This window comes from Tyto alba, unplaced genomic scaffold (assembly GCF_018691265.1).
Source record: "Tyto alba isolate M040663 unplaced genomic scaffold, T.alba_DEE_v4.0 Super-Scaffold_2, whole genome shotgun sequence".
In the NCBI taxonomy this organism is placed as follows: Eukaryota; Metazoa; Chordata; class Aves; order Strigiformes; family Tytonidae; genus Tyto; species Tyto alba.
The window spans coordinates 50,336,301-50,480,479 of NW_024881282.1; the positions used below are offsets into that span (position 1 = coordinate 50,336,301).

At 38.1% G+C, this 144,179-nt stretch overlaps 1 protein-coding gene across 1 annotated transcript; it reads right to left on the reverse strand.

Annotated features, from left to right (window-relative positions):
- Window positions 1-363: 363 nt before the first annotated feature.
- LGR5 (leucine rich repeat containing G protein-coupled receptor 5) lies at window positions 364-94,260 on the reverse strand. Its single transcript, XM_032999957.2, has 18 exons — window positions 93,898-94,260; window positions 55,780-55,851; window positions 41,040-41,111; window positions 39,359-39,430; window positions 28,187-28,402; window positions 25,370-25,441; window positions 22,696-22,764; window positions 19,628-19,699; window positions 18,743-18,814; window positions 18,567-18,635; window positions 18,339-18,410; window positions 15,367-15,432; window positions 15,083-15,154; window positions 14,121-14,192; window positions 12,067-12,192; window positions 7,072-7,217; window positions 5,992-6,075; window positions 364-4,353 (listed from the first exon to the last, which is right to left on the reverse strand). The coding sequence occupies exons 1-18, from the start codon at window positions 94,104-94,106 to the stop codon at window positions 3,263-3,265; spliced, it is 2,724 nt and encodes a 907-aa protein (XP_032855848.2). The 5' UTR covers window positions 94,107-94,260; the 3' UTR covers window positions 364-3,262.
- Between the last annotated feature and the right edge of the window lie 49,919 nt (window positions 94,261-144,179).

Consider the following 144,179-nt stretch of genomic DNA (forward strand, 5'->3'; position numbering starts at 1 on the left):
TCCAACATGGTCTGAAGCCTGCTGGTGGCTCATGCACGTTCGCGGCCTGACCTGATGCACGCCCTTGTCCCATGGCTGGAGGTGCCAGTTTTGCACGTGGCAATTGTGAGAGGTTGTCACTGAGATATGGACAGCATGCACAGGGAGCAGGATCTGTTCATAAGGGTCTGTGAGTGACGTTTTGATAAAAGACTTAGTCTGTGTTGAAATGAAACACTATTTTTTTTTTTTTTTTTTGCCCCCTGGGAACCTAGTGAGAGCAAGTAACCTGTAATTTATACTTTGCCAAGAATTTTGGACATCTAGGGAGGTTAGTGCAAGTAGTACAATAACTTGGGAAGGATTAATTGAGGATGCACGGCATTTTGTGAGGTGTTAGGTCCTGATTAAATGCTCTTTACTGTGTAGTCACATTTTATTACAACTTACATATGTTTGGAACACTTATAGAAAAGAAAGCATGTCACCTATTTACAATCACTACACATTTACATTATATTATTTACAGATAATGAATTTAGTAATATATATGAGCAGAAAATATAGAAAATATCAATATGAAACTGTACAGGGCTTAATCTCACGTCCTTTACTGTGGTTGCATTTCACTGTAATAATAAATACAGTTCTATATTTACACATTTTACTTTAAAAATCTATTAAATGAATTTTAACAATTTCAAGTTTAAAATATCTGATCAAAATATTTCAAACATGCTTATAAAAATAAGACACAAAGCCTTTAGAACTTTCTGCAAGCTGAAAAAGTTCTGATAAAAGAAGCTTTCTTTAACTAGTCTTTAGAATTATAACATTATTTTGCTTCTCAAATCACTTTACAAACTTCTTAAATATAGCGAGCTGAAAGGAATTTCACTGACATTAAACAATGCAGCACAGATGGATCCCTGTTAAATTAAAGCAAAGTAAACATGGTAATAGGTATTGTGCAATGGTTGACTGATCCTCTGTTTAATCCAAAGTGGTTTCAGGCATCATGCTCCAGCTGTATGCTGCACTGCTTCAAAAGCCACAAGAGATAAAGGATTAAGATAAGTACTCAGCTGACTTTATCATACATAACTTAGGCATTGGTTAATTTTTTTTTCCTGAAGGATGAACATGTCAGCCAAAGTCAACTGATGCCATCTATAACTGCAAAACTAAAAATATGCCAGTGTGAATAGACAAGAAAATCAAGGCATATCCATTGTTGGCAACAAATTCTTCATTGTGAAAAATCCATCCTTTTTGTCCCAGGAAGTTTTATATACAGTGACAGATGAACAACAGAGATCATCTGTAACTGATTTCCTCAACTACTGGGCTAGCCTAACCTTGGTAATGTTAAAAAATTAGTCTCATTCACCTGGAGGTTGAGTGGCCATTAACTAGGCAGTGCGTACTGGGCTATTAAATGTTACTCCTCAGGGATCTATTTTTAACAACAAAAAAAAGTCAATTTGTACACTTTCGTGTCTTAAATGATCAGCTCACTTGAGCAAAAGGTGCAAGATCTGAGAAAAGAACACTGGAATATCACCTGATGGCTTGGCCAAGGCCAAAGACTGATATTCTAGTGAAGTGAAGGTGGCTTTGTTGTCTGAGATATTTTGACAGTAGACTTGGCAAAGACCTGAGGTCTCTTCTCTCTAACCGGGATGCTTCTGATGTGTAAACATACATGCCTTGATTCAGCAAAGTATTAACAGATTTAAAGCCAGAGAGGAACTCTGTTAATCTAATCTAACCTTTTCCTAAACTAAAGCCATCAGAAGTCTCTGAATTCCCATAGCTGCTCCAATACTTTTTTTTTGGCAACATATCCAATTTGAATTTAGAGATTTTTGGTGCCAGATAGTTCCACTAGCTAATGACCATCACTATCAACACCGTGCACCTTTATTTCTATGCTGCATATTCCTAATGTCAACTTCCAGTCAATTTTAACAGATTCTTTTCCTCTTGCATGAGTAGTCCTCTGCTCTCAAACTTGTTCTGCAGAAGCAGCTACTTATAAACTGTGATCAAATCACATCTTAAGCTGCTTTAAATTTATGATATTCATACCCTTTTCAATTTCACAATGTTTTTACAGCATGTGAATGCAAGATATGTATCAGCGCTAAGAACACGGATCATACAACCTCTTTACTCCTACTTGATATTGCTTTGGCTAAGGATATTGGCTGTCCTTAGTCAAAAGGACACTAGGGCCTCTAAATCTTCAACTTACTCATGACCATGAACTAGGAGCTTTCTAGAATCACTGTTTCACAGGACAGAGATCATGTCATGAGCAGGACTACAGTTTTTGTTCCTACACAAATTACCTTAAATGAATGTTTCTATGTGAATGCCTTTGGTGTCCTTTAATTGCCCTCAGCATGTCAGTCTTTTTGTATTGATAGCTTCCTATGTAGTATTTTCCACCCTCAAATTCTATCAGTCATCTGCCAACTTTATCAGAGTAATTCTGGGAGTAATTTTACTGGCATGGCAGCAATTCAGGACCAAACTGCGCAGAACCTCATTAGAAAAATATCCATGTGACAATGGCTTGGCAGTTGCAATCACATTTTAAGTGCTTAACAGGGTCTTGATGAACTTTTTTCACACCATGTTGGTTTGTGTAGGTTTAGCTGACAATTACAAATGCTTTGTCAAGTCAGATGACTTCTAAAAACCAAACCCAATGCCAGTTAAACTATCACATCAGCTTTATCAAACATGGAACTTCATCAAAGTCTATTCTGCAGCAACCTTTAAGACTTGAATAGGACTAATCTTCCATTTAGATACCTTGCTGAATGAACAGATGCTTATAAAAACGATCATGGCACTGAAAAACCATTGTTAAAACCAAATTCCAATAAACAGGAAAAAAATAACCCACAATCCCTGAAACCAAACTGCATTGGGTAATACTTAGAAAAAAAAGCTTACCAATTTAACGTGCTATTTTTGCTTTTGACCAACTGATGCCCTTTCTGAGTAGTGCTACTTTAAAAGAGAGCAGCTGATACAACTGCACAAACTGCAGCAGCTTTCAGTTTCTCTCTTCATCCCAGCATTTTGGAAGTAGGCTGAGAAGGGTCAAGTATTGGATTTTCAGCCCGCTGCAAGTTTTGTCATTGTCTGTTTTCTGATGTGTGTAACAATAATTCAGAGGCACTCTCCAGCTTGTGTGCACACATCCATACTTACTTTCAGGATTAAAAAAATTTTGTAAACATAGATATTTTCTGTACTGGCACTGAAACTAGCGACATGGAACAAATGCAACTGACGAAAGTTTGCAGCTTTCTGTCATTTGATAAGACGATGGCATTAGTGAATTGCTGGTCGGCTTATCATATGATATGCTGGCACTTGTGAAGGTTACCAATGCTTGTGTTGAATCACAAGATTGTTTTTCTATGTCTTCTGAATTCACAGAGATCAGACTAGCATGTTTTGATCTTCTCCATAACAAAGTTTGCTTTCGCAGACTTCCCAAGTCCTCCTTAAAGTGTGGATTGAAAAGTATATAAAGGAGAGGGTTTAGACATGCAGGCAGTGGGACAATCACTAGTAGTATTGACTTAATCACTTCTGGGCTGATAAAAGTGAGGTTTAGTAAGGAGGAGAAAGATAAGAAGGCCACAGGGCAATAAAGAATGCAATTAGTAAAAAGTAGCAAGGCTATATGTTTGACCATGGAGCAATCCCAAATATTGTCTAGCTCTCCCTTTTCTAAACTACAGTAGAGTTTTGTATAAGCAATAGTCATTACCAGGAAACAAAGGGAATTCAGCAATACCAGGGCTACCATGTAGCCCATAGCAGTGGGTTCTCCAAATGGTAGTGGTAAACAAAGTGGAGAAACGCCATACTCGCTCCCAGTGAGGAGTGGTATCACTGCAATGATTAGTGCCAACATTAAGCAAAAGAAAATGGCAATTTTTACACTAGCAATGGAGGATTTTGTTTCAAACTTTGTAGCATGCTTTACAGAGAATGCACGTTCAAGTGCAGCTAGGGTAAGGAGGAAAATGGAAGCCTCTGAAGCAAAAATTGAGAGAAGGCCAGTTACTTGGCAGCCAATTCCACTTTCCCACCGTGCTCCGTACTGAGCAAAGCTACCAAAAGTTGATGCATCCACGCTAGCCAGCACTCCGCTGGCCAGACCCATTAAGGCATTTACGATAGCTATTAAACCGATCAAAAGTTTTATGGAGGACATATACAATGGAGATCTGAAAACTGTAGCAGACACCAGTGCATTGCAAATGAAGGTCAAACCCACTATGGTCCACACTCCAATTCTGATCAGCCAGCTACCAAACAGATGGTCACATGGTTTGAAGGGACCTGAAATGACAACATAAAAAGGGCAAGGGAAGCCCATGTAAACCAAAAAAACGTTTTGCGCTTTCTATGACATAAAATTTCATGCTTCTTGCAGGTTCTCAGCACAGCCAAGCAGGGAATTTCCATCCAAAAGGGGAGCTGGAAATTGGCTCTTTCTCTGGAGTAATCCAAGACCTTGACAAAATGCTGCTAAATGCACATTGCATTACCGGTGCATATGAGTCTCTGTCTTTCAACCCGAATATTCTATGGGATTCTTTTTGTGCCTAGAGGTACAAGTGCAGTGTGAATGTCTGTAATTTCAAGAAATGCTGTGATGTTTGTCAGTGCCTGTGTGTGAAAAGAGCTTAAAAAGACACCTCTCACTGAACTAGGACAGGCTGCTAATGAGTCCTGGTGAAGTGTGATGTAATGGATATGGACAGATGCACTCTGGCTACCTTATAACATGTTATTATACAGTCCAAGAAAATTGAGGCTGTCACTGCATTTGGAAGCGCTGCCTTTTGGAGGGGCTTCTGATGACCCGTGGCTGAAGTCAGGTCACTGTGTTTGAAGGCTGCTGTGTATTCTCATAGAATTGAGGTGCGTACACTGTGCAGTTGAAGCTGAATGCTCTGCAGTCTGAGAAACATTATTTACCTTGGTATGATCCAGTTACTCTCTCTGAAAGCAAGTCCTTCACAGTGGTCTGTGCTTCTCCATGAACCCTGAAGCTGAGATGTGCTCCATATGACTACAGCTATTGCCATCAAGTAGGCATAAGCATCTACTGTGTCAATTTGCAAGTTTATCTAAGATACCATTTGAAAGATCAGCATGGAAGCTAAATTTTCTCTTGGGTTTAGAGATAACTTACCTTGAAGACAGCAATGTTTTCATAAACTCAGTAGTTATATTTAGGCCACAGGAGAATATGTGATAGTCAAATGGTTCTAAATTCTTTGACTTCCTGCCTTTTGTATTCCTTTTTATATAACTTTAAATCTAGAAGTGACCTTCCAAAGACATGTTTCTTTCCTTGCCTTTCCTTCCTTTTAGTGGAATTGGGGGCCTGTAGCTTTGCATTCAATTGATGTATTTCTTTTTCCTTTCTGCTACACTGTGAAGCCGGGAGTGCACTACTCTATAAAGAAAATGACAGTGCTGGGGGTCCTTTTTGATACACTGTGTACATCAAAACAGTAGTGTTTGGTATTTCCTAGACATTGAACTAAACTGTGTTGTTCAGGAAGCTCAAGTGTAGAATAACTCAGTGAAATCCAGAAGAATTACTTCAGCTTTGCAAAAGACTGAGTGAGCAAAGTCTCTGCTCCGCTTTATCAACTGTGTCTTGGTAAAACAGAGTCTTTGCTTTCTCATTCCCTTGATAAGGGGGCTCAATTCTTGTGAAAAGGGGCCCAGAGTGAGGATCTGCTTGAGGACTGGGTAAAACTTTTGTTACACTCTTAGTAGCTGATTAGTTTTCTGGTCTTCAGTGCAAAATTTTATATTACCATGTCATGTATTTGTATTAATCTCATCAAATTATTGCAAAATGTTGTGTTACTGTCCTGGTATCATATTCAGAATTTGCTCTGAATCCAGAATATCTGGTAATGCTGTGCTTGGATTCCTATCTGTCTGGCAGTTTCATACCTGGAGAAGGTGAGCATTGCACTGAATGATGAGCTTTCAAATCTTCTTCAAAATCAAGAAAAAAATCTTCAAAGTCATGCTCATCTGTAGGGAGAAAATACTCAGATTTGATAATGCAATTTTCAGGAAAACTTCTTTTAGTACAAATTGTAAAAATGTCTCTGGTATTTAAGGCCTGGTCTTGTCCCTTTGCCTGCCAAACTGTAAGCAGAAGCAGACATACGCCTACTTGGTTTTGAATTACTGTACTTAGGATTATTTAATAAGTTGGCACCATCACTTCTCTGAAAATAATCACAGGTACATTCCCTATTACCTAATTTGCAGTGTGACAATTGCATAGAAAGGAGTTTATAATATGAATTCTGCTGTTGTGCCAGGCTACTAAGAATTAACCCAAGTTTTTCTGTGTTTCTTATGTCATCCCTCTACCATCTACTTTTGGCTCTATTCTTTCTGGGGCTAGCCCAGAACTCTGAGACTTACTGGTTTGCAGAAGTGGAGATAGCACAGAAAGCAGCAGGGTGGTATAACATGTATGTGTGCACCTATGTAACAGGTACCAGGTCAAGTAACAGACCTTGTGCTGAAGGGGAAGAAAAATACAGCAGTCTTCTCTCCTGGAGGGCAGATACACTCTCTGGTACCCAGGAAATGCTGGGAAAAAGTATCGGTAGGTATGCTGAAGTAGCCACATAAGCTCTGTGACTCATCCTGAAGCATGTGGACAGCAGGAGAGCCAAGGATGCGTTGCTACTTCCAAGGCTGGCAAGAAACTAGATGTCTGCTGGCCTGCTCTTGTATGAGGTTACTTACTAGCACCACTTCCCTGCCTCTCATATAAAGGGAAGATTTCACTTCCCACATTATTATAGTTATTATTTGGACAGAAAGACGAGCGAGTGAGATTTCTGAAAGGCAGACTTGAAAAAATGAGCATAGGAATGTTTGAATAAAATATTATTGGGAAAGAGAGAGGGAAAGGATGCCTCTGTGGCTGCAAAAGAGTACTGGATTTGTTTAATATCACAGGCTGCTCACAGCCTTCAGGTAGATTTAAAAGCCAGAGATGATGACTACCTTGAATTTGTAACAACCCAGCATCCTTCCTGTGAAAATCGTCAATGCTGCTATTCTCATCTTTGTTCCACTGGCTGGAGATTTTGTAGTGGCTCTCACAAGCTCCAAAGGCACAGCACTGATAAGCAAAAGGCATTTCCATGACCCTGCAGAAGAATAAGGAAGTATGCCATGATACTGCTTTGGCATCAGGGTTACTAGACTGTACTGCTCCTCTACTGTTAGGAGTAGACTGACTCATGACTGAACGTAAAAATATCTATGGGTAAAAATCAGTCATGAGAATACAAAATGCAAACTCACAAATAAAATTCCACATCAGAAATGCAGAAGATTTCTAGGCTAATTTTAGTAAAGGTACAATGAAGTTTTCTTACACATTTTCATGGGAGATATGAAAGTGGGAGAAATGTGCTTTGCCACTGAATGGAGGTTACTCTTAGAGCTGTATTTCTGTTTTATGATTTTGAATGATTTTAGAGTGTAACCCAATAGTTTCTCCATATTAATTTCTTAATGGTTTCTTTTAAAAAAGCAGATCTAAAGATCACAACTGCATCTACCTGCCTAACAGGCAAAACCAAGACATCACTTCCAAAATGGAATTTCTCCCGTTTTGGGCGAATGAGATCTTTTGGAATTCAAACTTTATCCACCTCTTTCCACATCCAACTCTTTTCACAGTAAGACGGTAAAAAGGAGATTGTCTTTTATGCACAGATCAAGAAAGCAGTGTTCTAAACCAAAAGGTGAATGAACTGGAAAGGCACTGTGTGTGAAAACAGACGTCACTGGAGGAAAAGGTTTTACTTTATTAATTGTCTTAGAAATGAGCAGAGTCATCGCAGGACACTGGATGCTCATTCCTTACTCATTTAAGATCACTACTATTCCTACCACATAACTGAGTACAGGTCAGTGAGTTTCAGTGATTTTGAGGGTTTCTTTTGTCAGAAAATTTCACATTTCCGGTATGTTCTGAATTTAATTCATTTGGGGATGTGCAAATTCCAGGGTAGCATGGAAGAACTACATATATTCAAGTTTTATAGACTACTTCTTCTATTCCCTAGATGTATTTTATGCTTAGCAGAGATATTTAATTTGCACAGTTTGCTAGCAGTACATAGTAAAACCTAACAACTCATCTTAATTCCAAAAGCCCAATAAACCAAAAAATTCAAAGATGAAGAGGTGATTAGAAGTTAATCTGACTTAACTTAAAAGGAATAAAATAGAACTAAATTCTCCTATCAGATTACTTTCAACAGGTTAATCATGAAAATTAACATAATGAACATTCCAAGCAACCTCTAAACCCCTGGGTAATCTGCAAAGAAATCAGCCTGAATCAGGCTCAGTGCCAACAGGACTTAAACTTGTGCGTTAGCCAAAAGCTTGGTACAAAGGAGAACAAACAGAACCCTAAACTCTAAAGTAACTTTTAAATTAGTGTGTTTTAGGGCATTTAGAATCTATATACTTACATTTCTGTTGGGAATTAGCAACAATAATCTGTACCTTTGTACCCAATACAAAAAGCTACAGAAGGTATTTTTAAGGTACTCCAATAAAAGTTCAAGATAAACAAGATCTAACTATCAAGTAACCTCATGCCAGCAGATTTAAATATTTTATTTCTAACTCATTTCTGTGCATGCCGTCTTTTAAAATAAGGAGATTATTTTGATTAAAGAGTTTTGAACACATTTCCCAGAAGCTCTTCTCAAATAAACTATTATTAAACCCACAGATTACTAGACTAAGCCATAGCTAGTCACCTGGGCTAAAAATCAATCCCAATCTCCAACTAGAAATGCCTCATCTGAAAAAAATCCCCACAAACAACACCAAAAAAATTATCAAAAGAAACACTGACAGTTCTGCAAAGTGATCACTGCAACTTATGGCTTCAGATCTTTTGGACTACATTGATATAGCTGAGAAAATGAACAGCTAGTGGATATTTTAGGCTCAAGGGACTAACAGAAATGTATTCTCTGGTTATTCAAACAGCTCTATGTGCTTAATAATCACAGATTTCCATATGTGGTTGCACTGCTACTGGCCTGCTGTCCTGTCATACACTGAAAATGTGGACCTCTCACATTGTACTGGTCCATGACTTCAGTGAAGTAGACAAAAAACCTCACCACTTTTAAATTATCTCTAAAGAGCAAGACTTCCATCTCTTACCCTCTCTGCAGGTATTTCTAGCATCCTTTTGTAAACTTGAAGAGTTTATTTTTTTTTGACCCTGGGTTACTAGGATAGATATATAGGCCTCAAATTGGTGAATGCTTCTGAACATGTGTGCAGAGCATAATTGCACAGAATGACTGGGCCCCAGAACAGAGGACAAAACATACTTTGCAATGCAGAGAAATTAGTATCAGCTCTTCTTAGTGACAGGAATTTCTTTCTTGCAAAAGCAACTCTCAGCCATACAGTCCTGGAAGCAGTCCTATTTATGGCTGTTGCTTATTTGATGTGGGTGATTAGATTTGGACTTTGTCAAATTAAACTCTTTTTAGATTTGGACTTTGTCAAATTAAACTCTTTTAGAAACACTGGCTGGATTTATTTTTATATACTGCTTATCTTACTGATGATATCTGTATCCTTGATAATTTTTTTCCTACAGCAAGGAAAGCCTCTTTTTTTCTGTTTTTAGATTAAGCAGCAGAGAACACAAGGTTGTTTTCCACCTCACAAAGGTGTGGGGTTTACAGTGAATGGGAAGGCACAGTTGAGATGAATGGAGCAAATCAGTTAATTCTTTACAGAGCTGAATCAAAGCATCAGCTGAAGAAGGAAGGAGTGGCTGACAGCCTGACTTTACTTCCTCAAAGCTTGCCATAGCAGGCTGGGCTCAGCTCTGTAGAGCATTCTCCTGCCATTGCTGAAGGTGGGGCAGAGGATGCTCAGCTCTTTGATGTGTCTGTCTATTGAACAGCAATGACCCATTTAGATGAGCAGGAAGCTTTTATACAGGAATTTGTCTTTAATGTTGTACCCAATGTCTAGTTCCAACAATTACAAAGGGTGAAATTTCATTTTGTTTTAGATCTCTGTTCAAGTTTGGTGCTTCATGCATTATCTGTGCAGTGATCCAGTGTGAAGTCCTGGCCTCATTTTGATATATGGTAAAAGTCTTTCAGACTCCAGTTTAAGATTTTAGCCCATTCTCTCCTGACTGGATACAATTTGTTCTTACAGATTTTAATTAACTCTAGATACATGAATCATATTTTTTATACCTTTTTTAAAGACTTAAGCTACTACCTGACACATCCTTGTTAACTACTTACCCAGACTAAATACACTGTAGTTGCATCTGAGCAATGTACACCATTTTACTGGTGGAAAAATCACATAAAGTATAATTTTGATAAAAGAATTAAAAATCTTAGTTGTACATTATTCACTTGAATAGTGGATTATTCTATGACTACTGCAGCACTTCTTACACCTCTAGGCCATGGTATATAATTTACTATGTATTTATTAGGTTGGAGTAATCCATTTTCTTGTGTTTACATTCGTTTAAAGAACTTTCAGGTATTTTAGAACTGTCACCTGCCTCAAGATGTGGGCACAGTCAGTGTGAGAACTGTGGCAGAAGCTCAGCCTCAACCATTCATGATTTCTTATGGCACTTGCTTCTTGACCTCTGAGACCCATCTCAATGTCTCAAGTGTGAGAGGTGCAAGGCCTTCACTACTTTGAATGTTTATGTTATAGTTTCATACACTGTGATGAAGTCACTGTCCAATCTCGTCTGTGACATACTACAAGTATTGGGTTTATTATGACTTCTAAGGTATTGTTTTCTAACCTTGGAACCATTTTTTGTAGCTTTTCTCTCAGTTTATATTAACATGCCATCATAGAAGTGTTCTAGTGTGGATCCCTCCAGTGCTGTACAAAGAGGTTTAATTAGCTCTGCACTTCTACTCATGACTCCCTTATTGATAACTTCAAACACTCCTGTCCTTTTAATTAGTGGTAACGTCTCTTTGCGTTGCCTGCCTGCTAAGACTCATGAGATTTTTCCAGTGCAACAGGCAAATCTAGTGAAGACATAAGGCTGGAGTCTCCATCCTTGGAGAGATTCAAAACCTGTCTGGATGTGGTTCTGGGCAAGTGGCTCCAGGTGGCCCTGCTTGAGCAGGGTGGGTTGGACAAGATGACCTCCAGAGGCCTCTTCCAACCTCAACCATCCCGTGATTCTGTAACTATGAGCACACTGTTAAATTGGTTCAAATTTTATGATACCAAACCTTTTACAGTAAAATATGGAAAAAAATATATATTGCACTTGGCATCCTGTAATTAAAATACAAAAAATCAAGGGAGAGTTGGGAGACACTCCTTAATACCCTGAAGTCAGAGACAAAACTCTATTTACTCTGATTTCTCTATGGTCATCCAGTGACTGTCAGAGCTGCAAATGATTGCTAGGGAACATTCCCTTCCTGTATCACAGAGCATCCATCCGAAAATTACTAACATAAAAATATTTTAGTAATAATGGCAAAGTATTATCTGAATCTTAATCGAAAAATTACAGAAAAAAACATGTTCAAACAAAAGAGGTCAATTATTTTGGAACTTCAGGAGTATGTTTTTCCCTTGATATTTGCTGTAGTCTCACTAAATATAATGGAAGTTCTGTAAGCACAATCCAATAGAAGAAGAACATATCACTAAGCTCCTAGCAATATTGTTTTAACAGCTTTTGAAACATATCTCCAGGAAGCAGATGTGGCTTATATTAAGCAAGTACTGGGGTTAATATTTCAAAACCCTTCATAGTTTCTTCAGTTAAAAGTGAGCATAATAAAAGAAGTCTATCATTTTTATCATATTTGCTTTAGTTTTAATAGCACAGATCAAAGACTGACAAGATGAAGTAACATGCGTTACACACTGACACACCTTCGATTGCACATGAACACAAATGTGGCTTATTAGTTTTAATGATATACTCACTTGAGTTCTGGAAAATTTTCAGATGATATCAAACTTTGTAGGGCATGATTTCCTGTTAATTTTAAATGAGTTAAACCATGTAGCCCCGTCACAGGAAAAGAGGACAAAAGGTTGGATGACACATCCCTGCATAACAGCAAATAAAAATCAGCTTATGGGTTTTCATTTTTTTTTTCCTTCAGCACTAGAAGTGTCACGTTGAAAAAACAGGTTAGACTTTTCTAACTTGATCAAAAATGACTGCATTAAACAGAGGCCCTAGTCAGCAGAGCAAAGCTGCAGCACCAGTCAGGAGTATGCACCTAAGTGTCTAACAGAAAGCTAACAGTAATATGTAGCAGTTAGCTAAGTCTCTGTTGCCAAATTTTGACTCCAAACACTCATAGCGTCAGTTCTGAGATTAGCAAATTAATTTAAATTCTATTAATTAGGCTCTTTGAATTAAAGGGAGACAGTACCAGAACAGCTTCCCACAGTTTAGAAGATTCAGTGGGATGCTAGAGGGGTACATCTGCCCTGAAACCTCCACACGGAGCAGGTCAGGTGTATGGAGAAGACGTGTGTTTCAGGGTAGGATGGGTCTGGGCTGGAGCAGATGAAGGTGACAGTTCTAAGCTGAGGTTTGTCTTAGGAGTGGAAAGAAGCCAGCACAGATGAACACAGATACGTAGTTTGGGGAAAGTAAATCAGGTGAATGAAAAAGTGACAGTGATCAAGGAGATACGGTAATCAAAGAGGGGTAAGTCCAGAGGTATTCTGTTCTCTATTTCTCCCTCTCTCTTCCATTTATTCTATGAGCCTTCTCAGTCCTCTTCACAATTACCTGCACTGCAACACTGAAGATGGTCAACAGTCACGGAGGAAGAAGAGGAGTCTGACACTGCTGAAATGCTTTTATGCTCAAGGCTGAACAGAAAAGTTCCTGTCTCTTGCACTGTCTACGAAAATCTACAGGTTAGACATAAAATATGGCATGTTGATGGACTGGTCTTCTACCTATCTGGTTTAGTGTGTCCTCTTGCTCACAGCATAGTTAAATACCAAAGGTGAAATTCTGGTCCTGCTGCAGCGGTAAAAATGAATGTTGACTTCAGTCAGACCAGGGTTAGAGACTAGCATTTCAGGAAACACTGGTATACTGTGTTACTGTCTGTGTGTTAAAGGGCTTTTTTCTTTAACCCTCTCTGACTTCTCTAAACTATTTACTAAAGCTACAATTTATTGTTTACCTCACAAAATAGGAAAGTTCTGAGGAGGGCCTTAAAAGGGATATCATAGACAAAATTGTTGTTATGGACATTTTTCAGTGCACCATTCAGAGGGGAGCCTTTGGACATCAACAGAAATGAATATGCCTTTCCAAACTGAGGTATCCCAGCAGCTACTGGATTATCTGTGAGCAAATGCCCATCAGCGTATCTTTGTGACAACCATGCAGCAAGATGACTCCAGAGGAAATTTTTTTTCATGTCTTCCCCATACACCCAGTGTCTCAGGGATTCACCTTAAAGAGTCATTACAGTGACAGTGGGAAGTAGGAAAAAGTTAGTAAGGACTGAGAAGCGCTTGTGATCAAGACCTGCAAAATTGGCTGCTGATGTTTTGACCACTAACTACTCTGGATGTACTTACTGAAGAAGAAAAACTATTCCTTCAAATAAGGAATGATGAAATAAAGATGCATACTGGAGAATGTTTCTTACTTAATTTTTAATCCAATTCCTTTGTCCTGAAACACAACTAACAGGAGATATTCCCCTCTGCTACATGAGACTGAACTGCTAACAAATTGAATGAAGAAAGACAGATGCACTGATATTCTTCATGGACCCCAAATCATTCTGATTACACAATGTTATGTGCAGCTTTGCCATAATACCTGTGGGAACTGCTGAAGTACAAGAAAGCAGGCATTTAGATACGGATTCAACAAACCAGAAGATTAGAATAGAGAAAGCCTCAATTTCTGCTGGGGAACTAAGTTATTACATTTTTTGTATGCTCTTGCAAGGAAAACGTGAAATTTTGAATGTAAAAGATTTACAAATACTTACAGTTTGATCAGAGATGGTAAAGAGGAGAAGGCACTGGGGTGAATAACTTTAATTTTGTTCCAAGCTAAATCCCTATGAGAAAAGTGAGCGGAAAATTATATACCCACTGAGTGAATAGGGAAGTTTTCATACACTTGATTAGGACATCTAAATATAAAAAAAGGTATTAATTACATGCAAATATTTTCAATAAACTTCTGCATATCTCACAGTGCAAAATCTTTTTTCCATTTTTATATCATGTTAGTCAGTTAATGGTTTTAGTTATTAAACTGACAACTTTCTGAAAATGTCTTAATGCCTCCTACAGTCTAAGGCTGTTATCTTCAGTCTGCTTCACAGCTTCCTACGGCAGCAGAAATAAGGGTGGGGTATATGGTCTACTTCTAAGAGGTCCTCATGATGTGACTAAGAACAGCAAATCCATTGTCAATAGGCTTAACTTCCTAATCTCAATCCTCACCACCCCTGAAAAATCAAAAAGACTGAAAGCAACTCTTAAATGTATGGGTTTGATCCTGCAAAAACTTACAACCATGAGTAGTTTCTTGACAAAATTACTCCACTAGCACATGCGTCTGTGTGAAAACTAGAAACCTGCACATGACTGGACTCTAGTCCTTAAAACATTGTTCTCTATTAAAAGATTTCATGCTACCTAGAGTTGATTAATACATGAACCTGCCAACAGATATCAGCTCTGGCTCAGTATCTCTCTCCACCTCCATCAGAAATATTTAGAAGTAACAGCTTTTATAGCTATAAGTTTACATCTTTGAATTCATTGCTGCAGATGGTAAACTTCACAATGTTTGTTCTCCTTTCACAGTTATGACCTACTGGGTGAAAGATCAAAGTGAGGAAAAACAGAAACAGGGATCTTTTGGGGCATATAGTGAGCAGATAGTATACAGCCTGTATTTTTGAGAACCTGGGTGAATGGCTGTTAGGGCTGTACTCACAGAGACCGAAGAGCCGCCAGCTGCCGAAACGTGTCTGCTTTGATTTCACCAATTTCATTGTGATGCAAGTCACTGAAATAGCAATAAGAATCTCCTCAGTTTCAAAGGCACTTGGAGGATATTTCAGGGTGTTTTAGATTGTGTTTATGATTCACTTCAGTATACTGCAAGGGTGTGTATTTGGGATATGTCTAATCAGCCAACAATAACCAAGTTAATGATGCTCAAACGCATTTGTGTATAGATGCTTATTTTTAGGCATTTTAGGGTAGTTTGATGCTTACATTTTTTGGAGTTTTTTACATGCGGTAAAACATGGTAAATCTTCCAGCAGGTTATAAGACAGATCCCTGCAATACACATGAAAAGAAAAGATTGATATCAAAGTAACATTAAAAGAAAAAGATCTTTCATTGTCTACCTTCACGCTCCATTTAAAATAATTTTTTATCCCTACTCACAGAAGAATAGAAATGTGCAAACTCACTTATCATCTCTCATCTGTCAGATTTTGATTTCTAACTGAGGAGGAAAGAGGAGGGGAAAAGGCAAGATGTATTAACGCCATATCCTACGTTTGCAAATTTCTTGCATTGTCTCAAGATTTCCTGCCTGAAGTGTAGACTTCTGCTGAGTGTTTTATAGTAATAATATTGGCCATCTGCTCATAGGGGATATTGGATTTACATCACAGACTTCATCACATTTAAATTCTGACAAATATTTAAACCATTTAAAATAATCTACTAAATATATATACTCATATTTTTTTAGGGAAGATCCTGTATTTTTCTGGTAATAATCACAATGGACTGCAATCAGCTTTCCATTCTATGCTTTTAATTACGCACTGTTGCCTCTGATCCTTAGACTGTTGTATCTTATAACTGAGGGAAATGGTTAAAAAAAATATTGGAACTAACTTTGAAATCAATCACTACATGGGGAGAAAAAAACCTTAAAAAGGCTTGAGCCAAAACTCAACAAATTACAGAATAACTGAAACATCTGGACTGATTTATAGTATAATATAACTAATCAAAACCAAGCTCAGGCAATTTGCAGAAATTGGAGGGGAAAAAAAAAAAAAAAAAAAAAAGAAACGAAACACCCGTCCACACCACCAAACAGTCTCATCCTATATATACATGTTGCTCAGGGAAAGCTGAATGGGAAATTTACTAGTAAAAAGAATATAGAAAAAAAAAGTTTATGCCTATAATTAGGAAAAATATCCTTTTCCACAGTTATCCAATATTATAATGTAAAAGAGTAATCTCTTTTCACTCCTGCTTCAAATTCCTTAAAACTGGTTCATCTCCACCTATTTACTTCCTTTTATTTGCACTGTTACTATGCTAACGGGGGTGTTTAGATTATTCTATATTTGCTTTATGGAAGTGGTGCAAGTAATGACTGTGTGTGTTTTTAAGGTATTCTACTTTGCTTTTTACTATGCACAAAGGCTACCGTCAATATACGTGTATTTTTTGTTACAGCAGGGAAGATACGGCCTCTGGTTTTGTATTTTTCACAAGTACTCTGGGGTCCAAATCAGACATGACAGAGGAGAACTCAAGTGAACTGGAGGCTTTTAAGCCACGGTAAAAGACATTTGGTATGCCTGGCAGACTGTGGCTATTCTGTCATGCAGAGATTTATGAATTAGGTATTCTTAAAAGTATGTTATCAACCTGAATTTTGTATATACTGACACTCCCTCTTCACACACAGAGAAAAACCCAGCCCAAAACTGAAACCCTTCTTCCTTCAGTTTCTGTTAGAGCTCCAGGAAATAAATGACTTGGTGTTTTTTTAAGGATTTTTTCCCACTTTGTTAGTACATGAGGCTTGTGGCAGCAGCAGAGGGCAGGTGATTTTGGTTCCCGCGTTGAGGTGCATACCCAACTGTGCTGAGAGTAGTCTCTCGAGGACTGCTACAACTCACACACACCTTTCCTGCAGGTGTGCAGACACCCAGGGAGCTTCTGTGTACATTAATCCACATTTGGAACTATTGGTAGCTAGGTAGGATACACAAATTGTCTTTCAAAGCAGTGTTTGCACTTGTAGTGTTTGTGCATGTATCTGAGCCAGGAAGCCCCTTCAAGATCACAGTCTCCAAGCAAACTTGTGGGGTTCAGCACACCGTTATACTTCATGTCACAGGCAAAACTAATGTGCAAACCTAAATGTGGGCTTGGCGGGCTTGTTCCAATCTGATGGGAACAGGGAAGGAGCAACTCCGAGTACATGAAATTGCTGTTAAATTGGTTCCCCACCTTTTTAAATATCAGCTCTAATAATACAGGATGATACACGCACAAAAAAAAAGTGAATTTCCAGTCCTACTTTACTATGAACTGTACAAGTTATTAATTACTATAGTATTTATTTGCCTTCCATTTTGAGATTATTTATTGGTTTTTAATAATAGAGGACGTATTTAAACCTAAGTCTGTGTGCAGACTTTCTTCTGGCAACAGACACAGTTTCTGTCTTTTGTCATTCTGGAAATGATTATATTGAGTCCATCAACTAAAAATTTTTTCTGGATATCTCCATGACATCCACACCGGTATTCAAAGAATATGTTATAATTAGTGCTATTTCAATGTAGGCCAGAGAACTAATATCAAATACATTCCTAGTGATGTCATATATAGAGGAAAGTGCTGTTGGCTCATTCTCAAAGAAGAGGACACGATTACTTTCGTTAGTGATTAAGCAAATTTCAAGGAAATTTCCAAGCTAAAATAATACTGGATATTTAGTATAAAAACTATGCCCCAACCATGCCAAGGAATAGTCTATTAAAATTTCAGTCAGCTACTTACGTCTTGTTGGATGAGGAGCATAACAAGGACTCAAAACTGCACTCCTTAGTTATATTTTCCTTTCACCTCACTAAATTATCTGCTTCTATCAGGAAAAAGACATGACTACTGCAGTAGAGACAGAAAGAATGAAAATAAGGTAGTTCTGTTGTTTTTTAAACAAAATCAAGAACCGTTTTACCCTTTCCTAAAAACATGTGAAGTAATTATCTTTTTCAGCAATGTATGGGAAATCCTGACTAATAAGCAGGTTGTGAACTTTTTGAGTAACATGGGGGCCCGCTCCCTGAGCTGATTTCCTAAGAAGTAACGTGATACACAGAAATATCAGCAACTGGGTAATTCTGAAATCATAATGATTTCATTTGTCCATTAATCTCTTGCATTAATGTAACGTGATTAATCTTACTGAAACGTACAGCACTTGGAGATTAGGTAACTGGTCACAAGCTGATTTGGGAAGAGAGGTGATCTGTGCTCCTGTGAGTGTCCTGTTGAAAGTATTTATTAAAAAAAAAAAAAAACAGAGAGAGAAAAAGATGTCTTTTTAAAGATTGCAAAACAAATACATTTTTTTCGGACATTCTTCAAAATAAGTCAGTATTCAAAAAAATAAAACAAAGCAAAAGTGCTTCTTTAGCACTTACAGACTCTCCAGACTTGTAGTCCCTGTCAGATCAGGAAACTCTGTTATCTGTGAAGCACCATTTAAAGTCCTAGAATTGAAAAACATAATTTTAATACAAGTGAGGTGAGGGAATTGTGGGACAACTCTAATACTGCAATATATAAAGACAATTAAAATAAAAAATTAAACACATACAGAGTTCTGAGTTCTGGTAAGTGTTGAAAAGCAGATTTTCCAACAAGCTGGATAGGGTTATCATAAAAATGTCTGCAAAAAGTGGATAAAAAGACATTTTATGAAAAATATTTTAGAAGTTTCTCAATATATTACATGATTGTACTACAAGCAAATGAGCAAACTCTCCATGATGAACCACAGACTGTGCACTCTGTTACAATCAGAAGTGCATCTCTGGGGTTTTCTTACATCCATAAACCACATTTCACATTCTGAATATTCAGGTAGTCATTGTTTTCTTAGTTTTAAAGCCAGAAGCCAGTCAACAAGATATTCCCTCTTCCTCCCAGGTTTGCAAAGATAGAAGTCCAAATATGAAGAACATTTTTAGGACCTGAGACAAATGTAATGTCAGCAGGTGAAGAAGTCAGCACTTCACCTACTCAGAAAAAAGGTTCTCTTCCTATTCTGAAGTTATGCTGCTTTTGCTCATAGAATAATATTACTCAAAATGAGTCACTATTTTTCTTATATTTATTTTACAATTTATTATTTTGAGGTTTTCCCAATAAAAGCATTCTAATGTAAGACAATGGGAACTCAGACTGGAATCCATCAGGAGTAATTTTTGCTAGCTTCAACATTGCCAGTAATGCTAAGAGACTTAGAAGAAATAGTTCAAATAAAAGGTCAAAGGGCAGAGACCACCACTTGCTCCCCTTAAACAGGGCATGCAAACTGCCATTCTTTCCATCCAGATGGAAAGATATGAGCTTGTTTGTTTGTATAATGTGCTACACAGTACGCTCATGAGAAGAGCTATTTGACAATTAGCCACAAATACGATACTTAGTTCCATCCTCTCTAATAAGAAGAGTCATTGAAAAGACTCTTATCACTTACATTGTAATAAGTGATGGATTACCCACAAATGCACGCTCAGGTATTGACTTGATGTTATTGCTGTGAAATCCCCTACGAAAGGAAAAATGGTTTACACAGTAAGAAAAAAACAATGAAGGCACAATCTGTATCCACAATGAACAGCAATTTTTTTTTTTTGTTTCTAATAAGAAAAGTGTCTGAATGTAAAGGTATGTCCTTGTTTTCTGGAATAAGACAGAACTGAAAAAAGCAAAAGAAAACAAACCCAATGAAATAGCTGGAATTCTGCACTTTTCTAAATGAACAAATACTGCAAAATAACATTTTAAAATTCAGATGCCCTCAGTAGGAAACTGCTTTGTAGCTGTATGTCATGTATCTATGAATCTATGTGTGTATGTATATAGATATAATGTAAATATACACACACATAAAAACTAATAACATTAATAGTTAAATATTAATAATTAAATAAATAACAATAAAGTGGTATATATATTTCCCCCTGTACTTGTTAAACTGCAACTATTTATTTTGCTGGGGTAATAATGGATTGTACACGTTTATCAAGTAAATGATTTTATAAATTATATTGTAATATGTTGAGACTTGCACAACCACTTTTTTGTTAAAATATTTTAAATATGGACATGAACAAACTATCCAATGTAGTTGTGCCTGCTGGATAGAGGGCCAAATCTTTGTCTCATCATTAATTACTGGATTTTATTCATATGAGTAATTCTCCATTGTGAAAAACAAAAGAAACAACTAAGATTTCAAAAGAACAATAATGATTTGTGTGGGAAACTCCCATTAGTTCAGTCGGGTATGAAAAAGGCAGCCCGGGTTAAATTTATGCATTTAGTAAGCCTCAAATTGTTCACTGATGCAAGTACACTTGGCCATTACTTGAACAGGTCCCACATTATAGGTTTTACTTGTTTAGGCATCGTGCTACTGCTGATGAGCTACAGAGCAAGGCTCTAAATCCCCAGTTCTTTTGCATGCCATAAAAACTGCATCCATGCAGATGCAGGCGTTGAGCAATATGAAGATCCCATTTAATCTAGAACCAGTAAACAGACTGGTTTTGTGGCTGTGTTGAATGGGATTCCTTGCATGGCAGAAAAGCTAAGGAAATGGCATGACTACTTTGCAGGGCAGTATGTGGCCCCTCATTCTGACTTAATCACCATTCTGACTTACGTCAGAGTGAGGGAGCAGCCCCATCATCAGCCAAGAGCAGACTCCAGTACATTTATGCACAGAAGAGCCCGTGCTCATGGCTGCAGGCTGTGCCCTGGGGCACTGTACCCAAGTGATACACCCTGTCTGAACTGAAGGCACTTTATAGCATGTCAGTTCACATACTGAGCAAGAGAGCAGTAAAATCTGTCTGCACCCCTGGGTAAAAAGAGTATATTAAGGCCACACTGGGAAAAATACTTCTATAGGCATCTTCAAAATCCAGTCTGGAAAACATGATGTATGCATTAACTTTGGGTAACACCTATACCCACTTACTTTGGAGAGATAAGTACTCCTACAGCTGAGATCTTGAAGTGCAGAGCATCTGGGACAATGGTGTCCCTGTACCATCAAACAGATATGGCCCTGACTCACTGGCCACTTGCCAGCAGATTTCCAGCTCTGACTGGCTGCCTTGGATACTTCCTAGCTGTAGACAAAAAGCCACAGTCTATGTTTTCAGCCCAGGCACAGGTTCTGAGAGAGAAATGAGGTCCCACCCATAAACACCCTTAATAAGGTGGCCCTGCAATGAGATGAACCTCTGTGGGCCTGGGGTCCCACCTGGGGGAGAAGAGCAGGGCATGAACAACCTCATGGGAGACATCTTGTGCTTGTAAGATCAACTTCAGGGCCCAAATAAAGCACTGAAGCACATGGTCTTATGGTCTGTGCTGGATTTGGGATATCAAGTTGCAATTTTACACTCCAAAGATTTCTTGCACTTAGGAGCTTATCTGAAACAGTAAGTTTGATACTTAAGAGTTGAGGTCCTACAAGGGCTAGTAAGTAATCTCAAGCACACCAGGCACTTTTCTGGACTAGGCAAGGTACATTTACTGCAAACCTGGGCTACCCATGTCTGGCTACTGACTCCAGAGTTCAGCAAAAGGGCAAACCTTTGAGGCCACTGGATTGTATACTCCCTCTTTTAGCCAACAGATGACATAACAGCAGCTGAGAATAGCTGGGCTGAGAAACTCATAGCCCCACTCCCTCCTCCAGAGCCACACTGTCAACACTGGAGGTGCTGAGCTGGAGTCAACACTGCCTGGGAGTCCCTGCTTTGGAAAAAATCCCAGGTGGCTACTTAAAGCAGCTTTAAGATCAGTTTGTGATGTGGCAGGGGTACAGCTGTGTCCAACTAGTATATGAATACCTGTTTTTTTCAAAAATATATGCTGATGGTACCAGTGACATGGTAAATAATTCAAGTGGAAAGAATTCTGAGCATACACCTTGATGTGGACATTGTGTGTATGACATATGAATGTAATTTCAGTCTTTTTTTAATAATTCAGCTGTTTCTTACAATAAACTTGACTGGTTTCTTTTAATTGCTGATTTTTTTTTTAATGCAAACTATGTTTGTGCATCCAGAAATATTTTATTTACAGCATTACAAAGGACTATTTATAATGAAAAGGAACTGCTTTAATTTAATGGGGGGAAGGGAGAAGGTAAAGACATTTAAACCTGATGGACTAAAAGGATGCCACACCTTCTTCTTAGACTAGAAAACTGGGATATATTGGATTGTTTGCAAAATCCAACTGTTGTGCTTGGGACTCAAAGTGAATTAATTGTGTCTATTATTTACTGTATTCCAAGGATGAAGTTCCTAGAAAAAATCCACTGCACAATGCAGAAGAAAAGTCAGAACTTGAATGCTCTAAACTGAATGTTGAAAATGGTCTTTTATGCATGTTGGCATGTTTATTAGTTTTTCCTAGGATATCAGTTTTTAAGGATTACTGATAAAATCACCAGCACTAAACAGAATAATCACACACTAGACAAAACATCCTCCTTCCTAATATGAGCCCTGTACTTACAGTTCTTTTAGGTTTGTTAGTGTCCTGATAGCAGTGGGGAACTCGTCCAGACTGTTGTAATTTAAATCTCTGTGTGAAAATAGATTTTATTATTCAGGTTATGCACTGCATAATGGATAACACAGAATCATTGGCATTTATAATGAAGTATCACCTTCCATGCATTGAATAAATACATACAGCCAAAATCCAGGAAATCCTCAAAAGTGTATGGATGTTTTCCAGCAAACTCTATTTAGCACACATTATCATTCCTATTTTTTACCAGCATCCTATTTTTAGTTATATCTTAGCTATTCTGCAATAAAGAAAACATTAAGTGGTTTCAGATACCACTAAGGGATTTGCTGTTTTGTAAATTGCTCATCCTTTTAATTACTTGAAAGTATTACTGGGAAAAAAAACCTTTCAAACAAAATATTCAACAACTTTGTATGGTGAGCTACATTTTACATGGATAATACATCTCACTATTAAGGTTTCATTTGCTTCTGACTCACTGTACAGTTGTATCAGTCTTTTTTTTTCACTGATGAAAAAATCTCTGAAGAGATATTTCGCAATGGTTAAGAGGTAAAAATAAGAGATACTGGAGTTTGGAGGGTAAAAATGATCGGGAGAAATTTTTCTCCATCTAAAACAAGTGGGAAAACATACAGTAAGCTCAGTGTTTCCATTAACTGTATTGTTAATGTTAAGATTTGTCAATATTCATATGGAGAATGTTTCTAACCACACAAATTGTAAAAACAGTAGTTTAGCTAGGGTAGTGACCTCTGCTTTAAGAACTGCTCATGCCGCAGTGGTAATAAGACTTTACTCTGGTAGGCTGAATGGACTGTAAGTCTACTTCTGCCCTCAGCATGACATGTGCATCCTTTAGCATTCAGGAGACACCCGAAACTAAAGTTGAGGTGTGCCAGTTTACTGTGTTGCTCTCTGGTACCACTTTCTGAAGAATATAGTCTGAAAAACTTGAGCAAAAGCCTTTTTGAAGAGCAAAACACAAATCACAGTTTACAATAGACTGAAATTGAAATAGTATCAGGCTGAAGTAATGCAGGCAGGAAACTGCTGTCTGAACTCAACAAGGCTTTCCTTCCTGCTTGTAAATCTCTCTCTCCTGCTTATTGACAAAAAGAGATTACAGGCTTGTATGGTTTGGTTTTGCCCTCCAGTAATATGTGATTTCCAGACCTATGTGTCGAATAAAACAAATAATCTCAAAGCTGGTGTCCATCATTTACACCGAGATCTCTTTAGATTGTCTTGAAACTATCTGGAAACTGATCTGTATAGTTTGAAAATACTGTGCTTGAGTCAAGTGCTACATTCTCTTATTGCAGTGAAGTGGCTGTACCTACATTTATTCCCAGGTTCCTGACTGTCCTCTATGTTTTCATCTCTCTCATGCCAGGTGGCTGGGACTGAGTTTGCAATTACTTATTCCATTGTTCTGTTTTTCCTCATTTTTGACCAAGTGCCATGTGAATCTCACTTAAAAAAACAAAACAAGCAACTACATTTTCTTTCTCCCTTTCCCATCCCCCTTTCCGGTGCAACACTAAGGGACTTCCTCTCAACTCACTGCCAGCTAAAAGTCAAAACTGTAAAATTCCAATTCAGTGACAAGGGATCAATGTAATCAAAACTAGTGACAAAAAAAAAAAGCCCAAAACTTTTTGCTTTCTGTTCTTAATGAAACATGAAAGTGGGCTGTGCATAGTTCTATGGATGAGAAAGCAAACAGTCACCTTTAGACTAGCATTATTGATGTCTGAAACTTTGTCTTACTTGTTTCTCATAACAGTCCTTTTAGCCTCTGTCCTGGTTGGATGAAATATCTAAAATCTCTGAAAATGATGCGGCTGACTGTGGCAGGTGTGAGGGGGAAGGATATGCAAGGTTTTACTGTTCCTGTAGCATTTTGGGGGTCTGTGGGCTACTCTACAGGACATCATCTTTATTCAGCAGACTGTAGTGAAATACTTTGTTGCTGACCATCAGCACTGAGTTCCTGTTAGGCATTCCTCTGTAGATTTTTTTTTGTAGAAAATGCAGTAAAATTTGAATTGGTTTGATCAGAACTATGGTGAAAACTTGAGGAAATTTCAATCCTTATCAGTGCTATACTTTATCAGAGCTCTTCAAAGACAAAACCTTGGATACAACCGAAACATTCCTCTTTCCCCCTGTAAAACACTTGCATAGTTTGGCTACCTGACACTTTTGCTTTTTCCAGGGATAAAAAAAAAAAACCAACATCTAATTTTATAACCCTCCTCTATGGTGAGACAGTCTCTTAATGTTAAAGCTTTTCATTGTGACAATTTCTCAATCTAGCTATTAACTTTATTGATTAAAGAAGACAAATAAATAGTACTAAACTAGGCAAACATAACTGTTCATGAATAGCCATTTCTTTCTCAATGCTTAGTACAGTTTTCAACCATCCTTCAAACAAATTATCGGTTGACAATGCTTATTAAAAAGCCAAACTAATTTTATAGTAAAAAATAGGATTTGCTACATAAGGTCATTGTAAACCATCACTTAGATCTTGTAGTGATCAGGCAAGCCAAAAAACACATTTGGCTTTTAGGCTATTTTTATTCTTTCAGAATATTAATGAAAACACTCTAAAAAAAAGGAAACAAATAAGAGGTCAACTCACAAAGTCTCTAGGCTGTGGAGCCCATCAAAGCATTTCTTTCCCAGGGAGTAGATTCTATTGTTATGGAGATGTCTGCAGAGGAACATTAAGCACACAGTCAGGAAAGCACACTGCACACAGTGGACTTAAGCAAAACATTTTGATGGTTAAGTCAAAAGAAACTTATTTTCAGGCATGCACTGATTATATGCAAGTCATGCTTTTGCAAGAGTATGTATAGGAGGTACCTTCACCATCCTCCCCCATTTCTCCTGATATCTCCCCACCCAGACAGGCTTCCATTTGGTTTCACAGAAGGGATTTGGTTTAAAACCACCTAGATTGTTTAAAAAGGGTATATCCTGGAGTTAAAGGTTGGGGTTTGCATATAGAATACTAGGCAATTTTAGACATATTCAGTGGTGGTTAATTAACATGTTGTCTTAAAAACTGCATGTGGGGTGTGAGGTGTATTTTTGGAAGATGTAAAATCAGAGGGTGTTAGAGGGTATGGCACAGAACAGGAGCAGGTGAGGAGATGGGTAATATGGCAGTCAGGAAACTGGCATTAGTCTTGCAGAATGAAAGAAGACACAAAGCCATTGGACAAAAAAGTCATAGCTTCAAGGAGCTGAGTAAACTAACCAATCTTAAAAGTGCTGTAACTTGTCTTCCTTTGAAACTGTAAAAATCAACAACCGCTTTCTCAAAAGTTTAGCAATTGAGTGTTATTTTGTTACGTATTTCAATCAACCTCTCTGCATGATGGCACAGAGTGCTGCTTATCTCTCTGTCTTTTAGACTGACATGGAAATAACCCACTCTGTGTGAAGCTCATTAATGTGAGTAGATACAACTTGGAGCCACTTCAGGTTTTTTTTAAAAAAGGATGACTTTTTCCTAGCATATTTTTCCTTTTATTTTATTTTTAACATTCTACTATTGTGGAGGGAAACTTCATGAGTAGCACTTTAAAAGAAGAGCTGTGAATGAGGGCCTGTCAAGCACGTTCCCTTCAATGCTCTGAAAATAGTTAAAGATCAAAGGCTCTCTGAATGTTCTGCAGAACCTACAGAAATTGAATCTACCTGTCCATGAAAGGCAGGGATTCTGATGACAAAATGCAAATGTTCTGTGGGTTTTTCCTTTCCTATGGAGAAATCTAATCAACTTTTGTTTTTAATGACTACACTGACCATTAATGCTCTAGTTAGCATGAAGAGTGCATCTCCAAATTCCAATAATGTTTAGAACTTTAGTGATAGAGCTTCAAACCTGCTCCAACTGACCATGCATTTTTGCACTGAGTTGAAAATTTGCCAGACTGTATTGAGTAGCAAATAAAAGAAAGCAGAACCACACACAAAGATTTTGATGAGCCAACAATATCAGATCTTGTAGGTCATGAGGAATGATTCAATTATTAATCAGTATGAAGTCCAGAAGATTAGAAATAAGCAAGGAAGATCTAAATTAAGGAAACCTAACTGAGCAGAAGCAATCAGGGTATGAAAAGAAGTAATTTTCTCTAGAATTTCTTAACTGTCCTCTTATCACTGTATTTCTGGTAGGGATCTAGAGAACAATGTTCAAGACAGTCTCTTGTCTGTAGCATTACTGAGATAAGTCTAGAAGCTTAGTTAAATAACAAGTCCATCCATTCTTTAACTTGAATGGGATTGATACTTAATGTAAACAGAAGGCAAAGATTTTGCAGCACTAGGCAGCTGTTACCCCTCCATTTTTGGTGCCCTAAATGCTTATATGAATATATTAAGCACTATGTAGAGATGACGATTATAACTGCAATAAAGAACCCTGGCGTGTGCTAGGTTCAATGCTTATACTGGGGCTAGAATATGCTAAAATATGCTAAGTGTCTTACAGACTGGTTTTAGACAGCTTGTAAAGCTTGAATATATTATTCTCTCCTTAATAATGCTAACATTTTCCAAAGTATCCTGAAATAACTTCTCCATCTCAGTTTCTCTAGCAGTCCAGAATTTTTTCCACTTGGTTCATTCCCAGAAGATAAAAAGCTGAAACCACACTCCACAGTATACCTTCCAGGTTTTGGTGTGAGCTACGTATATTTCATTTAGTTGAACTGGTATGCAAACATAACAAAATACAAAACGACATACACTTTCTATGAAGGGAAATGCATCCTTTTTGTACTGGATGGCATTTTTTCCAAGTCATCCAGAAAGCTTTCAGTTCATTTCCTGTTTCTAATCTTCCCTCATTCAGCCTTAGAATCTTAGAGGGCATACAGTTAAACTCTTCCTGTTTGTTTTGCTGACCAGATAGGGTGATTTTTAAAATTCACTTACATAGTTCTTTATTGGAGATTGAAACTTTTAAACTGGATCAAAACAAGTGATTTAGCAAATGCTAATTTAACTGTAGGAAAATGTAAAACATCTGTTTCTCCAAGATAATTTTTTAAAATTTTGGTTTGTAGTATATTTACAATCCAGAAAACTTAATTTACATTTCAAAAAGAACATTTTCTGCAACAAACAAAATTGACCTCTTGGTAAAGATATATCACTAAGACTAGTACAAATGTAAAAGGGAAACTGCAGATATATAGCCCCAAGATATCAAGTTAATATTAAGACTGAAAGACAAACCAGACATTTAAATAACCCATGTATAAATCTATTTACCTATCATTTGCCAGCTGGGGAGGGACTAGGCAAATATTTAATTATTAAAGGTTGTCTCAAGCAACATCTAAATTAAACATTGCATCTTCAAGTAATTTATCACAAAGTGGTCAAAGCCCTGCAAAGAAGCTGAGGTTGTGTCTAAAAAGCAATCATTAAAACTTACAGAACTACCAAACTAGAGAGGTTTCCAAAAGCATAGTCTGGTATGTAATGAATTTTATTCAGTGCCAATGTCATTGCCTGAAGTGCTGGTAAACTTCTAAAAGCTTGTACGGGAATTTCTGTCAAAGAATTATCGTCTAGCCACAGGTGTCTAAGGGAGACCAAGCCATTGAAGCAGTTGGGGGGCACATAGTTGATGTGGTTGGCATCCAGACGTCTAGGAGAAAAAGAAATAGAGAAAATTGACTCTGAGAAAAGGACAGTGGACTTACACGATGGCTATCAGAAGTTATCACCAAGAACACAACCCCAAAGGATGGACACGGGTTGCCACATCCATTTTTAATTTCCTGGATATTCTACATTTCCATCTTGCTTGCAGAATCACCCCTGAGACCTCACATTGTGTTGACAAGTCTCCTTGTCAGCTGGCTCTCTGCAGACAGCTCTCCTTTGGAGCCATCAACTCACTGAGAGCATACACTGATCATTTTTAAGAAGAGCCTCTCTACAAACCGGGTATGAATTTGTTTCCTTTCCCAGTTATTTGAAAGTATGAAATAGAAAAGTGCAAGAAACTCAGCCAGAAATTCTCTTTCAGAATCTATAAATCACTGAGCTGCAAGATGATTTGGGTTTCCATACACTAGACACCCATTCTAAGAGCCAAAAATAAAACTCACTTCTGAGTTTCTGTTCCCATTTTACCTTTTCTTAAATATTGTTTATTCCAATGATTCTAATGAGCACTGAAGTTCACATTTTTTAGCAGTGGAGCAAAATGTTTTTAAAATGGAAATTAGTGCTGCTAATGCAATGGATTAGTTTTGAAAAAGAAGCTATTAAATACACTTCAGTTGCTGCAGAGCCAACAGAGGGAGCTCAGCTGCACATTGTACCTCTTCAGAGTCTGCAGGTGATATCTTGCTCTCACACTCGTGTAAATAAGGATTAAATCTACTGAACCTTTGGCAAATGTGGCGCTAAAAATATTATGTCATATATTCCTTGGCTTTTGCTTTTTCTCGGTTTTTAATTCTCACTGTGATGCTTTCAGGGCAAGATTTAAAAGTGTCCTTCAGATTTCTGAAAGTTCATGAAACATCCAGATAGTGATCTGTACTCAGATACACTTTTTCTGCTTTTAATGTGTGGTACTGACTTGTACCTTGCTCAGAACATGAAAGACACGCTCTAAAACTTTTCTTGAAGGTGTCTGTACAGAGGAGTAATTAAGTGAATGGGGAAACAGAAATAAATTTAAATAGATGTTTGAAAACACCACAGAACAAACAGCCACACCCAGGGTACAAAGAAGCAATTCTGTACAACCTAAATTCGATCTGTTTGAGAAATGCAATACTCTTTGTGGCGGGCATACTAATCTCTTTATTTAAAGCTGCTTCCTCATTTACAGTCATGTAAAATGTCAGGTCCATTCTATCTCCTGCTCCATGCTGCTCCTACCTACTGCATGAGAACAAATAATGACTGCTAAGGCTCTGTGCCAGGCTGGCAAATAACTGAGACAAGGTCAGTTGGAACAAATTTATAAAGTTCAGTGTCAAAGCCCTTGTACAATTAAATTTTCAGTATAATAACTGACATGGCAGGCAGCAGAGACAGAGCTTCCAAAATAACTCAAGGGTCTGTCAACAAACGGGTGAGGCTGGAAATGTTTAGAAATACTCATGCTGTACCTCCCCCATTCCCCAGGCAACAACCATGCTACGCCTGTGTTTTCAAATAAGGTATAATTTGAATGAGTAGATGAGGTTTCTTTGTGTTCAGTCAGAAGTAAATTTCTTCCCTGAGTGATGCTGGTATGTAAACTAAGAAGTTACAGTTGCCTTAGTTTGACAGTTACACTGATTAAAGAATAGAGGCTTTATTCAAACTAAATGTGTTACTGTATTACAATTAACATCTTGTTCAATATGATGCCTGCCTGGGCAGCTCTGAAGTCCGGTTGACTCCACAGGAGTTACTCACAGGATGCCTGGCTGCATGGTGAAGCCAAGTCAGTTGTTTGTATGTGATCCTGTGGCTGAAATGGCAATATTTCTGCTGTTGTTAGTGAGACCAGGATTTTTATCTTACCAATATGTGGTAGCAAATCAAAGAACTGACTTTTTTAATAGCTGAAGTTTCCAAATATAAACCCACCACTGGCTATGTAAACAAAATACACAACATAGAAATAAAAACAGGACTGTTGCAATATAAATGAAATTCTAAGTAGTTAAACTATTGTTTAAATAAAGCTTGGAAGAAATCAAGAAGCTACAATGATTTGTGCTGCCGGTCCTGTAACTGGATTATGTATCCTGCAAGTGATTGTAAGAAGTACTGCTTCAAGTGCTCTTTTGTTATCTAATCTTTTTAAAATTTCCAAGTACCGTTTTCCCTCTTGCAGATATTAAAAGGTTTCAGCAGTGGTTATGTTTCCAGTCATACTGTAGGTAATGCACACTGATGTATAAACCATTGATCAAAATCACCGTTTTCAGCCAATTGTTTTACGTGTGTTGATCAAAGTTTTGGCACTTCCAGAACTAAACCCATTAGCTCACAAACATGACCCTATTTATAATTGAAAATATATAGATAACATGTGGTGAGTTTGAAAGCTGCTATTATATTCCAGAGAGAGCCAATTTAGGGAAACAGAAATGCTTGATCTCTTCTGATAGGCAGCATGTAAATAAAGCAGCCAGTATGAAATTCACCATGAGCTCCGTATAAATGCCTAAACCTTTCAAAGCAAATGCTTGAGCTATATGGACTGTATCTCACTGGTGTTTCCTGTGACATACTGTGAATGCTACGAACATGCGCATAAATTATGAAAAGATATTATTAATATAGAATTGCAAACAGGACTCATTTATTGATACTCTACAATGAGTAAAGGTAGGTGTTTGAAAAATATTTGATTTGCATTTTTTTGATCAATTCAGTATGATTGGATACTTAGTTTTATACCACTGGTAGGTTTCTAATGGAATATATATTTATTTTTCCTTTTTCTGAGTCTTCTCTCAAGAGCAAGCCCAGCTACAACCTGGACGTACCTTGTGATCAAGAAATCCCTTAATGACTTGTTGGAGTGTCTTGCTCATACCCTCAGAGTTCAATCAAATGCTAGATATGGGATCGGGAAGGAGCTTTCTCCCAGGTCATGCTCCTCTCTGAAATAAACAGCTATTACATGGACTGCCTCTTCTTGCAATGGATGAGGGCCTGAACACAATGAAGGGACCAGAGAAGAAGCAAGCCACACAGACAGATAAAGAAGACAAGGACAAAATGTTTCTTCTGACATTTAAGTTTAAAATAGGAGGGGTAAAACCGAATGAAAAGGGGCTATATGTTAAAAGATAGGGGAGGCAGAGAAGTGAGAGCACGAGGATTGATTTTGGCCATGGTGGATTAAAGAAGGGCTGCACTCCTCCCTCTCCTACCAGCTTCCTCTTCTCTTGACCTGGCTCTGTTATACAGGGAGCCACAGCCAAGCCTTGCCACGAGGCATGAGGCAATGCTGGTCACAGGCTGGGGACAGGGTCTGTCTGGGGAGGGTATAACAGGCAGGAGGGGGTCACCTGTAGCCCTACCATCTCTGCTAATGCATGGTGACACGGACCTTCTTAAGGGTTTCTTCACAGGAGTTCAACTCAAGCCTCATTTAAGTAATGGCAAGTGACATCAAAACTAGCTCTGAAAAGTGGGTGTAATGAAAGTATAGCCGGCTATTGTGAGCCATGTTTTTCAAACCTGGCCCTTTACGCAGGATATCCCCTTCAGTACACAGGGGAAAATGCTAGGACTATTGTAAAAGCTTAATTACAGCACACCAGTTTAGCAGTTCCCACAGCTCACGTTCAGCTCTGCCCTTGTATGGGCTTCTACAGGACTGATACAAAGAACCCTGTGTAGCAACAGCAAGACCCAAAAAGAAAAGTCACAAGTCACAGTTTTGCAGCATTTGTTTCTGTCCCACTGCTCAGTTTTACATGAGGAGGTCTCTGTAGCTCTGGGAGTTTCAATCCTTAGTGCTTCTCTTCATATCCAAACAGGTTGCTCAGTTGTTTTGGTAAACCTGCATTCGAGATGGTGGGCCAGGAAGCTAGCACACTGCATAAAGCACAAACAGGCAATTCCAACGCTACGTTTATACAAAGATTGGCTCTGATACTTGGTATCCCCAGTCCCCACAGGTGGGAAAAAGTGGGAGCCAGCAGGAGTTGTTGGGTCTTCCTAGGAATCTGGCTGCAGACGCAGATTAGGGGTCCACAGCTAGACCGGCGCTCCTGGTGTGGCCGGGAACGCTCCCAGGTCCTGCAGCCAACTGGCCTGGAGAGGCCCCCGTTACGCTGGTGACCTCTCCTACGTTCCCAAGCGAGGCGGCAGAATGCAGAGCCCCTACTGGGGATGGTCCCGGCGGTGTGCGAACTGCCAGATGGCCCCTGGGTACAGTTGGGGCAAATGTTAGCTGACACAGTCAAAAGTGTGCCAAGGACCCTGTTAACTGTGTAGCAGGACAGACAGTCATGGCCGGTGCCTGGGAGCACTCTGAAGCTCTGTCTGCTCTGCTAGGCTGGCTGTAGCCACAGTTTGTCACTGTGTGGTGCCCAGGAGGATCTCCTTGGAAATCTAATGTGGGCCTCTGTACTGCTAACCACTCCAACAGCAGCTTCTTGCCCTCCTTCCACAAGTGCTGCATGCCCTGGTGGGCTTCAGACATGCAGAATGATTTTTGGCTAGCAGTTTTGAGGTTGAGAAATTCGTCTGTCCCTTACAAATGTGATAAACCCCCCCCGTCTTTTGAGATTACCCAGTAGACAGAAAAGAGTCAAATACCTAGTAGTTTATACTGGATGAAAGAAAACATCACCCAGTGGCCTGGTGTTGCTGATCTAGTTCACCCTATTTGCATCCCACTTTGAAAGCAACTGGTCCTACAGCTGCTTGAGTTAGGGACTGCACCCCAAAAAACAGCACATGAATTTTAGGGAACCTTGCACCTTTATCATCCTCCCAGCTGCTTATCAAGCTAGAAAAGTGTCTGTGACTGAGAGGACTGGTCTGCTATTGTATTAGTGCTCCATGTTTCAGTCACTCTCCTGTTACCTAGTGAGCCCCATGGCTCTAGTAGCCTGTCTGGTTAAGATATGCAAGAAAGTGAGGAGACTGCAGTGGTGAGTTTTGAGACATCTTTGTGTATGTGTACAGACACCTGCATAGGTACACACAACCTTGATTTAAACTGTGGGAAATTCCTCCTCAGGGAGTTTGTGTGTACCTGTTGAGGTACCAGGTTTCCTAAGAAGGATAATACTTTCTGTAGGCTTCATTATCATGGGGTGTGACATGGAAAACCACAACTAAAGCTCCTGTCTTTTCATGAAAACAATTCTCTTGGGAGAATGTGTTTTCATCAAAGCTGTTTTGTCTTTTAACTAAAAATCAGGGTTATTAACACAAGCGTCAAACCGGAAAAAAATTGTTTAAGGTTAATGTTTCTGAAAAAAAGGCTTTTTAATTTCAAGCCTGAATTGGAAGCATTTCAGAACCCTGTGCCCTCAAAGTCTTCAACTCTTTGTTAGGATTAAGAATGGAAACTTCTCTTGAAATGTCAAATATCTGGAAAAATAGGGAGAAGATGAAAAATCCATCTGCTGACTGGTTCCAGACAGGCAATTACTAAGAACATCCAAGATGATTTCTAGATAATCTTTTATGTAAAACTTGGTGTCACCATCAGGTGCTCCACAAATACCAAAATATCTTAAAAATAAAATTTAAGAAATTTACAAATTCTGTTAGGAAATCTAAAACAAATTTAATTTATACTATTTTCCTGTTACTTGTAAAGTCAAATTAACTTGCTTCACTAAATTCCAACTTTGCAGGTTGTCAAAGGAGAAAAGATAGTTTATTTTTTCCTCTTATCAACTGTTTCCAGTGCTTTGGAAGACAAGCTATGTTATATTCGTCCCTATTTTCTACTATTAGACATAAAAGTCCTCTTAAATTTTACAGGAATGAAAGCAGGTGATATGGTAAATAATGCTTCCTTTTAAAAGTCCTTCATGACTGCTTTGGCATAGGCAGTGTGATATCACCTGATCTGTTCTTGATTTTGACTATTTTTGTGTCTGAACACAGCAGTAAAACCTGCTCATTAATAATGATGCCTAAACAAGAAAATAAACAGGGAATGAAGTTTCATCGGTAGTATTCACTGCGAAGGGATGTATTACAATAGTTCCAATAAAAGAACGGCATAAGCTTTGCTCTTCCATCAGCAATGCCAATTACACTTTTCTCCTTCATTTAGCAACATTCGCAAATGGAGATCTGCAACTTATTGGTCACTAGTAATATAAAATCTGTGGTAAAGTGTTCAGGGAAAAAATAAAAAGAAATTATTGATCTGTCACTGCCAGTTTTACTAATCCCTTCTTGTTCATAAATACTTAAATTATATACCAATTCTGGGACATAGGTATGTCATCAGAAATGACAAGACAATTACAGTAGAGAAAAAAAAAGATACCTATTTAAACAAACACACACATTAAATGAAAAATGTTGGACAGAAAACAAACTGTTAATTAATAACAATATTTGAAAAGCAAATCAATATACGCATATAAAAGGTTTTTGGACTAGACAGGTATATTCAAAATCACCAAAAGACTCCTAGATTTAAAAGCAGAATGGAGATATTGAGGCTGTGGGAAACACAAAATCCAGAGACCATTTGCTTATAGTTGGTTCTAAAGAAATACATTTGCTTAAGGTGAGTAACAAGGAAGACAGCATTCAAGTGACACTTCAAACTCTGATGACAAGATCTAAGTTGTGACACATCAGTGACTGTGTGTTCCTCCCTTTCAATCATGGTACCTGTGAACACACTTTCCTCTTTTTGGCTCAACAGAAATACATTCCATTTGAATTGTTAGGACTAGTTATCCAGATGATTTGTATTCGCACTAGATTTCAGAGGAAATTATAGCCCATATAATAACTTGAAGATATCCTTCTGCTGAACTTGGAGATTAAAACCACATCTTACAATCAACATGTTCTGGTTACTTCCTTAAATCTTCTTGCCACAAAAGGAACTGGAGTCCTACACAATCATCGTCTGAGCTCTGGTAGCTGAACTCATTTATTAATCAAAGTAGCACATCACTGTTGTTGACTATTGAACTACAATGGCTTTTATAAAATTGGAGAAGATTTTAATATTGTTTAATCTTTGTTTTTGCTTCAGTGACAGAAAAATATTGTTTGTTTATTTTGAGGCAATAGTATAAAGTTTTTCTCATAGATTTTTGCTGTTGAAGATGAAATTCAAAAATCTTAGGAGTTTTTGGTTAATTTTTCTGTGCACATTTCTCAATTTATAGCATTTATTGAATAATGTCTGCTGACTGAAGAAGACTGATCTATTCTAGAGGTAGGTTAAGCCTTAAGAAATACATGCATATTTATCACTCAGATTTGCCACACCATTCTGCATGCCAGCAATATTACAACTTGGACAAGAAAGTGGAAGAAACTGTTGCTCATTTCTGCAATACATCCGTTCTTGTTCTGTGTGCCACATTAGCATCACTTAATGTATCTATCAGTACTGATACCTATACTGTCATTTTTGAGCCTGGAACTAGATAATGAGGGCATATAGTTCAGAAATATGTTTTTGTGCAAAAACGTGTGATGAATTTGCATTATGAGTGAACATGGGAAACTTGTGTGTGCATACATATACCTATATATTGTGCACGTACACACACAAAATTATACATGTATACTTGTATAAAAAGGATTTTATCATAATCCTCTTCACACTGATTAAGGTAGAAAGATAGTTAGCATGGCTTGCCTCTCTACATGCCTGCCTTTCTTGAGTAAAACCACAAAAGGCAGAAATTTGAGTTCTGTCACCAGTTTTCAGTTTTTCGCATCTATACTAACCTAAAGCAAAGGGTTAATGAGGCTTTCAGAAATCATGCTACTTGCATAGTTAAACATAATAAATACAAGAAGTTGCTATCTTACAGGAATTGCCTTTGTGAAAGCTTTTAACCTCTTGATTACACCCTTGAAAAGACTCCTGCTATTTCAAAGGTTTCAAGAAATAATTCCTATTGTAATTCAGAAGCCAATGCAAGAACCACCTTGTGAACAGAAAATTCCTAGACTATATGAAACAAGAAATTGAATCTGTGCACACCTTTATCTGACAGGCACAACCCCGTTTAAGCAAACAAAAGAATAATAGTTTTCTTTTCCTCAAAGAGGTCTCTTTTGCTGGTGATCGTCTTTCAGGTGATAGTAGCTTTTCTGTACAAACCCATATCAGTCCATCTTGGGTCTGCTACACAGCTGTCTAAAGGTTTCCACTGACCACTCCTATTCTCCTTCTGTTTTAATTCTGTCACAAAATATCAGTCCTTTACATAGACTGCACAAACTGTGTTTGGTTTACTTCTTCAACCTCTTCATCCAAGGAAAAAAATATTTGCAACAAAGCCTGAGTGAGACTGTCATGTTGTTTAGAAACTGTGCTGAAAATTCAACAGTCTCTTTCAGAGCAACAAAGGAACTCTTGTTTGCTCAGCTTATCGTGTTTTGGTCCAGAATGTGTATAGAGTGATGTGATCTCAGCAAGATTTTTTTTTGTTTGTTTAGCAGAAAGAAAATCTAATATAGTCACTAGACCAGCATTTTCTCATGACTTTTTCAAAGATCAAAGGAAAGAACTGTAACCTCAAAAGTATATGGCTGAGATATTTCAGTCTGTGTCTGGTCAATAAAGAAAAAAGGCACTGACCGAATAACAATTATAAGATAATTAATTCTTAGGGCTGTTTCACCTTTAGAAACCCTAACAAATGCTTTGTATATTAAGGAGGTAAATGTTGTTCAAGATGGACATAAGAACCTGGGAGCTAATACAGTACAATGTGTGTCTGTGTAGTGGCAAGTTATACACAGATGACATAATTTTGATGAGAATCAATGCATTTCATTAATTATGTTTTTCAGATTTTGGCTGAATTGAATATATGCAAAAGATTCTAACCTTCTGGTGGAAATTCTTTATACACAAAAAAAGAAAAGCATGCTCAATACAGTACATTTCTCAATCAATACATCTTAACTCTAACCAGACTGGATAGCTCGGTACAGATGTTCACTCTATCCTTGTCATTGTTAAACTTTTACCAATGATGCTGGTAATCAGTGCACACTGTATCAACATTTTTTGTGACAGTTATTTGAACTTCCAGGTGTTGACTTTCGTATTTGGATCTTGGAACTTCTTAGGAAAATAATTTTATTTCAGAGTAAATCTGATAAAATATAATGTGGTCAACTAAAGCAGAGAAGAGCCAGTTGACATCTTCCTCTGGCCAAAGAACCTGCCTGCCTACCTTCAATCATGTAGATATTTTATGCTGCACATTCAAAATCAGTAGATATTTTTGTAGTAATTTTTTTTTTTTTTGTATCAGGTAAAAGGCAATTCTGTGGATAATTCAGAAACATACTGTATTTACTGCATCCTGCATTGAGACAGCAAGAGTGGCCTTGTGGTTGCAATATGTGACCTGCAAGTGCAGCATAAAGAACTCATGACACTGAACTGACTGAACGAGAACATGGCAGATGAATTTCAGTAAAGAAAGGTGTCAAGTGAGGCACTTAGGGAAAAGGCAATTAAAACTTTACATGACAAACTCTTGAGTAGCTATCAACATACTAGAAAGAGGTTCTGCAGTTGTAGTAAGTATGAAAATAACAGCTCAGTGTTCAGTAAAGGTTAAAAAAAAATAGCAAACAAAGTTTGGGGAGTTAGTAGAAAAGCAAATAAAAAACCATCCATAATTCCCTTCTATAAATCCACATCATGCAAACACTTTAAACATGCTGTGCAGGTTTGATTCTTCCTTGACGTGTCTCAAATAAAATAAAAGAAAAAAAGTTCTGTAAGAGTGACAAGGATGACCAGAGGAAGGGAATGGCTCCCACATGAGAAACAATCCCAAGAGCCTACTTCAGAAAAACGTGACTAATGGAGATACAACAGAAGTGTATAAAATCTGGCGTATCTCAATAAGGACCTGCTGTTTCCACTTTCTCCTGAACTTAAGGGACATCAAATGTAATGGGAAGTTCCAAGTAAATAACAGGAGGTACTTCATCATGCTACACAGGGCTAGCTGATTAGCAGCTATGCTGCCACAAAAACTCATGAATGCTACACTGGCTCAAAAAGCAATCATACAAACTCATAGAAGAAAATTCTTTAAGAGCTATTAAACTCAAAGAAGCCACAATAGGCTTAGTGAATCCCTGCATACAAACCTTCAGCAGCTGGGACAGTTTACCAAAGGACCATTACTATATTCTTTGCCAGACCTTCTAGTTTTCCTTTGGCATCTGCTGTTGAAGATGGGATACTGGGCTAGGTCAGCTTTTAGCACAACCTGGTACAACCATCCTTATGGTATGGGGCAGAAGCACATCAACATAATTTCATTCATACCACGAAGCAGCCAATCCTCACTCCTGGTCTAAGTTCTGGCAGGAGTTCTGTTAAAACTGAAGCTCGTGAACCGAGTCAGCATTGCACAGTCAAGAACTATAAATACGGAGACCTGCCTGAAGCACAGAATATAATTAAGCATCCTCTAGTACACTTTGTTTCATGAGTTAATAGTGTTTTCCACACTGCTTAAAAAGAAAAAAATTACACCAAATGAAAAAAAAAACAAACAAACGAGTCATTTGGAATTCTTTCTTTACCCAGGTAAAGAATCTTAACAAGAAACCATGGGAAAGACCGGTGCTCAAGGGATCATATTCTTCTTGACAGACAGAAAGCATTGCAGGGCAAGGAGTGTCTTCTCAGATGGTGAACCAGTTTATAATGCTGCAAAGAAGCTGCTGGTGTCATGAAATTACTGGAATGAAATCAGTCACTTCAGATGTTTAATTGAGTGTACGATTCTCTTGAAAAGCAGCTCAAAGAGAGTTAAAAGAAAAAGTTGTTTTAGCACATTATTACGTGATATTAATAGGCAATTAACAGGTAATCTTATATTATTGTTCATGCAAGGTTACAAGTTGATTTATCAAATATACTCACAGAGACTGCAGGCTGCGCAAATTCTGGAGTGCTTCAGTAGGAACCTGTCGTAGTTGGTTATTCTGCAGCATCCTACATTTTGAGTAGTACAAAAACCAGAATCAACACAGTAAAGGCAATTTCTTTCATTTGTAAATTTTCTTCCAAGCTTACCTCCTTTGTACTGGTTCTACTTCAAGATTATAAAGGAAAGCTACACAAATACTCTGTTCCCCTGCCCCTGTCAAATGCCAGTTCTCTTCAAAGCAAACAAATACCTGTAGCATATTAGCTTTGTTAACAGCTACACATCAGCTTTGAGCAAGATTTTCAAAGCAACTGAGGAAGTTAAAAGAATAAATCCAATTTGCTTTCAACAGGGCTTGAGCTCCTAATTGCCTCCAGTGATTTTGTAATTGTCACTCTCATATACCCATTTTGTTTTCCTTCTGAAGTGCTTCAGCTTCTTACTCTGATAAAGCTGTGGAGGAATGACTCTTGAAATCCTTACACAGGAAAATGCTACTATGGAAAACAGAACTTTTAATTGTACGAGGAGTTTATGGTTTGGTTTGAATAAAATTTTATCTCTGTAAAAACTGCTGAGTTTTTCCCAATGAAATCAATTTTGTCAAATGGAAGGTTGTTAGCAATGACCTGACTAATCTCTTTTCTGAAATATCACATCATTTAGCTTGAAAAGATTGAAAAATCTCTTTTAATTCCAAAATAACCTTTTCCTCCCTTTGAATACCGTTTCATTCACACCACATGATATTCCTGTCTGTACCAACTCCCACATATATAAAAGGATTCTATGTGGGTAAAACTGAAGTAGTACATGCTGCCTTCAAAATGAGGCATAATTGATGGGACACTGTAAATTAAATCATTTTTGGCAAGCCTAAATCTCCTTAGGACATCAGGAGCTACAGCTGGCCAATTTAAGAGTAGATGGAGCGGGAAGCTCTTCATACTTCTTTCCCACTTATGTATCTTTTCAGTAGAGCTTTGTACACTCTTACAGTAGCATCTGTCTTGGCTTGATGCTGCCTGGGAGGCTGGTGCTCTTGCTAATAATACAGTTTCTGTGAACTTAACATAGGCAAAGATCCCCTCTAGTATAAATATTGTGAGATGTGGCCTGCTAATAACTTTAGTAACTATATGTACTGTTTTATTATTCCAAATAATACAGGGTTTTGTTATATTTTGGTAATTTATCTTATAGTAATTACATTGCAAAGAGCAAAATATGAAATACAAACTACATTTTAAATTACGTGGTGTTCTACAATAATGTTTTCTCCCCCCAGCTCTCAGGAAAAGAAGGTAATTTACCCCCAGTTTTGTGTGATCATTAAAAGTTCACTAACATTTTTAGACTTCAAATCAGAACTTTTGAGACAATTAATGAAACTATTAACTGAACCAATTTTTACCTTTGATATTGTACAGAGACATCTACTTGATGAGCAAGTTGTTTTTAGAATGCCATTAATGTTTTCCAACCTTTGTGTTTAGGATATATTCTATATGAAAAAACAAAGATTTAATGATGTTCATATGTATCTTCAGTTGAATTGTTCAAAATGAGCTGATCAAAATATGTAATTTACTTGATCTAAATGTCACTGGTTAATTAGTTCCCTGGAGCATTCAGGAAATCAGAAATATATCAAAAAACACACAGTTTACTTACAGCACTTTAAGACTGAAAAGGCCAGCAAATGCTCCCTTAGGAATGTATGTCAAGCCATTTCCTGCAAGACGTCTGCAAAGTTTAAAAAAGGAAAAGAAAAAGAGTGAATATGTTTTCTCTTCATGTGGAATTAATTTGGTTGTTAAAAAGCGCAATACAGCTATGTTTGAGCGACTGATGCCAGAGGCAGTAGTTTAAGAGCCTTGTTTTGTCATTAATACACTGTTAAAAGCAAAAAAAAACCAGAGAAAAGCCCTTAACTGTACAGTTGATTTACTGAAGCTGGACTGCAGAGACAAAACGCAATTTCATTGCAAATTGAGCTTGTGTTTCAGAATGCACATCTAATTCTTCATATTGTCCTTTTTAAGGATTAGAGCAATCACAGCAACGAATACACAGATATACTGACAACAATTAGCATCACTAGTTTTACAGGCATGCACTTTTGGAATTGTGTATGTATGATGTCTGTGAACACTTAACTTACTTGCTCTAATATCAAAATATATCCACATAGTATTGACCACAGTTCATTTTAAAGTAGCCACACATAAAACTGCTGTATCGGTGGAATCATAGTTTTCCCTGTGAGCAGATGTGTAATAGGTTGGCATAAAGTGTATTTGATAAAATTTGTAGGGCTTTTTTCCCTACTTATGTTGCATCTTCCTTCTCAGAATGCCTGAAAGTATTTTACAGACCTAAGTAAGTACAAGTACCTCTGCAAAGCATGTTACTCTAACAAAAAAAGACTGCATTCTGTCAGGTTTGTGCCTAGGAAAGAGATTGTGTATTTCATGTGAAATAATAGCATTTCCATGTTCCCCATCAGCGCAACTCCAGAGCATCTTGCATTTAGCCTCCCGACATCTCAGGTCAGCATGAATGTGCTACGATACCTGTACCCTAGCTGGAAAACTGACTGGCAGGGGTCAGATTCCCAGTCACATTACTTTGTGTCTCTTAGCTGGCAACACATGCGGGTTGATATGATGTAACCCTCTTCTATTTTCAGACCAAGTTAAGCCACGTGGAATTGATATTTCTCATCAGCTAAGATATTGCACACCAAAATTGCAGACAGTTACCATAGACCAGCTGATGTGATAACAGAGTTGACATATGATTTGGCCTCTGGCCCCTCAGGAAAGAACACAGGACTAGATCCAGAAAATGCCTTAGGTACCAAGGTGCCAGAGAGAAACTTAACAGCACTGAAGTAGGCACCAGAGTTGCCAATGCTGTTCATGGAAAAGGCCAGGTGCTTGTCTGTGGTCCCAAAGACCCAGCACTGACTGGCCCTTAAATGTTGCCTTTCTCTGGAGTTTAGTTGCCCCATGCTAACTACAGGGTCCTGAGCACACCTGCTCTTTAGACAGCTCTTTCATACAGAAAACAAAAATAAAAATTGGGCCATCAAGAACGAAAACATGATTCTAGATCCCAGCTCCAAAGACTTTTCAGGCATTTTCCATTTGTGGAAAAGGCTCTTCCCTGCACACACACATCTGCTGAGCAACGTGACCTGTAACTCCGAGCAAGTGGCTCTTCCTCTCTCTGTTTAATTAATTTAATTGTGCTCTGCAGAGGTGCTCAGCTTCAGAGAGAGCTGCTGAGCTTGTCTCTCTTTGGAGTACACTGAGTCTGATGTTCAGACATCTGAGAAGTGGGCATGTGCACGTGAATTCCTGAAGGCAGATGAGTGAACCAAACCTGTCTCACTCCTGCTCCGAGGTGAGGCACTCACGCTGAGCATATTTTTTTTCAGATGTGTGAGGGGCTTCTCCAGCTTCAGCTTTCATTCTGAATTAAAATGGCAATGACTTCTGGCTTGTTGCTGGAACAAGCTGGTGCGTGCTAGGTTAGGCACACCAGACTGGTCCCCCAAGTAACATAAAAAAAAAATAAAGTAATGTAAAAGTAAATGCCATTTGTGGATCACTGCCTAGCAGAGGCTCAGGACCTATCTAATGCTGATCTCAGTTTATGATATGGTTTTTATGAAAGACTACAGACTGCTTCACAGCTTCACACCCACAGCACCCTTTTGCTCTGTTATTTTAATGACACAATTGGACATGAGTCTAGACATGAGGCTGGCATGAACCAGAAACTGAGGAGTCTGCAAAACTGTACTGGAAGAAAAGTAGGTACAGGTATTGAGGTTTTCAATTACAGCTATAAGGTACTGCTTTGAGTGTCATATGGAAAGCTTGATAAAGAGTACAGAACTAAACCCACTAAAAAGACTCAAGCTGGTGCTTTTTCAGGCCACCATCCCTTCTTAAGAGCGGCTGTGTTGTGGCAATTTTCATAATTGTTGCGATGCAAACTGCCAAACACACTACATGTTCATACCGCCTGTTTGAACTGGATTATTCTTCATAAAATGGGCTAGCTGAGAAAATCAGACCTGTTTAAGAGCTCCTGGAGAAAGGCTCTGGCAATTACCAAGCATGCTCCTCCCTGTTTCAAATGCAGGACTGTGGCAATTTAATTGGGAAGCTATGCAGCATTAAAGTTTTGTTTCAATCTGTAATACTAACTTTTCCCAGCTTCAGAGCATCATCATGGCTTTCTATGGTAAGCCTTAATGGTTTGAAAATGGACTGTTATAATTTTAAGACATTTTTACGATACCTGTAATGTATATCTAATATATCTAGAAAGAAATGCCTAAGCACAGACACACACCTATACATGCACATGCTCCACATCTCACTGACATTCAGGATGGTTTCAGTGAGACTGTACTGCACTGGGCTGTATTTGAGCTAGTCTATGATGGCTAAAACCTTCCCATGTAACTTTTTTCCCCATTTCATGTTATGGTCAGGTTTTCTGTCAAACTGTGTACAGCGGAAGATTTGCCAGATTAAACTGTTACCATTCTGACTGTAAGGTTCATTTGGATCATACGGCCACCCACAATATACCACTCTAAGACCCTGATCTCTCTGCATGGCCCCAGCTCCAACACCTTTTAGAGGAATATCTGAAGCTGACAGACAGTTACTTGTAAGAAAGAGATGCTGAGCCATGTTCCTAAGCTGTTCTGAGTGATAGTTATCTGCACTGTTAAACTGAGATGTAATTTTTTCCTCTTTTCTTTTGTTTTCTTTCAGATTCCAACCCTTGTTGTATATTCTGCTTCTTTTCCTTTTTGATCACAACTTCTCAGTTATTAGACAGATGAAACCACATGTTAATATTTTTGGTGGACACAGCTTCTTCATTACTCCTTATGTGTTCTTCAAACTTCGGGTAATTCTTGAAGATCTGCTTTGCATACTTTTCAGTTTGGAAAGAGCTCTTGCTAATTTTGCAGACAGTGATTAGTACTATCTTATATGATACTCCTCTGCTTATGCAGCAGAAGATCATGCTCATCATGTATAACCCTACATATTTCAGTAGAGGGCTACATCAAATTTATCACAAATGCTGAAATACATATATGTCTGTGTAGTTCTCTCAGCAAGCAAACTGACAATGTCAGAAAAGGTGGACATCTGGCAACAATTATTTTCTACGTAATGATGCTGTCTGACCTTCAGTTAGCATATTAAGTTCTTTCTCATGATGCCCTTTTCACGATTTTGTGTGGAACTGACTTCAGGCAAACCACCTATCTATTCCCAAGATGCTCCAGAAGACCACTCCCAAACACTGGCACAACAGTAGCATCTTCCCGGCCCTTTGGAATTCCTCTGCATTGTGGTATTTGTTAAAAGTCAGCACAAATGATTCACTGGGATTGCTGTCTATTTCTTTCAATATTCTTGGATGAAAGTTAGCACACCAGTTCATTAAGGCATGCTTCAAAGCTCATTACATTTGGCTTATTTGTTCCTGACCATTTTTAATGCCTTCCTTGCAGGTTTTTCCTGCTACTACTGTGTTTCTATTCTCAGTCCTGGCATATGGAAAAATTAATCCCCTTGTTGACATTACAGTACCTATCAAGTATCTACCAGGGTTTACTCTTCTCCACTTTAGGGATTTTGTTTTCCATTACCCTCAATTATTTAAGGGAAGCTCTCCGGTATTTTACTGAACTTTGGATGGACTTTTGGTAGTGATTTTAGTCTGGATGGCTAAATATTGCTTTCCCTGAACAGATGAGGATGGACACACTATCTGTCTCTATAGTTCAGCATTGAGTTAATGATTTCTGAGGGCAGGAATGAGCTAGCTTGCTTATAGTTATTTATTAAATATTGAAGTTGTTTATTTCCAACATTTCTGACATGATTTTAGAAATATCTCATTAAGCACATTCAGGCTCACATCTCTTTAATTAAAAAGTAATCAAAAGTACACAGAATTACTGAATTTGGATCATATTTTTGGAGCTGCATTATTTTAGAACTAGATTTTATTTATACTGCTTCATATAATCTTTCAAATTAATGGAGGCTGGAAAAGTATATGGGGAAGCATTGCCACGTGCTTCCCTCAGTACCTGCTACTTGCCACCATTTGAGCCAAGATACCAAGATACCTTTGGCTTAAGCATAGGCTAAGTTTTTATACTACTGCACATTTCTTTCTAAAAGATGTGAAATAAATGAGCTGAGAGAAGAGCACATAGCATGCATCCTTTCAATGGCAGCAGTTTACAAAATATCTTTCAATGCAGTTCATTCCAGCTAGCAATCTCTGCTCACTATTGGAACAGCTGCAGCGCGCAGGACAGGTTCATGACCTATGGTCAGATCTAAGAAAAGGTGTGTCTGGGCTCTCCTTTGAGTGTTCCTCATCTGTTCACGCCTTTGGTGTATTCTGATCTCTCCTGCAGTGCCATGGTTCTGAGAAATGGTGGTCACCAAGTCAGGAGGACGTTCCTGAAGACAACAAAACTGAGACACCCACAAAAAACTCCGAAAATTATTAGAAACTTCTTTTATTTTCTTTCAACTGTTGCTCATGTCTGAAAGGAAAAGCTTAATTCCTCAGAAAGAAGCGAATAAACATGAAGTTGTGACGGAGCATAGTCACCTATTTCCTTTACATTTCTAGCACAGTAACTTTTCTTTCCCAACTCAAAACTGCTTTGTACATGGATGCTTTCTGCATCAGGACAAGCTTTGCCTGGTATCAAGCGTCTCCTCATTATCTGCTGGGATGGAAGGTGAACCTGAAACACTAAAAAATCTTCTCTCTACAGCTAAGAAACTGTCGCATTTAACAAAGAAAGCACCTCTCCACTACCTGTGGAAAGAAGCTGTGGCAAATCTAACCCAGCTACTCCTCATCATCTGCAGCAGACAGTGACAGTGCAATATGGGTAGTGCCTGCTTTTCCTCTTTGCTTGAGTAAGATCTAGTCCAGCAAATGCTGATCAAGCACCTGTAAAGTGTTCTTCAAAATCTAGTAGTATCAAACATATAGGAAGGACATGAATGAAGATAATGCCTCCTTGGGAAAAATCATATATTTACATTAATTAATATTCATGGCATGTTCTAACAGGATTAGCACAATGGAATTTTCTGGAACAAGTTACTGATCAAATCTTGCTAGATGATGAAATGTAGGAGAATAGATAGCACTCGGGATATTGGGCTGTGGCTCAACACATGACAAGAATAAGCAGTGTGAAAGGAGTCAAGCTCCACTATTAAGTAAAAATCTAATGAAATCCGTTTTAATTTTATTTCAGAACAGATACGGTTAAGTAGAACTTCATTACACTCAGATTTATGATAAATATATTGAACTCATTATTATGCCAGTAAACTATAATAGCAATACCAGACTGACTCAATGTTTCTAGACTAGTGCCAGTGCAGATAATACAGATTAGGTTATGTATCAGTGCATCACTTGTGTTGCATTATATTTAATCAGTCCATAGGTACTGCAATATCCTATACAGAATGTAATTGTGAGTGCAGTCTGAAATCATCCTTCAACTGTGCAAAGATACTGAGGGATTTCTACAATAATAATTCCGTGAACTACTGTCTTGCCTTGATGTCCCTTTGACTCTGCATTTTACTTCTGTTCACCAACTGGTTTGCTGATTTTATCCAAGAAATGAGAGCGAAGATTGAACATGTTAAGAGAATGCTATCATGAACTTGGTTATATAGATATATGTGTGTGTGTTTAAAGATGAGGTTAACATCAGTAATGTCACATTTCAGTCAGTTTTATATTTGCCTGTTTTCCTGGAACACATTTAATTTCTCATTTGCTGTATTATATACTACAACTAACAAACTCTCCACACAGAAAATTGAAAAGGAATTATATAGAACAATGTAGAGATTGGTGAAAAAAATCTTTGCTTTTGTGAATAGAAATTGAAAGTACAGAGGACCTGAGAGAGTGAAAAACCCCAACAGCTGGGGCAGCTCTGCTGCTATGTGATACTAACCTTCCTGAATTTGGTGCTAAACTACTAGTATGCCATGTAGAAAATACCATTAAAATTCATGTAATCACTGATTGTGTCTTTTATACCTTGGGTACAGATAAGAAATTCTCTTTAGTAATTTGAAACTTCTTTCTTAAAAGCCTGATCCTCCTCTCCAACTGCCATAATTGTTCTGAATAACTGATAAAGTTCTGTGGTGAAATCTTAGTCTTATTGATGTCTGCAGAAAAGTTTGTGCTGACACAAGTAGAAATAGGATTCTCATTTGCATCCTACCTTAGTATCATATTTGCCAGTAATTTACTCTTGTCTGAGGAGTTGTACCAATAGCACTAGTACCAATCTTAAGACTATTATCTCCATATTTACTAAATGAAATGGCTATTCGTGGAGGAACAACATGGAAGCATAACAGGAAAACATAAATTTCCAGATCTTTTTCTAAAACAACTAGCTCTGGATATAAAAAATTGCCTCTGTTCAAGGAAGAATTAACAATTTGAATCTTTTGCTTCAATTTTGTTTCCTGTCAAACTTAATAAAAGATACATAAGCACACAACTACACATATATTTAATCCAACTATATAAATATAGAGACAAGATAAAATTTATATATTTCCATGACCATAATTATCTTCAGCTTACACATACATCTATACATAGTTAACAGGAAATGTTCTTGATTCTTACATCAAAAAAGCTTTGACAATATGGATACTCATCAGGCACTTAGCTAAAGTCAACTAAAATTTGGAGATAGGAGTTTAATTTGATATTTATTAGTGATTAATATTGGGCCAATGCAATAGAAATGCATTAATTAATGGGTGATTAATTACTGTGTTAACTATTAGTTAATTAATGTTTGATAACAACATATATATTTTTCAAAATGTTTTTTGAGGAATTACTTTTTTAGACTAGGAATTTTACTCTGTATTTTAATTATTTTTTTATATTTCAATCTGTCATGTTAATTAAAACTGTGATCATTACAGTAATATAAAAATAAATGTGGGTCAAATGATATATTAAAAAATCTGATGCTCAAAGAGATCAAAGAAGAAAATGTAAGGATATTCTCCTTTCTTTAAAAAAGAGGATAGGAGGAGGATAGGAGTGTGCAAGTTGTAATTGTGCTGTATATTATATTTATTGTTACTTACAGTTTAGCTGGAAATTCAAATATAACAGTCTGCTCTTGCTTTAGGGCCTAATTGCCTTTTAAAATGCATGTGCCAAATTCTCATAGGGTGTAAACTGGAATAACTCCAACTGACCTCAAGCAGTTGGAATGAAATCAGTGTGTATTTGATCTTGAGCTGGCTTTGATAAAACAGATCATAGATTTTTGTCAGTTAAGGATATGGTCTAAAATGTACTATTTACTTCTGCAGTTATAAAAGGCAGAGACTCTGCACCTGGCATGAATGTGATCCAATAACTGCTAAAGACAACTGATCTCTCCTTTTGCGAAGCTGTCCATGGCCAGCGCTGAGAACAAGTGGTTTTGCCCTCAGCGCTGCAGAAAGCAGTGTCCTTCTCCAGGGCTCCATCAGGGCCCTTCTGCCAAGCAGGCAGCCAGGTGCCTGCCTTCTGAGTGCAGCAAGGGCGGCTGTCGGGAGGTGCTCTGACATCAGCCAGGAAATCCCAGGCTGATTCCCAGAAGTGGATCCCAAGGATACAACCAATAAGAGACATAACTTTACTCCTGTGTTTGAAGAATGCTGTCACCAAATCACTACTCCCAGAACAATCTTAATTTTGTTAAGATTCCTTTCTCAGTGTTTAAATATTATAGCAAGATGGAGCAACAAGTGGTGGATCATATACACCACACTTTCTAGACGGGGTCTTCCAAGTGTCATTTACAATTCTGATGCTGGTTTTGCGTTTATCCCATTAGTGCCAGCACCACCAGAAAGGGTAAGAACTAATAATAATAATCATTAATAACAGGAACTGGCTGAAGTGTACTGCAGTACAACACACCATTATCAAATGATCAATAATGAAAAATGTTTTAGCTGTTTGCCATTCCTGTATGATAGGAGAAGGACAAAAATTGCGTAGATACGAGTTTTGAGGTCACTACCATTTTCTGAGTGTGGTACAATGAAGCAACACCAAAGAATTACTGAAGAAATTGCTGCTACTCCTCTTTGGAAACTCAAAAAAACAGCTGAGTGAGAAGTTGGTTTTACTGTGCATATGAACCCATTACACGTAAATGTGATATTGGCTGAATTCATTGCCCATAATCCTAAGCAAGTGGAAAACTGAACAGTGCAGGTATCAGAAGTGTTCACTGCACTGAAATCAAGCAGCCTACAAACAGGCTGGACTTCCACTGACAAAAAAGGAAATTATTTCTGCATACTTGTTACTGCAGTACACACAGAATGTGTAAGACTTAAATTAAAATCCTGCCTCAGGATCTACAGATATATAGCATGTTTAATAAAACATCATTTCACCTTAGTTTAATTAAGTATAATTTCACTATCTGTATTGATCGCAAAACACAAAAAGCTATTCCGATGACTTTTTTTAATATGCTGAACTAGTTCCTAATGATTATTGCTGGATAATAAATTACAAGTTCCAGAAAGCATGTACAAGCTACAAGCCAAAAATAAACTTCAGCACATGCTCAGTGAGAGCAATGCAGCAGCACTGACAAGGTTTCTTGGCTATCAACCTAGAACGTTTATTGTTTCCGCTTGCATGCATATCTTACTCTTTTCACTTCTCTTTTATCTTCTTCCTTTCCCCATCTTCTCCTCTTCTGTCCCTTCACACCACAGATGGACAGCAGTTCCAGTGTCAAGGTTGCTCCATGCAATTTGCATTAACATTTCCAGAATAATTGTCTGTCAGCACAAGCTATTCAACAAGCAATGCAAGCAGCTCTGATTTAGTAAGGTATTTGCTCTGTGGTTTCTCCTTTTTTTGTTCATCATCTTGTTGTTCTTGATAAGAGAGCAAAAAGGGCAGTTTGGAGGGTGCCAGGCTGACATATCCACATGGGAGAGTCCTTTGTTGTTACTCGCTTTGGTGGCATCAAAGGGACAGCAACAAAAGCAGTGACAGCTCCAGAATATCAGGGCCCTTGTTTTGTGAATGTAAAGGTTTCAAGTTGTTATCTGGTACAGTAGGAATCTTCTGCATTTGGGTTTGTTCTTTTCTAGTAAATCAAACTGTGTATGCAAAAGCTAGGGGAGAAGACTACTGTAATTGCTTCCAACTGATTACCTAGATAAACATCTTCTCACTGTTTTTACTGAGGTATGGTTAATATCAAGATGACCGGTGCACTCCTGTCAGGACTTTGAGTGCTTCCCTGCCTGTATTAAGGCAAAGTTGGGGAGCCACAGCACTGAGTTATCAACAGTCTGTCTTACAGCAACAGAATTTACAATGTACCATGGGCCACTTACCTGGCTGGTGACAGGTACCTTTCACTGACAAACACCACGTATCGAACACAGTGGCATAGTCTGGAAAGATTGTCTTTACATGTATGCATGTATAAAGTGAAGAAACCAAATTCATAATGTACGTGAAGAAATCAAATCCACAACTTACATGTTACATTATGCACAGCTCTGAAGCTACCTATGTGATCGTAAGTCATTTAGCAGTGAAAGTTCTTGAAACTAGCTGATGGCGGTGGCACAAGTCAACTTCCACCAGGAACAGCTCCAGTAAAACCTGCTGTGCAAGAACTGTAAAACTGGTACTTAAGTGACATTGGAAGGAAGCACGTGTGGACAGCTTGAGACCACTAGATGATACCCTATTTTTACTTTAGTTGTGCATGTCAGTTGCAGGTATTTTTACTTTTTTTGCCTTGGAGGTTTTTAACCCTATGCAGATTTATCTTTGGTAAAGATTTTAGTATTTAAGCATCCCGTTCAAAGATTGTTGAAGTAAATTAGGAGATTCCCCCACTTTCTCCAAAAAGTTTTGGACTATGGCTGCAGCACTTTCAAGTATTCTACTAGCTCACATAACAGTAAGAATCAGTTTTCAGTGCTAGCCACAATGTATCTGCACCAGCACAGAAGTAAAGACTGTACAGGACCCCAGGAGTTAATGCTCTCAGTTTTCAAAGATGCAAATTAGCAGAGACCTCAGTCCCTCTGCTCAAAGTCAGTGGGGAAAAGAACACCTAATTCCCATTAACAGCTCTGAAAACCTCTTTGTAGGAAGAAAGAGCAAACAGAAAGAGAAGTAAAGGGAAAACAATAAATAAGAACAGATGGTAGTGGATTGTGCCTAGTAATTTAGGACCTCATTTCCATGTATACAGTGGCCTCTTGACCACTTCTCCAGTGTAAAGGGATTTCCACACAAATCATGGTGAGATTCACATAATACATCTGTTTTGTACTATATCTGTAATTCTGCACTTCAGTATTGTAGTAAAAGGCACTTTTAAAGACAGTTTTGCCTGAGTAACCGCTGTAATAATACTATGATCGATCTGAAAAACTTTGTACATATATTTAATTCCCTTCAAGGTTATTTGAAGAAATAACATGGGTGTCAGTAAACTTTCTTGCACCTGTATGTAGGTTGTGTTTAATTTAAGGTGGTTTTGTTGCTTGATTTTGTGAAATGGAAGTTATTTGGAAATCTCTTACTCTGTACGTAAAATAATTGTAATAAAAACAGTCCTTTGATGCTGTCTTACTAAGGCACTATTTTAAGTTGCAGAAAAATAGCAATGTACTAAAAATCACTTGCAGTTTTGCTTATCTGTGGAATGTTCCCGTGTTCAAAATGAAAAGAACACCTTATATATGTGCATGTGTGGGTGTGTGTGCACATATTTATGTATATGCATATGTACGTACGTGTGGAGATATTTGTAGCTAGGTCTGATTCAAATAGTTTTAAATTATTATTGGCTTTCTTCCTCACTCTTCATAGAGACATTAATTTATAAAATAAAACAGTTTCAGGCACTGCTTTTGAAGTGTTACTAATCACCAAATGATACGTCTACACTCAGATGTAGTTGCCTCTTAAACTCTTAAGAATCCCACCCTAGGTAATTCTTTACACTTTTTAAAACAACATTTTTTCATGCATTACGCTAACTTACTGCTCTATCAACATGGGCATTCTACACATGTTGTAGAATGACATACATCTAGAAATACTCCACATGAGATTGAGTCTTGGACTCAGTCACACTGATAAATATCTGCAGTTATTTTGAATTTATAATGAAGAATTTGACTTAATGGTGTTGTACAAGTTCATGCAAAGCAACTTGCCGATAATCAAGCAGTTGAAGCATATTTCTTTCTTGGTGGGAGTTCCACCATATGCACTTTAAGAGAAAATTAGGCCTGAAAGGCCCATCATTTTCACAAATAAAAGCTCTTGCTCAAAACTAAACTTTTTATGAGCTAGAACAGTTCAGTTTTCAAAGTACCACAATGTTTTCCCAAAATTTTTAGATGAAAATGCACCTCAAAAATACAGCATAGTTTCAATATGTTGTACTTCAGTGATCAAAGTCTTTGGTTAAGGATAAATACCAGGCATGATCACTAGGACTGCAAGAATGCTGCTTGCAGAGGTCTTTAACCTCGGCTGGAAGAGTGGATCAGATTCAGCCTAGGTCAAAACTGGCTGAACAGACCTGGCTTATACATCCTTGCTTTGGAGTCAGAACAATTGGTTTAACTGTCTTAATAAAATCTCAGTTCTTTTTGGGTAATGGCTTATCAGAATTGCCAAACCACACATCTAGGACATAACTTCTAAGCTAAAATTCAGTGGATCAATCGTTAGCCTTTATCAGAGATTTGAACCAGACCTCTAATAAAGGGATTAGTAGCACTTTTTTCAGCACTAAAAAATCCTAAAAAATGCATTTTAAGCTCCTGCTGTTGTATTTCAAAGAGCAGATAGACATTTCTAAGATGCATTTTAATTTCATGGAAAAATTGCTTTGCTATAAAGATCTCATAAAATCTTATTTTTACAATGTCTGCATTATGGGCCAAGTTATATTTTGCAATAGTCCCCTTTGACTGAGTCACATAAACAAAACACAGAATTCCCAGGTAAGCTGGGAATAAAAATCATGTGGCAATGCCTGGATAGGCAAAATAATTTTCATATGTACAATCACTGCCCAGAAATGAATATAGGGGAGCATGGGAACTACAATGGCTGTTACCTCCTATTTCAAAATTGAATAACCAGTTCCCTTTTCATTGTCTATACTTTTTTCTGTGCAATACTAGACTGAATTGTATTACATGCCTCTGAACACTGAAGAATCTGTCAGCACAATGGGTTTGCATCTGCATTAAGAGGTAAATCAGTTGCCTCACCTCTTCAAAGGCTTCACTTTTCTGTGCTTATTTGAAAAGTGAATACAAAGTGGAAGGGTTTCACAAAACAGTATCACAATTAATGAGAAATGTAAATTACTGACTTGTGCAAAACAAATGGAGGAGCTGACTGCGTATATGTAAAGCAAAACATAGTAAAGAAATAAGTATTTTTCTGGTATTACCAGCAATGAAGGACTAGAATGACTTAAATTAGAACAGATGGTTATAAGGATACAGGTTTAATATTTCCAGTGGAAAAAGTAGGCTCAACATGAGAATACGAACACTTTCAAAGGTCTTGATCAGGAAGATGAAGTAGACTGCTGAACAGTTTCTCAAGCAGCGACATAAGTCTCACTATTTGAGTGATCTAACTTTGGACCATAAAATGAAAGAGTGAAGGTAACTTGGCTCAATACATTAGAATCTCCTTCCGGGAAAAGCCTAAATTTTTGTTTTGTTTCTTTAATGGCTGGAGAGAAATCATTGGGTTGAAAGTTTTTAGTAGGGTTATTACAGTTGACAGGAGATTGGACAGGCAAACATGAACATGATGCAAAAGACCCTGTTTGTGGTCTTTGTGGCATGATGCACTTCATGCGCACTTGATAAAGTTAACACTTGGCATGTGACATCTCTCCTTGTTATGTCCATATCTGTATGTTATTTGAAAGCCGCACCAACAGCAATACAGATAACGATAAACAAAGAAAAGAATTAAGTAAAGGAAGAGAGAGAATTAAGAGAAATAATGCTTTCTAAATACAAATTCTGCCAGTAATAAAGAGAAGACAGAAAAGGAAAATCTGCTTGCAAATAGGGTATTGTTTTCGAAGTTAGTATTACAAAATGGTTTTAATTTCTTCTTTTTTTTCCTCATAGATGCCAGCTGGAAAGGCCAGGTGGTAAATTTCAAATAAGTGTTAGCAAGGACACCAAAAGTTGCCAGTGCAATACCCACCTAAATTGTAGAGGACTGTACACATTTCATAGATTAAAATAGACCGTGTCTTTGCATGAGGGAAAGCACTATGACTTTGCATATCTTATGTGGGTTTTATGGTGTGTTAGCATCTAAACATGCTATAAAAAAAGGAGGCTTTCACTTTTAAAAGTTTATAAACCATGTTTCATAAGAAGCTGGATGCCTAGACAATTATTCTAATCAACTTTTAGACTTACTCATACAAATGCAGGTGCTAGCTTTTTCCCACAAGATCTATGGTGCATCGGTCACAAAGTCTCCATCACTCCTCAGGAACCTAAATTTTCTTTTAAGCCTGGCTCATTATAACTACGGTCACTGCCAAATCCAGGTCTCATGAATGCACAATACTTTTCACTTTTGGTTAGTCACCATCACCTCAAAACAGCATTCCTCTTTTGATGTTGTGCTTGATTAGCTAGTTTTTGCAGTGTACTTTTTCCCCTCAGTGAATGTACTAGATAGCTTAACTAAGCTTTTTGCAGGATTTTGCATTTTACAGTCAGCCTGCAGGGATGCTAAATTTAAGAGTAACGAAACAGTAATTAAAAGTGATTAGGACAAGAAGCCTTGATACTATGAAATGTGGACTCAATTGTCCTTGACACAGGCAGAACGAGGCAGAAGGTTTTGGTTTTGATTATAGCTTTACTTGCGATTTTAATAAACATGAGCCAGTATTCAAACTTTTAATATCCTGCTGCTTAACTATTTCCAAAAAGCAATCCAGCTCTTTTAAACAGCCCTTGTTTAAAAACTTTAATTTGTTTGGCTCTGTCTCTGCTTAGAGAAGTTGTAGCCTCACGGTAACTCTTTTATAAGTTCATTTCCAGAATCACAAGCAATTGGGTTTTTTTCAACTAAGTGTTTCCGCATGTGCCAAAAGTGTCAGGTTGACAGCTTTCCTGCACCGTTTTATCTGGTTCCCACAGTAAGTATGAGAGACAAACACAGGAATGTGTCTAGTGCTGACTATGCCCATCAAGGATACAATGATACTTACAGCTCTTCCAGGAAGCGGAGATTGTGCACGGGGTTTGAGGGCAGCTTAGTAATGTTGTTCATACTGAGATCACTGTAGGGGAAAACAGACAGAGACTTAATATGGCATGCCACAACTGTGGTATCCAGCTGTTCATTCCACACATTTTTAAGTACTACATTAACAAAAATTAGTTCCTCTGCCAGAATTGATGAATCATTATCTAGTTAGCACGTTAAGCATTCTTCTTTCATACGAACACAGCTTTGTCAAACCAAATACAGGCTGTAGCATGCTCCTTGTTTCCAAAGATTTTGGAATGTTTTATCACGCTCTATAAATCAGCTGAAACACTAAACAATCCTTTTAGTCTACATAATTTTAATAAACCACTGTACTGTATTAAAATGCAGTTGGAGTAGTAAAGGAAAACTAGTATGATTTTGGTTGTTGTAGTACCATAGCACAGTTGGTTTACTAGAGTACACAGGCAAGAGTGTACATACGTAAACTACCTGCATCATTCTTTATATTTCATGAATATGGAAACATTTTGCTTTTGCTGTACAACCTGCTGCATGGTCATACTGATTTGCCTTGCCTTATATTAGGCACATCAGGTGTTCACAAAACCCAGCTTAGTTGAGTCAAAGAAATGACATATTTTCAAATAATAAACATCCCCTTTTAAGAGTGTTCTTTTTTTGCAGGTTCTCAAATTGCATTAAATAAGTGAAATGAACCATAAAACAAGGGTGTAATGTGATCCTGCTCTGTAGCACACTTCCTGGTGGGGTTCCACGGTAGTTCCTGGCACAGGAAACAACCAGCCATATCAGCTCTGTCAGAGCTCATTCAAGCTATGTTTTAGACTAAATTTCATATAATACCTTTTTATTCTTAACATGCTTTTTCATTGTTTTCCACTGTGTTCCCCATGCCCCACAATATCATTATAATTGCTTTGTATTAAGTATAAAAACTGTAAACAGACTGCATAATAAAATTGTGTGTGGAAGATACGACCTACACAACTATATCAAAATTCCTATAGACTGTTAAAATAAAAATATCAAAGACCTGCATATTTTATGCAAACATTATGTGATAATTTAAAACTCTTCACTATTTAAACATATATATATTTGTAACGGCACTTATAGTTTCCAGCTACTTTGGGTAGTATTTAGATAACTTTATTTCTTCCAGCTGTTGAGAGCTTACAAGGTAAATAAGTTATCTGTACTTTGGTGGGTAGACATCCCATTCCTATTCCATCTAGTTCTTATTACTCACAGTCTGTTTTGCATTACAGAATATATGCTTTTAGTCAGCATAGTTAATTTTGATGTTTGATCTTTTGCTGAATTTTAAAACGTATAATTTAAAAACATACTTCACATAGAGATTTTGAAATAAAGGAAATGTGTTAATACTTTACAACAATTATCAAATCACTGTTGGGTAAGGTCTCTGCATTCACTTCAAAATCAAGGCATAATTTGAGAACTGTCTACTTATTAAATTCATTCTTTATTGTAATACTTTATCACCTAATTCTTTCATACCGTTTAGCAGGTTATTACCCTTTCACTTTGATAAAGGCTCAAAGGATTTATTCTGGCAAAAGAACAAAAACATGGATTTATTTGGCAAAAGAAAACCTCATCGAGGTAGTGAATCATATACTGCTGAATATTAAGATAAACCCAGTATTTTAACAGTATCATTTTGATCATGAGATTTTCAACACGTCTAATATGGACTTTCATAAACATACCAAATCACATTTTCGCCTTAAAAAGCCAGCCTTGGTGGAAGATGGGAGTGATTCATCTTCACATATACACATATTTAGGGCATTCTACAAAACCAGCATTAACCCGTTCTCTGGATGGCTAGGGAAACCTGAAGCCTGTTTTTCTAGTACATTGATTTCTGTTTTTCTAGTACATTGATTTCTATTAGTAGGAGGCTGTACTTGTCTGCTTGTAGCACCCACAGGACCCCATGATAACACCAGTCACAAGCAATCTACAGACCAGACCTAATATCTTAAGATGACCAGAATAAGAGAAGGTGGATTTCATTATGTGCTTTGATGCACTGTGAGAAAATCAAGAATACATGCACTTTTCTTAAAAACATCTTTAGACCCCAGAGGTGGATTTACCAGCAGTGAATTCCAATGTCCTAATCTCCTTTTTGGACTCCACTCATGTGGTAAAGTATGTGCTCCACATCATATGATGGAGGAGAATCTCTTCTTTTTCCTAGTCTACACTGCAATAATTGCTAGCTCTGTTTAGATCTACCACTTAAATAATCTCATTCTGTTAGATAGGTTCCTTTTTTTCCAGATTATTATTTTCTTCGAACAAAAAATACAATGATGTTTTTGTGCAACAGAATTACTAAACACTGCCTATGCAGATTTCATGGAATCTTAGGACCATTTAGGTTGGAAAGGGCTCTTAAGATCACCAAGTCCAACCGTTAACCTAACACTGCCAAGTCCACCACTAAACCATGACCCTAAATGCCATGCCTACACACCTTTTAAATACCTCCAGGGATAGTGCAGGCAACAGAAATTATTTCCAAATTTGCTCAATGCCATCTTTCCAAACTAGTTTTTAACATACTAGTAACTAATACACAGGTCATTCCAGTCAATGTTGGTGATGTGTTATTGTTGTAGCTACAGTGGTTTAAGAATATAAGGGAGACTACTGTAGGGAGAGGTAGCATCTTTGATTAAGCTAGCTGATAGAGTTGGAAAAAACTTAGAAACTTTCAGGCACAAAAATCAAAACCCTCTACTTCTTCCAACTATTTAGTCTACCAGTTGACTAAATAGGCGACATTATTTCTCCCTAAAAACCTCACATCACTTACACTGGAGAAGCAGTAGTTCATCCATGCTTACAGTTATTAGATTCAAAATACCCTTTTGGGTCAGAATCACCATGGATGCATTAAATCCAATTTTTGTTCACTGAAGTAACTACGGGACTTTCAAGAGAAGTCCCATGACCCAGAGATACTTCTGGGGGGTACATATGGAGAAGTGAGACAAATAAAAAGAGTTAATGCAATGTCATCAGTCACTGAGTCTCACGTAAGCAATACTGCAAAGTTTGGACTGCTGAGCAGAAATTCCTCACAGTGCTCCGAGACAAATAAAGGAGGTTCTCAGCAAACTTGCCAGCCTCTGGACTATATTGCCAAGAAGACATAGCTAGGATGAGACTTATGGCCATTAGCTAGATCAAGCACAGCTAACAGACAGAAAGAGCTAGTTGGTACATTGTAGGCTTACACATTATTACTATGAAAAAGAATTGTAATGGGTATGTCTTATGTCCTGCAACTGCAATGGTTTATTTCCAAAAAGTGAATCAAATGGGTTTTCTGATTTCTGCTTTCCGTGTTAGCCTGTCAAAATCAGCAATTTGCTCCCTCTAGAAAAGAGAAGGGGATGAAAGATGGCTTGAACATCATGATCTGTAGTGTAATGCTGAAAAATATTAAAAGAAAGGTACTAGACCTTTACCTATCGTCAGTGGAATGGTTCTGATTTTACATCAGATCCATCCCCCAATTTCTTCTGTGTGCTCATGCATGTATATTCAGAACCAAATCAACTAAAACTGCTAACATTTATTGTCAAACTTGGTAGACTCCTACAAGCTGCAGTGATGAAAAACTTACAATTATTAGAATACTGAAAATCTTTAAATAAGTTGGTATAACAGAACTACTCCTATATCCCACCACCAAAGTACACGCAAACCCCACCAACGTCAGTAGGAGAGGCATTGTAAGAGTATAATCTGAGTTGTAAAATGCTCCTAATGTAAACAGCCATAGTACCAGATCTATCTTTATGAAAACTACCTGCACCATGAGCTGATGTGCTGTACTGGAAAGGCAATAGTTTATTTTGAACAGTCAGATGAACACATTGTCTGTTCTCCCACCAGCATTCCTGCAGCCTGTTTCCAAATGCTGACTATAAAAGCAATATACCAGCAAACTAAACTTTTATTTTTACAAAAGATATAAAGATTTTCTTCAATTACTGCATTGGCAACATGGCTCACTATAATGATATCTTAATTATACTCTGTGCCAATCAATCACCACGCTGTGTCTCTGGTGACTTGCAAAAGGAATCCTAGCTGTGATGAAATCTTTGAAGAATGGAAAATATTACAAATTGTATCATGCATCTGTCTTTTTTTTTTCTTGGTGACTATATGGGCAAATTCTGAGCATTTGCAAAACGGAGTCCAGGAAGGCAAATACCACAGGTCTTCCCCCCCTCCCCGGTTTTGTTGTCCATGCATATATGTGCTGAAAAAATACCCAGCTACCATCTTAAAAGTGAGTAGTTCACAATGAATTCCCAAAAGCCAGTAAAACAAGTTAAGTGAACTAATTCTTAACTTATAATAGACAAATCTGGAGGCCAAGTTACTAACCTGTTATTAGCTTTTATTACGAGAGATGTTTCAGTGACTATTCATCTTGGAAGATCAGTTTTCCGCATTGTATTTATGTCTTTTAAAGGAGAACAAAATCTGTCTTGAGACATATGCAAGGCTTCTATTGGCATTCACCAACCTATTAATCTACTACTAGGCTAAACTTCTGTTACACTGAACGGTACAAACTTATCTACCCATTGCAAGGCTAATACAATAATCCAGTATTAAAGACAATTAATTTTGTAGCCTATCTTTTTTTTAACAGTTTCAACCTGGTTGATTTTTAGAAAATTATCAAGACTCATTATTAGGATTATTAATTATGTTTCCTCTAGGCCTGGCTTAGCCCAACAAGATGTATTAATGATTATTTTAATGTATTTGAAAGATAAAACACTCGCATAAAAATATAGACAACAGACTGAATGCACTCCCTGAGTTCTTATCAACTGAGAACACCTCCTAAACTGACAATTTCCTTAACCATTTACAGCAAAATTTGACACTATCATATATGTAGTAATACAAAATAATGAAAAGGAGTGAGAATTACTACTGCTTTTCCCCTGTTATGCTTATCTTTTTAACGCAGTACACTTGTTTCCACTGTTGGCAGAATACTTTACTAGCTCCACTGTACAATGGAAGAATATGCTAGCTATTAAGTGCATGCTGTCTACTAATGCAAGTGCTTCACTATGGATATTAAAAATAACTTCATCTGCTACAGCTACTTAAAGTAGATAAATCTATTTGCCAACACTGTAGTAGTAGTAGTAGTTCCTATTTCTTACAAATAATTCCTATAGCATGTTTTCATTCAAGGGTCTCAATAAATAAATAGAATAATAATTAGCATAATTTTACAGAAGGTAAACTAAGACACCTAATGCTGAAGTGACATCCTCACAGTCAAACAGCTGGTTATACACCACAGAGGAACCAAACACTGATGATGATTTGTCCAGTGCCCTTTTCATGAGATCACACCGCCCACCCCATGGCATTTACGTTGGTTTTCTGAATTGTGATGCATAAGCTGTCAATAGCATCAGAAAACAATAACCATAGTTTCATTTTAGTGGTCCTAGATTACATTACCTTCCAAAATCAACATGAAAATTGGTAGTCGTGCATTTGTAAGTTTAATACGCCCGTGCAGAGCAGCACCATGCAGGGTATAAGCATGCATAAATAAGCATTGTAAGTGCTTCCTGACAATTAAATCATAGCATTTCTTCTCACAACTAGTTTCAAACTTCATCTGTGGTTCTTTGAAGGACTTTGTAGTAAACTATGATTAAGATGTGAATTTCCACTGAATGATTCACATTTGAAGCAGTGCATCTTTGTATTTGGAAAAATCTTCTGGAAAAACAAGTGGTAGATTTTCAGGAAGAAGCAGTAAAGGGAGAGAGTTATAACAGACATTACAGGGAGCAGGTGATCTCTCTATCAAAATACTCACAGTAAATAACAAGTGGCAATCGAATGGATACTTCTGCCCTTCTACAAGTTGATATTGACAAATGCTGAATTTAAAAATTTAAAAATTCATTATCCCATGTAATATTATGTGTAATAGCAAATTATCCACAACTGATCCCATTCTATACTTTCAAAAATTAATAGAGAAGTGAAGCAAGGCTAAAACAGGATTGCTTGTTACTCGTTTTTTATAGAAAATTTCTGTGACTTGAGATTGAAGTTCATCAGTGGTTTCCAGAGACCCAACACCTTTGTATTAAAACATGGCCTGCAAAAAGCAAATGACATTGTGTGGTTGCATGAGATTAGATCCTGCTGTGAGAGTAAGTGTGCCTGTGAACCTGATGAAGAGCTTCACGCCACTAAACGGACAGTACTCCCACTGTCCCCCTCGCACCATCCTTTCCTTCCCTGGCACACCAGTGGTGCTTGTTCCAGCAGTGCATTTTGTTTACAGAAGACACAACCACTGCAATTGTAAATAGCTATCTATGGGAAGGATCAGGCACTTTGAACTTAGGGAAGTCCCAAAGATGATCCAGCAAGGTCAGGAGGGCTCTGTCTACACCTCTTCTCTGCAGTTGTGTATTGGCCCATAACCCATTGCGTGAATATTAAACATCAGATCCCACCAACCAGGCTGATAGGCCACAACTGGATTCAACACAAACTAACAAAATGCCTTGGCCAAAATTCTGCACTCCCAACACCTGTCAGTGGGTTCCTCTAATGTCACTGACAGCAAAATTTGGCTTATTACCAAAGAAGCTCTGTAACACATTCATTTTAAACAGCATGCATTATTCCTAAACATAGTAGGCAATTCTGTCATATAAACAGCCATCAAAGACTTACTTAAACCTAGACTGTAGAACATTTGTAAAGCAAACAGTACGTGCATGATTAATCTTTTCAGGAAACAATTTTGCCATTCAGTTTATTCAAGACTCCAGCAGAGGGAGCAGGGCAGAGCAAACAATTAGGGTCAAAAAGAAAGTAAAGATCAAAGATCAGATCAAACTCACACAGTGCTGAATTATTCTGACAAGTACATGACATTTTATTTTAGGTACAAAAATTCTGCCTCTGTTTTTTTCGTCTATCAAATTCATGATGCTCCCTAGATGAAATTACCCATTTACTTTCGAAGCTGATTCATGATTGTTCATTTGGCGCTGAAGACTCGGTTTGCTAATAATTACCAGGGTAAGTTACAAAAACATTCCAACATGTCAATCATTTACCGTACTTAACTCACATATTTTAAAGATTAAATAACTAAGGGAATATTTTATAACACAGAAGCCAGCAGAAGCAATTAAAAGAGGACTGAACGGAATTCCTCTTCCTTCCATGCCCACAGATTTTATTAGTACTATTTTACTCTGTGAGTTATTACTTGTTTCTTCTGCATTAATGAAATAGATTATATGCATACTGCATACAAGATTCATCTTGTTCAAATACTGAAACAATACGCGACAGGAAAATGTATTAGTTTTTATTGTAATTTATGAAGGCAACTGCTAGAATGTTTTTCTTGGTTTTCATCACTACCTGTTTGTTTATCAGGTACTGTTTATCTTATTTTTGATGATGAACAGTATAGTTAAATTAATAAAAGGTATTTATTAGAAATGACCAAATCTGGGAAAAAAACCCTTGGTCTCTCTTAGTTTTAGACAAAAATATAGGAAAACATCATTTTTTCTTCTGAATGAATGGACACATTAATTTATTTTAGACACTGAGGGTCCAATATCCTTCTAATTCCAGGTCTATAATTTCATCTCTCTGAATTCCATGAAGCTGTTTCTAAATTAGGTTATTTATATGAAAGGAGAGCATCTACAAAAAGCACAGCATAATTTGCTCATTAGCATGTAGTGTAGAGAAAGACTCAAAATGCAACCCTAAATCAAGTATAATGGGCCACACAGCCAGTTGGGCTGAATACCCAACTGGCAGTTATGCATGGCATAGATTATCTGATACACAAACCAATTTTAAAACTCATCTTTACCAAAATACCCAATATTACTTCAGTGAGGCTGCTGAGGGTGTAAATAAATCAGGATTAGCCCGATTTCATTTGTAACAAGACACACTGTAAGTTATTTATTTTGCAGGTCTTAATTTGCCTCAACTCAACTCCACAGCATAGATTTGAAGAATTAAAAAGCAAACAGTTTTGAGAGAATCTGCTACAAACACATTCTAACACTGGTGGTGCAAGCCTGAGTATCTGGAAATCTGTGCACAACACACCTGCATGTAGAGCAGGAAATATATATTTTACATTGCACAGTGCAAAGGTCCCCAAGGGACAGATGAGTGAGCTGGGTCCAGAGCTGGAAGTTACATTATCATGTTAGGTGCTCTCAGAAACACTAATTATCCCAAGTACAGCAGGATGATGCTATCATTGTACTAATTTCACAATGCAGGGTCGCTGCACACTACTTTGTGAGATGCAATGTAGCAGTTATTTTATATATAAACTTGGTATTCTCAAACTGGTTCACCTCACTGCAAAATACACATACACTAGACCGGGTGAAATTCTGGCTTGGTAAAGGAAATGGCAAAAGCATCATTGTCCTGGGTTGAGTGAATGGTGGAGTACTTTTGGTGGCAGGGGAGGGGGCTATCGGGGCAGCCCCCTGTGAGAAGCTTCTCGAAGCTCCCCCAGCTCCACGTCAGCTCCACTTCTGTTTGGGAAATTGAGCCAATCAGCTGCGCCTCTGCGATAACGTATTTAAGAAGGGACGTGGTGACGTGCAGGGGGACTGGTGAGGAGGAGTTGCTGCAGCTGCATGAACACCAAGGTCAGTGGAGGAACGGAGGAAGAAAGGAGGGGGGAGGTGTGCCGGAGCAGAGACCCCCCTGTATCCTGTGGTGAGACGGCAGGGCGGCCCCCCCTGCCACCCATGAAGATCTACAGTGGAGCAGACATTGATTTGTGGCCTGTTGCTCCTGCTCTGATGATCAAGGTTCTGTGCCCAAAGAAGGCCGGGGTCTCATGGGAAAAGGCAGCCCCGCTGCTGTAATTCAGTGCTGGGAGGATTGCAGCATGCGGGGGAGTCCCACGCTGGAGCAGCTCGGGAAGGGCTGCAGCTGTGGGAGGGAATCCAGTCAGGGGAAGTTAGTGACCCATGACGGAGCAGTGTGGGGAACGCTGCGGCCCGTGGGAGGAATTCATGTCGGAGAAAGTTTGTGGAGGACTGTCTCCTGTGAGAGGGGGACCACGATGGAGCAGGAGGAACAAGTTCCAGACACTCCCCTCACCGAAGATAAGGGAAGTGGCAGCACTGACTGCACCCCCCATTCCCTGCCCCTGCGCCACTGGGGGAGGAGGTAGAGATATCGGGAGCAGAGCTGAGCCCGGGAAGAAGGGAGGGGTGGGGGGAAGGTGTTCTCAAGATGTGGCAATGCTTCTCACTGTCCTACTCTGTTAAGTGTTGTTAGTGTCTGTAATAAATGTATGTTTTTTCCTTCCCCTAACGAGTCTGCCTTTTGCTCGTGATCATAAAGGGGAATTTTTCCCCATCCCAGTCCTATCTCTAACCCCAAGCCTGGCTCTCTGTCCCTTCTCATTGCCGGAGGGGAAGGGAGAGAGAGCTGCTGCATTGTGGTTGGCTGCCAACCAAGCCTAAACCACGACAATCATTCAGCAAAGAGAATAGTCCACCTATTTGATCCCAACTGATGTTTTTATCTCAGAGGAGTTTTCAGTAAAAATCTGGTTAGCTTCTTCACTACTCTTATTCTGTAGGCTCCCATTTTCCTATGCATTGGTGCTGCATGACTGGACTTGTTTTAACAGCACCGTCACTTCTGATTTTATTATAGTTTATTTGTACCTTGTGTTGTTGAAGAGTAATTGAAGAGTTTCAGCAGAGAAAATGAGGCTGCACTGTATCACTATTACCAGAGTTCTGCCCTGAATTACTAATTTGATCATTTTTGTGTTGCTGCTTAGCTGAAATAATTCTCTTTATTGCACGGACAACCCAAATGATGTCATATTACCAGCACACTCAGTTTCATCCAACGTTGCCACCAAAAGAGTTACTCTTGATCTCTTCCCCACCCCAGCACTGCCCATTCCTTTTGAGGATGCTGTCGAACCAGAGTTGGCAACTGGTCTGGATCAAAACAATACCAGCAGGAAGAAAAAATTGGTTTAATCCAACTCAGTTCCCTGAGCCGGCTCATTGTGTTTCTATCTGAGTCACCACAAGCTAAAGTATAAAGGAGAATCAAATGAGGAAGGTGAAGCAGAACTGTTTTTTTCAGTTGGCAGTGTTGGCTTAGAGTAATGCAGGGTGATCCTATACCTAGGACGTAAATACTGTAAATCTTCTTCAGATATACAAAGCTTTGTATATTTTTTTTTAATACGCACGTCTTCCCTTTATGTTTGATATGAGTTTGTTTGCTGAAATACAATAGGGCCTCCACATCTGCCAGCTCCTGGCTGGCTGACAGCCTCTTCCAACACCTCCTACGGAGCTCAGAGGAATGACAGAGCTGTCAGATTTTTCACTGACGGATTGAACACCCAAACTTCTGAAACAGTAAGTGCCAGGAAATATGTATTGCTTGATTTTTACAAAGATAATGCACTTAAAACCACTGTATTTCTCCATCAGGTAAATTTTTTTTTTTGCTTAAGTGTTCAAAATTCACTTTCATCATGAGATACTTTCACATGGGTTGGTACAAACTAGACTGAATATACATGAACACCAGGTCCTTAATCTTACACTGACATGACGTATACTTGGTCTCCACACATTTTAGTTGCTTGTAAGGGAACAGCTGCACTTCAGATAGGCAGACTACTGAAATACCTGAGCTAGCTTTAAACAGTTCAGTTCAAGGAGCAGGGTTGAGATGCACTAACTTACCCTAATAAGGAGAAATCTCTGGTAGAGACTTCACGTGTTGGATTGGGCTGACATGTATTTTTCATGTGGTTATACTACCACATTCTTCACGGAAAAGGACTGTGCTCCTTCTAGTACAAAAGTGTCCTCTCTCTGGATAAATTATTTCCTCTTCCAATAACTTAAGTTACTGAGATCAGAGTTGTACAATCAATATGTGGAAGCAAAATATTTCAGGGCTATTTCTACTGAGATCAGCTGGGCTGCTCAGAGGATAAGCTAATATGAGTAGAGGCAGAAGGCTGTTCTAGAATAAATGATCCCCGTTTCCTTCCTTTTATTCACAGTGTTTACACAGTCCACTGTTTGGCAACCTCATTTTGAGGCCACTGACCCACCACTTCTTGTGACTGTTATGATGATTAACAGAAAATCTCTTCAGGGCAAGCAATTGACTGGTGCTGTTCAGTCAAATCCACTCTGTGTCTCAGTTTCAAGTTTCAAATATCAGTTTTGGGTCTTCCTGGAGACAGTACTGAGCAATATTATAAAAAATCAGTAGCCAAAACAAACCTTTAACAAATGTAAACTTGCTGCCAACTCTATTGCACCTGCGTGCATATGTGAACTATGTCCCCTATACTGCACCTGTCTGCTCTGCTTTTTTTTTTACATGAAATGAACTTTCCAAAATTTCTTTTCTTTAGCTATTCCAAATGCTATAAAAATGCTGGAAAGAATCACTCGTCCTATTATTCACATGTCTTAAAACTTATAACACAGCCAGTCAATGTCAGCACTAGAATAGTGCCTGGAGGTAAACACCTGGCTGCATCGATGCTGGTAGCAAAACTCCCCTTGACTCCCATGGGAGGAGGACGTCATCCCAGGCCTACCAGTGCCTAATGCCAGGTTCTACCCAACAGGCAGTGTTTCACAGTTGGGGAAATCGTTCAACAGCACATTGCTTTGCCTGGACTAGTGTATGTAGCACCACTGGGTTCACTGGGAAGATTTCTACATATTTTCTCCAGACCTTTTATAATTTCTAAAATCCGTTGAGTTAAAGGTGGGATGCCATTGGTTTGAGTCACTAAGGAGAGGAAGGTGTGACATTTTCCGTTGACAAAATTATCCTTAATACCTTTTTTTTTTTTTCAAGTGAGGAGGCGCAAAATCTAAGGAAGTGGTTTATTTCACTTTTTTTTTTTTTTTAATTTTATTTCTGTATTGTTCAGTGTTAAAGCTTTTCTTTCTTTCCTGTTTGGTTGTCATGCCTGCTCCAATTATTTGGGTACTTAACTTTCCATTCTGGGTGTTCTGCTTTCAAAGAAATGTGCTGATTCTGCTCATTTTTCCCTTCTCTCTTTTCCATAGCCTTTGCTCAATTTTTGTTTCCAGTCAGCTCCATCAAGAAACCAGAAGTATTACTCAGAATAATCTGCATTGTGACAGTTCTTTCTGGGCAAAGATGAATCAACATTTTGGAACTAGAGGGTTTAGACTCTGTGACACTGAGAGATCTCTTAAAGGCTTAATTTGCCTAGCAGTGAACCAGTAGCACAAACAAACGCAGCAAGACCGACTTCCTACGTAACGGCAACCGCTGATGATAACTGGTCTCACCTTGCACAAGAGTGCACAAGGCAGAACCTGCCACATACTGCTATTGCTGCACCCCTCCTCTAAATGGTGATAAAACAGATGCCAGCCTGAAAATGGAGCAGGTAGTAATTACCTATAGGACAGAAATAAAGTCAAGGCACTCACTAAACAGAAGCAGGTCTTCTGCTGAGAGGTATTATCCCATTTTCCCCACTCTGCAGAATCCAGTCAGCCTTGCCTTCCCTTTGTGAGGGGTTTGGAGTTGGTGCGATTTCTTCACACTACACACAGGGTATAAAGACACTACCTCAGCCCACATGCTGGCTTTATTCTCCCATCTCGTGTGGGGAGTGGTGTGAATAAAATAAAGGCCCAATATATCCTTGCATGATCCACCAGAGATTCCAGAGACATCTTTTCCTCAGAACTGTCCAGCCGGTTGTGTCACTTTTTCCTTTGTGCAATTTTATTAAGCTCTTCAAAATTTTCATCTTGAATCCTGCAGATTCAGCACAGCACAGGAGAAAATGAGGACTTCAAGCCATTCTGATCTTAAATTAAAACCCCTTTAGACAAATATATGATCATCTGAGGTGTCTTTTTTCCTAACCTAATCCCATAATGGACATTTTTAAATAAAGGTATGTGGTTTGAATATGAGCTTTTACATAACCAGAGAAAAGAAAGAACATAGAAACAGGTTTTAAAATGTCTGTGGAAAAAAGACAGGGCATTATTTTAAATAATTAAACTCAAAGCTCAGGTGATTTGTCTTGTCCCATGTATAATGTATGAAGTTACTTTTCTTTAAAAGCCAGTGTTAAAGAAGGAAATGGTAGCATCGTTAACAAATGCTATAGGGCAGAGAGCGTTTTCTGGGCAATTTTTCAATTCAATAAAATTTTCAAACTTGTATTTCGCCATTTCCAGCTCCCATATTAAAAATCTATTAGCAGAAAGCCTATTGAAAAGCTGACCATGAGCACAAGAGACTTTTTCTGGAAACACTTCTATTCAGTTCTCATGCCTGAACAAAAGCAGATTGGCACATTCAGTTATATACAAACGCCTTTGAAAGGGACCTCCCCCTCCTTTCCCAAAGCCACGCGTTTCAGGGCTCTATATGCTGAAGGAAGCCAGTGAAAGGTTTGAAGGGGTGGGGAGACCGAGGGCTTCCATCGAGATCCTTCAAAGTCCTCCTCTTCTATAGTGGGAGGATTTCCCTCTAAATCCTTTTCAATAGCATATTGATGGCTTTGAAAGCTTAAATGGCATTTGTCAACCATCAGTAAATCTTGAAAACTGTTTCTGCAAATAGCCCAACTCTGAGTCTCAGCTTTTCCCATTAATCTGTACGTAAGGCCACTGAAGACTTTTTCAGAGCCTAGATAATGCCTGGATTAAAAGGTCCATTCAGAAGGGAAAACTTTAGCATTCACCTTGTGTACATAGCCATTTCACCAGTGGTATTCATGGGTTGTTATTTCAACTCTGCATTTGTCCTGCAAACAAGACATTTTGCCACAAAGACTTGGTAGAGACATTTTTCAGTGAATTACTGAAACCTAGCCCTGCTATTTGTCATGGCTTGTTATTTTTATCAAGTGTAATCAGTTCAAATAGGAACCCTAGACTGACAACTTTACAATTACGTTACTATTTTAAGAGAGGAAGGTATGTTTCTTCTAATTCAACAATGAAACTGATTAAAGCACGTCCTGATTGCTTTATCTAATGAAACAGTCTAAAATTTCCCTTAATCAGATGTCAGAAGACTTTTTGTTCGTTTTATATTGAAAGATGAGAACTGTATAAAAATCATTATTCAACATTTTTACTTTATGATATTTTATAAAAACTTTATACATTTATAAGTCTTAATAATTGATGTCACATACTGTCTTGTGTTCATATTTTAGGGCAATAAAGTATTAATTTACCTTTCTCCAGATAAAGCAAATGGACAGACTTTAAACGCTCAGAACCTCTGCCCCTTACATGTATAACCTCTTTTCTTTGGCTGTTCTTACATCCTAATAATGTTTGTGTTCTCTCCTTCCTAATGTTTTTTTTTTTTTTTCATTTTGCATCTAATAAGTTATACAAAAGCCAAGGTATAAGCTATTTTGAAGGGTACAAGGCTTCTTCTTCTTCTTCTTCTTGAAATAATCATGTCAAAACATTTATGCATCACAGGAAAGAAGAAAGCCAGAACAAGATCACACACTGGAGACTTCAGGCAAATTCTGAGGTGCTAGTGACACAATGTTAGGTAAATTCTTTAATATAAAAAAAGAAAAAAAAATCAGCCCCCTGTCAAATTTCCCTCAACCCAGGTAGATCTTACTGTTTGAACAAATTGACCTTTTCACCATACTGGACAATTTATTGTGAACATCAAGAACACCCAACCTGGGGATCAGTGAAGTTCACTAGACATCCCTCACAAGGATATACAAAGGTTATCCTTCCCTCTAGTACTACTGAAAGGGAGAAACTGAAGTCAAGGATTTATAAATGTGAAATCAGATGAACTATGGCCAAAGACCATACCTTGTATCTGCTTCTTTTGTTTGCCTTATTGTCCACCTATGTGGACACGTCCCACCCATTTTTTGCTAATAATGGAAGAGACCTCATAACTTAAATGTGAAAACTCTGCAGCTTGGATATGGCATAACAGATCACCCATGCTCAGCCCAGCTCACTGTAAAAATAGTATGAAGCCTAACACACAAGTTTAAATGGAAGGGGTTTTCTATTCCAAACCTGTTCCCTTTCCCCACCTGAAGTTACTGTGTTAACAATACTGCAATTCTTTAAGATTTCTAGGGGAACTATGCCATGGTTCTTGACTGATTAAAAGAAAACTGGGACGGATATTTTTTATCTGTGGATAGCTTCTTGAAAAGACTTAGGGTATCCTGCCTGGCTTCCAACCAACACTGTCCACACAGTAGGGGATGCACTTCCTGTAGAGGTCATATCCTATGTACCCCATGCAGACACCTCAGACAACCTGGAGTACCTTAAATGGTATAAGGCAGGTTTGTGTGAGCATCTAAATGAAGCTCCAGTTGTATTAAAGAATGGAGACTCAATTTAGTTTGCTAAACATAGGCATCTAGAGTCATTCTAAACATCCTCAGTTACTTGAGACATCTACACGGGCCTGGCAAATATAACATTATGACCTATGACATGACCCATTGCCTTCTGAAGGGACAACTGAAGGCACATTCACATTAGTCAATACACTAAGGCACATTGGGGGCACTAGATAGATACCTATGCTTAGGCAATTGCACTGACCTCTGAGACTAGGATTCAGCTCCCAACACCTCTAAGATAGCTGTCTGCATGTGAAACAGGCTTTTGGGCTCCTAGTATAGGCAGTTAAATCTAGAAAGATTTATCTCAGACAAGTGAGTTTTTTTGCTCTCCGACTAGGACTATACTGACTGTTAGGAGAGTGAGACACTGCTTACTCTAGACAGCTGCATTTTAGATCAGCATATGACTCTGGAGTTGAATACCAGTTGAGTTGACTTCAGGAGAAACTAGATTACAAGATAAAATACATGCACAGTATTTATACTAGTGGTGGCGCATGAAAACCAGACAAAGAAATCTGCTTCCTTGATTCCTTCTCTGCACCAATACAACTTAAGTTTTCTGACTTCTGAAGCACACTGTAATGCCTGGTTGCTTACTCAAGCTTTTCTTTAAATGAAAGAAACTAGTTTTCTTTATGTGGGAAAGTGAGAAGTTGTCTTTACTTCTGTCAGTATATGTTAAGACTTGTGACTTGATTGTTGGGCTTTCTTTCATAAAAATATAAATTGGCAGGTCTTCCTAGAAATACAGAATACTTAGTAAGGATGATTTAACAAAAATCAGTAAAACCCTAATGAAAGTGAATGCAAGTTAGGCTGCAATAACACTTAAAGACTTTTGAAATCTTTCTTCTCTGTACCTTGGGACGTGTTTCATGAAAGTAGAGCTTAGAGAGCCCAGCTTCACGTGACTTTCTATCTTGTAGTCAGATTTCTCTAGGTTCAGTGAGATGGAGCAGGTTTTTCTCCCATGCAGATTCTTAGGTGTCTCTAGATAAAAACCATCCTTTTTGGTAAGGTTAGTGCTCAGATAATGTCAGGCTCAGCACTTTGCTGATGTTTTCCAGATGGCTCAGAACATGGGCAGAGCTCATACACATCTTCCTAAAAAATTATACGTAGATGTGACTTCATATGTGTGTTGAATCCTTTGGGACTAGAAATGAGTGATACCACAAAGGTGTGAAGCATTCCTTGTAAAATTATTTTTCTGCACCTTTTTGAGAGTTGTGTATTTCCATATTACCATAAGAATGTTATTTTAAAACCCCTTGGCCTTGTAATGAACAGAATGCTATGGAAGGACAACCTTCATAATCAGGGTCAGCGTTTTCCTCCTGTGAGAGTCACAGAACCTCTGATTTCCCCATGCTTTTCGTTCTGAAAATCCAACTATTTAGGAAACTGATTTCTGTGCAACTCAAAAAGAGGGACAGAAGCAATCCCCTGTCCTTCCTCAGGTTTGTGAATAACAGCTGTAGGAATGTGCACTCTAGCTCACATCCTACAGAAAATGAGATGTAATTCAAAGGTCTGAGACAGAATCTCTATCTCTTCTCTTGAGAGTGCCAGGGAGCAACTTCTGCACAACCATACCCAAGAAGAATGTGTACCGGCAGGGGGTGGGCGGAGAATTTTCTGGGCTGAAGTAGTTATGTGCTTGGTGGCTTTTCCCTCCTGCACTATTTGTATAGCAATACTCAATTATGAAATACTTTTCAAAGAACAACATAAAGAAACAGTTAACAACTGTTTAGGAGTAAAGGAGACTGAAGAGTGGGAGATGAACTAATTTTGCTGTGACACTAAGAAACGCAATAAGGAAATGGAAGAGAATATAGGTCGCAATCTCAGATCAATGCTTTATCTATGAGGTGGTGCTGCCTCCTTAAGCAAAACCAATAAATATTGCCAGGCTAAGCACAACTCTCAGGGCTATTTCAATGAATGCTTCTACTTTTCTTTATAACTCTTCCATGAATTTTTATTTTTGTGACCATGTTCTCACATTCAAACGAACATAGCTTTTGCAGCTGACATCACATGGGTTGGAATACAAATACTGCAGATGTTCACAATGCCAACATATTTTAGGACATAGAAAGACAACTGAAAAATCTGTTGCCTATTTCAGTTTAAGAGTGCTATCATACAGAAACACTGTTTCCCCCCCCCCCCCCCCCCCCCCCCAATACTATTCAGTGCATCTTGCTGGCAGGGGAAATTAATTTTCCAAACTCAGTCTTTAAAGGATATTATTTTTTTAATAGGAGCGTCTTTGAGATAGAACATATGCCCCTGTTTCTCTATCCACACCATAAAATGTTTTTCCCATTCATCACAAATAGCTGTTTTTTTCCTACAAAAGCTTTTATAGACCCTGCCTCTGTATTTTAACTGTTACTGACACAGTGGATCCACAATCCCAATTGTGACTGTGGACTGCAAGAGAACTGTAACACAAATGATAAATAGAGTCCTTATGCTTATCTGACTTTTAAAATACAACTTTCAAAACACAAAGAGGTAAGTGGACAGAATTATGAAACAGGCTGGCTGTAACTGCCTGCTGAACTACTCAATTCATAGAAAAGATGGGGAAACCTGGGGGAAGACATAGTCCTTAACCTTCATATAGTACAACCTAAGGTTACATGGTTCTTCTCTGCATTAGTACTACATAGCACAAAAATATGTACAAATGTGAGGCCCTAATGCTTATGGAAGGTCTGTCTGGCCTCTGGAAGGCACGGATGTTTTAGGCTCCTAATGCCCCCATGATGTACCTTCTACACCTTTATAAGTCAAGTTTGTGAGATAGCTAAAAGCTGAACAATGCAGTCCAATAATTTCTTCTAAATCATGTGTGATGGACAATTTAGACGTCTGTTTGCTTATGATAATACACGTTACTGACAGACCACCAGACTACTGATCGGCAACAGTCAAGCATAAAAAAATTACAGGGAGACATACTCTTTCAAAGCTTCTTAGTTTAATACTAGTTAAGATGGGTAATAAATAAATATTTCCAAAACAGTCTTAATTTTAAAGACAGAGATTAAAAATGGAGGATTCTGCGGTCTATGGACTTCAGTAAGATTATCTGAATGCAGTTCTGTGTCCTGGCATTTCATTATGTCTGCATATTAAGGGTTTTATAATGAAACTTATTATCTTTCAAGGCATCTTAATTTATACCTAAATGGAATGGCCAAAGCCAAGAAGAGCTCCCAGAAAATTTAGCTGAGGCATACTACACCACAGTGCCTGTGTCAGGCTAACAATCCCAGTTCGGGCCCACAGAACTGCCCAGTTGTTACCTAACTGAATCAGGAGACAGGAATATCCAGTAATTTAGCTTTGGCCATGGCGTTTTTGATTTCACTATGTAGCCTCAGAAACCATCATTTTAAAGCTGTACGGTAGCAGCAGATCCAGATTTAATTAACTACTGAATTATTCTAATGCAATTGTGGAGAAAGATACCAAAATGCCTAGGAAAATCAAACAGCACCCTCAGAGAACGGCAGACATACTGCTTCAATGGAGTATGTCTTTCTCATAAAATTGAACAGAACCTAAATATACTAAAACTCATGCAAAATGAATCTTCAGAAATGCTTAGCTGCGTAGCATTATAGATCACAGTGTACAATGACATCCCAGCCCATAAAACCACCTTAATCAGGGCCTCTCTCCTATGGCACCATCCTATTTTCAACTAACAATGCTTTCAGATGAGCCGAAAAGGGGTACTTTGCTCCCACCATTACAATTTCTGCTCTTCTTTTCTTTACCCTTTTCAAAAACATGAAAGCATTGGATTGCTAATTACTTTTATCCAGCCTATAGGAAAATTAGTTTATCTTCCTGATCAAAGCAAATTAGGCAGATCATGGCTGATTAGAATGCAACAGTAAAATCTCCATACTTTCTATTCCACCCCCTTTTCTCTCAGAAATGGGGCCTGTGTCAAATATGTAGGTATTTCCCACGGCCAGTCTGGACTCTGTTTCCAACAGGCTCTGGGGCTGGGACAATGGTTCTTACACAGACACTGAAGTTCTTTAGTTCAGTCATTGTGCAAGGAAAGAACTGGTAACCCCTTAGCTAGCATTTGATGAAACATCTAGATTTACATATTTCCCTAATTGCATTTTTTGAATGTGAGTGAGATTTATCTGACCAGAGTTAAATGCCTCCTTTATTCTACTACTCAAAATACAAACCTATGCTCTGCAGGCAGAGTTGCATTTGGTTCTGATCCCAGCATTAAAATTTTGGTTTTCACTATAGTGGGACAAAGCAATGTCTACCTTTACTTCTCAAAGCATGATCTAAAGAATGGCTTGGCTAGGCGCTTCCAAGGTGGCTGCTGCATTACATTGCAAAACTGAATACCATTACTCCTTCTAAGTAACTGCTTCAAGCAGTATTTTCTATCACTCCAGTATTTTACTATTCACTTTTTACCCTTCATAACTCATTTCCTTTCAATTTGTATTCTATGGCTTTAATAGATGAAAGTCAAGCTATACTGCTACTTTATTTATAACCAATTACTATAAATTAACAGTAAATCTCACATTTAGCTCCATTTAAACATCACTATGCAGCTGCCCATTTGAAAATAAAATGGTTGCCTTCTTTCAGTCCAGTGGGCACAATACAAAACATCCATTGAGCTTTTCCTTTATTGCAGCTGCCAATGCCCAGCCGACTTTTAACAAACCAACCAAGCGGAATAACAATGCAGCTGCAACATTTTATGGTATTTCTGTTAGTTCTCTTTTGAGACTGAAGGTGTTAATTAGGAATCAAAGAATACAACCCTGCCAGCTTTCTTTCACAAACTATACACTGGCCACTGCAGTTTTCAGAAGAAAAATAAATCTAATAAAGGGACAAAAATGTTGTTTGTCACACCAGTAACGTGTATTTAAGACCCTTTGATCACAAGCTTTTTATGTAGTCTTGTCAGACAGGCTGAAAATATTTTTTCCTCTCTTTTCTCCTTTCTTTAGGCTTTTCTGAATACTGATTCTAGGGTTGTCTGGCAAGGTGAAAAACCCAATAGTAACTGCAATGCTTTACAGGTTAAAATGACTTTGCTGAGCAAGCCAGCTTTAAATCAAATCAAAACAAATCAAATAAAATCATAATTGTTCACTTTTCTGATTCAAATATAAGATGTTTTGAAATACAAATGATCTGTTCCTGCTACAGAGTTTACTAATTCTGTGTATCATTTAATATTACAAGCATTTAAATATATGCAGGTGTTTTAATAATAATACATCAATTGTTTTGTGGAAACCAATTTTAAACCACAAAAATGACAGTTAACAGGATGTTGTAAAATAACCATTACATACATATTTTCACATGTGTACCATACAATATGTATTGAATATTTTATTTACACTTATTAACCATAATCGTATTAGAGTATCATATATTCAAAGGCAGCAGCGTGAAGTCACTACCTTTAATCTTTAGTCAAAGTTAAAACCTTGAAATAGGTTTATGAAGTTAGCACAACTGAGAATTAGTCAAGCTTGCTAGCTTACCCAGCAAGAGCTTTCACTGTTAAATGCACAAATCATGCCAAAATCCATTAATCCTGCCAGGGAACGGCAGAAAGAAGCTCTGGTTGTTGATTTAATGATAATGAATTGAACAGGCTCTTAAGGCTACCTGCAGAGTTTTCTAAACTGTAAAACAAATAAAGTCAATTTTAAGAAACACATTTTTACAGAAGTATATGTAACAGTTTTCTTTGCCTTAAACACTATGTAGGAGAAGCAAGGTTTTAAAATACAATTCTACTTATCTTATTACACATTTAATGTGATTCTTTCTAATATTATCTATATAGAGTGTGATTATAAAACATATTTGGGGGATTTGCTATTTGGCAATCAAGAAATACAGAACTAGCTTGAAAATGTTAAAATACAAATTTTAGTAATTAAAAAAAAGTTCTGATCAACATTGTGATGCTCTATGTCTCGTGTAAAGTCTCTGTGGCTACTGTAACAAACACACAGTGAGATGATTCATAGTTACAAAGGTACATTTTCTTTAGTGCCCCAAGTGTACCATTTTTTACCTTTCGGAATTTTAGAAAAGAGAAACAGAAAACTGGAGAATGGTTTAAGTTTTTAAGAAACACAAACATGTCTTCCTTTTGTTTTTTTTTTTTTTTTTTTCTGTAAAGTGATATATGAGATGATAACCTATTCAATGTGAATGCTGTATTTTTATCTGTTTTACTTGTTGAGCATTAGTTGGGGATGCAAAATTTGGCTTGATTTCCAAAGCATGCAATGGCAGATGGGAGGCAGAAAAGAATATTCCCTTTCTGCATATGAATGAAGGTAAAAACAGCAAATATTTTTGAAATTGGCTGCTGCAATCACTTCTAACGATGATTTTTTTCTGTAATTGTATCATAATAGTGCCACAGTGTCTAAAAGTATTAAATTATTCTTGTAGAAAGCTGTCAAGTATATACACACATGCCATAGTGCTCTCCACAGGTTTCATAATAACTATTAGTCTTGTTGCTAATAATTTGTTGAAGTTCTGCTCTGGATGATATATTTCATAGCTATTTCAGAGTAAGGTGGCATTATCAACTGTAAGCTTGTATCTGGTGAGTCTTTTTTCCCTCTCTTAAACATGGTTTTGTGTGGTCTATAGGCTAAGTATATATGTATCTTTGGTGAAGTTTGCCATTAAGCAGACAAAACATTTTGCCAGTGGGTACTTCGATACGGAGTGGAGGGGATATTTTTTTCCCATTTTGGAAAAGCTTTTTACATAGTGATTATATCGAATTTATTTGGTGTATAAACTTCATATTTATTTGACTCACAAATTCAAGAACTGCTTTGTGTGATTATTTTTACAGAGCTATGCCTGGGTAAAAAATTTTCTCTCAGTTGACTACTAAATTGAACCACTGTAATGAACTCAAGCTCTCTGAGACTGTTGACCTGCTCAGTTCTGCTGAATTCTGGACTCATCTGGAATAGTCTGAAGAATTTATATTGTGCCTACTATAAGCACCTCAAATGGAATTTTTACAATATACCATGTTTATCAACTATACCAAATTAATCTAGGCAAAAGACTTTTGCTAATGAGCACATGACTACAGCTAAATCAAAGATAAGAAAATCCCATCCCTATGGTTTTCTGTATGCTCTTTTTTGCATTGGAAACGGTAATGGTACAAGGCTACTTGAAAAGTTCTCCAGTCCCCTTCAGTTGCTCACTGAACTCCCAGTCAGTTGTCCCTGTCCTTACAGCTTTGCTGGTTTGGCTGTTTCTATGACTACACCCTACAACAGATCAGTGAAATGAGACATATATTTTTCAAAGATCAGAAATGTGTTTCTTTTAAAACTGGATTATTTCACAGATCTGGTTAGGAGCACAGCCCAATAAAGAGCTGAGTCAGCACAGCTGAAAGAGATGAAGCCTAGAGCAGGAGGGTGGGAACAACTGGCTTCGAAGCGGGGAAAGCCAACATGAACATCTTAAACTGTCTCTGTTGCAGAGAGACTCTTAATATGGAAGCACATTTTTTCTGAGTCTCATATTCCAACTCCAATCTTCCAGAAAATTCTGAGCACTATCTTCTTCCAATTCTGTGAATTCAAAAACTTAACTAGCAAAGACAAGCAGTTTCTACTCAAGGAATTCAGCTGCAGAAAGCAACTTCTTTTCCCACTGCCCTGCCCTGCTGAGTGAAATCAGCAATTGTGCTTGAGCCGAGTGTCAGGAGTCAGTACACACACTGGCACATTGGAAGTTCACTTTTGGTGGTCTACCTCTCTTAGTTTTGTTTCACAGATCTAGCAAGTCCTAAATATGTTTCCTTTCACAGCTTGGAGAAAAAGTCCATTTTGGTTTCTTATGTTTTTGTATGAGGAGATTTTGCGCTGACAGGACCAGAAAAGAAAGTGTATAGATAAAACATATCAGCAAATAAAGCATATAAATCAAGCTTTTCCTGCCCTCTTCCTCACCTTTTTCACTAAACCACCAATGTTACAAGATTTCATGACTTACCCTCAAGTACAGTCTTTGGACCAAACCCATGCTGCCCACTACACCCTCATTCTGTTGTTCTTTTAGGCACAGTAATTATAGCAAAGAACAAAACTGGCTCTCAAGGTTGGCTTCTGCAATGGCACTGATTTTTGATTATTCTGTATTTTTTTTATTGTGGTAAGCCAAGAATTGGGAAAAAAAAAATGTATTCTCTGAACATTCACTATTTAAGAACTCTAATTTAAAGGAATTTTTAAAAAAATTACCGTAAGAGCATAATAAAAAATGGTTGACTGTTTAGTTTAAAGAGAAGATTAATACAATCATTAGTCTATACATCTCCTCTTCAAAATGAGACTATAGACTATACATATCTCCTTTTCAAAATGAGAAAAAATCCTCTTCATAATAAAGAGATTCCTGTAATAATAAAGATATCAATATTTAACACTTTAGAAAGTACTCTTATTTGTATTTGTGAAAACTGTTGTCTTGAGGCAGCTGAAATTAGTTTTTTGACAGCATTTACAAAGGATTAGAGTGCTCTCGGGAATAAGAATATTTGGAAGTATATTAAAATACCATGGAACACAGGGATTTGTTTTCACTTATAAGGCAGCAGTTAGATATCTTCCAAAGCAGCTAGGTGTGGTTGCTGCTAGAATGAGATATATACTTAATCACCTTGGTCTAATCCTTTTGCAATCTTTTATTTTGCCCTTCAGAGTACAGGTTGCCTAATAATTAAACTCTGATGTTCCCCACTTTAATTGCTTTATAATTTGTAGACTCCAATAATTTGATTCTATTTTATCAGATCTTACACAGTTCACTGTGATAACATGACCACTCAATGTTCAGATTTATTTGACAATAACTACTTCCACAAAGAGGACGGACCTAGCAACATGACAGAAATTGAGTCAGTGATTTGAGGATCACATTTAGACAGATGTCTTATTCTCTGCTTGTACACTTGCAGTCATATTCTTGCTGTTAATCAATGTATCTGTATAAGTTTGCAGATTTCCAAGGTGACTTTCAGGCACATTCAAATTATATAGCGTATAAAATTTAATATAAATTATATAGCATATAAAAACTAATGTAAAAATATTCCAAGTCCCAAATATTTGCCTGAACCTCTTTCCCAGCCTGTATACAGGCACATACAATACCTGTATGTATTTTACCAACTGCAATTTAGAAAATAATCTTTCTTCATCTTATCGGTTAATGTCTTAAAAAGTAAGTGATGTAATTCAGATTCAATAGCTAGAAAAATCTTATGAAAAACCTCTTCCTAGATCTGGAATAGTAAGCTGAGAAGCTTGAAAAAGCTTTGCTTTCCAGTGTATGGCATCTCTTTCCTACTTTAATAGCTTAAAGATGGTAAGGATAGAGGTCTTAAAAGCTGTATAGGCACATAAAGATGCAGATAGCAAGCACAGACTTATGAGGAAGGGACCAGGCACTGAGTAGATGATATGGAGGTAATAGTCCCTGCAGTTGATTGCCTGATGTCACACCATGACCTGTGTTTCCTTCCAAACACAAAACAGTTAGGTCTACAGCTGTATGAAACTGCCAAACTCCCATGAACATAGGTTACCTTGCTATCCAAGGAAAAATTTAATGTGTAACAGAACTTGAAAAGTATTTCCACTTTGACAGAATGAAAGATTCAGATACTGAGAAAAAATACACTAGTTTCTTTAAGGGTAGGACTTAATAAGTGTATGGAAGTTCTGCACAATACAGAAGCACTGCAGCTGAAATCATCAGCCTGAAGATGCACACATTTGCATTAGCCTGCACTTGTTCATGTCTCCAGAAAACATGACACATATAATAAATCACATCATTTTACCAGAGACCTTTACCTACAACGAGCAAAGCTTGTAGTTATATTGTCAGGTCTTCTACATGTAAAAGTTTAAGAACATAGATATAAATTTTTTAAGATCCAAGAAAATACAATGATTTCAACTACTGAACTAAACTGATAGCTCTGACAGATCCTCATAAGTTTTAACAGAACTACAAACAGTCCTTCAGTGACCCAGCTGTGGATCAGCCCGAATGGGGCTCACTTGCTTCTAAGTAGCCCTCTCAGGACAAGGCAATGGTATATGGCAAACTTCCTCAGAAGCCAGAGAAAGACATTTTACATTCTCTGCTTGACAATTATGACTAGGGGAACAGTTCCCAGGATATCTATGAGGTTTTCTAAGGAGCAGCCTTAGGCTTTTCTACTTTCATTGTGAGCTGTGTTGTTGTCCTAAGTAACCTACAAAGGAAAATATTTTAAAATGGCAAAAGGTACCTCTAGCCACCCCTGCCAGGCCTGAATTTTAGAAGCAGCATAAACTATACTCCAATATCCCTTACTGATTTCTTCTTAATTAGTATCATTCAAAGTCAACTGCATCGGGCTCTTTGTGAAATACGGAAGGATTAGCATGAGGTACAGAACTGGTAGTAAAATCAACCTTTTATTAATTTTAATATCACTCAGCTTTTTGTATATACTTACATGGTGACACCTCAAACTTGTTTCTCTACAGGGGGAAGTTATTTATTTGTTTATCTTTATAGAGTAAATTGCAGGTCTATTTCATGTCGTATGTTTGAAGACATTATTCCATGGTCTAAGGTGTATTTCATTTGTCTAGTTTGAATTTTTATCCATCAATATTGAGTCTTATGTTATTATGTTAATACTCACTATATGATGTTAATGCAATCTGTTCTCCAAGTACTTTACAACAATTTTTAAATTAGTTTATGTTCTCATGCCAGCAGAAAACCTAGCCATCATCTTGCCTATCAGAACATTTAATTTTGTCTTTTTACTAAATCTAGCAGAGACAATCCTGTCAACAAGATTACTATGAATATGAGAGAAATAAAAAAATATTAATAGGAAATAAACCACTTGATTTTACATGAGCTGCATTATCTGATGACGACGTAAAAGGAAAGACAGATATCTGTATGTTGTTGAGGTTTTTTTCTCCACAGTTAAAACCCTGTGCACTACCAAGCTCTGTGCACAGTTACTTCCTTATATGTGCCCTGACACATGACAAAATATTCAAAACCTGTCTTTTTTAACTAGAAGTGAGAAACACACATATATTACATCATTAAAATACTTAAGAAAGATATGCTCTGAAGTGGTACTGAAGATTCATCTTAGTATGCAACTTCAAAGCCTCCATCTCATACTGTGACTACTGAGAAATTCCACCTCAGATTTTATTTTGGTCAATAATGGTGGGTAAAGAAAAATTTCAAGTTCCCTTTGTTCTGTGTCATCCTTCCCACCTGCCCCAGGATTTTTCTTTCAGGTCAGCTTGCACAGTCTTGAGTCATGCGTTCCCAAAGTGCACCCAAGGTCACAGCAGTAGCAGCAGGCCTGCTCTAACTGCACCCAAGTGGGCTGACTCAGGCGTTTGCCCATCACACTGTTTGAAGACCTCAGTTTGCCTAATAAGCCAGGAGCTGCTCCATGAGTCAAACAGCATACACATATACTAGTTGCTTTGTCAACTCCGTAGAGCCATCTTCTAAAGAGCTGCATTGGCGAGTACTGGTCCAAGGCATTTCATTGTGAACAGACTTGATAGGACAGAGGAACACACAGATTAACAGCTAAACCTGCTGATAAATGTTAGATAACCAAATGTTTTAATTGTTAGAATTGTTTCTGATAAATAACATCATTTTACAGGTAGAGAAGGCTTATTTCATGTGTAACTTTTTTTGCTATTACAGGTAGACATGTATTTCATTTATCTTTAATGCTAGCAGTAATACTACTGACTGAAAGAATATAGCCATAATGATTTGCTACTAAGCTGTATTTTTTAATTCCTTCATGTCTTTCTGTTTTTATTATCCTGTGGCTAGGACATACATCCATTTCCCAAACTCATATCGTTACATGATGATACACAGAATGCTTATTTTCATTTGGTCTAATCTTGATCAGTACATTTTTATTAAACAACCACCTTAATGCTGCCTTACAAAAGCTGTGAGCACTTTAATGGAAGCTCTCCATGCTGAGATAATCAAAACCACTAATGAATGTAATTTACAAATAATTACTATTATTGTGTACTTAGGTAATTATTTATTCACAAATATGAAAAACAAATCTGATTGTGTACTCAACATATGGTGATATTTGGATATAGAGCAAGTAATTTCCCTTAGATTAGACTCAACATGACCCAACAGAACCCTCTGTGACACACCAGGAGCTCAATCCATATATTTAAAAGGAGTTTCAGTTCTAGCTTCATTGGGAACCCAATTGGCACATAATTAGTTTTCACAAACCCTTCTCAGAAGAGATTAAACTAGTAGCATGTTGAGAGCATGCAGCATTTCTCCATATACTTCCCACACAGAGATACAACACTGTAAATAATACCATTCAGTGAATCTGGGTATTACAAATTCCTTGTGAAACCTGATGCTCTTACAGTACTGCTCTATGGTCAGACAGGCAGGAACATAGAGCTACATGACTCCATGATGCTCTATCCATGATTGATGATAAATGTAGAAAACAGACGACATCTGGCTTCAGGTTTATGGGACTCTTCACAGATTGACTGGAGAGAGCCACTGAAGGCAGAACAGCTGAGGTACCAATCTGTACAGAAATGTGATTTTGATAACACTATTTGGTGTGACAGTTCTTTCTGTCTATGATAAATGGAATGAATGTATCACAGCGCTGTGTAAACATCCTCCAAAAAAATCTGTTGCTCTCTTCACTGAATGCTATCAACAACAACAAAAAGACTGAAAAATTAAAGAAAATCCCTCCTTCCTCAAAACTGCTGGGAAGTCTGTACAGTTGACTACAATCCCTGCCTGACATGACACGACATGACACGACTCTCCTGCCAGAGTCTATATCCTGACAAAAATAATGATCACTTGGCTGTACACTTAGTATCTTTTTTACTGAACAAAATTTTGACATTTATTTCAGAAAGGCAGACACCATGCACATTAATGACATATTAGAAGCTCTTCTGTCAAGAGTTGGCACATTAAAACTGAAGTGAATGCTTCATTTTAATTATATTAATGCTTTTCCAAAATCTTCAAATTTTTCAAGTTAAGTTTATTTTAGCAGTACCAATTCCACACAGTCAAGTTAGTTCCATTAGTATAAGCAGAGCAAAAACTACCTGAACTCTTTCTTGGCATAAGTGTATTGAATTACACAAATGGAGTGACATGAAGAGATGAATCTGGCACTGGGTCTTTTTTCTCCATTCCCTATAATCATTTATTTTAAATATTCCATCCAAATAACTGAAGAAATACTTCTGCTACAGTATTCTTCCACATATATCTGATTCTACACAATGTTTTTTTCTATTCCAGATGAAAGTTTTTTGCCTTATCAGTATTCAGTAAGCATTTGTTTTATTCCAAAAACATGTGCTTCAAGATTTAAAGAATGTGTTCAGCTATGTTCCATACTGCCTCTGGCCTTCAAGCAGATAGGATGTTCCAAGATGCTTGTCCTGCCCTTTCTTCTCACATCTTCTGTCTTGGCCAGACAGAAGTTCTGGCACTTGGCAGTTCACACTACATATGTACAGACAACAGGTAGGAGGCAAAGTGAAGCCTCCATATGCTAAAGAATTTACAGGCTTTCCAGATGTTATCTCAGATCATGAGCTTTCACATTGTCCCTCTTCAGTGCTAGGCCTAAATAACACCATGTGAACCCCTTATTCTGCTACTAATTACTCTTCCACAGTGCCCCGCACTCAATTTTTAAAAACACCCAGCATCAGTACTGCAAACCCTTACTCTTTAGCCCACCACAACTATATACCTAGGTGTTATCTCCACTAGAGCCAGTTAGTAACAAATGTTTCTGGTAACTATGCCAAGGTAACTGTACCCTACAAAGTCTTATTGCAGACACGAAGTGCAAATGTAAACTGTGATTTGTATTTCTGCCACTTCTCCTAAAGGTTTAAAATTGGTTGAGCTGCCTGATGAGAGACACATTTTGCTACTCTATAGCACTGATATGGACAGATTCCCAAACTATCTGCTGTCTGTTAATCTCCCTGAAATTCTGTGTGCCTGTTGCAGGTTAAAGTCAACATAGTGAGGCTTTATGCAGGGATACTGTAGGACTGGAATTTACTCCGAGACACTTATCAGGTTACAAGGTTGAACCTGCACTTCTTTTGGCCCTCTTCCAAATCCTTGTCTTTGCACAACATCAGCAAGACAGCAGGCAATACTTCCATATTGCACCAAGCATATGGATCCTGTATGTTCTTGTCAGCAGGTCAAATATTGCTTTCAGACACCTGCATAGACTTCACTTCTTCCAATAAGAATCTTATATATCACAGAGTTCAGCCCACATAGACATCCACGAGCAAAACTGAAAGGCAAACATACATACTTATGAAAAGAAATCCTTTAGGATTTCACCTTATTTTACCATGTCATACTCCTAATTGGCACCTCATTAAGTGTTTTTAATCTACAGATTTTCAGCATTTATCAGCCACTACCAAATGAGTCAAACTCAGATGTAGGTAGTTGTCCCAGACATCCCACATATAGAGTAAGGCTACAGAAAGGTTATATGATTTGCTTAAATTTGTAAACTACTTTGTTAATGTATCCAGGAGCAGAACTCAAAGGCTTCACCATCTGAATCCCAGCTATAGCTATCCAATCATACTTCCTATTCCCAGAAGCAGTTCTTGCCCTTTCCTCATGCTTCCAAAATGGAAAGAACTGTGAACTGGGCTGTTTAAAAAACTTTGGTTTCTATGCCTTTATAAGGATGATTCTCATTTCTGGACAGTGGTCTGCCCTCCACCACAAACATAACTGCAACCTCATCATGTGTGAGACCAACAGGAGAAAGATTTAATTTCTGAGGCAGCCTCCATGCCAAACTGATCAAGGATCAAGCCCAAAGGCAACTTACTCATCAAGGTGGTTCAGAACAGGTAACTTTCAGTGATGGGTGAGAGAGAGCTTTGTCTTATCTTACTTGCATCCTTTGCCAGCTATGACCTACTTCTCCCCTCAGGGTACACAGAGACTCATTTACAAACTCAGTGAATGCCAAATCAGTGCAGTTACACTTCCCTTAATGCTGACATCATCTCACATCTGTTCTCTCATTCACTTAGACTAGCATTTATATTATCACTGGATCCACAAGACATGGTATAACTGGCATTGTAAGATGCCTACTGCTGCAGAACCAAGGTCTAGGAAAGTTTTATTTCTGTGCAATACCAGTGTGTAACCATTCCATCCTCAAGCAAAGCAGACTGAAGTGTTTGGCAAAAGAACTAACAGCAAAAAACCTAAAGAAAATTGAGAAGTATTAGTATTGAACACCAGCTTTACTCTTCTATCTACTATCTTCCCTTCATAAATATCAGCATCAAATTATTGTACACTTTTCATGGGAAAAGTTGTATGACAAGCACAAAAAAAAAATCATATGACTTAAAGGGTTAAGTTTTTACACAGTCATTATACAAATTTTGTACTGTTTGTACTGCTTTAGGCTGATATATTTTTAATTTGCCCAGAGCCTATCTTTACACACACATCTCCACACACACATTATCATATCTCCTGTAGAAAAAGATTATACTTTTATACAATAATGCAAAATATATTAGCATTTTTTTATCAAAAACATGTCCTTAAAATTACTTCATTACAACTACGTAAATTAATACTGCTGAAAGACAGTGCGTTCCAGATTAAACTAAATATTCATTTTACATAAGATTTTGGAAAGTTTTTAAAGAAAGGCTTTTAAATGATTTATGATATACATAATGCTTTAGGCTGTGTAATGAGGCAGTGTAGCAGAACATCTTAGTGAAACTATTACACACAAATGATATCTGGGGATGGGGACGACTGTTTTTGAATTATTCAAGGCCTTGAGCTGACAAACATTTGCACATGTGATTTCAGTGGAACCATTCCTGACACTAAAATTAAGTATCTGGATAAGTATTTGCAGGACTGGAGCCAAATCATACAATTGGGACCAAACTAAGAGCCCATTTGTTACCAATAAAATCTTAATTGGGAGTGGCTGATTATTATAGTTATCATTGTGGGGTAACACTACACTTCGGAATAATTGTTTTTTGCAGCAGTGACTAGCCATGAAAATAACACTTGTCCTTTCTGGGATGGACCTTAGTGCTGTGGCCACCTCCACCAAAACCCAAAGCTCATAGTTAAAAATTAGTAAAACACAGCAAAATAACGGAACTGGAAGATGATACAGAATGTGCTGTCTGAGCAAAAGCCTCATCAAGGTGGCGACATACTGTACCAGTTCCTGGGGATCTGCACTGCTATCCCATTTCATTCCTGCTTGGAGTTCCAGGTATTGCTGGTGCCTAGCATTATACTAGCTGGCTTGTGCTCTCTCAGCCTGAGTGATCACATCTCTGAGCAGCAGCTTAGAGGGGTCTTTTTCATCTGAATGGCAAAGACATTCCAGGATGGTATTTCTATTTGGGTGCTGCTTCTTTAATAGTTATTCCAAAGTCTCTAATTCAAAAATACCAAGCTGTTTTCCACAGGCTTTTAGAAAAAAAGCGTGCAACTTGGGACTAAAAACAGGGGTACCATACTGTCATATATGGTCAAAGCTGTCCTAGTTTTGTGCATTTTCAACCTCGATTCCAAGAGAGAGAAGAGGGTAGCACTCCTTCAACAAGTCACAGTAATGTAATTTCAGGCCCTACCCCTCCCCAACTTCATTTATTTCATTTATAATTCTCCAGGCATTGAATTTCTCACATCTGATCAGTCAAATTGTACAGAAGTTTCTCAGGTCTTCTCAGCAAGCAGTACAGAACATGTAGCATAAGGATTTGCCACATGAATTGCTAAATATCTGAGGAGTAAGCATGTTTTGATCACATCTCATTCTTTTTAAAGATGTTAGGGTATTTTCTTCTAACTGAAGTCTAAAGCTGTTTTGCTATGTCAAAACCACCACATCATGTTCTGCCATCAATCAGTTTACTTAGAGCCAAGGGAACCACACCTTATTTACCATGATTTTTACTGGGAAAAGAATCAGATCTGCTGGACAGTTCAAGGAAGGACGTCAGGGAAAATACCATAAAATTGTATTAATCAAGACCATTTAAATAACCAACAGAGAACTGAGAATGCAGTGCATGCAGATGAAATATTATCTTGGCCAACTAACAGAATAAAAGAAAGGTCTGGACTGCTGCAAAATTGGTAGCAATTTTAAGCACTTGAAAGACAAATGACATCAGAGAAAAGACTGGCTTAACAAGGGAGCACTTGAGGAAAGTCTAATCTCCACTGGCATGCTGACTGGGAAGGTCAGCCCAGTGCATGCGTTCTCAGCTGGAGTCAGGCTCCCTCTGCCCAGCCAATTGTCCCATGCACTTCAGATACCAAACCAAATTGAAGGTGCCTTCACCCTGCCAGCTCCTTATAGTCTACCAGCTTAAAGACAGCTTCCTTTTCCCTGTCAATTTATGCAGCATTTCCACAGAGCAAATGCTACAAAGGAGAGAAAGAGTGTGTGATTGCCTTTTTTTCCCCCTTCTGAGCAGCACAAGGCTCTTTAGGAAGCAGTGTAAAGAGCTATTTTTAGCACTGAATTCTCAAGTGGGAAGACTGACGTTCTGTTCTTAAATAATTTTTAATACAAATTTTTCACAAAGAAACTAACTTTGAGCTGACGTACTATTATTTTGAAATTCAAACCAAAACTCTTGAAAACTGGCAAACATGAACTTTACGTCGTTTGTTACTTCTTCAGTTTTTAGGTACCTCTAATTTATCTATGCATACATTTTACCTTTGCATACCTACTATTGCCATGAGTAGAGAGGAAATGCTCTGTTTTCTTTTCAAATGGGTGATTTAACACTAAATTCTAAATCCAGAAGCTGGATTCACCTTCATCCTCAACTGGAACAAGGCTCAGATTATTAACTGAAACCACATGGTGATCATTTAATTTATTTCAACTAGAAAGGCACAAAAATGGTTTATAAAGTTTGTAGCTGTGCGAAGAAGCACTTTCTAAGAAAAGGCAGACATTTTATTAACTACCTAACACCTAAATCTTGTCAAGGGATCTGGAAGTTGTAAGAGGCTTTATAAAGCTCAGTTCTTCATAGGAAGATACACTGCTGTTTGATCTCTTTGAAAAACTATGGCCATTCCCAAGATACCTTAGACAAAGACGCAGACAAGACCCACGTTTGCACTGTGAGATCAGAATAACTAAAACAGTGCAAATTTACCCCAAAGGGTTGGTCCTAATGGCTTTGGGTACTCCTGACACAGGAACAACTATGTTTCTTATTTCAGAAGTGTAGTTAATTTCTGGGAATATACTTTTTAACCTTCAAGAAGCAAATACTTTTTTCCTCCCAAATATTTTGTAGCGTTTTTTTTGTTTGGTTGGTTTTTTTCTGTTTAGTAGTCTTAAACACTTTTAGATACCCTACTGACTGATACCCTATATTTCATATACCCTATATACCTTTTGACTGTGCTCTACAGGAATATTTATCATCAAATACAAAATTATGGCAATGCATGAAGTAGAAGGTCAAAATTGATTAGTAGACCAATATGTTAGGAACCTTATAATATGCACTGATTTCTTCTTCACAGGTTTTACTGCAATACTATCAGTGTTATCATAGTTTTTAAAAATAATTTTTTCTTAATTATTTCTACGAAGAACTAAAATTACATGAGTGTTTCTCAAATGTTACTATGCATATTTACAATGTACTCAAAATTAAACTATTTTAATGCAAATAATACATATCCCAAAATAACTCATTAAGTAAACTCTAAGGTAAAAGGCAACATACATATGCTGCAATATTTATACTTTTATGCATGCATGTCTATGTCAATCTAAGATGGTAACATTATGAAAACATTCTACTTAATATTCCACTTAACATATTCCATGAAGCTTATCACCATCAATATTATCAACATCTAAACTGTTAGACAGCCCCAACATTTATAATAAATTTACTTCTCTGTGCTATCCAGGCACATAACAGACACCTTCAAAATCTTCAAGAGCTATCTTCCATACTAACATCACATTGAGATCCACCATACTAAATATTCTTGAACAAGAGTTGCCAGATTTTGCACTATTTTTTAATGACTAATTATTTAGAAGTAGGGCGAGCCTGTGGTTAAAGAATTGAGTTAGGATGAGGCATTCTGTCTTTAATTACTGGCTTTGTCATAAACTTTAACTTTGAGCAAATCCTTCTTTGCCTCAGTTTTCCACATTACAGTAAATGGTAACAATATTTCACTAACTCGGGGGCTTGATTTGAGAATTAATGAGGGTCCCATGTGCAAAAGACCTGTAGATCCTGGCTTCTTCTTTTCACTGTGTACTGATAGGAAAGTGACATGTTCTTAATTTGGAACAGAGACTCAGTGCTGCCCTTCATCAGCACATGGATTTCTCATTTATGTCAACAGGAATGGCATTAAATACACTGAATAGATTATTTAGCCTAAAAGTAAATGAAGAAAAAGGAATGGAACGAAACTCCCAGATTCTCCTTGTCTGCTCTTAAAAAGTCTAACTGATCATGGCAGCAGACACATAATAATAAATAAAAAGACTTATAGTGGGAGGCAAGAATTGCTTCCTGGGAATGTAAATGAGAATGGAGAAATGTGTAGCAGGTTCATCTGTAGACTGCTCTGCTTAGAGCTACTACTTAGCTTTGCTTCAAGAGCACCATCATAAAAAAACATGCAAAATTCAGTCACCATAACTTATTATGCTCTGAGCACGTTTCTCCCAACAGAAACCAAACCTTAATGGCCTCGGCATTTCAACTTTTCACATAATTTCCAGTGCACACCAAGAAAACATTTAACTTTTTTTTTTTTTTCTATGTGAGTGTCCAGATAATATAAAAATAGCAGAAATTTAGAAAAAAAAAAAAAAAAAAACAACTTTAAAAGCCCAAACTTAAAACAAGGTAGTACCACAGGCTGTTTTTCAGTCAGATATGCCTACTGTGTGAGAATAGAACAGACTAGAGAAGATGGACTTCTTTTCTGGAAAGAGATTTAATGTGAGCACACAGTCTTAATCTCCTGCTTTGGTCTGAATTAAAAATTGTCACAGCGCAAAAAGGCATTTCTGTTTTTCTGGGGAAAAAACAGAAAAAAAAAAAATCAACAAGGAGCATCTGGTTGGCCACAATCAAACTCAGGGAGGCAAACATCTCTATAGCAAGCAGGCATGTTTTAAAATTTGCCATTGCTTAGTCATCTACAGACAATGAGACTTGACAGTTCTTTATGGAAGGCAGGCAGGAGCTACAACTCTGCATAATTAATTAATCCAAGGATAACAGCCTGATAAATTTGGAAAAGGGTAAGAGTAGTTGCCTGTGTGTATGAACCAGTCTTTTATACTGTTATACTGTCTGTCTTTTATACTGTTAAACTGCCTGTATGCAGCCTTAGCCATTTAAAAGTCTGCCTGTCCAACAGTGGTGTTTTTTTACTTCAGGGTGTATGCTACTGAACAGCACAGAACTCTTGATGGGAGAAGGACATTCCCCTGCTGAAGGACCAGAGGATTTAAAATCAAAAGTGTGGACCAGATCACAATCCTACCGAGAAGCATGTTACTGGAGGTATATATCTTCAACAGCAGAAGGCCACAGCAGTGGTATTTTGATATCATCATGCATATTTATGTTCTCTTTTTCTTCATAAAACAGTCAAACAGTGAGTTCTCTAATGTCTTTATAGCTTTAGCATTCCTCCAAACAACCAGGAATTTAGGACATCTACTTCTTGACACAGGTTATGTACAGCTTAAGTACATCTTTATACCTTCGTTATCTTTCTGCTTATGACTTTCCAAAGCACCAGAAAACATTGCGTCTTGTGTATACCCAAACGCCTGACCTCCTACTTTTGAAACCAGTAGCAGACTTTGTATGTGTCTTGTATCTTTATTATGTACAGCCAAAGTTTTGCTCTACTGTAAGCGGTCAGTCAGTAACACTGGCTCCTGCCTCTTAGCATCACTAATAGCATTGACTTTGAAATGTTTATGGCAAAATAAGCTAAAACTGATCTTATTAAGATGAAATTTCAGATCTGTATTTACATGGATAATATTTAGAAAAGTCTTTTAGCTGCACATCCTCTTTCTAAACCAATGTCATTGTCATTAAACTAAGTTTTCTCCTAACACATACACAGTACTTAGATTTTATTGGTTGCACTTCATTTCTACCTTTCCGGCGTTGTCATGCCACTTCTAGTTTAGTTTCATTTACTTTCTCAGATGTGACATATGTTTTTTTATGTCCTTGGAAGTATGGTATTAACAGAGAAGTGAGTTCAGAATTATCACTTCAGTGCCCCAGACACACAATACTGTGAAAGCATCTTCACAGTAACCATAGTAGCAAGCATGTCAACAGCATGTCAAAATATACAGATGGACAATCGCGTTCAGAAACAGACATACCGTATGCTGGATATGGAGGATAAGCATTAAATTAACAAGCTACTGGACGTGCAACCGCAGAGCTATATGAAACCAGTAAGGAAGGAAATAAAGTAACACTTAGCGCACCAACATTTTCAACACACAAAACCAAGAGAGGCTAAACGATGGCCCTTCTGCCAAAAAGAAGGGAAGAAAGAAAAAGTTTCCCCACAATTCTGCGTGGTTTTTTGTCAATACGAAGTTCCTCGCCGTCCCTGTCCCTACCCGCTGCAATTCAGCGCGCCCGAGACGCGGAGGAGTTCCCAAGCACGGCCCGCCGGGGCTGCCCGGTAAGGCGGGTACTTGGAGGCAAGAGGGAGAGGGGAAGGCTCCGGCGGGGTCGGGAACGGCGGCACCTGCCCGCCGCGGCGGCAGCGAGGGGCCCAGCGCTGGCCGCCTCCCTGGGAGCTCGCTTTATTTATTGCCTTCCCTCAACCCGAGGGGGAGATCTGTTAAAGATTAAATCAGCAGCAACCGCAGTTCAAAGCCCTTCCCGGGAAGCAAAGGTGAAGATAACGTCCCGGCAGATCGAATCGAGTTTCTGCTGTTGCAATCGCTTTTAATTACCGTCTAAACGGCACATCACACGGCGATCCTCCAGGCGCCGGACCGGGCACCGAGATAGCGAGATACCTATAAACGCCTTTACAACCCGCCCGCTGATTAAAAAGCGATTAGAAACTTATTTGAAGTCGGGTGTTTTCTCCAGGCAGCGGCGCGGCCACGCACTGACCCCGCGCGGCTCCTGTCACCACCGGGGGCCGGCCCGGGCCCTCCCGCGGGGCCTCCCCGCCGCTGCCGCTCGCCAGTGCCGCCCCCTCCTCGACCCTCCCGCACCGGCCGCCCCCACTTACAGGTAGGAGGTGAAGACGCTGAGGTTGGCGGGCACGGCCGTGAGCCCCAGGTCAGAGCAGTCGGCGCGGAGGAGCATGCCCTCCTGCTCGCAGCGGCACGGCGCCGGGCAGCCCCTGGGGCGCTGCCCGCCGGCCCGCGCCCCCCGCCGCAGCCCCGGCAGGCAGAAGAGGAGGATGAGGAGGGCGCGGGCAGCGCGGGACGTCGCCATGAGGCCCGGGGTTTACCTAGAGCAGCGGGGCGGCCGCTCTCATACCCTGCCGTGCGGCGGGGGCGAAAGGCGGGCGCCCGTCTGGGCTCGGGGAGCTGCTGCTGCGGCCGCCGCCGCCGCCGCGCCGCTGTCTGTGGTAGCATCTCAGCTTACACGCTGCTTTAAAGCCCTGGAGCCGGCACTGCGCGCCCGCTGACGCCGCCCCAGCCTTGCCCGCCGTAGCGCGGCGGGCCCTGCCCGCGCCGCCGTACGAGCGGGCGGGGGCGGCCGCGGGCTCGGCGGGGGCGGCCGGGAGGCGGGAGGCGGGGGAGGCGGGGGGGGGGGGGGTCCTCCCGCCTCCCGGCCGCCCCCGCCGGGCCCGCGGCCGCCGCTCATCGGAGCTCCCCTCAGGGCAGTGATGTCCGCTCAGGGCGGTGATGTCCCCTCAGGGCAGTCACCGCGCGCGGTGGACGCTTCTGGAAGGCGACGAGGGACGGGGCGGTTGGGCAGCGCGTGCGGCGATGTCGCGTGGCAGAACCTTCTTTACCCCCCCCCCCCCCTTCCCCAAAACGCCCCCCCAAATTTCATTTGAAATCAGAGCGTCGGTTTGGAGGGGGGTGGGGTGGGCGGGAAGGGGGGACACGACGGTTGGGGAGGCAGGATTATGGTCCTGAGGCAGTGGGGTCAGTGGGGGGGTGTTGACCCTGGGGTGGTGGGACAAAGGTTTGGGTGCTTCTCAGGGCGGGAACGGAGGTCTAACCCCGGCCTTAATTACGGTCAGGAAAAGCTGCTCGTCGGGGCGCGGTCCCAGCTGCAGGCTGAGCAGTGTGGTCCCAGACAAGCGATGGGGATCCACTCACTCCTCTCGCTCCCACTTAAATCACAGGCTTGCCGACAGGCAGCAGTTTTCTAAGGGAGCCCGGCTGCCAAGGGAAACTGACTTTGCAGCAAGGCTGCTGTGACAGCTCTTGAGATGACCCTCACCCAGCTGCTTCTCCATGGTTTCCCAAGCTCCTCAGGTTGTGTGGAAAGTGGCCTTTGTGCTACTCTTCTGTGACTGAGTATGACGAAACCATTGGTGAGGGAAAGGTGAGGATGGCAGTTTTCTTAAATCTTTTTTTCCCTCCAAATAAGTTTTAAGTGCGGACAAAGTTGACTACAGGCACCAGACTTGAGATGAGCTACTGGTTTAATAAGACAGTCCCAGCCCAATTCCTGTTTAGACTGGTGACTGAATTGTTGGTCAGGCTCCTCGGTATGCATTGGAGACCATTAGTTAAAGGTTTTTTTGCTACACTGTCTTCGAATCTACAATTAAGTCTGAAATACGAGCCTAATGAAAAGGCCAGCAAAATACATGCTTTTATATTCTACCCAGTTTATAATCCCTGTTCTCACCTCTGGACCATTATTTGATGTAATCTGAGCTGCAGAAGGATCTTGTACTAGAGCTCAAGTGCTTTATTTAAAAATAATAAAGGGATCTGCTGACTGTCTGGTTAGACAAACCAGAATGTTTTGTAAATCTAGGCCTATGGGGCTGCTGGGAAGCTTTTCCCCAGCGTCACCTTGTCCCAAACTAATCAAAACAGTGGTTAAAAACGTAGATTGTCCAGAAGAAAGGAAAAAAAAAATTGCAGGAAGAGTTTTCATTATGAACCATAATACCTGACCAGGAGACCTGTTCCCCCCAAACCTCTAGCTGTTTCTCTACCCATGTTCAGTATCACTGTGAAGAAGCAATATTTTTGCTACTGAATGTCATGGTTTTTGGAAGTTGTGCACTGTGATGAATAGGTACATGATAATGTTTTGATAAATTGTGAATATCTTACTTTCTTCTAGGGTGAAATAGTTTCTGTTAGGCATCTGTACTGTGTGATACTGCAGTCCTTAACATGCACTGCCAAAAGACATCAGAATAGTTATAGTTAGCAAATAAGTAAATATTTTTTATAACTGTAGTGAAATAGTATTTATATAACCTGAGGCTATGTTACACATATTCTGTTTGTTCTAGAAAGCAAAGTGTATACTGTTTGTTCATTTTCTGTTGAGGATTTATCAGCTTGCATAAGATATCTGAAGTTAGACATAGATTAATTAGTAGTGAGGGTTTAACTGTAAAAGACCTCCTTTGAATGTTGTTTGTTTTGCATGAATACATTTGTTCAGCTAGTGACTTTGAAATATTTAATGTGCTTCTATTCAATTTTACTTTAAGATTTTTTGAAAGAAAAGGAGCTTGAAGATTAAAAGAAGGATTTGATAGGAATAGATATGGTTAATCCCTACCTTTGTACATTTAAATTAGGCTGTACAGTTATTTCCTTTTTATGTTTCTCATAGGCCTCTGGTTTTCCATAAAGGGAAAAGGAAAAAACATCTGTCGGTTTGGTAACATCTCTGGGAGGTGCTGTTACTGTTCCAAAAAGCCATTGGGACAGTAAGATTTCCTGCAGGTTCTGACATCTCAGCATAATTTCCTGGTCACTTGGAGTGACATCCATGGTACAGCCATCAGTGGTCTTCGGCTTTCATCAAGATAGTAAACAAATCCCTTAGGGATCTCAGCAGAGTGCTCTCTTGAATCTCTTCCTGTCTTCCTGATACTCAGGCAAAAAACTCTGTCTTCTGAATGTGGTATATAATGTGATGATACTCCATCTTAAGGTTTATTAGCATAAAAGATGTTTTAATGGAATGTTACGTAAGAATAAACAAAAGGATATTGTGTGTTATATATTGTTAGCAGACAAAAAGCATACCAATTCATGTGTCAAGAAAGTGCAGCAGATAGATATATATTTAACATGCATCTTTTAGATCGTTACAGCCTGACAGATTTTAGACTTCATATGAAATCTGATTTTAAAATATAGGACTGTAAAAATAAAATTTGATATCCAAGATATTCACTGCAATTTCTCTTTTGTAAGCTTGAACTGGGTTAATTGATTTAAAAACTGTGGCTAAAGCGTTTAACAATGGAAATCTATGCTTAATCCCGAAATGATCAGTTGTCCAAGCCAAAATGGAATTTAAAGCAGAAATGTTAACAGATCCTGCACTAGCAAAGGTAGCAGCTTGTGCTTAAATATTAAGGCAAGCCCAATACATTGCCAAAGTAAAAAGCACAGCAGCAAAGGACAAGGTAGTTTACAGTTGAATGTAGCATGTTTTTCCCATTCCTGTCTGTGGGTGAAAGGCGGGTTCCTAGAAGGCAGTACAACTGTGTGGTTAGGCTGCGGAGAAAATAAAGTCATTGTGCAGGGTGGGATTTCTTTTTCTGTCCATTGGGAGAAGAAATTCTTCATTGGATGTGCTGAAGTGGTTACACTGAAAGGGCTCATTAGGCAAGTGTGAAGCTCCTCCAGCCCTTAGGTTGTGCTACTGTCGAGCAGTACTGCAACTGCCCAGTGGTCTGTGCAGAAGGATTCTTTCCTCTTTGCAGGACATTTGATTTGCTCTTTTATTCTGGCTAGCCCTGGAGAATGGTGCATGTCTTTTTTTTTTTTTTTTTTTTTTTTTTTTTTTTTTATCACTATATAGGGTTTTTATCACTGTATGGTTTTTATCACTATATAGGGTATAGGGTATTATTTATCACTATATAGGGTATTTATCACTATATAGGATTTTTATACATACAGCAGAAGGCTCTTTATGTAATGTGTTCATTTCATTCCATATTTACCTATCAGTATACGTTCACATTCATTTGAAACATGTATCTGTCATTTTAAACATTATGATATCTGTCATATCTGGATTTTAAACAAACACATGTATGTACATCACTTTATTAAGCCATGCAATGTTCTTCAGACCAAGGCAGATAGCACCTTTTCTGTTTTTCACAGTAATAAATGCTGGTACCCGAAATGTAGAATGGTTAGGGCAGAGTCACTCCTAGAACCAGAAAGAAATACAGGAGTTTTAATTACCCTGGCTCAATTTACCTCATGGCTACAGCTTGTCAGTCACAATAATATTATGGATTATGTGACATCAACTTGTTTTTGTTCAGGTTTTCATGCTAGTTAAGACGTACTATGTCATGAATCTTTAGAAATTGTCTTTTTATATTGATGCTTTTGTTTGGCACACTGCCACCTAGCTGCACTCTTCCCTCAACAGTTCTGTAGTTGGTGTGATGGTAGGACCAAGATGAAACATTTAAGAAGTAAGATTTATTTGGACTGACCTGAAATATTCTTCAATAGTCAAGCTGCTGATGGGAAGAAGGGATGAAAATAGAAAAAACGCATTATTATTACTGTTACAGTTCATACAGTGACAGTTGACTTACCCACATAATTTTGAAGCAAATGCTGACATGAACATTATTTTTAGTCTGAAAATACCTGATACTAAAGTTTGCAACATTAGTGGAAAAGTCAGGATTACCAAGGCACATTTTAATAGCTAGGCATCTGGGAAAAGAAACAAGGGAAAAATATAAATACATAGGATGCAGATTTACTGAATGTTTGTTTGGAGGGAATGAAAGCTGATCATTACAGTAATTCACTGTTTAGGAAATAAAATCCATGTGTTAGAGTGAAGATGTGGAAATAAGCTATATGAAGAGAACCTTGTATTATTTTTTTTTGTTGAGGTGGATGTGACATCATTTAGGGAATTACAGCCAGGCTGCAAAAGCATTAAGTGGATATTTCACCAACATAGGAGCTGCATGCTTTAAACAATACAGTAATGCTTTTTAACTGGTCTGCTACCTTATCCTTGTATGTCTCAAGTAAAGCCAGAAGAAGAAAGAGGAGAACATGTAAGCTACGTCTAGAGGTATATGAAGAATGGTAAGGCATTAGATGAGGAGTATTGTCTTTTATCAGAACAACTAATATTTGAAAACAGACAGGACCTCTCTTTTTGGTTCATTTGGTCTTTTTTCTCAAGCTCTGTCTAACTGCCCACTCAAAGCTTGTCTCACTTGTAGCCTTAGAGGATCATATCAACAGCTACGATACAGTTTTTTAAGAACTGTGCCATGTGGGAGTGTGGCAGCAAGACGGATCAAATCGACTGTAGCCTTCCTCTAGTCTGGTGTTTATAGTGTGGTCTTAACTGAGCCTTCTGATAGTCAGTAAATCATTGCAACAGGTCTCTGAACTGATTTGACCTGTTTTTACATGCCCAGAAGAACACGTAGTAGGTTTCAACCCAAATGTCAAGTGGGCTCAAATGTTTCTCAGAAAGAAAGGAGAGAAAAAAGGATGTGAATTTTGGAATGATATGTTGTGATGGATGGATCCTTTTGACTGCTTCCTGAACTGCACAGTCTTGGGACTCTACTTTCTCACCCCACAAAAGTAATCAATAGCTACTTGTTCCATGTAATAGCAAGTGTCAGAGCCAAACATTTAAAAGTGCATTACTGTGCATTACAGCACAGTAATAAGTCCAGAGTGTGCTTCATTCTGTGGTGCTTGTCAGTGGGACGTTGAGGAAGGTCTCCAAAATACTGTTCACTTAATGCAACAGAAGTTCAGCCCTCCCATGGAAAGTCAATACCTCCACATCTGTGAGGAAGTTAACTCCAGTTCATAGAGGGTTGCTTTTTTTTTTTTTTTTTAATCTTAACACTTGTAAAACATAAAACCTTTGAATATGTGTGTGTGTGGAGATGCATGATGTGTTTTTGTGTCCTCTACGTGCTGTGGTGATCTGCATTCTTCTCTGGGTAGAGACAACAGTTGATACATACCATGTGCATGCATAAAGTCATTTCTTAATTTAGCAGCTCATATAGAAATTCTGTCCAATTCTTTCATCCTTCCTCCTCTCACTGTGTCTGTGTGGCAAACACCCTGGGGTTCCTGTGGTTTTTGAAATATATTTGCATGATACTGTATAATGAGCGATTACATTGTTTTGTAGTTGTTTGAGGGAGGTCACAATAATGGGGTTTTTTTCTTCTTTTTCTTTTTTGTGGTGGCTGTAATAGTTTTAGTCATTTTGGGATCAGCTGCCATGCAAAAGGAAGAAATGTATCTGAGAAAGAAGCACCTAATTGTGACAAATTGTCGGAAGGTTTTAGATGTGGTGTAATACCTTGTTTTCCTGTAAATTCCTCTCTAGAAGAGGGGAGGGAGTCTGTATTTTTATTTCTGTCTCTGTGTATTTGGCTTCTGAGGTGTAAGCACAGAAAAATAAAATTTCTTTGCAGAAAGAGGAGTCGAGAATTTTTCATGAGTAAGACCAAAAGATTTCAAACATCTCTATCATCTTGATAGCAGTGCTTTTCCTATTCTTGACTAGGACTTCGGAAAATTCAAACAGGAAATACCTTATAGGACTTCATTTTTCAAGTTTTTGAAAACTATTTGTATATTGCCCAGTGCAAAATTAATCAGCAAAGAATTTTAGTACATACTTCATCAAAACAGATGTTGAAGTGTCCATGTTTCAGTGGCTCATGTGCTTCATTCTCACTTTGTACCACAGTGATAAACTGGCAGGATATGTTACCCACCTCTGTTGACTCTTTTAAGTTGATGCAGTCCCATCTGCAGTAATGCAAAATGACACAAAGGGAGGGAAGGAGCAAAATACAGGTCTGTGACCTCCAACACATACACAAAGCCTCCACCAGAGCCTGTCAGTGACACAGGTCATGTATATTGCTCACATGGATGTATAAGAGATGCTGTTTTTTCTTCATGGCTGGCAATCATGCAGGGCCCCTGCTGTAGGTGGAGGAAAGGAACTGGTTGACAATTTAGACAGAGCAGCCAGCAGGAAGGGAAAGTGGGATTGTGTGCCTACATCTGCCAAGGACCTGAATATACAAGGAGCTTTATGCAGGGGAGCATGGAGCAAAGGAGGAATAATAATTGCAACACAGAAATTTATAGGAAAGTGGAAGCGGATGAGTTGGAGAAGCTCTGGTATTTTAAAAAAGAGAATGGGGACACTCAAAACTTACAGGAGGTTTAGAGCAGGGGAATGAATGACAGGGAGGTCTTCACAGAGAAGAGGAGGTAAGGTGGCCCACAAAAAACTTGCAAGAGAAAGAGGCAAAAAGTCTTGGTACCTGCAATAAACTCAGCCAGCTGAAATACACAACTCTGAAGTTTCTGTGCCCTTTCTTCTACAAGCACTGCCTCTGATAGTGTTAGTACTGTGTGGATTGCTATGTATTTGCATTAAATGATTCTGAAAGATAAAGAGATACATTTCTGGACTGAATGTCAGAATCAAGGCCTTACATAACATAACATGTTTATAACATGCATTGGGTTGCTCTTCTGTTCCTCGGCAAGGCTGGTTAGCTGACTTTAGGGCAGGCATGTTTATTTTGGGATGTATTTGCCTTTGAGGCAAGCAACTTATTAGAAAGAGATTTGTATTTATAAATCCCAGCTTTAACAGAGTGTCAGCATAGACCCATGACACGTGACATCTTTACAAAAGCAGGGAGCAGAGTGTTGCATCATTTAGCTTCATTTATCATCACTGAAGACAAAGAGGTACCTGCAGAAGGCACTTGCTGGCCCCTGGCTTCAAGCTGAGAGAACTCTTATCTCTGTCCATTGAGATCACACAGGGAACTTCAGAGCCTCTTACAAGGCCTCTGTTTATTATTGTATAGTTGCTTTATATTATGCAATATATTGTATATATTATTACTGTATAGTTGCCCATGCTGGATGGTTTGAATATCCCTCCAGTTGCTGTCATTAGCACTGAAATTTCCAAACACATGGTTGCTGCAAGACTTTCTTTTTAACAGAGTGTCTGAAAGAAGTTGGGATTTATATTTTATAGACCTGGACCACAGAAGCCAATATATTTATTTCTGTTAGTAACTCAGGCTTCTGAGCTAGTTTGGCTATTTATCTTTAGTACTAATTAATGGAGACAGTAGGAGTTGAGGAGAGAGTGCTCATACCACCCAAACTTAATCTCCCAGACATCTCTCTGAAGCTGATTAAGAGTAACAGACTCCTCCAGAAGGTGGTTCAGATCACCTATATTTTTTATTTTATGTATTTGTGGATAGTTAAATTATGGTTGCTATGCAAAAGTATCCTTGCGTTGATTATGATTAGAATTGCTGCTGCAATAGAGCAGAGCCCTGAGAAGTTATATGCAGGAAAGAGGAAACTTTGGCAAACAAGGACTAATATGAAAAGCCCAGGCTTAGTATATTCTGTTTATGTACATTTTTTTGGTCTGCATTTGGCTCAATATATGAGCCCCTGAGATAGGTGAAACAGAAGGTTGAAAGTAAATCAGTACTAATCATTTTGGTCCAATGCCACTTGGAATCTCTCAGAAGCAGCAGTGGTACAGAAGGCGGCATTTGATCAAGTTTAATTTTTCTCTGAAATATTTCTGTGAACTATTGTAAAAACAGATGGAACTTAAAACATACAAAGAGAAAGAAAATGACAAAAGGAGAAAGCAATGCATTGTACTGAAAAATAATTACTTTTAAGTTTGACTGCTTGGAATGGATTTCAAAAGCACCAAGTCAAAGGCAATGCATTTTTACTTTTTCACTTTAATTTCAATTACAGGTTTTCCTTTTCAGGGAACCCATCTTCATCTGTAGAACAAATATATTAAGTGCACTTAATGCACTTAGTATGAAGAATAATGATTAATGCAGAATTTTAGAAAATGTTACTATGGAAAGAAGTCACAACTGTCAAGTCTGTTGGCTGATAATTTTAGGGAGTATTTATTTGAAAATGGGAACTTAACACACTTGAAATAATTTGGGGAGAGAAGATGATTTCATGAGGGATGCTGTGTTGCTTGTGGGTGGCTATGAAGAGTTCATCTGTCTTCTTAATTTGCTTCAGAATTCTGTCCTCTCAACAACTTGCAGCTTGTTTTATAACAGAGAGCAAAATCTGCCTCTTCCATACAGTGTCAGAGTTTTAGGATAAATTGTCAGATTATGCATTATGTTATGTATACGTATGTGTGTATACATTAGCATTGTATGCAAGGTTTTTTAGGGAAGTAGCATATTGTTCACAGGTGAGTGAAATCAGATACTACTCTTGAGTAATGCTCATTTGTGCCCAGAAATCTTCAGAATGCAGCATTTCTATTTATTTGCATGTTCAAAATGTAACTTCTAAATTTGAGACACCAGTAGTTTTTGCTGTCATAAATTTGCACAACCCTGTTAAAAATTGACAACAACTTACAAACAGTTTGAAAAGTTAGACTAAGCTATTTTGAAATCCTAAATTCAGATTTACTGTAGTGATCAAATAAGATTATTTATAGTATATTTTACTTTGGAGCTTTAATGTTTAGAATTTTCTCCAATTTTACAGTTGTCCAGCAGTATATCTGCAAAGTTTCTCCCACTGCATTTTTTAAGAGAAACTTGTCCATGCAGTAAGAACTCTTACATTATATTTCTTGAGAATATGTATCTGAGAGACAGCATTAATTTGACATTAAGTTAATTTTATCATTAAATTATTTTGAGGTGTAGAAGTTCGGAGTAATCTGGTGAGTCTAAGTTATTTCATCTCTTAGTATTGCTGTGGGTTGATAGATACAAAGAAAATGTATTATCAGGTACACAGGTGTTTCTCAAATACAGCTTATTATTTACTGTGGTCTGTCCAAATAATAGATGCCTTTGTGGTAGTTCCATTGCATTTAGCATGCAAAGGCTATTCTTGCTATTTATATTGAAGTACCTCGCCAGAGTAAAACCTAGCAAGTTTAGAACTGTGTTCAGGTGAATTGCAACTGTTCAGAGAAATTTCTGTAAAATCATACCCATAACAGATGAAAAAATATGGTACCTCTTAATGCTTTCACAGAAAGAGTACTTAACATGAGTTATAACAAAGCTATTTGAAAAAACAGCCAACCAACTAACCAACCCAAACAATTTGATTTCAGTAAGATGTTAAAAGCACAAACTTCTCTTTGGAAAAGTCATAGGTATATATTATAAATGTGTTTCTTGTACATTGCACAACTACTTTGGGACTCTCCATACGGACAAAGCAAGTGCACGTATTTGTTTTCAAGGCTAGACTCTAAAGCTGTGGTTGAACTGAAGAAGATGAAGCAGTAGATGAAGACATTATTTTGACTTTTGAAAAAGTAGTGACAGACAAGAAGGCATATGAGGCCATGGGTTAATTAAAAGATTCCAACCGTATCTACAAGTTGATCTGTGAAGAAGTTGAATGGATTCCCATGCATTTGTGTATTCACACCAAATAAAGACTTTTACCGATTATTACGGGAAGGTGTGGATTTTATTTATTGTTGTGCCAAAAGCACGCACACCCAAGAGACAGATACTTCTGCCTGAATTAAAAAAGCAGCTTGGCTACCATCCCTTGCCACCACTCGCATTTATCTGTACGGCAGCTGTACGCTTGACGGTGCCTTTTTCGCGTTGCTGGCCGCGCCGGGCAGGAGCAGCCCAAGTTAAAAGCATGGGCTCCCTCTGCTGACTGCGGGGCTTGCTCCGAGCCCCTCGCCAGGACAGTCCGCAGGCACTCCAGAGAGTGGAATGGAGAAGACACGAGTTGCAGCTTATATAAAACAATTACACGTTGAGGCTACAATCTAATCAAGTGGTTATTAAAATAGATTTAATCTAGCCTTTAAAATACAACAGCAATATAAAACTTGCATTTGCAGTGCTCAGGCACTCTGAAATAACAATAGTTTTATGGTGAAAGAGCATCAGAAAGATCCGAAAATACTAGGCAGAAGCAAGTTTTTACTTTCTGTGATATCAAGTACTAAAAGAGTTGAGGGAGTGAAGAAGTGAGGATGCAGTCTAACCTGTCCTAACTCCTGTGTAAAGCTCAACAGAAAACAAGTATTCCACCTCTCACTTTTATCTGGGGCATAATTTATTTCAAGATCCTTTGATTTCTTTTCAGATCTCAACTGGGTAAGACCTTGAGCAACCTGATCTGAAGTTGGTCCTCGAGCTGGAGGTTGAACCAGATAAACTCTGAGAGTCTTTTCAGCATACATTTTTCTATGTTTCTGTCCTAAATGTGAAAGAAAGGTTAAAGTTATGAAAAAGAGTGTCTATAATATAGCCTTTAACCCCGTATGCATCTAGAAAGACCTTTTCTATTCCAAGGTAGAAAATGGCATTCTACCTGTGTAAAGAGAAGGGCCTGAATCCACTTTCTGCATTTTCACCCTTTGCCTACCAGCAGGCCTTTGCAAGAGGAGAGGTGTAATACAGATGCAAGAGTACAAGGCTGCAGATTGGGGAGCTCCTCAGGCATTCAGGAAAATGGCTGCATGTCCCCTATACCAACTAATAGCTGTTAATAAAGCTGTGGAAAACCACATACAGCTCATTTCGAAAGGAATCCTGGACACTATCTCTTAGACTGAGGCCTCAGGTAATAGTCTCTGACATGCCTGTACAATGAGAGAAGACTGCACAGGCTGTATGAAAGTAAGGGAATGTTTTTAACACCCTCTCTCTGTTGTAACCAACAGTTACTACAGAGCTGCTTGACACAACTATTCGCTGCATGGGAGAGGGAGTGGATGTATATGAAATCTCCGTCCTTCCCCAAAGTACTGAACAGCAGCAGTGCACAGGTTATATGAGGGAGAAGTTGACAGTGCACGAGGAAAGCAGGGAAACGTAAAATATTCACAAGAGAGAGAGGACTGCTTCAGAAGATGGTTCAGAATAGAAGCCATAATCTAGGCATCCATGATTTTCCCCCAGTACAGTTTATCTCCTTCTATCAACAATGAAAGTAGCCTAAGTATTTGCGAATACTTCTTCCCTTCCCTCACTCCAGTGTTCAGTGCATTTTCCTCAGTTCTTGAGGCCATGGATGGTGGCATGATCTAGCGCCAGCCAGCAGCTAAGCACCATGCAGCTTCTCACTCACTCCTCACTCCCATTATGGGGGGAGAGTTGAAAAAATGTAAAACTTGCAGGTTGAGATAAGAACAGTTAAATAACTAAACTAAAATGTAGTAACAATATTAATACAGATATAATAATAATAATGACAAGGAACATAACAAAAAGAGAGAGGAATAAAACCCAAGAAAAAACAAGTGATGCACAAGGCAATTGCTCACCACTTGCTGACCGATGCCCAAGCAGTGACACACCCCTCTTGGCTACCCCACCCCCCATTTATATACTGAGCATGACACTCTACAGTATGGAATATCCCTTTGGCTAGTTCGGGTCAGCTCTCCTGGCCGTGCTCCCTCCCAGCTTCTTGTGCACCTCTTCACTGGCAGAGCATGGGAAACTGAAAAATCCTTAACTTCGGATAAGCGCTACTTAGCAACAACTAAAACATCAGTGTGCTATCAACATTATTCTCGTACTGAATCCAAAACACAGCACTGTACCAGCTACTAGGAAGAAAATTAACTCTGTCCCAGCTGAAGGCAGGACAGATGAATATGGAGTCTTTTTTTTTAATCTAATGAGTTTGAATTATATGTGAAAAAGTGGTGAGATCTTGAGCAACAGATTTCCATCGTCCTGCCATGAACATGTCAGATGAAAGGTTTGTTTGGGCCTGTGTTGTGATTTCAGTTAAGGGTAACTGTCAGAAAAAGGACTATGTTTTTTGTACTGATCTTCTGGAAAACTGCCCTTACAAACATGATGCCAGAATTATTATGAGACATATTTCAAGATGGGCTTTTTTTTTTTTTTTTTTTTTTTTATTGCCCAATATACAAAGGGAAATTCTGAAGGAACGGTCTGAAATTTTTAAGAAACAGGGTGACCAAATCAGTCATATGTTAGCAGTGAACCCAACCACAACGTAAATAGATATGAGGAGGCTTAAAAAACACCCTGGTAGTTCTGTGGTGATAGTCCTGATGAGGACACTGTATCCCCACTTAGTCCCCCCTGATCAAAATACTCTTGATTTACTAGACAGTTCTTCGGGAAATATGAAAAAAATCATAATCAGAAGCTACAGAGATAACCTGGAGAAATCTAGTGTGAATCTTTTTACAAGTTGCCCCTCTATTTTACCAGGAGGAGCTGGCATTGAAAATGTCATTGGCAAAACTGGCTTTGAAGTCAGTGTATGCTTTACAGGCTGCTTTGTTCAGTGACACTTTGATGAAAATGCTGAACCTACAGTGTAGTCCAGAGGATTAATGGTAGCACTGGCGTGTGCCCCCTAATTGAGCCTATCAGAAGAGCGAGGGAAGGTACTGCCATTCTTTCCAGATGCTGTTGTAGCACCTGTCACAACTGCACTTAGATTTGCTTTCTAGTGTGATGTACATTTACTTAAAATAATTTCAGTTATAATAACACATCTGTAACTTTTTTATTCTTTGGATACTGAAATGGACATGATAGTAGTAGTACACAGTTACAGAACAATATTCCTTCAGGTCTGTGAACCATCTGTGCCTTCAGTGTTTCAGCAGTCACCCAGACATTGCCAGGACAACAAAATGCAGATATAGTTAGACTTTGTATGATGCATATATAGATTTAATAAACTGGAGATTTTGAGAACTCGCTGCTTTCATGCACTTACTTTAGAAGTGCCCCATATAAATAGCATTTATTAGATAGCTGTGCACAGTTCGCTTGCGTGCAACCCAGGAGGACACTGTCAGTAGACACCATTTACCCCTCTAAAATCTGTGCAGGCAAATGAATGGAGCAAAAAACCTGCTTTGAAAGCATCCTCATATTAGGAACTTCTCAGTCCTTTATACCTGGCTTTGAGACACATGATGGACAATGTTGGGATTTGAGGGCTGAGGTTTCAAGACTTTTTTTTCTGCCCCCAAAAAGTATCTATTATTTAGGCTAGGGTGTAGTTATGAATGGTAGAGGGGTCAGCTCACACTGAACCAAATGTAAGTTCAGGGACTCATTCCCTTTCACAGTTATCTTACCTCTATAGATGTAGGGGCCAGTCTTTCAGTTAGTACCCTATTTTGCTCATTTTAATATAAGTCAGTGGAAATTTTGACTCACAAAGGCTATATCATGACATAGAACAGGAATGTTTACATGCCTCTGTATATCTCTATTGATATACCTGAGCTTGCTTTGAGAGAGCAGCTACATCTTTCAGGACAAATGAGAAACTGAGCTAACTCAAGTCATGTGAATAGCCAAGTGGCTGCAGTAGAACATACTGCACGGCACAGATGCACTTGAAGAATCAAGGCCATTGCTAAATAGAAATTGCTTTCTGAATCCAAAAAAGGGGCACAGATTTAGCCATTAGATTTATCAACTTTTTATTGCCTAGCACATTTTCAATATATTGGAGAACAGATTATGCTGTTGATATGAATGCCTGAGTTTTCAAGAAGACATGTAAAAATATAATTACCTTACTCTCAGTTCTATCTGACTTTTAGCCTATTTGATCCTATCACAAAATGCAAGAGAAAAAAAGTCCTCCATATGCTGCCTAAAAAATCCTGGGAGAAGCATGCACCCTTCATTGAAATACAGTGTATATTCTATGAAATATTTTTTTTCTAACTTAATTTTATTTTAGGTGTATTTGCTTTACAAGCATAAATTATTTTTAAATTATCTCTTCTGCACATTATGTTTGTCTGCTGTAGTAATAACATGGGAGAATCTTTGCTGAAATGTACGGAATCCCAGCCTGTGCCTTGTGCCTTTACAGTTATCAAGTAGGTGTTCCAATTTATGAATAATAGGTTTTATGGAAGCAGGCGGGTGAACCAACACCACTGGCTTGCTTCAGTAACTTCAAAGGGAAACTTTTTTTCAGAAGAAACAGAAAGATCACATTTGGAGGTTGAAAGGGTACACTGTACCCTTTAGCCAAGACAAGGAGAATCAGCCAGCATCTGAGAGCTCTCTTCATCAAATTATTTAAATAGAAATACAAAGAAAATGTTCTTTAAGTTGTAATATGGATAAAGTTACTTATAGGCAAAGTGTCTTTATTATTGTTTCCAGATGTAAATTTTGAAATGCAGAAAGGTCAGTTAGCATTTGGGGCTGTTAAAAGCAATATAATTCAGGACTTACTCAGCCTCATAGACTCTCTCCTGGATGAGAAAAGGAAGACGGGAATGAGAACCTAGTGCAGCTGAAGGCACTAGACATGGATAGAGCCATGATGTGGAGCTTGGGTTGGATGTGTTACTTGAAAAGCAGCATCTGGACACATACACACACTAGCACAAATAATTGACAGTTTTATTCTATGGCCAAAAAGAAACTGGAAAAAAATTCTCTCCATCTGACTTTTTTTTTCTTGCAGCATCAAAACTAACATACAGATAGCCATCTTCAGAAGACAAAGGGAGATGTAGCTTCCTGTTTCCCGCTGAAATTCAGAGACTACTCACCTTGCAGGCAACTCTGAGGACAATTGTTATGAATAAAGTGAAGGTGCCCACTAAAAATGATACATTTTTCCTTCTTTTGTTTGCTTCCACTGTGTGCTGAGCTTTGCCAGCTGACTGTGCTGACTCTAGGGGTGAGTGTAGTCCCTAGACGGTAGTTCTCATGCAACCCAGAGGGCCACAGGACTCATGGTCTGTAGTTATGGGCTCCTTTGGGGTTCATGAAGGTGCTCAAGCACAGGGTAAGGAACTCCGAAGCCTAAAACTGAACAGAAAGGAAGCCAGTACAGGCCCAAATACAAACTGATGCACCACCAGGCAGGCCTTAGTAAGCAGCCGGCAGTCTGTCCTTCCACAGCCATGTGTGAGCAGCAGGCAGACAGGAGCTGGAGCACACGGTGCTTACAGATCTTCCATGTGACATAGCCCTTGCCAGTACATTTTAGCATTTTAGCTGCTTTTGTCTTTCTGGAGAGCCAACAAATTTAGTGAGAGTGATTTGGTCTATTGTTGATCTTGCACATTTCTAATGGAGCTCCAGCTATGGAGCATCTTTTACTGGTGATGCTGATGAGTATAAACTTGAGAAAACCTATCTTGACTTTTACATCTCAATCCTAGTTTGGAGGGTTGACATTTACAAAAGGAAGCACAAGCATATTTTAACTTGTAAACTGAATAAAATTGATACAAGATCTGTGAGGTCACTGGGAAATAAAAATACTGAAAGACCACAGTTTTACAGAGAAGTATTTCAGTACACACCTGTGTAGTGAGACAGGTTTTATTCTGTGAATTCACTCAAGACTCTGTTTATATCTTTCTTACTAAGGAATATATAGGACCCAATTCTTCTGTGACTGTACTATCACAATTGCTGTAGATTTTCAAAAGGGTGCCACATGTGGAGCTGAGGAATTCAAGTTATAGGATCCTCGTAAAAAGATCTCTACCAAAGTTTTCCAGCTTTTAAAGTTTGTCCCTTGTTTCTGCACATAAATTTCTATGAAGGCAGATTTTGTCTGTAAATGGATGCAGCCAAATGTGTAGGTGATGCATATACATTACTTAACCAAAATAAAAATTTCATGAGTAGAATTTATTTTGGGTTTTCTTTATCCTGACAGTGTTATTGTTTTAAAAATACTTAACCAAAAAGGACAAGCTGCACTTCACATAAAACCCTTGGGAAGTACAATAATATATCACAGGAGAAGAGAATAAAAATAATAAATTAATAATTCATAGTATTTCAGCAGCTGTGGTAATATCTGCTACTAAATGAACAAGCAACTTTACAAAAAGCATAACAAAAAAATTATACCAGCACTGGCTCTCCTGAAATCATTCGTTCTTGGATGACCTTCAATGTGGGATTTCCACAAAGCAAGCCAGAGGTCATGACATATCTGACTCCATCCTTTTGCTGCGTGTTTTATGCAGCTATCTACAGAAGTCTTTCATTTCTTAATAAAATTATGATTCTACTGTTAACATAAATCCTACTGAAGTTTGTGGAAAGGTTCACACTGAATTCAGTAAGACATCACTGGTCCCTCAGTCACACAGATATCTGTCTGTTTTCTTGAAATAAAGCTGTTTGATGATGCAGTTACAGCACTTCCTGATGTAAAAGTTAGTCTCGTAAAATATATGGCTATCAGGCTTCACCTTATGAAAATTTGGACTGCAATGCAAAGGGATAGGGAAACTTAAAGGCATTTTAATACTCTTCTGATTTAAAGATGACCATGCACAACACATTTGTGGCTTTACTTCATTCGACACCCTACACTTTTGTGCATAAAGTCATCCAAGAGTCACAACTAAAAGGGGCATATTCTAGGGGGGCCACAATTCCTTTGACACCTCTTTAAAATTAAATGATAAATATAAACCGCAACTGAGAGAATCTGGTAAACTTGATGCAAAAATATATAGACTGCTGCACTCTGCTAAGTGCCTTCAGATGGCAATAGGCATTTCTGGAATTAAATCTTTCTAAACTAAGCTATTTTGCATTACCACCACTTAGCTCCCTAAGCTGAAGTTGATGATCGTTGAAACTGCATTGACATGAGGTACCTAATTCCTGAAGAAGCAGCCAAAAAAGCTATTTTCCAGCATTGCCTACATCTGGTGCTGCCTGAAATTCCTTCAGTGTGACCCTGATTGCCCTTGAAGTTGCCCCCATGCCCACGCAGAAGCACCCCCAGGGTGGGTAAGAGGGCCGCCTTCTCCTACCCGAATTCTGCTGGGTTGCAGGAGTTAGGGTTAGGGTTAGGGTTAGAGTCTAAGAGAAAAAAACCCTAATGCCTCCCCCATCCAAAGCCAACCCTGTGTTTACACTCAGTGGTCAGGGCCTGACCACTCGCCCTTCTAGAGCAACGCCAGTGCTCCTGTCCCGTTTGCATCCCAGCGTTCAGCCAGGAAGCAAGGAGGAGGAACGCTGGGCCCTGGGGAGCCACGGGCTGTCGCTTCCCCTGAGAGTGCCGTGGCTCCACCGCAGTGCGTGCCGAGAAGAGGGTCCTTTTGTTAAACCCAGATCACTGTGCTGCTGGGAAGGCACGAGACTGCTGTCCAAAGGAAGCCATCAGGTTTGACTTTGTAGCTTACCAAGTCAGGGAGACCAGGGTTCCTGGATGAGAAATGCACACACCTATGCCTATTAATGCTAGCCTCAGATCTAGACTTGAAATAACTGCTTTGCCTGATGGAGGCAGAAAATTATCAAATTATGTAAGAGTCGTGTATCCTTTGTTTGGGAAAGTGCAGATACCCTATGAGCAGAAATGTTTAGTAAGGGAAAAAAGAATACTTCTGTACAATATACTTTAAAATACTCAGCTAGTTCAAATACTGTTTGGATTTAAAAGAACAAGTAGGCTACAAGGTTGGTTGTATACAGACAGGGTTTGCTTCTAGAGAATTATATTATATTGCATGTAAATTATCTTCACTGTTTCATACAGTTTCCTTCCTGGGAAAACTTTCAAGATTTTGATGATTCTGTCTATCCCTTGTCAGGGCAATATGTTGAAATTTCAGAAGAGTTGTGAACTTAACTATTGCTTTGACATGAATTGTTCTTTTTGATTGTTTCTAAATATATAGTTGCATTTTTAAGGTGTATCATTTCAGCTATTACTGCCTAACATTTTGATATTAAAGTTTTCAAAGGAAAACTGATCAAACAGAAAATCAGAAAATTGTCTAAATAACTCTTCTCAGTACTTTTGAAATAGTTCCTTTTTATAAGAAATTCAGTGCAGTTGGCTCATCTCCCCCAACCAATTTCAGTTTAAATGATTTTGTATCTTGTGGCAAAAGCAGTTTTCTTAAAATTTTCCGTTCAGCAGCATTCCTAATCCTGGAGGAGTAGGGACTCATTTCTTTCGTGATGATGGATAGGCAGTCTGCATTTTTTCTTTTAAAGTGCTATCTGATGGTTAGAAACATAAACATAATACAATACCTTAAAATGCACAAATGCCCTAGTTATTTAATAGAAGAATGAAACAAAAGATATAGTGATGGTTTTTCCCAACATTAAGACCATGCAGTCACATTTTAATGATTACGTAGGAATAACACTGGTGACATTGCACAAGTATTTTATCATATATATCAATATTCGTTTCCAAAGTTGATTTTTGGGTTTCTTTTTAAAAATCAGAGGTCTGTTAGTGTCTGTCTTCTGACAGAAAATATAAAGGAATTTGCTAGGTGAAAAAAAGGCTTATAATGAGATGAAACATGTTCGGTTTTAGGTTTGCAGAGAACGCTTCGAGCATTTTATATTTTACAAACATTGTTAAAATCCCATCTGGTGTTTGTGAAGTATTTTACTATCTCCTGCTGGGCCAGGCAGACATTGGTTTTCATGTCTGTATGTTTCCAAAACATTAGGAAAAAAATTGAATGGACTTGGACCAAGTGCAGCAAAATGATAGAATACCGTATTTCCCTTCTTCTGCATTCAGGAACGGAGACAAATGTCCCTGATTCCAGAAAAGATCCATCAGTTCCCATAATGGAGTTTCTTGTGAGAAATGCAGAGAAGTAAATTTCTCTAAGTAGTTCAACATTCAACATCTTGTGCATGATAGATTTTTATGAGCAATAAATATATAATTTCTGTTTCAATTATATGCTTCATTTTCAAGGGAATTCATTTACAAAATATAAAAGCCAGATGAAAATGTGTTCCATTTTGATATACACATTTTTTCTTTATGCAGTTGACTTTACTTATTAATTGGGTGGGAAAAAAAAAATAAATACCAAGACAGAAATGCAAAGTCCTCCTAATTTTGTATTCCTGGAGCCAACATCATGTGTACTGATGACCCATTTTCTCAACAGTTAATAGGAACAGACCCATTTCTGGTCTTACACTGCATCTGCAACTGGTATAGCTTTTAATTATTTTAATTTGGTTACTGAAGCAGTAAGAGATGAGAAAAGAGAATCAGTTCAAAAGAGGGAAGGGTCAGCGGGTCTGCATTAGCTGTGGTTTGTAGAAGGGAGATAATTATCTAAAATGACATGGCAGTGACAGCATAGCTACTGCATACAACTGCATTTTAATGGCTTAAGAAGTATAAGTATTTCCAAATACCTTTGTTTCACTGAAGATCCTAGAAGGCCTTTCCTACGTTCACTGATAATTCATAGAAAATGTAGATATGTTGCCAAAACAAATAAAGAAATCTTAGAGGAACAGAAGTATAAAAATAGACTGATTGCTTTTTAAGATGCAGTGGTCATACCACTGGAATACCAGATGGAATTTTCCATAGCCACTTTTGTGCCTTTTACCTGATAAATGGCTGGCATTATATCAGAAACCCTTTTCTGTGCGTGCTTTGATTGTGTATTTGTTATTTTTTTTAAAGGATAGACTTTTGATAGGAGTGTAATTCTTGCTGCATTTGTTCATCCTTCATTCCTCAACACATGATTTACACACATAGGGTCCATCTTCCTGCCAGGGGAGGTGGGGAGCAGGTATACATGCACACACATTCATATAAACTTCATGTGTGAGCAACCCAAGGGATTGATTGTGTGTGCAGGTAGTAGGCGCATTCCCACTTCCACACAGTTTTGGCTCTTGGGAAACACGTTATCCTTTTCTTTCCAAGCCATTGGTTCTCTCTCTTTGTTCATATCATGCCCATTCTTAGAGCTGAAGATCAAAGTTGTGAATGTGAGGTCAACAGATTACCTGATGCATATATAAAACCCGTGGAAATGAGATTGCTCTTTGTTACAGCAATCTTAAGTGTCATGATAATCAGTATTTTGGATAAATGTCATTTATTTCTGTTTGAGGCACTTTTCTGACTCTCTATGCGCGGAGTTTGATAACAGCTGTATGCTTAGCAGCAAATGTGAACTGTTAACTCTCTGGGAAACAGCAAAAGGGGTGGAGAAGCTCAGACACAGTAATTGCTGTCTCCTCCATTAGGCAGATGTGCAATACAGGTATTTGTTCCATGAAGATCTGAAAGTCTGATAAACTAGAACTGGAGGAGGACTTAGAGAATGGTAAGAAGCTGAGAGGGGAGTAGGGATTGCTAAAGTCTGTAACAGTGAGGAGACAATTACCTCTCTCTTCCAGCCCCTTTACCCTTTTTTAGGGGATATGGTGGTCAGTAGCGAGCTGGCGACCAGCAGTGGAGGTTGGCGGGGGGGAGGGAAAGAGTGGTGGGAGAAGGGAGGCCAACTGCAGCTCTCCATCAGGTGGGAATGATTATGGAAAGAATGATGACCTGTACCGTACAAGTTATTGATGGTAGTTCCCAGAGGAGTTGAGTTAATAAAGCTGCAGCCAAAATAAACCACATCCCTTGCATCTTGTCTTTCTTCCTGCATGTCCAGAACAAGGCAATGAAAGTCTATTGCCTCCCCTTCCCCCTGTGCCTCCCTCAACACGTTGAAGCTTTCTTCTACTCTGTACTGTACAGCTGTGTCATGGAAAGATGTAACTGTTGTTTTCCGTTAAAAGTACAAAAATATGAACATTGAATAAATCCTGATTCTACTTTTCTAAAAGGAGGTATACATTCAGAGTGGGAAAAGGAGTGGAAAGCAAACCAGCAGAAATATTACCTGCTTTATGTAACAGTATCTTGATTTTGCCTTTAGCATCTGTTCATAGAGCTGTGCTAAGCTGCATTTCTCTAGGCTGGGCAGAAAGTACTGTTTGCACTATGCAATCCATGAGGGGAGCTAACACCCAGCAATCAGGTGACAGTCTTTGGAAGTGACTGTTTTTTTTTAATAGTATAGACTTGTAGAAAAGTTGTTCTGAACAAGAATAATTGTAGAATGGAACTCAATGAAGGGCTGGATTCTTAGAATCCAAATTCTGGCCTTCTCAGTGGTTCCTGTTGATCCAGAGCTATTTTATTCTACTATGTCTTTCTGGTAAAAGTATATATATATCTTGTCCATTTTGTAGACAGTCACTTCCTAGGTATTTTCCACAACAAACAGCACATGGCAACCCTGATTCTACATCATATTTTTCCATTTGCTTTTACAGCTCTCGTCTTAATTTTCATTATTTTCATCACTGATATTAAATGGCATTTTTCAGTACGACTTGGGTTCCAAGACTTGTCAGTATGGAGGAGCATTTGTACTAGTGGGGAGTGAATGACTGGCTTCAACACCATGTCTATTATTTAATAGCTTTGGCTTTCTATTTCCTTAAAAATTGGTTTGTCTGCTTCCAAATCTACCATAGGAGCTGCGTGTGCCAGAATAATGCTTTATGTAGACATCAAACCCTGATGTTGTTGCCCTGGGTATGAATCTTTGTAAATTATTTGTACAGTCCATCTAGGAACTGCCCCATTACTGAAGTATTAAAGTTACTGAGTATTTAAAAATAGAAATATCTGGAACAATATAAGCTTATCTTTTTTACCTTTTTCTTTGCCCAAGGTTTAGGAAAAATATCTTAATTAGTTTATAGCTTGGCTGAATGGACATTTGTGTACCTGTGTATGTGATTGAGTGTGTCTGTATTTATACTCAGAACTCATAGTGAAAGGTATATTGACTATGCATTTATTTCTGAAGGTGGTGACATTTCTGCTCTTTCTCCTGTGAGTCCTGCAGTCAAAGTTTCATTTAATTTTTAATTTAATATAATTTAAATTAAATTAAAATTAAAAGTTTCATTAACATTTTATTTCATTTCCCAGAGAAGGGAGCTGTAGTATTCATGAGGAGGTCATCAGCCAGAAGTGGGGTTGTGGTCCTGAAACTAGGTGTGCTGATACAAAAGCTTGGGAGCAGCTCATCTGAGTCAAACTCTTCTTAAATGACATCTGAATGGAAGATAATATATATAGCTAGTTTTATTAGTTTATTAGTAAAGAATCTTCTTTTAGTCCAGGAGGCAAGAAATTGAAAATTGAAAATTTAGAGTAATAGGAATGTTTACTAGCAAGTCAGGCATTTTGTGTGCGGTGGTTTGTTGCTATTTGTGTATCTGCTGTTATTCTAAAATCATTACATCTTCCTGTAACAGTACTTCTCAGTCTTTTAAAAGCTGAGCTCACTTTTAAAATGCAATCAATCAAACACATTGCTTTTCCATCAGCTTTTAAAGTCAAACACCTTAGCATATGTATATTCTAGGTTATCCTTATTACATGCCATTTTTTACCGCTTACTCTCAGAAACACTGGGGTAAGGATACCTGCTAACATACTTTTTCCTTTGTACATGCATCAGTAGTGAAATAGTGAGCAGTATTGGCACTAGTACCTCCTGTAATTGGTAGATTTAGTGCATGCCTAAGAGTATAAGTTGCAGGCAGACCAATTGCTCCATTTTTTTTGCAGTCACCTTTCACAAGCACAAGAGTTAGAGCTTTCATTTTTAATAATGGCAGATTAGTGTCTGTTAGGAGAGATGCCCACCAAAGTTAGTCTGTATCCTAAGGAATGTTCTATGTATTGAGAAATGTTATTCTATAATTACCAGCTTAACACCAGGCAAGTGGAAAACTTTTCACACACAAGGACTAGATCTTTTATAAAGATAAAATATTTTTCAGACTGCAGAAGTTTTGCAGTCTTGGTGATGATCTTGGATAAAGTAAAAATGAGGGTACTTGCTTCTGTTGACTGAATTCCAACATTAATTTAGACCTAAATCATACTTAGCTCTAATCATTTTGATCTCTACATCCCAATGAGGGGTGGAAAATTTCCTTAAAATCCCTTTTGTTACCCTGGGTTTGCAAAGGTAAGAGTCCACCCTATAATTTTTTCTCAGGTGTTCTCTGATGTGAAAGCCTTTTGGGAGTGAAACACTTGACTGTAGGCATTTCATGCTCTATGAAGTATGATTGTATTACTAAAGCTTTGGATATCGAATGTTTTGAATTCATTGAGGTCCAATTTTTCTTAGAGCTACTGATACTTAGTATGTAGAAAGTTTGGCTAGTGGATCCAATGATGGGTGATAAGTGAGTGGGCCCAATGTGGATCCTTGCCACCCTGCCCCAACCTCCAGATTTTCTTTGGAAAAAATAAAAAATCACGGTGTGGATGAGTACCAATGAAGGGTCTGTTGCTGTCTGCACACAGCAAGATATGCCCTAGTATTAATAAGCACAGTAAGGACCAGCATTCATTTCATCAATTGTTTTTAAGCAACTGGGTCAATGATATTTCTGACAATGTGAACTGTGAGCATTTAAATTGCTTTCACAAAAGCGGTTAACACATTGTACTACTAATTATATGATTACAGGGGAGCTATTTATCAATTTACTTTTACAGGAACTGTTTATTTTGGACTTAACCTTTGAGTTTTGCTGTAGTTTGAAAGAGAACCTCTCACAGAAGGAAGCTGTTAGTAGTGGCTAGTTTATAGTGTTTGGGGCCCAACAAAAATACCTCAGAATCATCCAAGGCCAGACAAGATGTTTTATGAAAGTCTCCTAATTCCACTCTTGAAACACAAGTTTCAGTTTAAAAATGACCAGATTTTTTTGTTTCTAAATATTAATCTTTCTTAAAATTCAAGTTTCAGCTCATGCAAGTGTAAATAACTGGTGACACATAGAAGAGGACAGGCAACCTTTGGTGTATCTATCTACCTTAGTTCACTTCCCTCCTCATATAGCAACCCTACTCTTTGTTTTTTAGCAGCTATAAAACATAAAGATTGTCAACTTTGCTCATGCTCTCTGGCATGTACTTGCTTTGAGTGGAAAGATTTTGCTAGGGACAGAGCAATAAATCAAGCTGCCATTTTTGAGAGCTATGTGTAAGGGCTGTAATGTCTCTAGACCTCCTGGTAGGTCTGCTAGTGATGGCATAAGGAGTTTTGATTGATAGGTGAAATATGAATGTTGCACCAAAAGTGAACATGCACAGTGCTCAAGTGGAATAAGAATGTGGACCAATGAGAGTATTAGAGGGAACAGCATGTACTAAACCCACAGCCAGAATGGCTTTAACAAACACAGGCTGGTCTTTTTGCAAATTAATTCAGGATTATATGGAATGGACTGTTCTCAAACCTGGGAATTTATGCCCCATGCTCCCTTTGGATGAGTCTGCATATGCAGTATAAGTGCAGGGCAGCATGCCCTAAGCTTTGCCTGCAGAAGCAAGTTGCATTGGTTAAACTTAAGTTTTTAAATATATTTTGTTAAACACCCTCTGAGTACATGGTTTTCTTAGTTTAAGTATTAGACAGGTTTCTGACTAATTGACCTGCATTAGCAAGGTTTGCAGTGCTCTTTATATGAGAAGTCTCACAGGGTACTGTAGAAATGACCAAATTGAGCCTAAAAAATAACATAGAATTTATTCACAAACTATTATTTAAAGAGTGTCTTTGAACACACTTGTACTTTCATAAGAGTTGAACAATTTGTCCAGTTTAGAGCCTAAGCACTAGCCCTGCTAAAGACTGTTTAAAAATTAGGCACCGTGCCCCTAGACCGGATCCCGCATCCTGTGCCAAGTGCTAGTGTTAGCTGTGCTGAGCATGGGGAGAGGATGAACCAAAAACATCTGCAGGAGGCCAGAGTTCCTACAGAGAGCCAGAAGGACACGTTAGGAATCTTGATTCTCTGCTGAAGGACTGAATCTGACGTACAGCTTCAAAGGTGTTTCCTCCTAACTTTGGATGCCTGGTCCAGAATCCTTTTCATGGAAGACCCTGAAAGTTCAGTGTATTACTTTGATTACACATTTACTGTTAGTACAACAGCCATCTGCTTCTTTTCATAGACTGACAGCTTGAGGACTAACAGCCTGAGGACTTGGAAGAGCTGGGATCACTGCCATTGGCTTGAGGGGCAAATGTGGATGCAGGCAAGTGGACTCTGAAGTGAACATTGCAGTCTTGGTCTCGTGAAGATCACATCAGGGACTTGGCTATAACATACTGAGGTTTTGCATTCAGGCTGTGTGCTTCAGTTTCATTCTCTCCCGGTGCCATGGTGGTGATGATGCAGACCTGCATGTTGTTCCACATTGAGATGTGATGTGATGTGGCAGGGGCACTTACTGAGGTTCAGGAGTTCCATATATGCAAGGGCAGGAAATGCTCATTTCTTACTTCCCAAAAGATACCTTTAATTTGCACCCTGCCCATACTATTGAAGTTGTGACACCATCTAGAAAAGCATGCAAAATTCTTTGATCCAGAAAGGCTAAGAAGAAACCTATTGCTGTTCCTCCTATTTAGGACACACACCTCACTGATGATTCTTACTTTTTGTCCCTATTTCAACCTCAGGAGCAAACACCAGAACCTGGGATACCCCATGTGGTTGACAAGTGGTCCATTTCTACCATTTGGAAACATACTCCCTGCTGTAAATTGCTGTATTGAAACTGATTTTTCTGTATGATAGCCACTACATTAGCCAGCAGCTCCAGAGATAGAATTTGAGTCCTCTCAAAATATGTCCTTAAGCTGTTGAATTTGTATTTCTCACTTCCTGGGTAAATGCTGTAAGATCTGTAAAAAGAGGTGCTCTCACCTCTGGATATTAAAAAAAAAAAAAAAAAAAAAATCAAACCAACTTGGTGGCTCACAGCTGCCACTTCTTCCATGAATATGTGTTAAATGTCTCTCTGAATTTCTGTTGCATTCAGTTACTCAGAGATTTTAAGCTAGTGGAACATGTTTTTTTCTGGGTCCTGACCATATCTAGGCTGTCAATGGCAGAGAAAGCACTGAATCAAACAGATGTATATACTGGGTGAATTTAAGCAACTTCAAATTTAGGCAACAGCTGATGAGTATTATTTGATTCCCAATTATGGTCTCAGGGCCTTAGTTCCAACTTCAGTCCCACTTTAAATGCCTGCATCCTTCCTGGATACAGCACAAAGGCTTTAGAGAATGCTAGTGCCTGTGTTCAAGTGTGCTTTTGCACAGAGCCCCTGAGGAAAAGATGACACTCTTTAGTCTTCTTCAGACTCCATACTATGGCATATGTTGTCTCAGTTTCACTTTTGAGTAAAAAAAACTTATAGGTTCATGATGGTCTGTACAGATCTCAAATGTAACGTTTTTCTTCTTTCCCTACTCTTAGGGCTTAGACACTCTAAACAAAGGATTTAGGGGTTTTTGGCTTCTTCTGTATGATATTGTTAAGGTCTCATTATTACTTTTGTGAAATAGGGTATAAATTAGTAGATTGTAACATATGTGTTTCTGTGCATGTTAATTAGATTTGGCAAAGCTAATTAATCTAATCTCGAACACCACAAAATCCCCACTTTTTAGCACATACTAATCTGAGAATCATAGAGGGAATGAAATGGAAAGAAAGAGCATTTGTTATAAAAACACACAGGGACTTTCTTCTGAAGAATGTTGACCTAGAAGCTGTGTACACATATTTCTTTTGTTAGAAGAAATGTTTTAAAAGGTGAATACAATAGTTCTATATTTTCTCAGGGGAAACTTCAAGTAACAATTATATTACTACTATTCAAAATTATATGTATATATATTAAAATGGAAAAAGTGTTACATTCAGTAACTTGCAAATACTATTCTTGCTTTTAAAGCTTCTCTGTTCTTTCGAAACAGAGAGACTACAATTAGTCTGTCGAGCATTAAAGCATTAAACAACTGTTACTGAGCTTTTTGGTTGCTCTCAGGTGCTAAATGCTAGAAAACATGAAAGTCACTAATTTGGGCTTTAAGACTTTACAGCTCAGATTCATTTTATAAAATGATTGCCCACAGAAAATAAAGAAGTAGATGTTGCCTGTTGGTAAACATTCAATGAATAATGTCAGCCTGTAAAATACAAGTGGTAAGAGAACAGATATTTGAGGTACGGAAAAGACTGCAGATAGATAAGTGGCTTGTTTTTAGTCACTCATTCTGAGAGGAGTATGTCTGATATTTACTCTGTTTGCCATCCATTCATTTCTAACCCCAGATTAAAATCCACTTAGATGTAGATGTCAATGTCTCAAGAGGATTTGTCAGACAGATATCCATAAAACCATGTGCTGGAGAAGTCAGCTCTGATGCAGCGTTTTAGCAGCTCATGGGGGTGATCTAGGCAGCTAGAAATTCTGTCAGTGGCAATCCTTTTGCTGGAAGGACTACCCAGCTCGCAGCACTGATGGCAGGGAAGCTGCTGCTGCTAGCTGCTCTGCCCCTTCCAGTCTGGCCAGTGGTGCTGACAGCAGCTGAGGGAATTGGATTCCCAGGCCCACAGCAGCATCATGCATAGTGCCTCTTTTCTTCATTTTGAGAGAAGAAAAGGAAGAGTTAATTTTAGCTTAATATGCAAAACTTTTATTTTTGTGTACTGTATGAAGCATGAACTCAGTGGGAGGTCTGTGAAACAGAGCCTGATTCGACCCCATCAGCATTCTGGTCATATTTTAGGACAACATAAGCAGAATTACAGCTTTTAGAAATGTTGCTTTGCTCTCATCTAAATCTGCCCCACACCTGAGTTCAGTGTAGAAAGGGGGTGAAATATCCATGCCAAGGCTGGGGTATTTAAATTTCCCAGCTGTTTTTTTTTTTTTTTTTTTTATTTCATTATTCTTTCTCCCCTTCCCCACCCTGATAGTTTTCAGAAATCAATGAGAAAAATTAAAGGCAATTAATTCAGTTCAAGATTTACTTCTACCAAGTCATTCCCTAGCCTATGTTCATGTTTACAATTTTCCTTTTTTTTTTTTTTTTTTAAATAAATACTATTACTAGTAGTTTGAAAAATTGTGGTTTTAGTGTTTGTTCATGAACAAAGTCATAGGAAGCTTCACTGACCTTCCCTTTCTTCCTCTGCAGGGAGGAAAGAAGAGCTGTGCCTGTTATTTCCATCACCACAAGTTGAAACAGGCTGTGGTCTTCACAGTGGTCCCGTCATTTGCCCAAGTGAGTTCTGTATCTGGCAGAGCCAGGGTCCATAAGCAGGCAAGGTCATGCTTTAAAGAAACTCCTGTAGCGGAAGCCACTTGTCCTCAATACAAATGTCCCCTACTGCAGGTTCTTTTTAAATAATGAATCATGTCTCATTTCTGTAGTGCTGAAAGTTTTGTATTTTTCACTTTTCAGTTTCTGAATACTATAGGAAATAAATTGCATTGACTGAATTGATGGACTCAAGAAACTGAAATGATTTTCTTCTGTTGTGATTAGAACACATGAAATAATGTGTCTCATAGTAACAGTTTATTTTGTTTAATTCTTTCTGCAGCCAACTTGAACTAAGTTTTCAAGTTCCTTAAATAGATTTTTTTTTTTTTTTTCTTTCAGGCAAAACTATTGATGCAATTGGATTTGAACTAAGCAGAAAATAAAATATTCAGAACTGTTTTGGGCTTGTGCCCTCTAGAACCACAATTATGTCTCTAAACAAGAAATTGATTTTGAAACAAACCACAGGTTTTAATAACTCTCAGTGTTCCCTTCAGGTTCCCGTTCTGTGTAGGGAGTTTTGTAACTAATTTGCACCTCTCGGTTCAAGGTAGAAGTGCCTTAAATATGGATCAGAAATGGATCTGTCAGCAAAGGCTGGGTCTGTACTTTCCCAAAGTTTGGGAGTGTTTAGATCTTGGAACTTGATTTTGGTCAGGCTTGTTCTTTGATATCCTTAGATGAAAGGCAGCCTATAAATGTGAAGAGAAAATTCTTCTGCTTTGGTTACACCAGTGTTACTGAATTAATGCCAATCTGGTTGCATGCTGTAACAGGGTGGAAAATTTGGCCCAGAGTGTTTATTGTAAGTAGCAATAAGGAAAATAAACCTATTGAAGGGAAGAAACACAAAACTGTAAGTGGTCAGGCAGCAGGCCTCTTGCTAACTTTACTTGCCAAACTGATGATTTACTCCAACATTAATGTTTTATACAACCAAGCCAAATTCCCTGTATAAAACATTTTATTGCAACAACCCTGTCTCCCCTGCCCTTTGCCTTTTCCAAGAAATTGAAGGGCACATATAAACTGCTAAAAGACCTGAAATTGTTTAGATATCTGTATTCACTATCCCTCCAGACTTATTTACTACAAAAAGAGCAAAGAGAAACAGCCAAAGATTTTAAGAGGATAGAGAAGTTTTTAATTGTGAAATATCCAGGGGCTTTATTGTAGACTTAAGGGTCCGCACTACACATTTCTAATAGCAAACAATAGAAGTGAAAAATAAAAGGGTTTAATGCATCAGTTATGGGTTGGCAATGAACAGATATGTGGTGCTTATTCTCTGGCTGGCGTGGCATGGCATCTGCATTGGGACCCTACTAAAACAAAAAAGCGGAAAGTCAAACAACAGTCATGTCAAATTAAACCTCTTTTTGTTTAATTTTTCAAAGTGATTCATTTAGCTGGTTGGCAGAGAGTCAAACTGATAGCTAACAATAGTTCATTTGTATAATGTCGCTTTCAGTACCCTGTAGCCACTCGACTGTAACAGAACTTATCTTCTGTAATTCTCTTTGAGCTGTGAAGATAGGCCAGGAAACTGGAGTAGGTCAGGTGTACATGAAGGCGCAGCTCACATAGAGGGGAAGTTTGTGCTTCATGAACCATAGAATTGGGAACGGATTTTCAAGAACTGTTAAAGCTTACTTTTAATCTGAAAAGTGAACAAAACTGATACCACCATGTTCCATGTTTGCCGAGCCTCAGCAATTCAAAAAATAAAAGACCTTATTTTATAGAGAAGAAAATGTGTTGTATAAACTGCCAATGCTGCAAATACCCTGTGAGAGCAAATAATGAAAATGAGATCTTTCCTGACTACATTTTCTCACCAGTTATAAGAGTTTGGGGATGGTAACTTAGTCTTTTGGTGATTTCGATGCAATTCTATTTTCTTCAGTAGGGTTGAAAAAATAAGTATGGCTAGAATTAGCAAACTACAGTTTTGCACAGATATGAGTAAATCTACTCATAAACACTTTTTAGTAATAGTTCTATGAGGCCTACAGAAATAAAGTTAAGCAAAGGTTATAATGTTAATAAAGTCAGTAGCCAAACCTAATAATCAGAGAGGAAGCAGATCAGTTGAGTAAGAAGATAATATTTACAGTAAGTGTAAGTGTTGATAGCAAAGTTTTTTCTGTTCTATTTAATAGAATTTTGTGTGACTGTTGTGTGGTGTTTGATCAAGGAGCTCTGGCACAGGTTGTTGACCAAATAAAAACAAGTGTAGTGTATGACAGTTCTCTGGCATTTTAAAATTGTATATCATGCAGTATAACTGTATACAGAAACATTACAGTGAGTGGGAAAATATGAACAGCCTACACATGCAAGACATCTGTTTAAATCCCGTGTATAATTTTTGTTTGTTTGTTTGTTATAAAGGGCTGTATAATTTTGATCTTCAGTTTCAGTTTTTACATTTTTCATCTAAACTTTTCCATATATTCATGCTCAGACAAGGTGATCTGTGATAAAATAAAACATTTTTATACATAAGAACCATGGATTGTATATTAAATAAACCTATTATTCAGCTCCAGTGAGGATTATATATTCTTGCAAGGGACAAATTTTCTCAAAAGTCAATTAGAACTTTCACCTGTGTTCCTGTAAGTATGCTCTGTCTATATCAAAAGCTCTTGTACTTGTGATTCACTTCTAGTTTTGTACAGGTCTTCTATCAAAGAAGGTTATTTTAGAATAATTTTCAAATGCTGATTTTCTTAAAGAAGCATAGTTATCTGTGATTTGACCTATATTTGTGGAACTATAATAATTCTGATAGAATAAAAACAATTTTTTTCATAAAATGTGTATAGCTGTTGCTAAATAGAAGGATTCTGTCAAAAAAAGACAGGAGAAAGAGCATTGGTCCATCATCCCTGATTCTTCAGGGCCATCTTTATGTGATACTTGTGTTAAAATCTGTAATTTTTCCTCTCTGAATTGCATCTAATATATCATTTTGACTATTCATTGTTACTACATCTTTAATATGTTGAAGAATGTTTTGTGTTCTCCAACATCCTGGTCAGCCACACCAATGAGATTTTTTGGTAAATATGGGTCTCTAGTCAGTCAAATCAAGAGTGGATTCTGATCAAAAGGAATCCTTCAGCCTAATAGGGTAAAGAAACAGTTTATTCTCCAGAAAAATTTACATTATAGAAACAATAGAATGCCCATAAGAAATATTCTGCTTATGTTATGTATTTTCTGATGGGTTTTATACTGATATAAAATAAATGCAGGAAAATAGATTCAAAATGTGTATTACTCACCACACTATGGTAAATGTATCTTCTAATTTCTGGTGAGAGTGCCAGAAAGGCTACTGGTATTGAGAATATACCCATTATGATGAGGATAAAGAATGACTCTGCTATAGTAGAGGCCCACACTGCTAAGGACTTTAAAATCGAAAAACATTTAAGAAATGTAAAATCAATACAGCATTGATTAGGGTTAACTTAAAGGCAATGTAAAAACCAAAACAAGCAGAATTTTATTGTTATTTATTAACAGTGTTATTTTTATATTGCACCAGCAGTGATGTAGATGTTATGTAGATAAAAATATAAATAACATTTTCTCTCAAAATTTAAATCTAAATGCCTATGTACAGAAAAAGCAAAACCACAGGAAGGGAGGTGCCAGGATTGTTCATGCCAATGCAAAAATGTCCTACTATGTGTGGTGCTGGTGGTGTTGGCATAGGGCTTACAAGACATTTTATACTGTTGAAATGTATACTTTGAAAATATATCCCAGAGGGTAAAATCCAGTCATGAAATTGAGTTTTGCCTTTGACGTCAGAAGGGCCATGGTTTCATTCAGGTAGGGAGTTCTGTCAAAGTACAAGAAAACAGATGCCTGGGGAGAGTATTAGTCAGTAACTGAGAGGCAAGTAATAAAATTTTATAGTTAATTTTCTTGAAAGCCCGTTTAGTTCTGGAAAAAAACAGGAGTCAGTATCAAGGTTATGCTTAACAGTTACAGCTTAAAATATGTGCTTCACCTTTCAGAGTCAAAAAGTGGAGAAAGTTTGGTCAGCTTTTGGGCTGAAATCACTTTGCTTAAATGAAGGGCAGAGAGAGATCGCATTAAGGGATCACATTAAGAGATAGAAATTTTAGTCCAAAATTTATGAGTTTTTGGTTCCACAGACTTCATATATAAGCATGCAGAGGTGACAAAAGAGAGTAACTGCTGAAAGGAGGCAGCTTCTAGCTTGGACTATGGGTTGTGCACACACATCTTTATTCAGTGCAGTGTGATACTTCCTGGACACTGCTGGTGTCAAAACGTTTAGAAAACTGCATGTGTCAATTATCTCCCCAACAGCCTGAGGTTTTTTCATATTTCCCACAGTTTTAAACAAAAGTGCAAGGAATAATGTTTTTTTCCCACTTTTACTTACAGAAAAATATAATTGCTTACTCAAATAATCTAGTTCATTGCTTATACCAGAGAAAGAAATATTGGTGGGAATATGTCATTATGACAGACTTTTATTTTGCAGACATCTTTTAGGAAACACCATTATGAAGATAGAGTTAAATCTCTGTGCTGTTACAGCACACACATTTCTTCACCAACAATTTCTGATATAACTGGAGAGTGCTAGAGAGGTTTATAAGCTTCTAAGTAGTAGGAGCAGTCTGTATTTAAGGAAGACATTATAGAAAATAACCGCAGACTGGGCAACTAGAAGTTCAGTTAGAAGGATGAAGAGATTCAGACCTGTAAGTGGATTTAGGATTCCAAAAGACCAGAGTTTGCTAAGTTACAGGTACAGGTACATGCCTTTGATGAATAACAACTTTACAAGTGCCCACCTGTCAGCTGACGCACAGAAATTATCTGTAAACACACCTCTATCATGAAATACACATTAGCTTAAACCTCACTGAAAGTAATCAGCTGCCTTGCATTTAACAACCAGATGGGCATAGATGGTCACAGAGAAGCAGCTGATAAACTATGGGTTAAGATGATGATTACTCTTCAGCAATTCATTGCTGTGCTGATTCACTAAACACAAGGATAGAGATACCTAGGGATGAAGACAGAAGCTAAAGACCTAAAATAAGTAGCTGAATAGTAAAGACATTAAAGAAGCTACATCTATTAATACAAAATGAAAGAAAATTTGCCCTGTTTTTCAGTAAGTTGACTAATGCTAGCTACAGGAGAATAATAAAGTATAAATGGGACTGAAATAATGGAAAGGACTGTAACAGAAATTAAAACAAAATTACAGGTGATTTTACCAAAAGGGTAACAGACCCAACATAGTGGCCATCCTCTTTCAAAATTTGCACCAAGATACAGGTCTAATAGCAGCTATTTTAAATCAAGCCTACTGAGTTAGTGATAATACTAGATCTGAAGACAAGCATTTTGTATCTCTTTGTCTAAGGAGAGAGAACTGCTGTGTGGAACAACAGACTTGTAAGTCTGTCTTAGTAATACATGTAGTTTTAAAACAGGTTTTGAAGGGAACGATCAGTAAAGCTACAGATAAAAGGGAAGTAGAATATTGGTTTACCAAAGCAGGATATGCCAAACTAACTTGATCTGGTTTTTATTTTGTTTCCTTTTTTCCTTTTCTTTTCTTTTAAATAAGATGACTTCATTTTCTAGAGAAAGGAAATGAAGGGGGTATATTCTGCCTGTCCTTCTACAATGCACTCATTATGCTGCTGAAAAGAAAACTACTTACTTGCTTGGAGAAAGTGGAATTTAAGAGCGCAGCTGTGAGATGACCATGTTAGATGATTTAGGGCAATATTGAAAAAGGAACCATTAGGTTGGGGGGTAGGTACTTGGGACTGATCCTTAAGAAGCTGTATTGGGAGAAATGTTTTCAATGATAGTCTTAAAAGAAATGGGATTGAAATTTCCTGATAATACAGTATTGGGAAACTTAGCTAAATAAGAAAAAGCTCACTGTAGCCAACGAAAATAGTTCCATCACCTTGTGGACTGTGGAATGAGACACAAGGTTCAGCAGTAAGAACTGCAAAGCATTGCAGAAAGGTACAGCAGAGAAAATATGAAATTTTGTTATGAGCTGAGAACTCATCAGCTGGAAATAGAGATTATAAGAAGCCTGATTTCTCTCTATAAGTATGCTAGATGGCTAGAAAACTCTATTCACTGTTTTAAATATGATCTTTGGGCCTTGTTATGCCTTCCTCTGCTGTGCTAAAAATCAATTTTTTATCAAAAATCTCTTCCCACATGGCTACTTGTAGAACATGATCCAGTCACTTTCGTAATTAACTAAATGAATAGAGCTTCTGTCGCCTCACTGGCTACAAAAGAATTACTCCCAGACCACTAGCTATTCTTGCAGCTCCTTTCTGAGTACCTCCCATCAAGATCCCTTTAGAAGTGCAGACAGCAATGTGTTTCAGCAATGATCTCATTAATACCATGTTACTAACAAATTACCATTCCTGACACTGTTACGCATCCCTCTATTCAAGGATTAAATTCTGTCTATATCATACTGGAAATAGACATTTGTTAATAATCATGATTTTGACAAGTTTTCCAATGATGCTGTGGTTTAGGATAGTATCCCTGTTCTGAATTTGACTTAATGTCTTCATTCCAAGGTATCTCTATCCTTGTGTTTAGTTATATTAACTTATTTACCAAGCAATAAAGATCAGCCTGTATAGGTGGTTTGACACTACTTTTACATGCTATTCCCATAATAAGTGGAAGGTTATCTGCAAGTAGATGTGATAAATAAAGTATCATCTTACATAAAGAGGGATTTTTCTTGGCTTTTTTAGAAATTGACCTTACCAGTGACAAAGTGAGGTTTCCTGTTTACAGAGTTGTTTTTGTTTGATTTTTTAGATATATCAATTAAATAAGAAATTGTTGATATCTTTATGTACAAATTAACAATATAAATCTGTATTTATCAGTGTCTTTTGTGTGTGTGTGTGTATACAGAGAGGCATATGTAGCTATGTGTTTACGTATTTTATGCATACATAAGTAAAAAATCAGTGTCAATATCTGTAAGTCTTCATACAGTTACCCCCATTATAAAGCACCAAGATTAAGAGAATTTGATCTTGTTGATTAGTAAATTCCTAGTACTATGAATAATAAGCCTCAATAATAAAATTATTTAGTAGGTCCTTAACAAATAAGTACAGTAAGTTAATTCTATATGAATTGAAAAAAATACAGTAAGTTAATATGAACTGATGTTAAGGCCAGAATAGCAAGAAACATATGCCATGTAGAAACAGAAATCTTTCCTTAAAAATTAAATCCTATATACTTAACACCATTTTAAAAGCTATTTTACTGTATGTCACTGCAACTTGAAGACATATCAAGCTGCTGCTATCTGAACTCCACTTCTTTATAAACTGTAGCTGTAGGCTACCTCTATATAGGCAGGAGCACTTGAATCAGTGGCCAAAAAATAATCGCAAATGAAAGGCTCTGGAGATAGATTAAATGGAAAATGAGAGGAAGCCAAAATGTAATTAACAGCATAACAAGGCAAGCATTGTCTTGGAATACCTGTCGCCACACTGCCCAGAGTACCCCAGAAATGTAGACACCTTTGCTGTTTGCTGCTCCAAAGGGGAGTGGAAGACACCTGAGCCAGGTGGCAGTGGTAGAGACATTGAGAGTTTACAGGTCTCCTTACTGGAAGAGGAAACAAGGTAATTTTCTCTGCCCAGATGTTTCCCACTGCGCCATCTCCCCCTGAGGATATGAAGAAGGTAAACTGTAAGGCTGGGGCTCTCCTACCACTCCCTGCAGCTGATGCCATATAGACAAGCCTGCATGATCTGTGCCTAAACCCATTTTTCCTAGGTAAGCAACATCAACTCAAAGAAAAGATACAATAGATTACACAAAAAGGGGGAAAATAACCTTTAAAAGACATCTGGAGAAAAAAGACTGGCACATGGAAGTCAGAAATGAAGGACTTATGTTTCACACTGGACAAGGAGGCACAGCTAACCAACCAGCTTACTGTCAACCAAATGCCACTATGTTGTCTGTGTCCATGGTTCAGCATCCATATGTTTCTCTCTAAATATGTCACTTACTATCACCCTGAATGACGGTGACAAGGTTAGACAAATAAAATGCGGAATTCTTTTGGACACCAAACTGGAGATATAAGACATGACATGGGTTGGTCCCTTCGCTTACAGAAATGTAATGCACAATTGAGGGACTCAATCTCCTATTCCCAGCAACAGATTTGGGAAAAACAACACAACCTTCCCATACAAATAAAATGGGAAACTGTCACAACAAAGACTTAACTTCAGGATAAAGGTCTTACTGGCATTATGCGCTGTGAGAGTTATACATTAGTCAGCCAATTCAAAAACTGGCTATACTCTTGAGCTGGTGTCCAAAACGTACTTTGGAAATATTTTTCCATGTTAAATATAAAATTACTAAGCAGTTTATTACTGTCAAAGTCATTCAACACAGACATCCTTGACTCTAATGCAGATCTCCTGAGGGATGTATTTATGGCAAAATACACGTGAAGCCTTCATTTCTGAGCATCCCTGTAAGCCATTTGCAACAGGAACACTCCATGGAACTTTCCACTGCACATTGCTTTCCTACCCTCTCAGTGATTTCTTTTATGTCGTTATGGCTCAGTGGCTGTTAGGTGAGGGAAATGGATACAATGCTGTTGTTCTAATTAGACTATGGTGATCAGTCAGTGGAAATTGCCTTGCTTTTCTTAAACTGCTTCGTTCACCTTCCTGTTTGAGCTTGTAAATCTTTTCTGTCAGCCTCTGTATTCCATCTTTCCATGCACTTCAAAACTTGAGGTCAGGATGGGGATTACTATCTCCAAAACTGCCTGGGTATGCAAAGCTTTCTTTTTTTTTTTTTTTTTTTTTTTCTTCCCCCAAATACCACATTTTCCTAAGAAAACACTGTGAGAGATTCTTTGTATTTGGCTAAATCCTGCTGTTCTTACTGAGGATAATATGCACTAATGGTGATAAAATCTCACCCACTCTGAGATCCCTTGGCCCGGAATCATTTCCTCTACCATAATCCCTAGGAGTGAATGAGTATTTTGAGTTAGTTGCCATTATGTGATCAAGACTCCATCAGATTAAATGGCTTTGCTGCTCAAAAGAGCTTGAATCTGGCCTTTCAATTATACTTGTAGTTTTGCATATGCAGTTCTTCTTGTGCCAACCCTCGATGCTCTTGATTTTTCTTCTCCATCTTATTCAAAAAGAATCTAATTGAACATTTCAGAGTAAGCCCTCGTATTTTCAAACTTCATGTTTACATGCACATGAATCACACTCTGTATCAAATAGAGCAGCTGGACATGACACCACAAACTGCAGATTTGACTGAGGATCAAAACAGGAGACCTGTTGAACAATATTTCTGTCAACTAATTTTATGTAACGATATTTGCATATTCAGTGCCTTTAAATACAGAAATGTGAGAGAGGTGGGTAAAAGAACCATTGAGCTCTTCTGTCTTAAACTGACTTTTATGCTAAGTCTGGGGAGGATTAAGCCTTTTGGTGAAAGCTACTTCTACTGGCATAACTTTGTAAGTAAGCGCTATAAAACTATAAAACATTTTAAAACAAGGAGCATGGAGCTGATGTGCAGTGTTTGTAAATCATATGCATCAGAGAAAAACTTGTCAAGCTGTGTTTAATAACATAAACACAGAGATAATTCAAAGAGGGGCATTTGCAGTTTTAAAATATTTTTAAAAAATAAGATTGCAGTTTGTAACAGAAAACTTTGTATGAAGAAAACTTTTGTTGTTATTGTTGGAACTAAAAAAGAGTGCTAGTTTTTTACTGTAAATATTTAATTTAAAATCTCAAATAAGTCAGTTTTAGCTGTTTGTTTTCTGCCACTGAATTCAACTTGTATTAACAGGCCCAGTAGCAAACAATTTTTTTCCACTCAATTATTTGAATAGTGCAGAGTACAAGTTCTGTAGGCAGCTTCTGTAAATTAACATGCAAGAAACCTGATGTTGACTTACACTTAAAAATATTGAAAACAAAAGTAATGCTAGATTACTTACCTGATTAGAAGTAAAGAAGAACTTCAGATTTTTTTACTTGAGACTACAGAGCAAAGGAAGCTTAAATGGAAATGATTGAGTGATGAAAACATTAGGGAAGTTACTGAAATGTTCAGGAAAAAAGCAAAAATTACTCGGTAAGTAGATATTATAAATTATTTTTTCCTTTCTGATGATTTCCCTTATGACTGTAATGAATTAAGTCTTGTATAGTGCTGACTAGCAACATTTTAATAATTAATCAGGAGAGGAGCCCAGAGTCTCTGGTGGTCATTCTACATAATTTTACTGCAAAGTGCCTGTTCAATTGTTGATGCTTCTAATCAAAGTTTTCCAAATGATGCTGCCAATACAGCTGGGAAGAGGTCCCAATAAAACTTGCAAAACCACTGCCTTTGTTATCTTTCACACCTCTTTTCAAAACTTGCTGATGTCTGCAAAAAATATATCAGTGGTGACTGCTGGGGTGCAGCCATAACTGCTTAGCAGACAGAGATTTGTTTCACTTCTCATCACCATCTGAAATATTTTCTAGCCTTTTGTCATGTCTATCACTTTTTCTCATTCTTTTGGAGTAAGGTTTTTGGAGGAGAGACTGTCTTTCTGCTATGTGTTCTACAGTCGTGGGCCATTGCTAGGGCTCCTACTTGCTAAATTAATGCAAGTGAGTTAATAACAATCTCAGCCTTTCTGTACATTCTCATATATGCTAAACGTCTTATTTTTCTTTGCCAGTGATGCTTTAGGTGGTATACTGAAACAGTTTTTTATTTTCTCCAAAGATAAGTAAATGAGATTCAGCAAAGCATCTAAGCAGACTGCACAAGCATGTAAACCATATCACTGCTAGGAACCAATCCAATATGAGATTTCCGTGCATAGTTATGTACTGTGCTAAGCAGTGATAACAGACAGTTGGTTAAAATTCATAATGAACTTCAGGACTTTGCTGCCCTGGGGTCTTTCTATGCTTAAAAGCCATTAAAATCCTAGGATGAGAAAGTGTACTGTCAATTCAGGCCCGTTACCCAAATGACCTTATGCAATAGGTATTTTTCATTGGGCAGGATGGAGGAAGAGGACACTCGTGTTTGGAGTCATGATAACAAAGGAAAATAAGTTTGTTAGGAAAATAAATCAAACCAACCACTGTGTAACTCCTCTGTCTGTTTTCAGAGTCTACAGGATATGAGAAGAAAATACAAAGTGTTTGCTTCTTCTTTCCAAAACTGTATCTGAGTGCTCTATGGATGAAATCTCCAGAATTCAGGGATCTTAAAAAGAATTTGATTCTTCAAGTGTGTCTCAATGTAGGTCACCTGAGAGAGTAGCTAGGCAAGAGACTGTCACGCTTCATGTACTGTTGAAGATTTTTATGAGCTACCATTGTGAAGCTTTGTGGGCTTATGCTTTTACCTCATACATGTTACTCAAGCAATTAAAAAGACTGAAGCACTTTATACAATTCATAAAATCCTTTTTTCAAAATTTTCTTCTTTCTCTTCTTAGAACACAGTTCTGGTCCCTAAAGTAGAGTAAGGAAAAGCAAATATGAAATTATCCATCACATGGATATAAAACAGAGAGTTATACTTCCAGTTTCTTTCAACACTCAGAGAAATAAAATTTAATCTCATAATAATGAAATCCTGAAGTGTGCATCACAAGACTGATTAGTCTTCCTGATTGTAAACCTCAACAGTAAAATTATGTCCTCAGGGAGGCAGTGAATGTCCTCATGCAGGGCATAATCCCAAATATCATTCATATGTAGTCAGATCTGATTAGCCTAGGTGTATGGCAAACTCATTTTATATTTAAATTACAGCACTAATAAAAAATGTATGAAGGCAAGAAATTGAGAAGAGGAGGCTGCAGGCAAGTGAAAGGGAAAAAAATTCCATGCTTCTGTTTTTCAGAATGTATTTGGAGTGTATGAAACACACCTGAACCCTCACATGTTATCTGTCTTTATAATCAAACATATGAAAACTTGCCATTAGAAAAAAGAATGGCCTAGAAAGTATATAAACTATTGAATACTGCCTTTGATTTAGAGAATGTATTGATACTTTTGCAAGTCCAATGAAACTTTTACTGATCATTATCATTGATGTGAAAGGAATAAATAACTAAAGCAATGTGTTTGTACAGATTTGAATATACAGATTTTAGTTGACCATGAAGTAGATTAACACAAAGACAGGTCCTGGGCAGCTACAGTACAGCATAAAGAGGTATGAAAGAGGGAACAATCTAGGAGAACCAAAGATGTGATCTTGGTTTTTTTTTTGTGTGTGAGGCTTCTTTTCCCTATTTGTTTCACCATCAGAGGAGATATGGTGTTTTAAAAGATAGTCAAATGATCAAGAAGGAAAGGATTGATACACTAGCAAAGAAATTGGACTGGAAACTTAATTAGGAAGTCAGGATCTAGACACTGCTGACATCACTACCGAAAATCTGTATTACCTAATATTTTTATAATTTCATTGTGGATTCAGTACCAAGACACACGATGCAATTTCCCAATAACTTCAAGAGATGGCTGTTTTTTTTTCAGGATGAAAAATTGATTAATTTTGTACAATACCATTGTATTGAATGTTACCAGTCAAATTCTGTTGGCTTTACTTGCCTTTTTGTCATGGTTGGCTTTGGTCTATTCTGTTTACACAGTATTAGAAAAGGGTGCAAAATGACAAATAGAAAATTGCTGCATAGTCATTTTGCAGCCTTTTCCTAAGTGTTTATATTTCTCTTTCATCCTATTATTCATTACCAGTGTGTATTATTGCATAAGAGTACTTGGAGTTCATCCAAATATATGTTTACATAAGGCAGGCTTTTGTAAGACAGAAATCTCAGTAGTCTTAGCTCCAAAGAGAGATATGAATGAAGAAGCATGTCTCTGAAATATAAAGGCATCAAAACTCTCTTGGGGGAATGTAAAACTTTAGAGGACATTCTGGCCATCCATGAACTCTCACAGAGCAACATACAGAAGAAGGCCAAGTAAAAAATGTGGGATTTCTTCAGAGTGGGGAAAAGTTGAGACAGATATCCATTCCTAGGGCACAGGTGCATGGACCTGACTATGTATGGTAGATGTTCAGTCACCAAAAAGATAACTCCGAGGCTCTGAATCCAGTTTGGTGTAATTATCTCCATGCAGCCAGAGTTAAGCCTCTTACTGAATATCTCTTTGCCTCTATGTTTCCTTGGGAACTTAGACCTGAATTCTGGATGCCATTCAGAAAGTACTTGAAATGTAGTTCCTGCAGTACTTAAAGCATGTGTTGGATGTAGGAAAGCCCATTCTGTTAATGGCAGTTTCTTGCTGTGGTAATTTTTGTGGGGAATACAATGATGTGATGGTGTTGTGAATCAGTTCACTAGTTAGCATATGTAGTTAGCCTATTAGATGGTGTCTTTAAGCAAAATTCACATTATTTTTATTAATACTTTTTTTGATTCCTAGTTTTATGGATGGCAATTCATGGAAGGCAGCTAAAGGTCATTTTAATTATATTTCACATTTAAGGGCCTGCTTTTGCAGGAATTATGGCAAAAGAAATGTTGGCAATGTCACAACAACTGCAAGATTGGGCAATGATGGAATTAAAAAGATTTGTAAAAAACCAGTGACTAAGTGCCTATTTCACTGCTTGTTGTATCCTGTTGTATCTAGAGAATGGAAAAAGGAAATTCCATATTGACTAGATTGAGCTGTACTTGCCATCTCGGTAATGAATCCATCATGCAATTCCTTCAAATGAAACCTCAGTTAAACTGCACAACTGTTTCTTTTTACTTTCACACTGTAAAAATTCAGAACAGCAAGTGTCCAGGAAAATATATTCATTGGAAAGAAGCTACCAAAGTCTGTGCATTTGACTGTCATCTGCAGCTTATTTCACACATCCCCCAAAAGCAAGAAGTCAAAAATGGAAACTGCATGGGTGGTTTATTACTTGGAGCATTGGGCTCCAAGCATGTCTTCTTGATGCAATTGTCTTCTTGATACAAAACAGACTGATAATTTTTTTTCCCAATTCCATAATTATCTGAACTCATTAGAATTCAGAAAATATGAAAACTTTTCAGATTGTGTGTACCCTCCCACATGCCCCTGTATTTAAATTTTGGGCCTGGGTCCTCTCTTCCTAATAACCAAATAGCAATTTACTTATTACGATATAGTAATTTACAGCTTTGCATGTGTAACAGAGTGTAATAAGTAAACAACCAGTTTCTGATTTGCTCTGACCCTCCATTACACTGAATCTGAAGTATTTTCAACAGAATATGAGACCTGAATACTTAAATTTCTACTGAAGTCCTTTTCCATGATCAGTACTGTCTAAAGTAGTCTTTCAGTAAATGTTCAATGTTGTGATGTAAATGGCAACAATTTCTCTAGAAAAAAGTCAGTCTCTTTGTGTCAGTCTTTTTTGGAGAGTGTGCTCAGTTCCTGTGTCACTACAGTTCCTGTGAAGAGTGTTGTAACTGAGAGAGTGCAGTTATTCTATTCACACAACAGAATGACGGACAGGTTAATACTACTGTGCAATATTCTTATATTGAGCTATAATCAGCACAAGTTCCTGAACATGATCCTGCCAGAAGGAAAAATTCTTGATGACTTGTTAAGTATCATTTGCTACTTTCAGGATTCGGGGGAAAAAATAAAAGAAGATAAAAAAAGATTCTAGATATGAGAAAAAGACACAAAGTCAGTCAAACAAAATAAAAAAGGCACTTTAAACTTCTTTTTCACCAACATTCACCAGAAATTTGATTTTAAGTTTATTTCATTGTACTAGAAGATCAGCTTTAGACTGGAGTTTAGCAGCTTGCCTAGAAGTTAGGAGTCAATGACTGACTCCTTTATGTTGGGGATGAGGAAAGTTGAAGAGGATTGATTCTTACATAGTTTTTCCTGGAGTTCTCTTGGTTCTGCATAGCTGTTCATCCCTCAATATTAGCAGGAAAGACTGTTCCAGCCTTCAGAAAATATTGTCCAAATATCTGTTTCTGAGTAGGTCATTAATTTTCAGGGATTTGCCAGCTATCCTACACAGTAGGTGGGAAAAATGTTGTGCTTCTTGGGTGTGATGCCAACAATAACTAACAATTCACAGTTATGATTTCTCACCAAGTAATTATAACTTTTACTTTACTAAGGGAAAGAAAATAATGCTAAGAATGGATATTTTAATAACATTTACCCATTTACCAAATATTTTTTAAGTTTTCTTTGGGAAAAGGAGCTTGCAGCCTTTCTTAGCGGCTGGAAATTTCCACTAACTTTCTTGGGAATTCCAGCCATGCTAAAAATACAGTATCTGTATACCTATGTGGTAAAGCTCATCCTCTTTTCCTAGTAGGATGCATTCTCTACCCAATGTAGGTATCTCACAGTTGTATCATGGTGTTTATGAGGTTTTTGGCACAAGTTCCTTCCCAGTTCCATTCTGTAGAGTGCTTGGGGAATTCCTGAAGGTAGGTGTTCCAATATTCAGTTAACCTCCTCCTGAAAATGTTACTGCTTCTTAGCATCATAACCATATACTGTTAGTATAATGTTGTATGTCTCAATTTAGCATTGTTACCTTTGTCTGGTCAGGGGAAGTCTGGAGCAGGATCATGAGGAAAAGACTCCAACACTCATGAGGAAAAAGTGCTAGTCAAGCTTGTATAGTATTTAATTTCCCTATGTAACTGAAGTTCCAATTGCTGTTTGACCATGTAATTCATTTGTAGTTTTGTTGTAAGAGGCCATTGTATTTTATTTGATTTGAGGGAGATACTATCACTTCAAGATTGAATACCTTTTCAGACTCACGTTAACTTGCAGATGTACTACTACATGTACTCCAGGCTCAAAATTTTCCCATCGATAGTAACTCAGATTTTCTGGGATCTCAGTGCACATTAGAAATCCAAAGCTTCCCAGTAATATCATGGAGGTGGATTTTGCATTTTTTAGGTATATATTTTCACGTAGATCCTTTCTAAGACATTACCTGTCCGTGCACATAAGAGATCCAGTGTTGCAGGCACTTCTTCACTCCCATATTTTATTCAGGCAATGTTTATTCTTTTAAATATTAATAAACTTCATACATGGCCTTTGGTCATGATTTTTTTTTAAGGTGCTTAAAGTTAAGCCCTGAAGTCACCATTTTGTGCCAGTTCAGTTTTCTAATGACCTAGATCACTGGGATCTATCCGTGGACAGCCATGCATTTGAGAAATTCAAGCCAATGCCCAAACACAACCTCAGGAGTTTAAACTCCTATTTGTTAGAACTTTGGGCCTATTATTTACAGATTTTTACTTATGCAGAGGGAGCACTCTGTGTCCTCCCTCTGTTAGATAATGGAAAACACATAAAAGAGTTTGGGAAGATGCAGGAAGGGATTGTGTGGTGGGGTTTGCATTTTGCCCTGTTTTTTTGTTAATGGTAGCGATTGGGAATGGAAGATGTTAGTGCCTCAAGGAAAAGAGGAGAAAAGATTATCAGCTGCAGAATTTATGGGATTAGTATTATCCTCTAGAGCATATATGACAGAAGGTACTATTGGCTGAAATGTGACTCACACTCCTAGAAGAGAAGCTGGGACAACTGGAGGTGCAACTGTAGGTCAAGTCCAACACCAGGGATGGATGTGGGGACACGATGGAACAGGAGAAGATGATACAAGTAAGTGAAAATTCGCAGATAAATTCTGATGATACAGTTAGGAAAACCTTGGTAGAAGGGGAGATCCAGAGAAACATCCAACAACAAGAAGGACTACCTAGCAGAAGATAAATAGGATAACAGAAGCCAGCTGCTACATAAAATAAAACATGGAAGGTGGAATGGGAAGGTGGAGAAGAGGAAGACAACATTGGTGTAAGAAAATAAGGTATGGGTATAAATGATAGCTGCATATTAAAACCAAAGAGAGAAATTAGGTGGTACACATCTGATTTGAGAGAGGAATATAGATGAGATTAAATGAGTTTCAAACAAATGGAAGAACCCTCTTCATGCCCTCATGGAAAACAGACAGGTTTGTATGATTGGTATATATATACTTATGTGTTTATATTTATATAAGAAGAATCAACAGGCTTGTCACCAGAACAGGCCAGAGGACAAAAAGACAAGATTTTAGTCTCTGGGATGCATGGAAGTAGAGACAAATTGGCAAAAAGACTTTGTGACAGGCAAAATAAACCAGCATTGCTATGTTAACATTAGGCCAACCAGGTAGCATCCTGAGAGGAGCAAAGCAGGGGACCTCAGTGGCACTGCTATCTTTTCTAGTGAAAGAGAGAAATTATGATAATATAAAGAACTGGACTACTGGCATAGTTTGTGGGTTCCAGCTTATAGAACTAAGCTGGTAATTCACAAGTAAAGTTTTAAACAAATAGATGCAGAGAGAAGGTTGAGAGACACTCATGTAATCTCCAAGTCTTGTTTTATTTCACAGCAAGAGTGAAATTAGATAAAGGATAGTAAAAATGCAGTTAAAGGGTAGAAAGTTATTGTAAAACAAAAGAACACCAAAAAGAATAAAGAGAAAGTATTAATAATTAGAGTCACAGTCAAGTAGGTGCTGCAGTTAAAATCATAAAATCTAGCTAAAGAATTGAATGAAGTCAGAAAGAAACAACTGAAACAGATAAAGATTGAAAGAAGTAAAGCAAAGGACGTCAAAAATAAAGTGGAGGAACCTGAACAATGATGCATTACATGAATTTAAGTATTATGGAGGAAAAGGGGGCATAATAGAAGAGCCAAATGAACTGAGAAATACCCGTTGAAAGGTATGCAGTATTCAGAGATGAAAGTAAGTTAAATGCACCAGGCAGGCATTGTATGTGTTTAGATGCAGAATGCTGTAAAACAGTGAGAAAAAAAGTTTGCGTAGAAGACAGTAGATATTCAATCTGGGGAAGAAATTAAGAAAATTATTCTGTAAACAGATCTTAAAGATCAATTTTACATGTTGAGAGTGTTCCCTTTAACTTTAATGTAGAAATACTTTTACTAGGCATTGTGTTGGGGACATTAATTTCCATAACACAAATTGGAGAGTAAATGATATTGGTAATTGTAGGACCACCAGTAGTGTGTTGTGCTGACAAGAGAACAATGCAGCACATTCAGGATGGATTTTATTTAGTATTTTCACTATTGAAAGTGGTACAAAAGTCTGGAGGATGATCATTAGGTTTCGTGATGCCATAAAGTGAAGAAGTATTGCTAATATCCAGCAGGATCAGACTATCATATGAGAAACACTGGATTGCTTTGAGAATTGCAATACTAGATAGAAATGAGTGAATGTTACAAGGAACATGCACAAGTGTTTTTTAAATAAGCCAGGGAATCATTAGCTGAAGACAATAGACATATCAAAAGATGTGCATGTGCTAACCTAAGGCTGAGAAGAATCAGAAAGACTAGCTGATCACAGGGCCACCCCATAATGCAGAAGTTGAAGGCGGCACAAAGTGGCTGTAAGACATATGAGGTGAGCTATTTATGAGAGAGGGGGAGGGAGGCAATCCTTGGTGCCCGCTGAGCAATTGCACTCACCTGAAGCAAGCTGCCCTGAAACAGGGGCCGGATGCTTGATTGATGGGGAGTCAGAGACTGTGCTTTGTGAGACAATTGAAAATAAATTCTCAAGAAGACTGAAAGGCAATGTCATGGTAAATACACCATGTGTTCAAATGTAACTGGAAATGAGAAGGAATGCTTTAGGCACCAGAAGAGCAAGATTGTGGAACAGCCCTCCTAGTGCAAGATTACAGGCAAGATGCTAGCAGCTTTTAAGATGGAGCTTAATGACTGGGACCTGTCTGGCATGAAGGGGACTCAGTAACCCAGATGTTCCTGTCCCCCAGCAGTCAGGCAGGACCCCCAGCTCCACCTGCAGGTCCAGGAGCTCAGGGCAGGCCCAGGCTGGGACGCCAGGTCTGACCGTGGCCATGTTGCCATCAGCCCTGTGCCCAGCCCAGGTCCCACAGAACCTGGTGGGGCTCTCTGGATGGACTCCAGCCCTGCCACCTTCCCTTACTGTCTCCAGTGATCACCGGGAAGTTGGCAGTGCTGTCACTGTCACCACCATGGCCCTGCCTAGGGGCTGCAAGCCTGCACCACCAGAAGGCCACTGCCTGGTCTGTTTGTGGGATGCCTGCTGCTCCTGGCTCATCCTGAAGTGAGCAACCCCACTCTGGCTACTCCCTGGCCATTCCCTTCCATCCTTAGGGGTACATTCCTAGGACAAGGCAAATGTGATGGTCATGTAATTCAAGGACTGTTAAAGAGCACGTGGTGGTATTGATCCAGGTCTTGATATCCTAATAAAAATTATAATTACTAAGTAAGTATGCAGTGGTTGTGCATGGTTGTCTGTAATGCACTGATTGCAATTTCTTCAGTGTCTTCATGGCCTTTCTGAGGAGATCAATATCAGTGTACATATTTTCTGGTTGGAGAAACAGCAGCCAGGTGCTCAAAGACAATCAGCACAGTGCAGGCAGAGGCTGAAGCAGAACTGAGCTCTTGGCAAATCTGCTTGAGGTCTGTCCAACACCTGCTGAGAGAGACCTCAGAAAAACTGCTTTTCTTATGGTGGCCTATTTTACACTGAGTAAAAACCTGGCCTATGGACTATGCAAATGCTTTGGCCCATACCTAAAATGCTAAATAACTTGTCCACTGACATCAGATTTAAGTTTAAAAGATGCCCATTTTTGATGGCAGTGCCTAGAATGGAAGAACAATAATAGTTGTGCTGGCTATAATACTGAAAATATCTTTTAAAAAGTTTAGAAGTATCGGTCATTGCTCTAATGGTCAAACTGGCCTGAATGGTCCCAGCAAAATAAGCTAGTCCCCATATTTGGTATAAACTCTTTTGAATGATCATTTCTCTCGGGTTTTCATGAAGGTTACAGTTTTTCCTGTCTCTTCCACTCAGGGAATTAACTCTTTTCTGGTGCTCTAATGGAGGACTGTGAAACCTTGCATCAGATCCTGTGACTAAAAAAAAGCATCTCTCCTGTCCAGTTACACAATGTATTGTCTGTGTAAGCATGAACTTAAAAGTAAGAGCTACATCCATTAATGTGCTTGCTGATGCCAGAGGTGCTTCCCTTGCAGTATGATTCAGTGTGGGAAGTACATCCCCTGAAGTGCATTTTTAAAAAAATTTGGTCACAACATATTGTACAAAGACTCAGTTGATTAAGTTTTCATTTTTTTAATGGACTAAATACCAGATCCTTTGGTAATTTAAATGACTAGCTTTTGGAATGGTTTATGCTAGCTGAGAATCTGTTTCTGACTCTCCTAATAACATCTAACCTGAGTTTACTCTGGTACTCAGAATGCTTTGAATGGATTATCCTGGATGTTATTACAAGGTGAATAGGCATCTAACGTACAGTTATGCAAGACAAATACCATACTTACTGACTTCTTCTGAATGAGTTTGATACCTCTGAAAACCAATATTTATAACAAAAGTGTTGACAAAGTCTTTAAATAAATGTGTTAGACTAAATATATTAGTGCATATATAAGAAGATTGAATAAAATTGTAGCTTTTCTGCAGTTGGAAGTCAAATCCTGTGAAGAAAAAAATCAAGGTCTTTCTACTGAAGAATGGCATCCAGGGCAACTTTTTGAGATGTATGGAATGCTTTACCTAGAACAGACTTGGCTAAATCCTTCTGTCTGCTTATGTGGTATAAAGTGAATTTAAAATAACTGGAGCAACAAGCAGAGGTTTTCCTGCTGTGAGGGAATCCTCTGCCTGAAGAAAGATCATGGCAGTCTGGAAGTATCTTGTGCATTGGTCACAATTTTGCCCTTGAAATAAATGAAAGCCATTTGCCATATGTGGACAGTTAAGCAGGATGACACTGAGATACATTTGCTGAGGCTCTTCATTCAGTGGAAAAAACCCTAAACCTACTTCTAAATACAGAACTCCTTGGATTAAGGAATTACAATCAGCTTTTTTTTATTGCAGCCCTTTTCTCCACCACCTCCAAATATAGACCAGCTAGAATGGAAAATCTAACTTGTAGTGCAAATGTATTCAGTACACAAAATTGGTATGTGCCTATATATTGGTAGGTTAACCACTTTGCATGCTCTGCTGGGACTTTTAGAC

What these genes read in the sequence shown, in the direction of transcription:
- LGR5 (XM_032999957.2), bottom strand. Translation starts at nt 94,106, where the DNA reads ATGGCGACGTCCCGCGCTGCCCGCGCCCTCCTCATCCTCCTCTTCTGC. An exon ending in AGCGTCTTCACCTCCTACCT is followed by an intron (nt 55,852 to 93,897) that starts GTAAGTGGGGGC and finishes TTTCCCCTACAG; the next exon opens with TGATCTCAGTATGAACAACA. An exon ending in TGGGTTGTTACAAATTCAAG is followed by an intron (nt 6,076 to 7,071) that starts GTAGTCATCATC and finishes TTCTCCCTACAG; the next exon opens with ATGAGCATGACTTTGAAGAT.